At 32.0% G+C, this 144179-nt stretch overlaps 4 protein-coding genes across 6 annotated transcripts; 3 read left to right on the forward strand and 1 right to left on the reverse strand.

Annotated features, from left to right (window-relative positions):
* The first annotated feature begins 7476 nt into the window (after nucleotides 1-7476).
* On the forward strand, nucleotides 7477-8974 carry LOC143057488 (uncharacterized). Its single transcript, XM_076230795.1, has 2 exons — nucleotides 7477-8176; nucleotides 8620-8974. The coding sequence occupies exons 1-2, from the start codon at nucleotides 7969-7971 to the stop codon at nucleotides 8778-8780; spliced, it is 369 nt and encodes a 122-aa protein (XP_076086910.1). The 5' UTR covers nucleotides 7477-7968; the 3' UTR covers nucleotides 8781-8974.
* Nucleotides 8975-19644: 10670 nt separating this feature from the next.
* Nucleotides 19645-57685, reverse strand: LOC143056576 (ubiquitin carboxyl-terminal hydrolase 5-like). 2 transcript variants are annotated; one of them, XM_076229678.1, is made up of 21 exons: nucleotides 57548-57685; nucleotides 50527-50630; nucleotides 47608-47733; nucleotides 46809-46860; nucleotides 45723-45841; nucleotides 44902-45008; nucleotides 43858-44093; nucleotides 41658-41752; nucleotides 40627-40820; nucleotides 40253-40324; nucleotides 39620-39695; nucleotides 34872-34994; nucleotides 34110-34263; nucleotides 32713-32770; nucleotides 28566-28688; nucleotides 27514-27602; nucleotides 26713-26817; nucleotides 24098-24241; nucleotides 21595-21728; nucleotides 20906-21023; nucleotides 19645-19941 (listed from the first exon to the last, which is right to left on the reverse strand). In XM_076229678.1, the coding sequence occupies exons 2-21, from the start codon at nucleotides 50623-50625 to the stop codon at nucleotides 19769-19771; spliced, it is 2397 nt and encodes a 798-aa protein (XP_076085793.1). In that variant the 5' UTR covers nucleotides 50626-50630; nucleotides 57548-57685; the 3' UTR covers nucleotides 19645-19768. The 2 variants fall into 2 exon arrangements, with proteins under 2 accessions (XP_076085793.1, XP_076085794.1); XM_076229679.1 differs by lacking the exons at nucleotides 50527-50630; nucleotides 57548-57685 and adding an exon at nucleotides 50095-50107.
* A 105-nt stretch (nucleotides 57686-57790) lies between these two features.
* On the forward strand, nucleotides 57791-80047 carry LOC143056577 (uncharacterized). 2 transcript variants are annotated; one of them, XM_076229681.1, is made up of 4 exons: nucleotides 57791-57889; nucleotides 67653-67872; nucleotides 72903-73115; nucleotides 74123-80047. In XM_076229681.1, the coding sequence occupies exons 1-4, from the start codon at nucleotides 57869-57871 to the stop codon at nucleotides 74371-74373; spliced, it is 705 nt and encodes a 234-aa protein (XP_076085796.1). In that variant the 5' UTR covers nucleotides 57791-57868; the 3' UTR covers nucleotides 74374-80047. The 2 variants fall into 2 exon arrangements, with proteins under 2 accessions (XP_076085796.1, XP_076085795.1); XM_076229680.1 differs by having other exon boundaries at nucleotides 57797-57903.
* Nucleotides 80048-89995: 9948 nt separating this feature from the next.
* LOC143056167 (SH3 domain-binding protein 2-like) lies at nucleotides 89996-108837 on the forward strand. The gene is made up of 7 exons (XM_076229249.1): nucleotides 89996-90068; nucleotides 90681-90749; nucleotides 94343-94445; nucleotides 98990-99110; nucleotides 99577-99647; nucleotides 106300-106307; nucleotides 108710-108837. The coding sequence occupies exons 1-7, from the start codon at nucleotides 90005-90007 to the stop codon at nucleotides 108835-108837; spliced, it is 564 nt and encodes a 187-aa protein (XP_076085364.1). The 5' UTR covers nucleotides 89996-90004.
* The last annotated feature ends 35342 nt before the right edge of the window (nucleotides 108838-144179 follow it).

Raw genomic sequence — 144179 nt, forward strand, 5'->3', positions numbered from 1 at the left:
CTTTTTTCTTTATTACTACTGCACCTACGTTTCAATATTGTATTTCATATTGTAATGTTACACTACTGTCTCAGGTAAGGTTGAAGGTTGACGTTTGTTTAAATTTTAAACCCGCTGAATTTTTATGCAACTGTACTAAGTCAGGTATTTTTTTAATGATATATAGATAACGTTGCTTCACCTTTACATGGTACATGACTATTCCTGAATAAAGTGTTGGTGTTGTTGTTTCAGTTCAGTGTCTCAAACCTCTTTATTTACATATAAGATTAGGAACTCAATAACATCATTTCAGTTTTTTTGGTCTACTTAATGAACTGATTCACATGATAAGAAAACATCATATTTTTCCTTCTTCAGTGTTGTGATCCTTCGATTGCTTCAGTTTATACTTCTTAACTTGTTCAGAATTCGAATCTTATCAACTTCATTCCAGATATTATAATATTGAAAATTTAATTCATCTATTGCAGCAATGTTTTCAAATATGTAAAAAAAAAATGGGTTTTCTCTTGTTACATATACAGTTTTTGTTGACGAATGTCATTTGGGTTTTGTCATCGATTAACAGTGGCAAAAGATCCAAGAAAGACATTCATCTCCGTTTTCGAAAACATTAAAATAAAATAAGAAATTTAAAAACTGAGCAACACAAACCTCAACAAGAATCGGGGATGGTCGCAGGTTCTCCGGAAGAATAACCAAATCTTGCTCACATGTTTTAAAGCAGCGCGTTCATTTTGGACATCTATCTTTTTATTTCTTTGGAAGCCAGTCAGTCGAAGTTTTTTAAAATAAACATTAAGGTATAGACTTCTCATTTTATATATGTACTATTTTGTAGGGAATGGTAGTGTTTATAACTTGTAATAGAGACCAACAAAATAAAAGACGTTTTTTCATCAACAAATTGTATGCTGGTTGCCAATATGATAGTGGTTGGCTAGTGGTATTGGATATGAATGACAATCGTCCATGTACATGGGAAAGCAAATATAAACAGCAGGGACCGCTTGTGTTATACTGTCCATCGCACGTCGCTTGTATATATGACAAATGTATGTATCTACATTATACAATAAGCTCATAATCAAATATTGAAATGGAGAGATAATGATTAGACAAAAAAAAAAACAGAAACACGTGCCCAGAGGGCCGACTTATCGTCAACATGAATTTAAATAGTTTTATAAGGTCACGGATAGGTAAACATACAGACAACGCTATGTATCACATCGTTAAATCAAGTGGTAATTCGCATGTCGGATTCAAAACACATTTTAATTGTAGTATTCTGTTATTGTTTATAATGTTGATGTTGAAAAGAAAACAAGAGATACTTCTATGTAGAAGTATTGTATATATTTCACACTGTAGTATTTTTATATATGTAACATGTTTGAAAATTGAATTAGATAACACAATATGGTTCAAAAAATTTAATAAATGTATGTAGTCTCAATGTAAATGGTATAAACAATAGGAATAAAAGAGAGGGGGTTATCGAATGGTTAAAAGCTCATAAATGTGACATTGCTTTTTTGCAAGAAACGCATTTTAACGAAAAAGTAAGAAAAGAAATGTCGATACAGAAAGATTTTAATATATTCTGTAGTCATGGCACGACAGCAAGTAGGGGTCGCTATTTTAATTAGGAGTAGTTTAAATGTTACTGTTATTAATGAAAATCGAGACGCGGACGGGAGAGAAATTCTGCTCAATATACAAATTGACGAAACTATATTTACGTTGGTATGTATATATGCACCAAATTATAAAGCATCTAGAAATACATTTTTTAAAAAGGTAAGTGATAATATAAAAGAATTTGGTATCGGTATACCGATGATTGGGGGAGATTTCAATGATACTTTAAATTTTATAGATAGAAAAACAACACGACCAAATAGCCAGAATTCAAAACCAGTAAATAGTTTGAAATTAATGTTAAAGTCAAACAAACTAATCGATATCTGGAGATGTTTAAATCCAAACGTTCAACAATATACATGGCGGAGGAGAGATAAAACTCAGGCAAGTAGAATAGACATGATACTAATCGGCTCAGATTTTAGGTCATTAGTAGAAAATTGTAAAATTAAACCAGCTGTAATTAATTCTACTGATCATCAAAGCGTTTTCTTAAGTATAAGGACTGGTGTGTCAGAAAGAGGTAAGGGATATTGGAAGATTAACACCTCTATTTTAAAGGAGGAAAAATACAAAGAGATAATCAGTAATCTTATTCATAAATATACTAATGGAAATAATAATATGGATTGTCAATTATTGTGGGACGTTCTAAAGGTAGAAATAAGGGAGGTAAGCATAGCATATTGTAAGAATAAAGCAAAGGCAAACAGAGAATTAAGTCGGGAACTAGAAAAAAAAACTGGAAGAGAGAAATAAGTTAAGAGATGCATTAACACAGGAAGATGCACATTTAGATGAAGAAATAAAGGATTTAGAAGTAAAAATAGGTAAGATATACGAACAGAAAGCTAGAGGTGCACAGGTTAGGTCAAGGGAGAAATGGATTGAATATGAGGAAAAAAATAATGCATATTTTTTAGGTTTAGAAAAACAAAGACAGGTAAAAAAGTCGATAAATAAACTAAGTGACGAGAATGGAAATATAACAACAGACCAGGCCGATTTATTAACAAAAATTAAACAATACTATGAAAAACTGTACAGTTCTAAATGTCAAAATAAAGATTTAGTCGAAAATTATATTTGTGAAACTGAATTAGAAAATAATTCAAATAATGTTGACAAATCAGTTTGTGACGGAGAAGTAACAATCGAAGAATGTACTTCAGCTATTAATACAATGAAATTAAATAAAAGCACCAGGGCTAGATGGTCTAACAGTTGAATTTTATCAGATGTTTTGGGAAAAAATAAGATATTTTCTAGTCAAGGTTTTAAACACTGGTAATGAAAAAGGAAGTATATTGCACTCACAACGTACTAGTATTTTGACATTATTGTTCAAAAAGGGAGATCATTTATTATTAGATAATTATAGGCCAATTTCCTTACTAAATGTAGATTTAAAACTATTGTCATTTGTTCTAGCGCAACGCTTAAAAAAGATACTACCAAAAATTATTAATGAAGATCAAACAGGATATATTACAAAAAACAGATTTATTGGTTTTAATTTGAGACAAATTCAAGATATTATTGACTATGATGATGCATATTCGATTGAAGGGGCAATAGTTTTTGTAGATTTTACTAAAACTTTTGATTCCTTAGAATGGGATTTTATGTTAATCACTTTGAAACATTTTGGATTTAATGAATCTTTTATAAACTGGGTAAAAACATTATATACTGGGTTACAAACTTGTGTTATTAATAATGGATGGATTTCAGAAATATTTCATAACTCAAGAGGAATAAGGCAGGGATGTCCCTTATCAGCTCTTCTTTTCGTTTTATCCGTGGAGATCATGGCTCTAAGACTTCGAAAAAACAGAGATATCAAAGGGTTCGTAGTTAAACTAGATAATAAAAATCATAGCATTAAAATTTCACAATTAGCTGATGATACCACTTTATTTCTCAGTAATAAGAAAGAAATCAAAGCTGCTATGAATGAAATAGAAATTTTTGGATCATTTTCTGGGTTAACTTTGAATAAAAATAAAACAGAGGGTATATGGATAGGAAAACTGAAAAATAGTAAAGATCAGGTAGCTGGGATTAATTGGACAAACAAACCAGTCAAAGCATTGGGAATATATTTTGGTCATAACAGAGAAGAATGTGAAAAAATTAAACTGGGAGAATAAAATTGAGAAAATGAATAAACTATTTCATTTATGGGGAAAACGTAATTTAACTTTAATCGGGAAAATTCTTATTATAAAAACATTAGTTTTACCACTTTTTACATTTTTGGCAAGTGCCTGTACAGTTCCGGAGAAATTCAGAAAAGAAATAGAAAGTAAATGTTATAAATACATCTGGGATGGTAAACCAGATAAGGTTAAAAGAAATACCATGATAAAGTCAAATGAAGAAGTGGGGTTACAAATGATCGACATACAAAGTTATTTTATGTCTCTAAAAGCATCTTGGGTAAGTAAACTCATTAGTAATGATATTTCAAACTAGAAGTTGATTCCATTAAAATATCTCAGCGTGGTTGGTATTAATTGGTTAATTTTTAAGATGAATTTTGAAAAGAAGAAAATTCTGGAATATATCAAACATATCCCTGGATTTTATAGAGAAGTATTTAAATGTTGGGTAATATCAGGCGGTGGACAAACAAAAAAACCTACCAACTTCACAGAAGTAAGGAAACAGGTAATTTGGGGGAACAAACAGATTAATTTTAAAAATAAAACTATTATTTTTGAAAATTGGATTAAGAGTAACTTGATATTTGTCAATGATATTATAGACGACACTGGTAATATATCTCAACATTTTATTCTAGATAAATTAGAATGCAAGATTAATTGGATTGCAGAAATAAATATTTAAAAAAAAGCCATTCCAAAAGACTGGCTTCAGATGTTACAGTCTGAAAGTTCTATAAAAAGTATTGTAAATATTCCTAGACAGAAACTAATTTGGAAAGGTAATTACATTGAGGCTTCAAATTTTTCAACAAATATATTATATAAGTCAATTTGTAAAGATAAAACTGAACCATCAATTGGTGTTAGCAAATGGATGCGTATTTTACAAATTAATGAGAATCTTAGTATTAACCAACTATATTTTTTCATGTTTCATTATTTAGAAGAAAATAAGTTAAAAATATATAGATGGAAACTTTTACAATTCATATTACCAACAAAACAATTATTGTTAAAATGGAAACAGAAGAATGACAATCTATGTAATGTATGTAACGAAGAAGAAGATTATGCCCACTTTTTTATTTCTTGTCGATTTTTAGATTTTTTTTCGAAAAGTATTTATGAGTTAATGATAAAATCAAATTTAAATTTTAGAGTATCATTAAAGCAATTAGTCTTTGGATATAAAATTTTTGACAAAAATGATTTTGGTCTGAATTATTTCCTAACAATCTTAGGTTTTTCCATATACAAATCATATTATGTATCAAATCAGAAATTGACAAAGGTAAATGTTTATCAAATTTTTGTTCGAGAATACACAAAAAGACACAACGAAAACAGAACAATGAAACTTAATCCATTGTTAAAGTCACTAAAAAGAAGTTTAGACGATAGATAGAATAAAACATAATGTATTAAAATGTTGTAGAATTGTATTTCAAGAAATGTATACATATTATTATAATATATACATATATACCAGCAGCTGATTGCTAACATGGGCAATCAGTGGAATATTACAGGATGCATAAAAAAAAGCTTGGTTTCTTGGTGTAACAATGTAACAAGCATATTTGATGAATAAATATATAATGTTGTTAAAAAAAAAAAAAAAAAAAAAACAATTAACACAGCGTTCGATAGTGTTCATTTTGGAAATATAAGAACACCACAAATGACATAGCTTATGTATCTCTCTTGTTGCAAAGTTCGAATCCGCACTGAATCGATCCTAACAAAATATGTACATTAGGAAGATTACTTTGATATGTTCAGTGTAAATGTTTGCACAAATATCCAAACACATACAAATGTATCTAAAAATATATAATTGGTTGGCGTTCTCATGACCATTCTAAGCTAACATAGATAAAACAACAAAATCCTGCTGATTCTCTTATTCAAGATATTTTTGTTTTTAACTCTCTTAAAAATAATATAATTATATCATTGTAAACTTTTGATCTAATGTATTATCAAGTTTTTTCAGTAACTCGTGTAAGCATCTTGTAAAATCGTAGAACAAAATTAAAACTAAACAACCCATATCGTCTTTTTTGTTCGAGTAAACTTTCAAAAATCCAAATAAAAGAACACAGGGCACCATAGAAAAGCAATTTGACAACTTTAATTAAATCAAATGCACATCTTAAATTACACTAGAGAGTAGAGAAATAAATGATGCTAGCTTTTTTACAACAATAAATTGTATTCTACAATGCAGTATCAGTGTTTTGTGAATATATAGTTGCAGGTAAAGATGATATGCTGGCTGATGATTTAGAAATATATATCAAATGTAAGTATTAAAGAAAGGCTGTTCAAAAGTCATAAATCAATTGAGAGAAAACAAATCCGGATTACAAATTAAAACCGTGGGAAACACATCAACTATGAAAAGGAAAACAACGAACGAAACAACGGAACACTGAAGTGCAACAAAACAAAAACGACAATGAAACATACACAGAAATGAACAATTAGATAACAACTGCCATATTCCCCTTTGGAACAGAACATTTAAGAACAAAATGGTTGGTTGAATCTGGTTTTATGGCTGTTAAACGTCTGTGCTTTATGGCAATGTTAAACAAACCGCTAGGTTTTTAATTAGGTTTACTTATCTGATGTATAATATTACAATTACCAGACTATTGATATAGAATATTGTGTTAGTAATAGTGCAACTAACAATGTCGGCCTTTTTCCAAAATCGAACTGTGTAAAACAAATACATCCTGTGCACAGAGTTGCTACAAACTAAAATCGTAAACATTAACTGGGGGATTATTTTACTTTTACATACGAATAGAAAATAGAAAATAAAAAAATAGAATCGCCACTACAAAATATAAGAACCAAAACAATATCCAATATGCATTACACGAACCCTGAATTAACAAATACCGAGACCTGTCTTAAAACGATGCGAATTCAAACTCAGCAAAAGAGTCATATTAGGTGATAGGTCACGTTCGATACTTAAAAGACCATGCAGACGAAGTAAATAGTTAACCACAATCTAAGACGTGGAAAACGTCCATATTTAGTTTTGTATTAAACCATTGCATCGAAACACATGAACATTATGTTATCTGAATTGTGATATTCGAACAATGACATCACCTAATAAATTATATAGAAAACAGCAGTGGCAATACCATTTTATTTAAATCAGCTTAACAAAGAAAAGATAAAAATGTAATCATTATTGTATAACTTTTAATATGAAAATAAGAAGATGTAGTAGGATTATCAATGAGACAAGTTTCCTTAACAGACAATATGTCACAGAAATTAACCACTTTAGGCCCCTTGTGGCCTTCGACAATGAACAAAACACATGACGTTAAGTTATGAAAAAAAAATAGTTTGATAATTTAAATATAAAAAAGAAGATGTGGTATGATTGCCAATGAGACAACTATCCACAAAAGACCAAAATGACACAAACATTAACAGTTATAGGTCACCGTACGGCCTTCAACAATGAGCAAAGCCCATACTGCTTATAGTCAGCTATAAAAGACCCCGATAAGACAAAGTAAAACAATTCAAGCGAGAAAACTAACGGCCTCATTTATGTAAAACAAAATGAACGAAAAAACAAATATGTAACATATAAACAAACGACAACCACTTAATTACAGCCTCCTGACTTGAGACAAACACATACATAATTAATGTGGCGGGGTTAAACATGTTAGCAGGATCCCAACACTCCCCCTAACCTGGGACAGTGGTATAACAGTACATCATACGAACGAACTATAAAAATCAGTTGAAAAAGGCTTAACTCATCAGATAGACAAAAAAAATAAAAGTGGACGCGGCCGGGTACTTATACATCCCGACACAAAAAGATAAAATGAACAGATCTGAGAGTACTCGCAGTTATCTGACAGCTAGTTCAAAGCCATTAACAACTAATAATAAAAATCATGCCTCTAATAGATATAGGAAGATGTGGTGTGAGTGTAAATGAGACAACTCTCCAACCAAATAACAATTTAAAAAGTAAACCAGTATAGGTTAAAGTACGGCCTTTAACACGGAGCCTTGGCTCACACCGAACAACAACCTATAAAGGGCCCAAAAATTACTAGTGTAAAACCATTTAAACAGGAAAACCAACGGTCTAATGTCTAACTTACACATTCTGATCACATGTTTAGTTCAATCACCTGATTGTGTTCAGAACGGAGGTAACACAACAGTCGTTCCTAAAACGACAGAGTTGTCAAAAACAACCATAATTACTCCATCGTCATCAGGAGAAATGAAGGATATCCAAATCAAAATACAAGAACTCAAGAAGGATTTATATGTGAATCCAAAGTTAACATCAAGTAAGTATGTTTAAACAATTAAAGATTAGTTTAGTCTTACATAAAGGTAATAGTAGTATACCGCTGTCCAATTATCACTGGACATTTGTGTCATGTTTTTATAGTTACAAAGACATAACGCGTTGTTATTACTAATCTTTGTAAAAGCGATGGGCGACTTTCTTGGTAGTGCGATAGATTGACGTTGACGAAATAATTGCAAACCTTTCAATCTACATCATTGAGCAAATAAACTTGTTGGCTCAGACGATTAAAACATATAGTTGGATATTAATAGAGATTTTCGAATAGATTTTTTATTTTTTACTACAAAAACTTATTTTGCTTTTTGCTGTTGAAATATAGGATTAATATAAATGTATAACAATAATGCAATAAAAAAATTTTTTTTTTTTTAATTCTCAAAAACGAATTTGTTGGCATATTTTGATTCTTTTTTTCAGGATACAATAGATCTGTGAATAGTGTATATGACAGCAGAATATCATCAGTAGCTATAGGAACAGTGGCAATAGTATTCATTTCAATTGTTTTTGGAACTATTATTATCTTAGATTTGATGAAATTCGTCAATCATGTAAAAGGTATTATCATTCGACAGTGACGGTACGACAGTGTGAAAGATGGATAACCAAACAGAACATTTTACATTTTAAATACAATATTGATATTTATAGATATGTAGAATACAAAATGGAAATTTAGAACACAATTAGCAACAATAACGATGATAGTAAATGATAAACATAGTAACTATGATAAAACTGTGGTTCAGATCATAATCTATTTATCATTGCATTTTTACCATGCTTGCGATAAATGTTATTTATATAGTGTTACATTTTTTTCTTTGGTAATCAATGCGTGTTTGTATACAACCCTTTAAAAAAGTAAAATAACAAAAATACCGAAATTCGCCTTAATCAAATAGGGAAATCAAAATCTCAAGCACATCAAACAAATAGATAGCAACTGCCATATTCCTAACTTTAAAAAGGCACGTCAACTGGTTTTATTGCTTTTTTTTTATTTTCTTATGTAAATATATTTTTCCCTTGAAACAATATAATACTTTTCAGACAACAATATTCAATGATTTATAAAATGCATATTTAGCTTTCCAAAACCGTGTGAATTTGCTGAAAGCACTTTCAAAAGTTCAAATAACAAAAACAATGAACTTTGAGGAAAGTTCAAACCATATGTTCCTCTCAAATGGCAAAAAAACCTCAAATATAACCAACGAATGGAATACAACTGTCATTACTTTTGCGTTTCTGGTTTTAGACAGGTATTTCATATCCAGAGGAAGTTAGTTGTTAAGTATTGATGTAGATATGTCTGATACTGTTGAACATGGTTTCGAGCGTCACTGATGAGTCTTTTGTAAACGAAACGCGCGTCTGGCGTACATACTAAATTTAGTCCTGGTATCTATGATGAGTTTATTTACAGATGCGAAGAAAACGCATTCTTAGCTAAATCTTTATAATGCTTGTTTAATGGGCCCTGTTTTGGATAAATGGGCAGAGCTAACGTCGACAATTGTTATTCCCATGCAGTCAATATTTCCTACGTATGAAATGTGTGTGAAAACATGCAATTCTCTTCATTTTTTAAAGACAGTTATTTATTTTGCTATCTTTCTACTTTAAAATCTCTGTGAACATTAATGATATACTAAAATATAACTGTTTTGTACATACTTAACTATTGCTCGTAAGATAAAATAACCTTATTTTGTAATACTTCATTTTTTTAAGACTGCATATGACCCTTAGTGTAAATTTTCAGAATTACTCAACAAACTGTTGTTTATAAAGTGAAATTATCATAACGGATAGTTCAGCAAGCGAAATCTATTGCAAGGGCATACAATTCGTGTCAAGTGAAGACTGTGTACTTATCGTTCATCATTATATTCGTACATTATAATAATTATGGTAGATGTTGTGTATACGATAGAAATAGCTGTACGACAATCTTGCAATACCCTGAGACGACATTTAGCTGGAAAAAGGGGCAATAGGACCCAAACAAATACTAGGTTTTCAATCTCTAGCTAAAAAAACTAACATACTAGAACCCCAAATTTGTTCTTTTGTAAGCGTCTATGTACGACTTTAGTAATTTATAACGAAATTAGAAAAATAGTATATGTTTTTTTTTTTTTATAAACATATATATATATTTCTATTGGCTAATACATAAATATATACGGCTCTCAATGATCATATGACATTTTTGTAATCACATTCAGCGTATAAACGGAATTTTCTTAGAGGCCTTTATAGGTTAAGAATAACTTTATAGAACAAACGGGTTAAATAGCTCTATTCGTTATGAAGGGGTTATTTTTTTCGAAAAAAAATTGAAGAAAATGAAGTTTTCCTTTTTTATTTGAGAAGCGCAAATTTCAAACTGAAATATCCAAACGAATAGTTATGACGGTATATTTTTCCTTTCTCTCCTTCGGAGAATGAAACTATAAGTCTCAATCTAATGAGGTTTTAGTTAACATGACTATTATAACTAGCTGTTAAGGTTAAAACGATATATAGATCCATTCCTTTTAAATGTTAGATTTGATCGTTTCTGATGAAGATTGATCTAAGGCAGCGGTTTGGAAGTTGTTGATTAAGGGTTATTTAATTTCCTAACATGTATGTGACATTACGGTGTTCCTTCATAAAAGCATGTTGAAACAGAGGGTACTGTCTTCTGTTCCGTGTGGGCAAGCAGTTTTCACACAAAGCACACCTCATATTGATATAGAAAAGAGGTGTCATTATCATGTTTTATCTTTCCTTTGCACTTTTATTCCAGAAGAAAATAACAAAACACAATCATTATCATTCGCCAATAATTCAAATTGAGATTCGATCACTGCAGCGATTTAGATTTCTGTCATTTCACAGATAACTTGTAATTGATGGTAATTGCTTACATCATGCCAGAGGTACGCAAAGGCATCTTCCATTGCTATGCATTCATCAGGATTACCAAAGTTATTCGGTTGAATATTAGCTAAATCAGATGTGTCCCAGTTAGTATATTGAAATAGGTCCCCATCTGGTTCTAACCAAAGAGTACCTAAGAATAAGCCACTAATGAAAGTACCGTTCATATTCTCGTCGCGGAAAATCTGTTCTTCGAAGAAAGCTTGCTTCTTGTTGTTATTGATTTCAATTAGATTGGCGCCATATTGTGAACATGTATTCATTGCCATCTCACACACCATAGTTTCCCGTACAACTTTATAGCAGGTGTTGATATGCCGCATGTATATAAATCCATTGTGAACATCACACCACTTTCTGTATAATAAGAAGTGTACCCCGGGGATGGGCACTATTGTTTCATATGTTTCAGAAGTTCTACATATACCATTTTCGAATGCAAGGGAAAGACAATCGTTGGCTAATGTACACTCAAAATAACACTCAATCCTTGATCTAACAGTTATATTCTGAATTAAACCAGCTTCTAAAAACTTAGCTATTTCAATGTTAGCAGACGTACCCTGTACAAATCTGAACTGTTGGTCAATTCCATTAATGGTTGCAATAGATGAGTCACTAAAGTTTTGTGAAAATAAAAACAGTAATAGTAAAAGTAACATTGTTATTGTGTGTAGGAAGTTAGTCGTCCGATTTTATAATATCAAACCAAAATCTGTAGATTCGAATGTTAGATCACAATCCTACATCGGCACACAAAATTGCAATTCTAATTATCTATATGATATCTCCATTGTGTTTTATATATTTTCAAATCTAAATTAGTCTATTAAGATATCATACCAGATTCGAAATTTAACATGTCAATTATTATTATGTATGGCAAAAATCAATCAGTCAATTGTAGCAATCTTCAATTGTTACATACATGTAGCAGGGAACAACATCTGCAATTGTTGACCCTCCGGCTAATATACATGTGATGAAGACATTGAATAAAAAGCCAAATCTAGATTGAAAGTTTAACCACGGTTTTTTAAATAACACGGTACTGTATGTACTCGGAATGAATGAGCATCTGATATTACATGTAATTGATGCTTTTGTCAAACAGAGGCGGTAATTAAAATCGTAACTGACCAATCAAAATGCTGACATTATTTGAATAATGAACTTGCTGCTTGTCTGAAACACTATATTCATCACAATCGAAAGCAAATACTCCATCACAATTCTGAAGGTCAAATGGATTTAAATAATAAAATAATCCAATACATAAATATATATCGTGGTCACTTTGTGCTAAGCGTTGAGAATAAATATTTTCTTTAAGTTTAATTATATTGGACAGAAAACAAATATAACTCAATAAGTACAATAATTAAATCGAGTTATACAATTATTTGTTTTAGAAAATAAAGCATTCCTCCACAAGGTATAGCATAACAGAAACTTTAATTGGCAATACTAGTCATGATTTTATTTGTGTTTTAATAGCTCTGGAACCAATCTTAATTGATCAGATCAAGTACAGAGCTTAAATACGTATATAATGGTACTCTATATTGGAAGTCTTATTATTTGAAATATCATTTAATCACTCGTTTTTTGTTGTTGTCTATGGAATCAATTATGACATTGGTATATTTTGATTAGATTTAAATGTGTGTCAACAAGACATATTTACCACTTCCAATGGCATAATATTTACACATACTAATAGTACCCTGTTGTTGTAATTATTCCTCTCGCAAAATAATGGCATATGGGAGTTAAAAAAACAATCATCTCTGACTGAGGTGATATAGATTTAGATTCAACATTTAATTATAGTGTCACAACAAACAAACATAATTTTATATAAAAATTCACAACTCTTCAACTGCGTATTTTATTTTAACTTTTTGTTATTCGAGCGTACGTCACTCATGAGTCTTTTGTGTACAAAACGTGCGTCTTGTGTAAATACATAGTTTCGATCGTGGTATCTATGATGAGTTTATTTAAAAATTTTATGAAGGTTTCTTAAGATAACAATATATTCATACGAATTTGTTAACACATTAACATTTCAAATTTACAATGACCATCTATACTACATGAATGTCAAATATTTCTTTCTATAAAAACTAGTGAAATATAATTCTGTTTTATCTCAATAAAGTGTTGTTGCAGATTTCGGCTACTTAGTATTACAATTATAATTATAGCAAAATTCTCATTATTAAATAAAAGTATAACATTTTCACTTTCTGACGGAAGTTATTAAGTTTATTAGGATAAACAGCTTTATGCATCATGATATGTGTTCAATCTACAGGAGTTCATCTTCAATAACAGAACTACAGGTGTCTCATAACTCTTCATGAACTTGTTTTTTCACAACTTCCATTTTCTATTAGTAGGGAAGCTACCCCACAAGTAAATCTTACAAATTGTTTAAAAATAGTTATTGAACTGAAATGTATTTGATAAATATATTGTTAATTATTAAACACATAAGTGCTTTTGCAAGTCCTCAATATACCGCAATCTGCATATGCAACAACACTTCTACACAAGTCGGGCTTATCAAAATATCTTCCTCGATTTGTTTGATATTATAACTATAACTCAGAATTACAATAATTGCTCATAATTATAAAGGCAACCGTAGAATACTACTATTCAATAGTCTAAAATCGATAAAGCCATAACAAATCCGGATTACAAACTTAAACCAAGGAAAACACATCAAATATCAGAGGAAAACAGAAAACCAAAACAACCGAACTGCAAAAAAAAACCCAAAACACCAACAAACATAGAAACCAAAGTTTATACCACCTTTATTAGTCTAAAGCTCCAAGTCTCAATTCTAGCATAACACTTTCTACTTGACCTTTTAAAAATTCTATATTTTATTATATGCTGGTCTATCATTCAACCCCTTGTCTCACATCTAAAGATGTTTGACCATCAGCTAACAAATTGTGTTTTCCAGCATATTTAAATAGCTATGGTAATATTATGTGTGCATTTAAAACTCCCGTGAAATGTTTCATGACCCTGTTTTTTGTATAGTTTTGAAGAAAAATAATGTATACAATTAACAATTCCAAGTCTCTACTGGTCAATTTTGCTACTGCTTTGGCCTTTAACGATCTTTAACGTAGTAGTCTGAAAATTTAGTCAATAGCAAGCCTAAATATTTACACATACCAATAAAAACAAGAGGCTCTCAAGAGCCTGAATCGCTCACCTTAATTCTTTTGGTTAAATCTCTCATCAATGATTATTTTGGCTTTTCAATTTATTTAAATGTTCTTTTGGATCGTCCTATTTTCTTCAAAAGCCAAAAAAAATAATCATTTTCTCCTATGTCCTATTTTAGCCATAGGAGCTATGTTTCTTGACATACAAGGAAATAAAATATAAAATTTATACTAGATATTCTGAAACTCATTTAGCCTAAGTTTGGCTGAAATTGATACAGCAGTTTCAAAGGAGAAGATTTTTTAAAGTAAGTCAGCATGATGAACAAATTGTGAAAAAAGTCTTTAAAGGGCAATAACTCCTTAAGGGGTCAATTGACAATTTTGGTCAAATTGACTTATTTGAAGTTACTTTGCTGAACATTATTGCTGTTTACAGTTTATCTCTATCTATAATAATATTCAAGATAATAAACAAAAACAGCAAAATTTCCGTAAAATTATCAATTCAGGGGCAGCAACCCAACAACAGGTTGTCTGATTCATCTAAACATTTCAGGGCAGATAGATCTTGACCTTATAAACAATGATACCCATGTCAGATTTGCTCTAAATGCTTTGGTTTTTGAGTTATAAGCCAAAAACTGCATTTGACCCTATGTTCTATTTTTAGCAATGGCGACCATGTGTGTTGCTAGATCAAAACGCCGGATACAATTTATAAACTAGATACCCTTAGGAACATTCAGTTAAAGTTTAGAAGTATTTGGCCCAGTAGTTTCAGAGGAGAAGATTTTTGTAAAAGATTACTAAGATTTACGAAAAATGGTTAAAAATTGACTATAAAGGGCAATAACTCCTAAAGGGGTCAACTGACCATTTCGGTCATGTTGACTTATTTGTAAATCTTATTTTGCTGAACATTATTGCTGTTTACAGTTTATCTCTATCTATAATAATATTCAAGATAATAACCAAAAACAGCAAAATTTCTTTAAAATTACCAATTCAGAGGCAACAACCCAACAACGGGTTGTCTTATTCATCTGCAAATTTCAGGGCAGATAGATCTTGACCTAATAAACAATATTACCCCATATCCGATTTGCTCTAAATGCTTTGGTTTTTGAGTTATAAGCCAAAAACTGCATTTGACCCCTATGTTCTATTTTTAGCAATGGCGACCATGTTTGTTGATTGATCATAACTTCGGATACAATTTATAAACTTAGATACCCTAAGGAACATTCAGTTAAAGTTTAGAAGTATTTGGCCTAGTAGTTTCAGAGAAGAAGATTTTTGTAAAAGATTACTAAGATTTACGAAAAATGGTTAAAAATTGACTATAAAGGGCAATAACTCCTAAAGGGGTCAACTGACTATTTCGGTCATGTTGACTTATTTGTAAATCTTATTTTGCTGAACATTATTGCTGTTTACAGTTTATCTCTATCTATAATAATATTCAAGATAATAACCAAAAACAGCAAAATTTCCTTAAAATTACAAATTCAGGGGCAGCAACCCAACAACGGGTTGTCTGATTCATCTGCAAATTTCAGGGCAGATAGATCTTGACCTGATAAACAATATTACCCCATATCAGATTTGCTCTAAATGCTTTGGTTTTTGAGTTATAAGCCAAAAACTGCATTTGACCCCTATGTTCTATTTTTAGCAATGGCGACCATGTTTGTTGATAGATCAAAACTTCGATACAATTTATAAACTAGATACCCTAAGGAACATTAAGTTAAAGTTTGGAAGTATTTGGCCCAGTAGTTTCAGAGGAGAAGATTCTTGTAATAGTTTACGACGACAGACGATGGACGACGACTAATTTGGTGCATGTAGCCTGTTGCCTATTATTGTATTGTTCTTGTTGAATCCCCTGTCTATTTTCTTGAGATATATTTTATTTACTTGTCCTTATGACCAAAGTTTCATTATGTAAACCTTCCATTGATGAAATGAAAAGCTTAATGATCACATCAACCTGTATTTTAAGCTGTCATTTCGGTAAACTATGTTCTTGTCGCGAAAAATAAAGTTTGTACAGAAAAAAAACCATAGCCCCCCTTCCCCCCCCCCCCCAGAAAATCAAATGGTTGCTGCCTTAAATGTTCATTAAAAACTCAGCGGCAGATAGCAATATTCACGGAATGAATCTTGTTTTTTTTATAAGTTACTTTGTAAACTTTTAGTTAAAGTACGATCATGATTTCAACAAATCAGTCGGGGTCCCATGATGTGTAAGCCTAACACTCTAGGGTACCAAGTATGGTATAACGCTGTTATGGATTCACCATATTGCATGCCTTCCTTGCATTTAGATTAACAAAATTGCTACAAAGAAGAAAAGAATCCAACTTTTAATGACATTTTACGTTGGCATTTTCGGCGCCGGAAATTGACAACGTTTATCTATATACTGACACAACTTCGGTTGAGGTCGATTCCGGCAATTCTGCTTAAAAAATCACATGCAGTAAAATTTATTGATGTCTTAACATATATTTGATATGTTTCAACTATTTTTAGTGGATAATTTTTTCGAAAGATGAATTACTATCGTGTTCTTCAGAAACAAGGTAAAGGGAGGAACAGGGCCCCCATAGTGGGGACATACAAAGTAAAGCTGACCATTCTCCATTTTTACTCGATAGAAATGCCTAATTTTTTCAAAACACATACATTTTGTACCAAAGATTAGCATATGAAAGTTTTAAAAAAATTGAGTCGGAGATTTTTTAGAAACACCTCATAATTTTAGCATATCAATAGACGTAATGGTAAAATAGCCAAAAATGGCGCCTTCTTCAATTACGAAAAAAATCTATAATTTTACAATTCAGTGACACAAACTGCTATATTTAAAGTGATTTTATACCTAATGATTCACCTTTTCATGATATTTGAATAAATATTTACTTTAAAAACAGAAACTCTTCCAATTTTCAAATCTACCGACCATGCAAGGAAAAACCTATAAAAGATTGAGACCCCTACTTTAAAATGGGAACAATTTTTTGCCCTGGCTTGGACACCTCTGTTCTTTACGAATTTCGATGCCAAAAACTCGCGAGAATAGGTTGTAAAAATTTTTAGCAAATCGAAGGATAGGTATTTTTTTGTTCCCATTTTTGATATAGCCATTTAATCCTATAGTGCAGAAAATCAAAATCCGAAATTCTATGTTCAGATGTAAAAAAATAAGATTTCCTTATGTTTCAATGATCAAAAATGAAAATAATATGTAAACTCATATATTTTTCTCATGTAGATATGCTTAAAATCGACAGTATTTATCGTCCGCACTTTGCCGCAAACGAATTTAAAAAAAATACAAAAGCGCGCCATTTTTCAGTTGACGTCGGCCGACGTAAAATAGTCCAATTTTCGGCGTAGTACTACTGAGCGCCGCCGAATCACATTTTGGCCGTAAAGGCACATCCGGTTGTCCTACTGGTATTGATGTCAAATTCGAATCAATTTTGGCTTATCAGAAACACTCAATATATAAAATAGAATGTTTGTGCCTGCCAGACCAAGACAGTTTGTCACCTTCATTGAGGAAGAACCTACCAGCCTGACAATGCACCAGTTGAGGAATACTAGTATGGAGGGAGGGATGTCCACAGAGGGAATGAGACTGTAGCCGAGGTGTGCAAGTTCTGCATGTGTAGAGCATATGTGATTGTAGATAATTAGTAGAGACCTATCAAAACAACTCTTGTAGAAAAATGATAAAAAAAAAAATCACTGAAATGCTTGAGTATGAATGAAAATTTAGAAGTTATCAGTGATTAGTTTCCATCAAGGGAATATAAAAAGAAATGCAAAATATGTAACTAGTAATATTGCTAAAAAGTTTCCTTGCATTAAATATTATTGAAGGTGTTAGGAAGTATATAACGGGTGGTAAGTTGAATAATAGCATTGTGAACTATACAATCTAGTCAGACTGCTATGAACCAAGCAAATAATTATACAAAGACAATGCATATGGCTTTGCAAATAGATTGGGTACATCAATCATATAGTGGGAGGAGACATATCTCACTTGGCTTTCAATATGATATACTTATTGCTGTGAAATAAATTCTTTTATGTCTGTTATCATAATCAGTATTTCCTCACCAAGAGTAAATGATTGTGAAAGGTATCTGATTAAGAAAGGATCAGTGTGCATCCTATTGAGATTCCATTTGTAACCTTTAAGTGTCAATGCTGTCCTTAAGGTGGTACCAAACACTTTCACTAAAATTAATTTGGCTCGTTTAATTTTCATAATATTTTGTCAAAGTATTTACTTTGACCCTTTAACAAATATATAAAAATTTCAAAAATTTTGAACTAACTGTTTTGTCAGAAAAATTACACTGGTTATATAGCAGTTTGACAAACCCCAATTTTGATCTTTGAGAAGCGTAATATTCCTTTTACAACACAACGTAATTAAAACATTGAGCTGACTTTACAGAGTTATCTCCCTGTAGTGTTAGGTACAACCTTAATTTCCATTTGCTATATTGGTTTCTCATAAAAAAAATTACATGTTTAACATGTGGTCATGCAAGAGCTTTCAGTAGATTGCCATATGGTTCTCGGCTTTATTCTTTGTTAAAGGCAGTACAGTGACATAAAAATGTTGGTGCAGTTATATGAAATCAATAATTCATTCTATAACTTGTAGATCAGATGTATATTGCCATCTTGGGTGGCATAATACCTAAACACAATTGGACTAGATCTTATGAAATATGCAAATTTATGTATGTTTAGAATTATTGTCTTATAAACATGATATAGGACATTTTGTTTTATATCTCATTTTTGCAACTGTTTTCATTAAAAATTAACATTTTTTGCTTAAATCATTTTTTTCCTTTAATTTTGACTTGTTAGGGGGCAATGAATCAGATAACCTAACTTTTAAAAAGGAATATAAAGATAATTTACCTATATTGTTTTGAAGTAAGTAAAAAAATTAAGTGAACCCATTTATTATTTATTTTCTATAAGTACATTGTAGTACCAATTGTTTTTATTCAATTATAAAATTATCTCGAGTCTTCCTATGTATAATGTTTACAAAATGTATTAATTTTGCACAACCTGTAGCTTAAAGAAAGCTTTGTGACCCTTCCTTTTTATTTGATTTTTTTTTTAAAAAGCATGAACATAACTTTAAAAATTCTACTGTTTTTTTATTCAGATGCTTCATTCACCATAATAAATGCATGAATTGTGAATTGAATTTTAGTTTGTCCAATTCAGCTGAGATTCATAAAGAGACTAAATATGCTGTAACAATTTCTCTAATTGCAAAATTTTATTTTGCATACATAAAACATCTGTTGTACAATAAGAATGTTTTAGACAATAATTACAGTCATAAAGCACTAATCAATGGATTTTTTCTTATCAATGTTTTCTTATACTCGTTGATATAGATATAAATAAGCCAGGTCTTTGGGAGGATGTTCTGACACCGCTACTTTTTCGTCATTAAATATCACCCAGCGTCCATCTTTTATAATATGACACACATAATGGCCAACTAGTGATGATGTTCCCATATGGCTGATGAAGGCAACAAGTTTATATTCTAAAAATAGATAAATATTGTGAACATAGAAAAATATAACAAAAACACTATAAGGTTAAACTACTTCAAATTGCCACTTAGAAAACATTTTGTTAGTCAAGAGGATTTTTGGTTTTACTGAAAAATAAAATAAATGCCAGTTTTCATTTGACTGTTTCATTCAATGGTGGTTAAATTTATTTTCCGTGCAAGTTCTGTATGGGTCAATTACACCTTTCTGTCTGAACTTTTTGCAAATTTACAACAAATCCATGGCTTTCATGAATTATTATTAATATAATATTATATCAATTTGATGGTTTGCATCACTGAAAACTCTTCAGTTGTAGCGTTTTTATTTGTATGACCTCATGTTTTGAAATGACTTAAATCCGCCAAAATCATCAAAGGACTTTCACAGAATTTGATTTTGATTTTGAATATTTCTGTTTTAAATTCTTTTTGTAATGCATACGAATAAGAAAAAAAGTCATGTACTTTTTTTATCAACTGCAATTTTTAAAACAATAAAATCAGCCTAGTGTTTGCAAATAGGTTCTGATTCATGTGGATTTAATTGGGGGTATATTGTAACATCCATTTTTTATGTATATCTCTGAGTCTGCGCTAAGTATAGATACATCTAGAATTTTATCACGGTGTTGTTTACAAAGTGAAAGAAGCAGGCGTGTCGTTTCAGAATTGTACCTAGTAGATGATTATAATGGCACTTTTTTTTTTTTTTCCATATTAAATAAAAAATTGTATAAAAAAAACCTAGTTGGTGACCTTCTGCTGTTGTTGTTTTTTCAATGGTCGGGTCGTTGTCTCTTTCACACATTCCCCATTTCCATTCTCAATTTTAGTGTAAAATATTTCAATAAAAGAGTAAAGGCAATGTTTCAACATGTATATATATATAATTTACAAGTAAAATAAGTTCTTATTGAAGATATAAGTATTCTAAACTCTGATGATCTCTTACTTCCATTTCCATCCCTAACATTAGGAGTTTCTTGTGGTGTTGATTCCTCTGTTTCCATGGTATCCAGCTGATCAGCATGACTAAATATCCAATCAACTGCTCTCTCTACATTTCCATCCTAAAACAAAAGATAAAATAATAAACATTTACAATACAGTTTTTTCCTGCATAACTTTACATACTTTAACAATACCAGATCTATGCTATCATCAAGTAAGTTTACACAATATCTTGCAACACACTTTATACTGGTATGACATAAGGATATTGTGTTATTGAAATTGGTTTGTTAAAAATAATGGGAATAATTTCAAGCTGATCAAATGTTGCCTTGCCAAATTTTGCTTTTCTTTTAATTCTTTTTGGCTTCTAAGTGCTCTTTAAAGTTTGTGTAAGGTTTTTGATTTTCAAATACTTTGGTCTCTTGCTTCACCTTATTTCATGTTATTGCAGAGGAAAAAAATAAGTTAAAAATACAATAGGTCAAATTAGATAGATATTTTCCATCTTATAGAAAGATCTGTGCTAATTCAGACATAATAATGTCTTATCAAATCCTAATCAGTGACTGTTTTTTTGCTTTAGGGCAGTGCTTTCCCATTTTGAAAATGTTTTCACTATGAACCAATAGATCAGCTCAACTATAAGCAACTATACTGACATTAAGAAATCTTACAAAGTATACTTACTGTAGCTTTCAAAGCTTTGATTGCTTGTTCTCTACTGAACCCCATAGACATTATCATCACTAATGACTCTTCATTGGGTGTAAACGAGTCTTTCTTGTTCTGTTGTCCTGGTAACCTGAATGGCGAGGAGAAATCTGAAAAAATAATAATCTCAGTTATTATTATCTAGTATGTATATATTATAAGCCCAACTATTACTGAAGTGTATTGAAAGTTTCATGCACTATGTGTGACTGTCAAATCTATTTTCATTTCCTGTGCAATTCTAACTGGAACCCAACTTTCCTCCCTGATTATTCCTCGCGGAATTATTATTTTTTTCTTAATGCTGGCCTGTTTAAATTTGATTCATTAATCTGTTCATCTATATTATGTCAACAAGATACACAGACTTAACAGACAAACTAAATTATCAGGTTTAACATTGTTTAATATGAATTGTTATACTTTAATGGTACACAAAGAACAGAAATAAACTGTTTACACAGAAATTAGTTCTTGACAGTGAAACCTATTTGTAATTCATAAAATTGTTGGCACTGCCAATGTTGCTAACAACTGAGAGATTGTTACAAGATGTGTGCCACATGTGGAGCAGGATCTGTTACATTTCCACAGCCCCTGTTATCACCCCTTGTATTGGTGAGGTCCATGCTTGTATATTGTGCTTAGTATACTATTTTAGTTTTCTTGTTTGAATTGTTTTACATTGTCTTATCGGGGCCTTTTATAGCTGACTATGCGGTATGGGCTTTGCTCATTGTTGAAGGCTGTATGGTGACCTATAGTTGTTAATGTTTGTGTCCTTTTGGTCTTTTGTGGATAGTTGTCTCATTGGCAATCATACCACATCTTCTTTTTTATCATGTTTATATTTGCATTTTCATCAAGTTGTATTTTAAATCTTAAATTTCTCTTCAACTTATCAGTTTTGAATGCCATGAATGTCCCTTGATATCTTCCATTTCTTTTTTGCTATGTCTCACTTCTTTATCTTTCAGGAGAGTAGGAACGCCCTTTACTGTCAGGTGTCAAACGGTCATTTTTCTGCTACCATTAGTGTTAAATTGGTTAAAATTTTACTGTGATTCATCAATATATTTCTAACGTGATCTTTAGAGTCAGAGTTTGTGAAAAGTGTCAGTCCTCAGGATTTCACCACCAAAATATTGCATAGGACTGACACAATTTTAGTATTTTTCAATAGATTAATAGTGAGGACCAGCAGATTTTTTTCAAGGACCACCAGGGGAAAAAAGATTTTGCGAACTCTGTTAGAAGTCTCATTCTATTATCATTTCAGGTCATTTTATAGCTGACCATGCTGTATGGGCTTTCTTCAATGTTGAAGGCTGTACAGTGACCTACAGTTGTAAATTTTTGTGTCATTTGGTCTCTTGTGGAGAGTAGTCTCATTGGCAATCGCCCAGTTTATGGCAGATTCTACTCAGTTCTCATTGGCAATCATATCACATCTTCTTTTTTATATATATATGTTCCGGACCATATGAGTATTTGGACCATACGCGTATGGTCATGACCATATGCGTATACTCATATGGTCCGACCATACGCGTATGGTTCGACCGTACGCGTATGGTCGGACCATATGAGTATATACTCATTTGGTTATAAACGGGCCGGACCATATGAGTATTTGGACCATATAGGTATTTTTTCAATAATATGCGTGAGAAAACTGTATAAAATAACAATGATTGCTACATGCAATTGTATTATTTACAATTCAAATAACATTAAATATTGGTGGCAAAGCTAGTTTTCTCGCATTATTATGCGTAGGGTGACACTAACGTCAACATGGTATAACTTTCCTTGGTCCCGGGTCATTCCGATGTGTCTACGGTGAAAACCCTCTAGATCTCCAATATCGCTCCAATATCGTAAAATGACTGAAGTACATCATATCACTAGACAACAGCTTGAAATAATAAACTAGTGTCCTTGCCGGTGACGTCATTCATTTAAAAAAAACCACGTATAAGTATAAAAAATTATGAATATTGCACTGCTAATGCTAGTTATATTATGCTAGTTATATTAGGTTTCAAAAGTAAGCAATTTATTAGACTCTCCATCCTGTTGACTTTTACGTCAGCTTATAGTAAAACAGCTTATTAAAATATTTTTGGAAGTTAACTTCCCAGGTCGACAATTTCCCATTCACTCGTAATATCATATCGGTAATGAAAAAAAATGTGTTTACTATAATTTTGACTAGTGATGAAATTTACTGTGTGAAACTGCTTATTTTATTTTTTGTTTTTGTTATTACTAATTTTAATGAAAAAATGACCTTTGGTAGTGTCTTTTTAATGACGTAACAACTAAAACGGTTATATAAAGAGGTAAGCATTTATGTACATGTTAATTACCCCGACCATATGAGTATATACCCATATGGCCATGACCATACGCGTATGGTCCAAATACTCATATGGTCCGGAACATATACACAACACAACATTGACAAAGTACTGACCATGATCTTCCATATGTTCCATCACCCAGTTCATGGCAGATTCTACTCCACTGTTGTTTGTATTAAACACAGCCTTTTTACAACCTTCTACATTGAAACCCATGTCAGCTAATTGTTGTACTGTTGTCTCGTCAATTCTTACTTCTGAAATAAAGAAGTGCTATGAAAAAGTTTAACGAAATTTTGACACCATTCTTGCAAATCTCATAGTCTAATTTTTAGCTAGAATTATATCATTTAAGACTAAAATCCAATTTTCGCTGATCTTGTATTGCTGAACATTTCATCTGTTTAGCTCACTCATTTTGATATATTTTGTGCCAGGCTCACAAAACTAGAGGCTCTAAAGAGCCTGTGTCGCTCACCTTGGTCTATGTGAATATTAAACAAAGGACACAGATGGATTCATGACAAAATTATGTTTTTGTGATGGTGAAGTGTTTGTACATCTTATTTTACTGAACATTCTTGCTGCTTACAATTATTTCCATCTATATTGAACTTGGCCCAGTAGTTTCAGTGGAAAATGTTAGTAAAAATTTACAAATTTCATGAAAATTGTTAAAAATTGACTATAAAGGGCAATTACTCCTTAAGGGGTCAACTGACCATATTGGTCATGTTGATTTATTTGTAGATCTTACTTTGCTGAACATTATTGCTGTTTACAGTTTATCTCTATCTATAATAATATTCAAGATAATAACCAAAAATAGCAAAATTTCCCTAAAATTACCAATTCAGGGGCAGCAACCCAACAACGGGTTGCCGGATTCATCTGAAAATTTCAGGGCAGTTAGATCTTGCCTAGATAAACAATTTTACTACTTGTCAGATTTGGTCTAAATGATTTGGTTTTGAGTTATAAGCCAAAAACTGCATTTTACCCCTATGTTCTATTTTTAGCCATGGCAGCCATCTTGGTTGATTGACCAGGTCACGCCACACATTTTTTAAACTAGATACCCCCAAGATGATTGTGGTCAAGTTTGGATTATTTTGGCCTGGTAGTTTCAGAGGAGAAGATTTTTGTAAAAGATTACTAAGATTAACGATAAATGGTTAAAAATTGACTATAAAGGGCAATAACTCCTAAAGAGGTCAACTGACCATTTTGGTTATGTTGACTTATTTGTAGATCTTACTTTGCTTAACATTATTGCTGTTTACAGTTTATCTCCATCTATAATAATTTTCAAGATAATAACCAAAAACAGCAAAATTTCCTCAAAATTACCAATTCAGGGGCAGCAACCCAACAACAGGGTGTCAGATTCATCTGTAAATTTCAGGGTAGTTAGATCTTGCCTAGATAAACAATTTTACCACTTGTCAGATTTGCTCTAAAAGGTTGGGTTTTTGAGTTATAAGCAAAAAACTGCATTTTACCCCTATGTTCTATTTTTAGCCATGGCAGCCATCTTGGTTGTTTGGATGGGTCACGCCACACATTTTTTAAACTAGGTACCCCAATGATGATTGTGGCCAAGTTTGGTTTTATTTGGCCCAGTAGTTTCAGAGGAGAAGATTTTTGTAAAAGATTACTAAGATTAACGAAAAATGGTTAAAAATTGTCTATAAAGGGCAATAACTCCTAAAGGGGTCAACTGACCATTTTGGTTATGTTGACTTATTTGTAGATCTTACTTTGCTGAACATTATTGCTGTTTACAGTTTATCACTATCTATTATTATATTCAAGATAATAAGTGAAAATGGACAAAATTTCCCTAAAATTACCAATTCAGGGGCAGCAACCCAACAACGGGTTGTCCGATTCATCTGAAAATTTCAGGGCCAGGTGAGCTAAAAATGAAGAAAAACAAAAAATGTGTCCAAAGAACACGGATGCCCCACTCGCACTATCCTTTTGCATGTTCCATAGACCGTGAAATTGGGTAATAATCTAATTTGGCATTAAAATTAGAAAGATTATACTATAGGGAACATGTGTACTAAGTTGTTTCAAGTTGATTGGACTTCAATTTCATCAAAAACTACCTTGACCAAAAACTTTAACCTGAAACTTCCACTTTCATTTTCTATGTTCAGTGGACCTTGAAATTGAAGTCAAAGCTTCATAAAAAAATACCTTGACCAAAAACTTTAACCTGAACGAACGGACGCACAGACGGACGAACGTAACCATAGATGAGCGAACGGAGCCACAGACCAGAAAACATAATGCCCCTCTACTATTGTAGGTGGGGCATAAAAATCTACATTCAGGGGCAAAAACTACTTTAATATGAAGTGGACTGAACATATCAGCTTTGAAGACCTATTTTTAGATCTTGTCTTGCTTAACAGTAATGTTTTTGACAGTTTCTATCTAATATACTTTTGCCCAAACATAAAAAGGTAAAAATTGTACTTCAAAAACAATAATTTCCATATGGAGTCCACTGACAGTTTCAATTATCATGACTATTGTAGATCTTGTTTTGCTTTTCATTTTGCTTTTAACAGTTTTTGGCTTATCTAGTAAGAATTTTGGCCTAAAAAATGAAGACAGGCTAAAAACAGTTTGTGTGACAAATATTAAAAAGAACAGTATATGTAAGTGGAATGACGACATAAAACAAAAAAAACAACTAAATAGATTTCCATCAAACCTTGTGCTTCTTGTTGTTCACCAGGCAAATCTTCCTCGCCAGGTTGTTTTCCTAACCCTCGTAAAGGTGTAAGGTCAAGGTCATCGGGAACATCTACTGAAACATCTGTTATAAAAATCAAATATATTTCAATTATTATGTGTCTAATGCACTTTCTGAATTAACATTCATCAAGAACACTCAAAGCCAAATATTTACCGAAACAATTGAACATTTTATGACCAAAAAGGATCTAAAATTAACAGCCAAATCTTTTCAAGATCTACTCTGTCTGAGGATGATTAAGCCATAGTATTTTCATATTTTTTAACTCATAAGTAGACAATTAAAAAAAAAGGTTTGTTATAAATCAGTAGGAAAGTATTGAACATGGATCTGATGATACCCTCAAGGACTAATAGTCCTTCAGAAAGTCAGGAGCCTGTAATTCAGTGGTTGTCATTTGTTTATGTGTTACATATTTGTTTTTCGTTCATTTTTTATACATAAATAAGGCCGTTTGTTTCCTTTTTGAATTGTTTGACATTGTCTTATCGGGGCCTTTTATAGCTGACTATGCGGTATGGGCTTTGCTCATTGTTGAAGGCCGTACAGTGACCTATAGTTGTAAATGTCTATGTCATTTTGGTCTTTTGTGGATAGTTGTCTCATTGGCAATCATACCACATCTTCTTCTTTATATATCTTCAGAAGTCCTTCAGATGAAATGTCTTTTTTTAAAGAAATTATAATATTGTTTTATGTTTCCTTATTATTGTGTTGAACATTTATTATCATATTTTTTTTACAATCAATACATACCTAGTTTTCTAGGGACCCAATCATCTCCAATTGTAAATTTCTTTAACTGTACCATTAAGAAGTCTGGGAAAGTAGAAAATCTATTTCTCCTGGAATAAAATATTTAAAAACTTCAGCCCAATGAGTACAACATATCTTATTGTTTATTATAAAATCGTATGAACTATAGGTTTAATGTTTCTGCATGAATAATAAGAAATCGAAAAATCACATTTTCATCTTCTTATTTATCTCCCCTTTTTTAATTTGTACATGTATATCATGCTTCTCTTGGTGTTTATATTCATCATTAAGTACAACGATATTCAGGTAAAAAAAGATAAGGTCAATCAGAAAATATCATTTCACTTTTATTTTTTCATCATTCAATATATTTATGTGCTCTACGCGTAGTTATTTTTAGAAGCGTAGTACATATTGTTAGAACAGGTTTAGATTTCGCGGGTAGTATATAAGTAAAGGAGCACGTTTTTCAGTTATCAAGGTTAGGCGGTGACCACTACGTTGATTACTACTACAGTGTAGACATATTTACAGTAGTGTAGAATTGTTATGTAGTTCAGAGATCAATTGGATGATTGTGTATTAATTATGATATTTGTTTATTTTTAGATATTCTGTAAGGCCAGTGTACCATGATTTTTTTTATTTAGTGGACGTTACGCATTTGCACTCAGTGAATCCAATGTTTTGGTGGACAATGAAAATTAATGATGATTTATTAGTTTGTATAAATAAATGTTTAATAAAATGGACATGGTCACCGTGCTGGACAAAATCAGAAATGTGTTTCTTCATTTTATTACAAAATGATTTAGTATACAGTTCGGGTTTGAAGAAGGTTTTAGAAAATAAGTAGCGATGTGCACATAAATACTTTATGTTCGTTTGAACAAGTGAATTAGAACATAATTAGTTTTATGGAATTATGTGAACCTCACATTTAAGTGCTAATAAACAGAATTTGTCAAAACCTTTACATAGAAATGTAATTAATCCCAATTTGCCAATTTATTAAGTTTAAATTCCTACTGCCATATAATATTACTTACTTGCTTGCTACAGATTTCCCTTTTATTGCTGAACTGTAAAAATCTCCTATGGTTTCTGAGGCAGCAAAACATTCTAAACAGGAAACCAAAGGAATTCTGGGACGAACTAGGTCTTTTGGATCTCTGAAAGGGAATTGGATATTTAATTGGTTTTGTTCTCTTGACTTAAACAGAACAAAATATTGTATAATTGTATTTGATAAATACAAAAATGCATAATCAGCAATTAGGAGCAACATTGCTGAGCTGAAATGGAAGTCTGGTGGCTAGTTGGTTGTTCAATTTTACTGTTCATATAATAATTCAATTAATCAATGATTTTTTTTATCATAAATCATCATATAGAAGTTATTACCAAAAATTTGTATCAATATCAGTGATATATATATGCATATTTTGGCATGTAGTCCAACATTTAAAGAGAGATGGGTTACTTCCCTTCTATGAATGTGACACTTCTGAATGTTTCACTGTTAAACTTTGTAATTAACAGTGTTCTCCCCAGGCCGTTTTAGCGTCATGGTACCGCGACGCTATATTTCTTCCCGTGACGCTATAATAATTACCGCGACGCTATAATTATTACCGCGACGCTATAATTATTTTCAGGATGTTATTTTTCTCGTTCCTAAATTTTGAACTTTCATCTAATTACCACTTACGATCATAAAAAAAATATATCACTATTAATTGTAATCCCTTCAAGTCGGACAATAGAGGCAATTTAGAGTGGTTAAATAGGTGTTAATTGCCCTTTGGGTGATAAATGTTTGGATACGAATACCCCAAGCTGTCACTTTGACATGATTAATACCACGTGGTTTGCAATCGACAAATTTCAACAAGGAGAAAACGTAATCAGAAAATCATAAAAAAATCGAAATATATGTTTGCTAAATGAAATTTCAAAGAAACAAACAATTTTCTCTTTTAAAATGAGGTTGAGTCTTATCTTTTTACGACTTTTAATATATAAGTATTACTTTCTTTCTCTTCCTATAATTTACTTTTTGTAAATCGAGAGTGAAAATTTTGATTTTGGGCTAAATAAGTTTTGTACTTTCGTTAGAAAGTGATCAAAATTGGCTTGTGTATATGTTTCATCCATTTAATGCATTAAAAACGCAACATTCATTGCCAATCTCTTGTCAAACATTGTTTAGTTTCGTATTTTTCATTGCTTTCGGCGGCCATTTAATATTTTAGTGTAAACTACTGATCGGAACCAGACCAGATATGACAAAAATCCGCATTTTACAATAATAACTACATATGCACAAATGGCACAGTAGACAGAAAACAATGACACATAAAGAGAAAACTAAGCATTAATAATAAGAATAGACTACTTGTAGATAACTTTGTTAAAAATATGTCATTTTGTAAAAAGAAACTACTGGGACCATGAACCAATATGTTTCAAAGACATGATAAAGAATTTTTTCTATTCAAATTTTTTATTAAGAACCCATGTTTTTTTCCTACATATTTAGTGCAATTGTATCTATACAGGTTTCACTATAATAAACCATTCATTCATTTAGCTGGGTATAGGTAGGGTAACTGGAACCACACATATATGTTTATTTAGGCTAAGAGGAAAAAAATAATTCTGGAACTATAAATGAATATAGAAAACATAAACTGAAAATACTGTTATCATGGTTATAGTTTAATTGTATTCTCATTTATGAATTCAACAATATAAAAACAAAGAATAGGGTGGAATAGAATATTTTATTTACCAAATAAGGGCCTATATAGCATACAAACATTATAATACATTTTGTAAATAAACAATAATGTATATAACATAAAGGAAATAAAGCGTTGCCACGACACGATAAATTACATTGAAAAAAAATACAATTAATTTTTTTACGCCAAATGTGATGCTATCCAAAATTTCTGGGGAGAACACTGAATTAAGTTTGTAATTTGAACTGAATACTCTGTATATGTAGCTGTTCAGTATCAAATATATGTGGTGTGATAGGTGTCACAAAAATCTTGCATTTTAAATTTTGATAGTTTTGGTTGTAATTTGTATAAATCAGTATTTTCTGAATCACAATATGTGTCTTGCATTTTGAAACATGTATAAACCAGATGCTCCGCAGGGCATAGCTTTATACGACCGCAGAGGTTGAACCCTGAACGGTTGGGGCAAGTATGGACACAACATTCAAGCTGGATTCAGCTCTAAATTTGGATTGTGATTAAATAGTTGACACAGCATAGGTTTCTGACACAGAATGAATGTGTTCTAATGAACTTAAAATTTTTGTTTTCTCTTAGAGCAATTCACTATGCTGTTGAATATTAATCCTCTCAAAAAAAAATTTGAAGAAATTTTCATTTTATTTATGAAATTTCATTTCAAATGAGAAAATTGAACCCAATTTTTTTAATCACATCCCCCTTTCCCTTATTCCAAATTAATCTCAATTAAATTTCTAATGGAGTTTGCAACAATAACTACTCATTTAAATACATCATAAGATATTAAGATGTAAAAAAACTGCTTGTTATCACTGAATGGTAAAGATTATTTTAATTTATCAGTTGGTAGTAAAAAGTGAATATACATTGTATATAACAAAGATTTGAGTTGATTCTGGACAAAGAAAGATAACTCCAATTAAACAAAAATATTGCTATTTCACAATATTGTGCAATTAGATATTTCTTGCTTACTATTCTGGACAAAGAAAGATAACTCTAATTTAAAAAAAATATTGCTATTTCACAATATTGTGCAATTAGATATTTCTTGCCATTGTGCAATACTGTGCAATTGAAAAGACTTGCTATTGCACAATACTTAATATAATATTTTAGATCCTGATTTGGACCAACTTGAAAACTGGGCCCATAATCAAAAATCTAAGTACATGTTTGGATTCAGCATATCAAAGAACCCCAAGATTTCAATTTTTGTTAAAATCAAAATAAGTTTAATTTTGGACCCTTTGGACTTTAATGTAGACCAATTTGAAAACAGGACCAAAAATGAAGAATCTACATACACAGTTAGATTTGGCATATCAAAGAACCCCATTTATTCAATTTTTAATGAAATCAAACAAAGTTTAATTTTGGACCCCGATTTGGACCAACTTGAAAACTGGGCCAATAATCAAGAATCTAAATACATTTTTAGATTCAGCATATCAAAGAACCTAGCCGATTAATTTTTTGACAAAATCAAATTAAGTTTAATTTTGGACCCTTTGGACCTTAATGTAGACCAATTTGAAAATGGGACCAAAAATTAAGAATCTACATACACAGTTAGATTCCGCATATCAAAGAACCCCAATTATTCAATTCTTGATGAAATCAAACAAAGTTTAATTTTGGACCCTTTGGACCCCTTTTTCCTAAACTGTCAGGACCAAAACTCCCAAAATCAATACCAACCTTCCTTTTATGGTCATAAACCTTGTGTTCAAATTTCATAGATTTCTATTTACTTATACTAAAGTTATGGTGCGAAAACCAAGAAAAATGCTTATTTGGGTCCATTTTTGGCCCCTAATTCCTAAACTGTTGGGACCTAAACTCCCAAAATCAATACCAACCTTCCTTTTGTGGTCATAAACATTGTGTTTAAATTTCATTGATTTCTATTAACTTAAACTAAAGTTATTGTGCGAAAACCAAGAATAATGCTTATTTGGGCCCTTTTTTGGCCCCTAATTCCTAAACTGTTGAAACCAAAACTCCCAAAATCAATCCCAACCTTTCTTTTGTGGTCATAAACCTTGTGTCAAAATTTCATAGATTTCTATTTACTTAAACTAAAGTTATAGCGCGAAAACCAAGAAAATGCTTATTTGGGCCCTTTTTGGCCCCTTATTCCTAAAATGTTGGGACCAAAACTCCCAAAATCAATACCAACCTTCCTTTTGTGGTCATAAACCTTGTGTTAAAATTTCATAGATTTCTATTCACTTTTACTAAAGTTAGAGTGCGAAAACTAAAAGTATTCGGACGACGACGACGACGCCAACGTGATAGCAATATACGACGAAATTTTTTTCAAAATTTGAGGTCGTATAAAAATGAACCAAGAAATATCTGAATTTCTAGTATATGAAAATACATTTATAATCCAAAAGATCTTAAGACAGGTTTTACTTACAATTTTTTTCCTTGTGATTCAGCTGCTGATTTTCTAGCTTCGTATGCAGCAACTTCATCTAAAATATAAAAGACCAAATAATATTTATATTCAATAAGAAATATTCATTAATAATGATCCAAGACACATCACAGATTTTATTAGGGCTATTCCAGAAAAAAATGTATGGGGGAGGGGGGGGTTGGAAGGCACATTAAGAGAGCCGTGGTGTAGTGGTTAGTGCATCGGACTACTAACACAAAGGTTCCTGGTTCGATTCCCGTCTGGGATGAAAATTTCAGGAACTCAATTTTCAGCTCTCCCTCGACACCATTTGCAAGTATGGTCTTGAGGAAACGATGATAGTCCGTAGGAAGGGGACGATAAATGGCTGACCCGTGTTAAGAGAAGGCCATATCTCTTGCACGTAAAAGACACCATTGTAGATTTTGAAAAAGAGTAGGCTAATGCCGCTACAAGGCAGAACTCGCAAAGTGGAAAGGGATTAATATAAGTTGCAAAACTTGTTTCCCAATCCACTATAAATAAATATGTTTAAACTAATCAATAATAAATGGGTGATGGGTATCAGAGCAACTCTTCACACTATAATGCACTATAATCCTCAATTAAAATTGTCTGGGTGGCAGGTGCTGACAAAAACTGCCTTCGTAACCTCCCCCCATACATTTTTTTCTGGAATAGCCCTTACTATAAATATTATTTCTTGATAGTTAATCTCTTGTAATACTGATACCAATAAAAATCTCTGATAATACTGATCACCATGAAAGATCCATATCACAGTATGGTGTGAAACAAAGAACCTTTCTTCTGAACTGCTTTTGTAATTTGAGGCAGCTCTTATAACCATTGTGAGTATTTTCATCTGTCTTTGAGGCAGCCGCAACTGGTAGGGCATTAAACCAGTTTTAGTGACTAGGTATCACTAGTATTTGTATTTGTGTAATTTTTAGCATGTATTTTCTTAACTTACATTAACTTGTAATGTTTGCTAACATGGCCCATTTGTGAAATTTTAAACTGTTTGTATATACATTGAACTTCAAATTTATGTGACGTATAAAATTTTCTGACGTCAGACACAGAATCAATAAATGTGTTTGTGGATAGGAGTTTTTTGTGTTCTGTCTGTTTAGTTCACACATCATTGTAAATATAACGGAATTTGATGAGATTGTCATGAAAGTGAGAGGTTTAGCACAATAAAACCAGGTTTAATCCACCATTTTCTACATTTGAAAATGTCTGTACCAAGTCAGGAATACAATTCTTGTCCATTCGTTTTCGATGTGTTTTGTCATTTGATTTTGCCATATGATTATGGACTTTCCGATTGGATTCTCCTCTGAGTTCAGTATTTTTGTGATTTTACTTTTTTTTTGTAACATGTTTACCTTTATTTGTGGCAGCTTCCATTGGTATGGGCAGAGCTAACATAAAATCGTCACGGTTTGTATATTTAACTTTTTTACTTTGTAAACATTCCACTCTGTCTTCTACATTGAATTTAAAACAATCGGCAGGGTTATCTGTCCCTCGTGTATTTCTCTAAAATATAAGATATATATACATTAAATAACATAACATTGATAACATTAAGTAGTTACCCTTCATTTCTATTGAATGTTCTGTTTGTCTCGTTCAGAATGACATATTTTAATTAGAGTGATGGTGTCTAAAAAAAAATAGCATTTTTTTTCATTTTTAAAGGGGTATAACTCTAAAGCAGTAACCAAAATTCAAACTTGATATGGATTTAGTGGTAAAAACCTTGTGTATAAGTTTCATAACATTTGGTTGAGGCAAGCTGAAGTTGGAGAAAGGAAACAAACTTTGGGACGTACAGACAGACAAGGGTAAAACTTAATGCCCCCTCCTCTATGCATATGGCGAGGGCATACAAATTTTGTTCTGGTGTTTGATGAAATGATTAAGTACTTTTATAATTCATATTAACAGAAGACCTAGAAGATTTTAAAAACACACTTTTCCCATAAATGCAAGTAATGAAAATTCACCTTTTGTATATGTATATATAATGTTTTACATAAAATCAAGAAAAGACTTCAGACATTGAGTGGGGAATAATTAACTCAGTATACATGCATCACAATACATTTGATTAAACAGCTGTTATTAAATAAGTACAATAATACCTCTAATAAGTTTACTAAGTGAAGAAAATATTCCTGTGCATCTTGTTGTCTCTTAGTTGAGAATTCTGGATGTCCTTTACCTATCAAATTTTTGAACATCTGTGGACGGATTCCATTGGGTGGCTACAAAATATTAATTCCATTTTAAATCTTACATTTTAAAAAAGTAATTTATGGCATTTTCTTGTGATAATAAGTTATCTTATCTACTTTAATGTAGAAAAGGACAAATATTGTTTTATTCATCATTCTAAACAAAAAAATATCTTAATTCTACTTTTATGTTTCACTTTGGTGAATATACAATTTTAGATTATTAAGATCACCTTTGCATATTTACACAATTACTTTTAGAAAATTTTAAGAAATTGATAACTTGACTGTTTTAATTTTAGATACAAAATTAAAAAAAAATCATAAGAAACTTGAAATTTTGCGAACAGTAGAATTTTATTACATAATCTGAAAGATGAAACCTTGAACTTCACAGGAAAAATATATGGAAAGCCAACGGGGTCAAAATTCTTACTTCGTAACTTGTCAATTTGTAACTTGTAACTGTGTGATTTGTCAATTTAGATGTTTTGTAACTTGTCAATTCGTTAAATGTCGATTCGCAAATTTTCAATTTGTATATTGATGTTTGCCGATTTGTCGATTCGTAAATTGTCAATTTGTATATTGATGTTTTGTAACTTGTCAATTCGTTAAATGTCGATTTGCAAATTGTCAATTTGTAAATTCTATATTGATGTTTAGTAACTTGTCAATTCGTAAATTGTCAATTTGTATATTGATGTTTTGTAACTTGTCGATTCGTAATTTGTCAATTTGTATATTGATGTTTTGTAATTTGCCGATTTGTAAATTGTCAATGTGTATATTGATGATTTGTAACTTGTCGATTAGTTAAATGTCAATGTGTGAAATGTCATCTTCGTATTATGCTAACGATCATTATGACGACAGATGGCGCTCGGTTTCTTCTTATGTGTATAAGCCTCCTGTAAGTAGGAGCACCTCCATATGAAATATAAACCTAAGTAATTTTAATCTATTAATTACAGCACATTCTTTTAAAAGAAAAAAAAATGCATTTGTACAGGATCCCAGTTTTATTTTGTTTACTGACGTGGACTTTCGTTCGAGAACGGATTAAACTATATAAAAATGCATCCCGACTAGTTTAGTCCCTCGACGTTAACGATCTATCCTAATTGCGAGTTTACTGAAATAGTCGTTGGTCAGTGGCATATTAAGACTGGATTATTCAGGTAAATACAATAAGGAGATGTGGTAATAAACTGTATGATTGCCAATGAGACAACTATCCACTAAGCGAAGTTCAAATAAAGACGATGTAAGCAAGAATAGGCAATATACGGCCTTCAACAATGAGAATATCATATAGTCGGCTATAAAAGGCTACATCATTACTGGAAAAAAACAGATACTAGTAATAAACTATTTCAATTAATCCTAAAATGTTATTATCGGACCATTTTCTTCTGACAGAAGGGGAGAGGGCTGACATATATATATTAATATACATGCCTACTGAATAGTTCTGGTCAAGAAGCTTAAAAATTGCCGCTACCAGATTTCCTTTCTATAAAAATTTACAACTAAAAAGACCAAAATATTCACGAGCTCTCGATCTCAATGGCTGCTTAACGCCCAGTCCTCCCGATATGAACCCCACCCGGTACCACACCTCCTTATAGCCCGGCAACCTTACCAAATCTAATATTTTGTCGATCGGATCGTTAACTAACCGAAATGATTCACGATGTTAATCAATAAAGCTATTTCTTTTGAAATTTGCATGTCAAATGAAATTTAAAAAAAATCATTTGCAATGAAATTGTAACAATATAATCATAATATCCAATTCACAAACTATGTTGTATTCCGCCTGTCTCTTCTGTAGAGCAGTAAGTCAGGATCCCTGGCTACCATCTACTCAATACCTAATACATACTTCTGGGCCAAACCCCAAATCATGTGCAAATATTTTCATGGGGAAATAAAATTAGTGTAACCATATTGGAGATAATTGACTCTGTCATGCAAATGGCGAGATGGCGAGATCTTTTCTCTGGCAAGTCAAAGGGATAGGGCGTCACTATGTTTAAAAGTGGACGTATTAAAGGGGGGGGGGGGGGGGGGGGGGGTAAGAGATAAAAAAAAATTAAAAAAAATGTTTTAACCCCGCCGCATTTTTGCGCCTGTCCCAAGTCAGGAGCCACTGGCCTTTGTAAGTCTTGTATGATTTCTAATTCTAGTTTCTTGTGTATAATTCGGAGTTTTGGTATGACGTCCATTATCACTGAACTAGTATACATATTTTTTATGGGGCCAGTTGAAGAACTCCTCCCGTTGCGGGAGTTTCTCGCTGCATTGAAGACCCATATTGGTGGCCTTCAGCTGTTGTCTGCTCTATGGTCGGGTTGTTGTCTCCTTGACATATTTCCAATTTCCATTCTCAATTTTATGATAATTGTTAAATCGGGCCCTTGGCAGCAATTCAGTGTTCTTTTTGAACGAGCTTTTTTTTAATTGTCTAGTTCTATAGCACTGAGAAACCAGCCCCTGGACCACCTCGTACAGAAATATTAGCTTCTGGCTTGAGCGTCTTGTCTGTTTGTCTTGTAGTTTCAGTTTGCATGGTGAGCGCGTGTTAGAGACGTAACCAACTTCTCTGGATTTGTCTTCTGTTATAAATATCGCAGGGGTGGTCGCCGTATTCTTTCAAGCTTATTGATGTTTGTAGATGTGTACTGGTCCCATACTATTGACCATATGATATCCCATTATTGACTTGACCATTGAAGTACATGTATATGCGGTTTTCTTGCAATCCGATAAACAATAATATCTCAAATTTCTTATCAGAAATCCTAGTGTTAATTTGCCTTCTTTGCTACGTTGTAAATATTGGTAGTCCATCTTAGGTCCTCGTTTAGTTTTCTGATTCCTTTAGATTTTATTACAAAATAGTGCATATTCAATACAGTTTTGATATATAGTATACATTAAATAAGTGACTCATTTAAAATAATTTTTCTCTTCAGTTTGTTTTGTAAAGTACAAATATGATATGATAAAACATTTGTTATCTTCATTACTCATGCAGGAGCAAAATATATAAAGATTGTTCTTCCATTTACTTCTTGTTTTAAAAGATCATTAGATAACTACATTCTCAGTTTCTGAAATTTTCATATTGAGATTATAATATTAAGGAATAAAGGGTGTCAAACCTTTCTCCCATTATACATTTAGTCAAAAATTTGCGGCCCATGACAATATTAGTATAAATTTTCAAGCCCCGTCTTATATTTCATGTATTTAGTCTTATTTTGACCCGGTTAAATATTGAGTAGAAATTTCCGGCGAAGTGACAGTAATATATTTGCGAAGTTGATGAGGAAGCCCGTTCCAGCGACACATCTATATATACCTTAATACAGGAAGTACCAAACCCATGATGCCATCCAAGGCCAGTTTGGTGACTCGTAAACAAACGTGTTTATTTGGGGTCACCTCTATATATAACTGAGTCCTTGGTATACATGCCATGTAAACAAACAAATGCATTTATCTCTTTGTTTTCTTTTATATGTATGTGGTGTACAGAATTGATTTAAATTACTTTGGTATATATTCCATATGGCGGTGCACATACTTACAGGAGGCTTATACACATAAGAAGAGCTCTATACCGAGCGCCATCTGTCGTCATAATGATCGTTAGCATAATACAACGATAACATTTCACACATTGACATTTAACGAATCGACAACTTACAAATCATCAATATACACATTGACAATTTACAAATCGGCAAGTTACAAAACATCAATATACAAATTGACAATTTACGAATCTACATGTTACGATCATTAATATACAAATAGACAATTTACAAATCGACATTTAACGAATCGACAAGTTACAAAACATCAATATACATGAAAAATCACACAGTTACAAGTTACAAATTGACAAGTCACGAATTAAGAATTTTGACCCCGTTGGCTTTCCATAAAAATACTCCCACTGCTGTGAAAAATCTTTTAAGAAAGTATCAGCTCATTATGAAAAGCCATTATTATAGCATTTTTTCAACTAAAATGAAATTTTCAGCTAAATGATAGCATCAAAGGCATGAACCTTGCTACTTAAAAGAAGCAAATAGTTCATATTTTTTTTATTTTTCTAATTAAAAGATATTTTTTAAACCTATGTGTTTAAAATTTTGAAATAACTACAAAATCACAATTTGTGATAAAACCTCAAATTTGCTACTCAAATAAGTGATTTAAAAATCACTTATTTCAGTAAGTCCCTTGACTGATAAATGTAATCTAATCAAAATCTTCATTTATTATTTTTTTTTAGAATGTCATTTGTATGAATGGAATACATGTACAAATTTTAACAGCTTTTTAGAATTAAGGATAGTCATAGATTATGGTTGGTCATCTCAACAAGATTGATTGTTATCGCTTGAGCCAGTACATGTATGAATTCAAGATTGAGTATTGATTATAATTTATGGTATTATCACACTTGAATTGGGATACATGTACTATTCTATAATTAGGCCTCAATTTAGGTAGGTGTATCGTTAGAGTCCTAGCAATAGCTCATAATTATTAAATTCCTTTTAAGTAAAATGATTAAAAAAACTTTGACTGATCTTGTTTACAATTCATAACAAATGTTATTTGACATTACATACCAGCCCTTTTCCATCTGCAGTTTCTGTTGGAGGTTTGGAGTAATTCCCAGACAGAAGTCCCCTACCAAGCTTTGCCCTAAACATAATTATAGATGAAGTTTTTTTAACACAATGTTTTACTTTAAATATTTGAAGATATTATAAATGAAGAATTTTAAAATATAATATCCCGTAATATAAATACATGTAATTTGTCATTTGCACCAATGCAATCCATTAAAATTTGTACCCCACAAATAATAATAAATCCCACAAATAATATTGAATCTTGGTTACCCCACAAATATTAATAAATCCAACAAATAATAATGAATCTATAGTATATCTGAACAGAAATAAAATTATAAAAGCTTATAATTATGTGGAAGTTGTTGCAATATTAAACAGGAATTAATATAAACTCATTTAAGAAGGTAGTTGTCAATTGGCACTCACACCACATCTTCCATTTTATTTGATATGAAAATACTTAGATAATTGCTTGGCTGTTGTCTTAAAATCCTACTCCAAGTATTGATAGGGTTGCTAGCTAGTAGATCAACCTTAAATGAGGTAATATCCTATTCAATAAAATAAAAAGTGGAAAAAAACATTTCAAGTTGATAATAAATTCTGAAAATATGATTTACTTACATTTGTACATTAAAGTCAGTGGACGGATCTTCAGGTGCTGAACTGAATATATCTTCTGCTTTGTCTGAATATCTGTAAAATATTAAGACCAAGAACATAAATAACTTAGTTTTTAAATTGAATATTTTCATAATATTTTGTCAGCAACTCATCTTCAATTTCCATGAAGTATTTGCGACTGAACAGTAAACAAACAGCATACAATTAATCAAGTCAATAATGAATACGAATTTTAACTTAATGTAACATTTATTTTTAATAACAAATGTTTAAATAAACAACTGACATGTTGTAGCTAGGAGTTACCCCCTTAGTGACTAGTAAATAAAACAAATTGTACAATATCACTGATGAAAACATTCTTATAATCTCACCTTTTCTGAAAATCTGGTATAGTGAAGATCACCTGCATGACAGAATTCATATAACAACTGTTACCCAGGTTTCTCATACCAGTGTAACCAGGTCCATACAGGGGAGTTAACTTGCTGCCAGCTTCCTGTATCACATTCCATTCACCAAACTGTTGATTCAGGTCAATATCTAGTTCTACCATTGTCTTTTCAGTCTACAACAAAAAATTTATATAGATTACCCAAATACAGTAAAGTGAAAAACCTTTGTGAAGGACCTAATTTTGCTAATTTGGGAAATAATAAAAATCATTAATAATTATCTGTGTGTATAAATATTATGTTTATTTAGGGATGTACTTAGGTGAGGTTTTGGAATTGTGTCAAATGTTCGGACTCCTTGGTGGTTTTCCATACAGTAAAATATTTTGCCCCATAACACCCATTTATTTTTTCATACAAGATTTAATAGCTCATTAAAAGTCATTTACCAAAATTTTAGAAGATTCTTAATTTTCTTTCTTCTGTTTTGAGACCTAATAATACCAATGCAAATATAAGGTAAAAGTCAGAGTCAGCCTTTTCCCGCCATAATTTTAATCTCAAATATCTCGAAAAGGAGGCCCATGACCGATCAATATTTTTAGCTTATTTTTATCCTTAATTGATGCTCTACCAGCTTAAAGTGTCAATTTTAACTTCTTAATTTATTAATTTTTACCTAACCTCACGGAAGTACATCCTTAAGGAAGATCAAAATTCCTACCAAGAATCAATTCCTCATTTCCAAGCAGCAAAAGAAACCCACAAACATATTTGCAAAACAAAAATTGCAGAAGATCTAAAAGATTAAACTGCTTGAAATAACCATATACTTTTTCTATCACATCAAATTCCTATCGGAGATTTACAAGACTTGTATATAATTTTATCATTTTTTATATCAAAACTGATTATAAATCAGGAATTATTTTTTGTTTGTTTTATTTTAACAGATATTTCACACCATTAACGTTCTATAATGAAGCACAGATGCCAAAATGATTATATACCTTTTCCAAAGCTCTCATATTAATTCCAAAATGTGTCAGATGTTTATCAAGATAAGGGTCCAGTACCATGTCATCTTCTTCATAGGAATACACATCTAAAAATAGAAAATAAAACATATCTGCATGATCTGCTAAAATAAAGATATGTTGAGCAAAATTATGGTGCACAAAGTGAAATTATGGTTTTACTTTATTTTTTAACACAAAAAAAACCCATAAAGGTTATACAGGGTCAAATGTGTATGCATACATATAAACCAATAAGACTACAACTCAACAATACAAATAATATGCATTTAATTCATGGTTCTGGTAAATGCAAACTTTGGATACAAAATATCCTACAGCAGTTTCCTCAGGGCACTTTTAAAATTGCTTACCGTATACGGCCGTGTATTGTCCGCATTTGTGTATAGTCCGCACCCCCTCTTCATCCCCAAATATCGAGGATAAAGTCTAGTTCGCTTGTATAGTCCGCGGCAACTTTTGACAAGATCGGGTCCGCGAACAATGACGGAAAATGTCGATTTTGCGGTATTTTTTTTTTTATTTTTTTTGCCGAGATCGGCAATATAGCAAGTATTGTTGTTGAAAAGATAGATAGTCAGTTAAAACTTATGATAAGTTTTTTAATGGTATCTTTAAAGATATGTTTTTAATCTTTGTTAAAGACCGGCAACACAGTAATTATTGCTGTTAAAAGATCGATGATCAATATAAAGTTATGATCAGTTTGTAAAAGAAGACTTAAAAGATATGTATTTAATCTATTTTAAAAGTTTTCAAAAGATTCTGTTTAATTGCTTAATTAAATCGTCTTTCAGACTATCATTCTTTAAATATTAATTTAAAGTCCCAAACAATGAAAGCAAGAACTGTATTCATGTAATAAATGTTAATTAATTCAATCATGTACATTTAACTATCGGCTTATCACTTTTGATATCATTGAAAGTGGTAGCTTGCCCAAGCCAATAAACTGTTTAAAATTCTAAAAATAAATATTTGGTATGCTATTAAACAAAAGATGTTCGATGTTTAAAACTTGATTAGAACTCATTAAAATGTTACAACTCTTTAATCTTATCATTTCTTTTATTGATTTGAAGAACTGCCTCAGGTTATTCAATTACATTCATCACTTGTCAAAAGTTGACATGGTTAATTAATTGCTTTACACACAAACATGTAAACTCATTCATGTAAGACGATACACCTGCACAATGTGAACTTTCACCTGGAAATATAGTTTCGTATACAAAATTCCACTTCTTTCAGGTTTACACTTTCAGTATTAATGGTAACGATTTACAATTAAAAAATGTTAGGTCTTGATTTATTTACGTCGATAACTTAAGAGTTAAACACAAATAGTCGGAATACGAAAATTTTTGATACTTTAATCACACATTTTCAAAATGGCGGATCGTGGTTTACTTGTACTGTACACACGCGAATAACATTAAACAAAATCGATCTTGGGAAGATTTCACTAGGTTTCAACTTGTCTATTATGGTTTTACCATTGAAGGGTTCATCTTTCATTGATATTCAGGATTCAGGTACACTGTTAAGATGCAATGACACAAATTTGACCAAATCCGAAACAAAGCGGACATTCGATCAAAGGCTGATTTTTATGCAAATTACTAAGTCAACACTGTTGGATTGTTTATTTTATTTAAAAAAAATAACAAAGAGTAGTCAAGAATACAGTTAGATTGTTTATTTTATTTCTAAATAATACAAAGAGTTGTCAAGAATACATTATAACATTGACAACACATGATGTTTCTGTTTGCTTGGCCAAACCTCGTTCAACATCGTATCCCAACTCTGGAAAAAAATGTCATGAAATCCTATAGTACTGCATAGTCCGCACCCCTTCCATCAATTTCATTCCCAGGGTAAAAAACCGCGGACTATACACGCCTTTCTACGGTAAGTTTAGTTTTCTAACTTGTAATTTGAAAAATCAATATAATTTGGAAATAAAAATTATTGACAGCACATGAATAAATTTAGCCAAAATTTCCATCTATGTGAGTTTGGAACTTTAAACTTTGATAAGTTATCTTCAAAATAGTTTTTATTACTTTAAAACTGTCACAAAATTATAAAAATTCCATATATCATGTATATTAAAGTTCAATATTTTCTCTTAAATGATTGTGATTATAATGATTTGTTTACAACCTACCTGCTCCCTCTGCAGTAATGGTTCCTAATTTAACAGCCAATGGGTGTTTAAACTGATCATAATGTTCCACTGCATGATTGTTGCCACCACTGCCATCAAAAAACTTTCTTCCACACAAAATACTGCCGTCAGTCAGATTCAGCCAAAGGTTAGAGGTCAAGTCACATTTTTCACATTTCCATCCTTTGGGAGGAATTTTTATACCATTGTCTTGCTGTACCAAGTTCTCTGCGTGTCTTAAAATATATTAAATACAATTAAACATAAACATAATTAAGGTACACTTCATCATATCAAACAGGTACATGACTATAATGCTATTGAAAACAAATATTAGAGACACAGATGTCTAAGGGCTGTTCCAGAAAATACTATGTCCCCCCCAGGGACGGCACTTTTTTTTAACCCCCACCACCCACAGAAATAAAATTTAATTAGAACTGCACTCCCTTTGCATTTTGGTATTTCAAATACAACCACCCACATAATATTTAAAAAAAAATTGCCTTCCCTGGGGGGGGACATAGTATTTTCTGGAACAGCCCTAATATTTTGCTGAACATTATGTGTTACATATTTATTTTTCGTTCATAAATTAGGACTGTAGTTTTCTCAAGTATAACATTGTCGCACTTTTTGCAATAGTATAAACATCACAATAATTTTTCAATTTACAGTTTGAGAATGTAAACAACAAAAAAGGTCTATGAAGAACAGGCAATAAAATTTCAAGATATCAAATAGTTGGAGAGAGTTGATCAGCAAAATTCAGAAACTATTGCGGTGTTTTTATAATTGCAAAAATTGCAACAGGGTTATGATCACAATAATTTAATCTCGCATTTTTAAAGTTTTTTATATGGGTAAAACAGGATTTTTATCAGTATCGCAAAATTAAAATCGTGATAAAAAATACAAACAATAATTTCTGAATTTACAGTATTACTTTCCATCTTTTGGTCAGAAATACCTGATGAAGGTTATTCTAGACATATTAGTCATGACACAGACATCAAACTCTTTAGATTTTTGTTCATTACTTACTTTGACACTTTTCTTTCCTCCCCCTCCCATGTACCTGCCATTGCAGCAGCCTCAGCCATCTTACTGGCATCCTCAGCAGACAAAATAGACTCAACAGATATTTGTACCTAAAAAAAGTAAAATCATAAAAATACTGAACTCTTGAGGAAAATTCAAAGGGGAAAGTCCCGAATCAAATGGCCAAATCAAAAACTAAAACAAATCAAATGCATGGATAACAACGGTCATATTCCTGACTTAGTACGGGCATTTTCTTATGTAGAAAATGGTAGATTGAACTTGGTTTTACAGCACAGCTAACTAAAGCCCTCAATTGTATGACAGTCGCATCAAATTTCATTATATTGACAATCAAAATACATTGACAATAACTAGGTTCACTACAAAAGTACAAAATACTTAATCTTTATTTAAAATCTGAATTTTTTTCTCTACTTTATCTTTTAAAACAATTAATTGAAGACATACATAGCAAGTTTAATTTTCTATGTGTATTATTTTAGGTTTATTGTTAAACTACACATGAAATTTTGATAATGCAATTACATGTACTTAGATTTGTTTCATGGATTTGGTCAACTTTATGTGGATGCTTGATTTTTGTGGTTTCACCAAATTCACTATTTGTATTAAAAAAAAATTAAACTTTTGAATTCCAGGTTCAAATGTATCCACAATATCCATGTTAATAGGTATTCACAATTAATAATAAAACCACAGTGTTTAATCATGTTAATTCTTACCTGATTTATTCTTTCAACAGCTAAATTTTAAAATATTTGTTTTCTCTAAATTCTTATTTCATTATTTGGCTTTCTTACCATATCTGGTATATCTTGATTAGGTAAGGGTACCACTGTCCAGCTCGGGAGTACTACTACAGAATGAGTCTCTTCAAACTCATACTGTTTATCATCTACACTGAATCCTCCTTCTACTCCTATTTATATCAAATATAATCACAGGTGTGTTATTCAACTATCTTTTTTTTATATAATTTATACAATAAAGATCTGAATAAATGGGTATGTGGATTAAGTCAATAAAAACAGAAATCCATCAACATTGAAAACATGTTAAGGTCAACACTAGAAAAGTGTCTTTTCCATACACTATGCTTTAAATTGCCCAAAACTCTCAAGAATTTGCAAATAATTTCATCAATTTTTATTGTTGATGTCCTTGCCAACCTTGGATATATTTTGGTTTTTGTTTGAATTGTCATGATTGTTTAACATTTAATTTGTCATTTCAACTACTCTTAGAGCTGGTTGTGTTGTATGGGTTTTGCCTATTGTTAATGGTCGTACAGTTACCTAAAGTTGCTAACTTTTGCGCTATTGGTCTCTGGTTGAGAGTTTTCTCATTGACAATCGAACCACATCTTATTATTTCTATACCTAGTCACACATCTCATCATTGATGTTATTTTCCAAACCCAATGATGTACAACACCTCTTCTCTAATTTTGTGCCAATTTAACCATTTCATAACCATGACAACTCATTGTATTAACAATTATTAATGTGTGGTTGCCTGTGTCGGTGATCTCAGTAGACAATTGGTTGAGTTTACGGTCAAAACCTTTATCAGCTCACTCATGCATCAAAATATGCTTACAGGCGTGTATGAAATTGACAACTTTGTGGAATGTGGAAGGCACTCGAAGGGGATCCAGATATTTGTTTAAAACGCTTTTTTTTTATCATTAGAGAAACAGATTCTTATTATAGTTACTCGTAAATTATCAAATTTGTCCAATCTCGATAGTAAAATTATAAATTTTAAAGTCCTCAATGAGGCATGGACTTCAAAATTGATAATTTAACTATCTCTATTGGATAAATCTGATAATCCACTGGTATCAAATTGATTCAATGTAAGAATCTATATATATAATGCTTTACCTATTGCTAGTTTTGTTATTTTCTTCTCAGGAGGATCTGCTGGCTTAGGTATCTACAATTACAAGCATAGTTATTCAAATAATTAATGCATAACTAGAGCATGTAGAGGCTCAAAGAATAAATAGAGTAACAGTTTTTTCAAATTATGTTCACTGATGGTAAAAGATTGTATGATTAATAAATCAGGTTTCTCTCGATACTATCTTTTGATTGCAAGAAGCTTCTGTCCAAGTTTGGTAAAAATCCAGGATAGTTTATGAATCTACTAAATGTTTTAAAAACTTTAACTGGAGACTGTATGTAATATTAACTGGAAGAAAAACTAAATCTATTTATAAGTAAAATATGAATAAACAGGTACAAATTTTTAATAAAATTTTCTTCTAGATACTACTAGCTTTTTATCATAAACATAAACTATAGTTGAAGGCTTGACAAAAATGTCAGTGCTTAGACATTGTTAGAAGGGGTGAATAATCTCCTTGGAATTGAGAGGTGCCAATGCTTATACATCTATAAAGTGCATACCAAATATCATTAACTGACCTCATCACAAACTAAAACATTGTTGTTGTCACTGATAATTAAAAAGCTTTATTTCGAATTCATAAAATCCATAAAAATAAGACAAATTTATATTATTAGTGTTCTTAAAACCTTAAACATGTTAAACACATGGCATATAAATATAGAAGTTTCCAAGACAACTGCAAAATGGCGGCTCCACAAAAATGATTCATTATTTAAACGTAATATACATTTTAAAAATATCATAAACTAAGGCCTTTTAACTCTTTACCTCTTTTCTTATTCTTTTTATATGTAGAAATACAGCATTTCCTGTTTTCTTGAAATATGGTTCTACAAACTGCTTTCCAAGTCCAATAAATCTGTTCATACAAACATACAAGCCAGTCTCAGATTCCTGTGAAAAATGGAAAAATTATGTAGTAAATCGTTATGTGACACAAAAATGTGATCATGACTCCGGTGTTCTGCCCACAAATCTCATGTTGACATTGCATTCAAATATACAACAAATTTTGAAATACCATCTCATCACTAGTAATTATCACATCCCACTGCTAAGACAGTTTTATTTTTTATAAGAAAGTAATTTCAGACAGCGTCACGCTGATTACCATAATGCTATAGAGCCATGAGGAGAACAATTAAGAGATAACTGTATTGTATTCGAAGCATTAAGGACGTCCATCGGTAGTTTTACTGTCGCAAATTTAGTTTACCTGGCGACGCGTAGCGGAGCAGGTAAACGGGTATTTGCAACAGTAAAACTACCGATGGACGTTCACAAAGCTTCAAATACAATACAGTTATCTATTCTAATGCAAAACAAGTTCATAATTAAATTTCAAGCATTATTTCAGTGTACAATCATCCTTAAAGAAAATTCTGCGAAAAGATGTTATCTTCTTTGGTCCCTACACTGGATGACGTCATAGGTTTGCCTCCGACGTCAAACATAAACACCGCGTTTTCTAGCTTCTGTGCCGCTTTAGAATGTAATAAAATTTGATAACAAGAAGTTTTTTAGGTGCAACATGTGAGTTTATGGCTTAATATTGTAGAAATTACATGTCAATACATTCAGCAATTAAAAATGTGGGCTTCCTTAGTTACAGACAAGGAGATAGAGAACTTTACGCTAACTGTCATCCAATCAGACCCATTGATACAAAACAATTGCATTAGAATGCATGATGATGATAGCATAGCAATACATTGAAATTATGTCAAAAAGAAGTTTCCTATGACATGCAACGTCAGGGTACCCAAATTGCACCTATTTTGACAGTTTTTTAACCTACGTTTATTTATACTTCACACAAAAGTTTTCATTATATGTTTATTTTGTAGATGTATCATTATTCATTATATGGTTTCACCAATTTAATTTTGAATCCATATGGAATCATAGTAAAATTGGTCTAAACTGACCTCCAAACCATCAATGATTCTGAAATGAGGAGTACCCAAATTGCATCCATGCTTAAATTTGCATCGTCAAAAGTATAATAACAGAGCTTTTGTTTAATTTTTTCAAATATTTTGAACAATTGGATATTAGTCCATGCTTACTCTTCGTTATTTAAGAAAAGGATACTTGTAACATATTGTATTTGCTCATTTTAAAAAGATGATGTTTTGATGACGTCGCATGGTGACGTTTCAGTAGATTTTGCTTTTTCAGTAAACACTTCATCTGTTGATAAATACTATGAACAATTTGTGCATATCTAAATATTTTTACCTATGTTGAAAGATGTGCATAGTATCAAATTATAAAAATACAAATTGTTTAGTCTCTAGGAAATCTTGTAAGATTTCCACTGCTATATTCGCTAAAATGGTGCAATTTGGGTACTCGTTGCAATTTGGGTACCGTTACGTTATGAATTATCCATAACATTTGGAATGTTTAAATTCTATTTGTTTTGATATTACCTATTCATAACAATATAGAAATCCATCTACATCCAAAAATACACCTACTGTAAGTAATGTACAATGTAAATTAAAGCTTAAAATGTCAAGTAGAACATCATGAACATGTATTTATAGGTATTCAATGAATCAACCTGAGCACTGATATTATTTTTATTTCTTTGTTTTATAATTTGAGGACACATTCACAATTTACTTATGAAAAAAAATTAAATGAAGCAATTATTATTTATCCAATTTTTCCATAAATGTTCTTTCTGTATCTCCCCCAAGGGTGACTGGGGAATAGAAATATGGTCACTTGGTCTTCTCCCGACCGGCAGTAAAATGCTTGCCGAAGTGCTGCGTCCGTTTGGCTGTGCGGGATGTATCAAGTTCGCAGTCACGTCCGGTCAGAAGGGGGACGTTAAATCCGATGCCTCGTGTAAAGAGAGTGCCACGCTCTTTGCACGCTAAGAACCCTTGCGACAACTCTTTGAGGGGTCCGTAGGTGGCCTGTTGCAAGGCAAAATTTCTGTCCCTATCCAATATACCCTCATTTTCCAGTGGCAGTCCAAATTTCCCCGACCATCATCCTAGATGGCCTCTATTACAACTACCTACCTATTGTATTTATTGTTAACTTGTTCTCGTCCTGAATATGCATGAAATATTTGCCACTGGACGTTAAGCAACCAACAATCAATCAATCTTTCTGTATCTATATCATGATACATCAGTGTACACATTTAGATTGATTGATTTTTTTATTGTTGGTCCATGAACCAGAGTAGAAAATGAACATGATGAAAAGTATTTGTCATACTACCAGACTACTTACTGGATTATCAAAGGAGAAAAGTGTTTGTCATACTACCAGACTACTTACTGGATTATCAAAGGAGAAAAGTGTTTGTCATACTACCAGACTACTTACTGGATTATCAAAGGAGAAAAGTGTTTGTCATACTACCAGACTACTTACTGGATTATCAAAGGAGAAAAGTGTTTGTCATACTACCAGACTACTTACTGGATTATCAAAGGAGAAAAGTGTTTGTCATACTACCAGACTACTTACTGGATTATCAAAGGAGAAAAGTGTTTGTCATACTACCAGACTACTTACTGGATTATCAAAGGAGAAAAGTGTTTGTCATACTACCAGACTACTTACTGGATTATCAAAGGAGAAAAGTGTTTGTCATACTACCAGACTACTTACTGGATTATCAAAGGAGAAAAGTGTTTGTCATACTACCAGACTACTTACTGGATTATCAAAGGAGAATGCACACTCATCTTTGAAAACTTTCTCTCCACCAAATGGAGCTTTTATCTTGGTAAGGTGCTGCCTTAGTATATCTACCATTTTATCTGAAATAAAAGTTAACTTTCATTGACTTTGCTAATTCAATAAATGCATCAAACAATACCAACCATTAATCTCCATTTACTTGAAGTTCCAGGACTTTGGAGATCTACACCACATGTTGGTGATTTGTCCAACCTGTACAAATGCACTCATTGTTGAAGGCCGTATGGTGACCTATAGTTGTTCATTTTTGTGTTATTTTGGTCTCTTGTGGAGAGTTGTCTCATTGGCAATCAAACCACATCTTCTTTTTTTATACAAAATGTGATCATGCTGATGCTTAAAGTAATCATATAAACTTCAAAAGACAGTGTTTTGTTTATCAGCGCAGATATAATTTTGTCATGTGACAGTGACGTCATGAAAGATTTTTCCTGATTTACTCATGTTTTTAATGGAATTTTGAACTAAATTTTGAACTAAATTGTAAGGAATGACTGTAATGTTTGTTGTCGAAAATAACATAAAAAATGTGGTGCATACTTTAAAATAACTCTCTACACAGGTTATTCAGTATGCACCACATTTTTTATGTTATTTCTTCATTAAGACAGAAAAAATATTACAGTCATTCCTTAAGCCAAGTTAAGGTGGAACATAACAATACAGGGAGATAACTCTGTAAAATCAGCTAAACGTTTTAATCATGGTGTATTGTTAAGGAAATATTAAGCTTCTCAATGATAAAAAATCATGTGTTTGTAATAAGACCCGTCACGGCCTGGCTGGGGAATTGGGTAGGCAAATGCTCACATTAATCTGTACTGATACAGGCTCCAAATGCTTCCTTTATACGCCATAACTTATGGTGGTGATCCTTATAAAGGATGCTTATATGGAGACAAGAAGAAGAAGAAGTTTGTCAAACTGCTTAGTGGCCCAAGACCACAATTAAAATGAATTAATGATCTCTCTTTTCATTGTCCAAGAATATAGCTCCCATTAATTATAGTGAATTGTTTCTTTATTTTTATTCTTCCCCTTTCTCATAAATTTCTTAGTTTTTTTTGGGTGGAAAATAAAGAAGAGAGCTGAAATAAACTTTTGGATGTTTTATTTTAACAGATTTTGATATGGAAAGAGTGATTAGGCCAGGTGCAAAAAGGTAATATTTACACTTTTCGGAACATCTCTTGACTTGCCTACTCTTCTGGTACAGAATACACCATATTTTGCAATGTTAATTGCAAGACTACAATGTATCTCCTACAGTGTACAGAGTCAGAACAGCTGTTTCACAAACAAATAAACAGTCATCGTAGCAACTACCAATGCAAGCCAGACCTCCCTCTCAGTTGATATTTGAGATCCCATGGCCACACTAAGGCAGATCTCAACCGACTGAGCATTACAATCATTGACCACAACTCTGCTTGGTCTAGGGAGGATAGACTCACTCAGGATAGATTTTGAATAAGAAAATTAACAACTTTGGCACCAAATGGGATAAAGGAAAAGAAGTAGTTCGACTTCGTGTAGTGCTTCACATTTGGGTATCTATAATACTAAAATTACAAGGTCCAATTTGTCAGCCGTCATCACGTAAAAACGACGAATCACAGAATTCAACTTTATATATAACTAATATAGTACAAAGGTGTAGATTAAAAATTTTGTTTTCCACGTAATTAATATGCCAATAATTAAGAAGTTCCGGGTGGAGTCCGCTACCGATACCAATAGTATATTCACCTGTTACCTATTACCTTATCTGTACGTTCCGCATCTGACAGGCGCACCACCAAACGTTGTATTCAGGATTAATATGCTATATACACGGGTCATAACCACAGGGTTGACACTACTAAATTGTCAAATTGTTATCTATTGTAGTATTTTAATCAGTAAGACTTTCTAAGATAACAATACGAATACTAAAAATCTGGACTAAAAATAAGGCGTATAGGTACAGTTTTCAATTTGTTAGTGGGCATGACGTAAAACAGCGAAGCAAAGAATTCAACTTTATTTATAACTTATATAGGACAATGCTGTTGATTAAAAAAATACTCCATTCCAGGACCTTTTGTTTTCCAAATAATTAATATTATTGTTTCAGTTCGACGGGTTCAAACAGAAAGACTTGAAAGCAGAGAAAAACTGTCTGACAGTGTGTATCTTATAATCGGCATGACTTTATCAGATGACAATACTAATACTAAAATAAGGCTTGCGCATAGTTATATACTTTAATTCAGTCACGAACCTGTGATATCACGGGTGTGTTCTAGTATTATATATTATTACAGTCTCTGTTTCCATTTCTTTACCTTACCTTACTCATCTTAAAATAATGTTGAATATATACCAATTTAAATTGCTTGATTTTTTTAGGGATGTAAAAGTACCAAGCCACGTTCAACAAGTTAACCTTAGTCAAAATTTATTATTATATTTTAACAGCCTTTTGTTTGCGATGTTTAATAACGCAGACTCTGTTGCATGTGTTGTAACTCTACTGTTGTCAAATTTGAATTATTCTATGTATTTACAAATTTAGATTGCTGTTTATTTGAAATTTTTATTGAAGCAATCGTTCTTGTAACATCATAACGCTAAAGTTTTAGAAATGTGCTAATTCATATCGCACATTATTATTTTTATTTAAAACATATATTTGCACTCTCTGTTGTAATTAGCGGCAATAGCCATATAACCTAGGTCATCATGGTCATGTTTAACAATTTTTTAGAATGGTACAAGCGTTTTACCTGATGTTCGGTTCGACTTTGACAGAGCTCCAGATAAGAATTCACAAATTGGGGTTTTTACCCACTATTTTTTTTATTTAATTGAGTGAAGTAGTTTTTCAATTATATTATTCATGTTATTAATTCCAATTAACCCCTCAAGCAAATATCAAATTGGGTTTTTCACCACCAAGCTCCTGAACCTATTGGATTTTTTCATCTATACGATACTGAATTTAAGCATGTTATAATCACATTAGCTGTTTTATTTAGTTTATACACTGACTATTGTACGTTTTAATTTTATCAGATTTAAAAAAAAAATGTTTTGTATTTTCCACAATTTTTATTTACTGCATGGTGGCTTAATGTAATATTTGTGAACGTTAAGTGTTGTAAGATAGTGTTGCCAGTCCCTATCACCTGTTTGCCAAACCTACTTTAAAGAAATAAGAAGCTCCCAGATTTAAGGTATATATACCTCAAAACCAGGTTTAAAGGGTGGTTTAATGACGGAGACCAAATTCAATTTACAAATAATCCAACAACTATACAATAATATGTTGTACTGCACTTGCCAATAAGACAACTACATGCATCTTAGGCATACAGAACAATAGAAAGTAGCAAGCTACATTTTACATCAAAACTTGGATCACTCAGTCAAATAAAATGAATTATATATATATACTGTTAACCAACTTATTTTCGCGGATACTTTATTTCGCGTTTTACCCTTTTTAGTCATTTGTGTTAGTCTACTTCGCGTTTATTCAATTTCGCGATTTTCTATTTACTTGATGTAGTTAAATAAGGAAAGATACTAATTTGACATATTCGCGACGATTTATATTAGCATTATTTTTCTACTCGCGAAAATAAACAGGTCGCGAAAATTAGATGGTTTACAGTATACATATTCTCTTGAACTAAAAATAAAAGTATGTTTTTGTTGAATTTTATTTACATAAATCTGGGTTTCCTTGCATTGTCCCTTATTACTATTAGAACTTTTGGTTTCCGATGCTGACTTCATATATAAGTGAGGGTTGACAGCTAGAAAGGGAGGTCTGAGTAAGGGGGAGGTTGGGGCCTTTCATAATTTCATGTTTCAACTGATTTAGGTCTGACGTGTTCTAACTATTTTCTTGCCAAGTTAAACTTGCAAACAAGCCCTGGACACGCCATTGCACAACCCTGTGCGTTCAAGGGACGCTTCCTTTTAATTTTAGCTTAGTCTTGTTATCATCATAATTCCTCTGCTCTCAAAGCATGCAAAAAGAAGCTAAAATCAAAGAGCAGATTGCTCTGAGGGATACGATTGCCATTGTTTCATTGACACATGTATACATGTAGCTGGATAATATTATTTTTAAAACTAATTCAACTGCACATGTAAAATAGTTACAAAATAGCCAATCCCGGATAAAAGTGTATGAACAATGTACATGATGTAATTAGGCCTATTGTGTTTTATTTTTGTACTATCAATTCCAAGTTTACTTTCCACAGCAGTCACTGAGACTCAGAGTGAGAGAAGGTATTTCACCTCGTACATTATCTTATCACCTATTTTCCTACGTTAATTCTAGGAGGCACCCCATTGCTAACTCTTTAAATATTTAATTTCCTTTGGGTCAGTGATCATGACTCCTTTCCGTACACATTTATCGGTTTAAATTGCAATCGTTTTTAATATGATACGACGTTTATTAACAGAAAGACGTGTTGTTTTGATTCAGAATTCACGGAAGTTACTTCCGGAAGGGAGACAACTCGAAACGATAATATGGAAGACTTCATTTCGCCGAAAGGGGTGTTCTACGATTTGGATGACATTTATTTTAATTAAAATGATGCATATGATTTAAAATAATGCAACAACAATAACCCTCAATAGCGGACATACATAGAAAAGATCCCATGAGTTATAAATTAATTAATTGAGTGGGGAATCTAGAGCAACCATTTAATCTAAAACCCCTTGAAGTCAAGAAAACTATACGCATGCGCATAATTTCCTAAACAAACCCTGAAGCCAGAACGTATATTAAATGTTTATTTTTAAATACACTAAATATAAATACTGCTTAATTCTGATTTTCCGTGTTGTTAAAAACACGCATATAAGTCAAGGGAATTATCAAACATGAAGATTATGAAAAGAACAATATAGGAAAGTTGTTAAAGTTCAATCCCTTTGTTTATTTTTACCTTTTAAAGCAAGACAATCATAAGAATCTGAGATGTTCCTTAATGTTTAGAGTGGGTCTCATTGGGGTTTAAGCGTGACGCGGGATTGCCGATTTTTTGTAAGCGTGAAAGTCAAATTATTGTGTCGTGAAAACGGGAAATGAGGTCTAGCGGGATCCGGAAAATGACAAAAAAATGAGAATTGCTTACGTACATAGTGTAAGCAGGAAACGGGAATGTGACAAAACAGTAAGCGGGATCCGGGATCGGCACACCCCAATGAGACCCCCTTTAGAATAAAACGATTGACGTGAGGGAAATGCTCTGAGCCACCGGTATAAGTCTACAGATTGCTTGAAAGCAATCGTATCCCAAAAATGCTTCTATATCTTTTTTTACCAGAAGCTTACTTTCGTTTTAATTTATTGCTAAGAGTAATGTTAAATCCCAAGCAATATGTAAAGAATTATGACGACATGACTAACGCTAATTGGATAAAGACAGAGAAGTCGAAATGTTTGGTATCCGGTCATTCAGTCGCCAAACTGATTAGGCCCCAAGTCAATGTGGCCCAATATCGATCCGTCCCAAGTCGATCCGGCTCCACATCGATTAGAAATAAACTATATAGACTTTTAATTAGTATAAATGGGGGCTTCACTTAAAAGAGTACAAATATAAACAGCGTTAAATTTGTATTCCATTTGTTTGTTATATATAATCATATTCAATATTTGTAATTTATCGTTGTGTCCATGTGTCCGGACACAAAATGCATGTCAACTATATTTTGCTCCAAAACCTTGACACTAATGAATAGTTTTATTAATTGGGGCAGGGTCAACTGAAATTATGAGCCCAACAGACTTTAGCTAGAACAACATGAAAGCATATTAATTATTATCATGATGATTCATCAATCTTTATATAATTTGTGAATGTATATATACAGATATATTTAGTAAAACTAGTTCGTAAATGATTATCCCCGAGGAACCAGTAATGACGCACCTAACGTTGTGTTTGTCTCTGCATTTAATCTACCATTTAAAAGAAAAAGAAACACGGAATAGAATGAAAGATTGATCACTTGTTAATGTATTTCAATCATTAAACAGTTGATTTTTGAAACAGTAAAAGCAATAAAAATCATGTTTGCTAACATTACAAACGGACTGTCAACTTATGATGGGTACCAGTAATGACGCACTATAAACAAACCAGTAAAAACCACTTGCAGTGTACCTGATGTTCGAAAAATTGCTTCAATCCGGATAATTTAAAGTTAACACTATTCAACAAATTTAATTTTAATAACAAATTTTGACATTTACAGTCACTTTTATGATCATGTTGATAGCAACACAATTTTTTTCATTAATTTAATTGTAACCTATATTTTATTTCAAATTTTATATAAAATTGTTCAAAATTTATCAAAGTGACATATATATTCCATATACTTGAAAATAAGAAGTAATTGCATTCATAAAACAACATTGACATTAAAACATTTATCAATGTATACTTCGTACAATGAATGAAAAAAATCGATAAACAATAGAAAATTATATAAGCGACGATCATTTGTTCTACAGTGATTCCCGCTTAAATGTAAAACCATGTCACATGACAGTCATATGATTTGAAAAACACAAACTGGGGCAGCATGTGCATACATACTTTTGCCGGCCAAAGTGGATTTAGGACTGATAATCATTCTGGGAAGGGTAGACTGTTTTTGACCTTAATAAAATGGCAGAAATTGCATTATCTTTACTAATTCAAGCAATAATAACATTTCTGGACAGAGTTTGAGGCATCTATGTTGTAGTCATATGACCTTCACCATCATGTTATGAATAGTAATTATCGATGACGTCACATCTTTTGTTTAGAAATATAAAACCCAAAACTAAATTGGTGCGTCATTTCTGGTCCGCGTCAAAACAGGTACCAAGACGATATATTTTGGTTTCTGTGTGATTTTCAAGTATCAGTTATAAACACTGGGTCGAGAATTTGCATAATCATACCTGTAACATGTACAAATGTGATAAAAGAGGCAACCGGTGTTTACAAAAATTCTTCTGGAAAATTGCTGATTTTTATTAGTGCAGCATCAATTTGAATTTAGAATCAGGTATCATTGAACTACGTTCTCAAAAACGTAGAAGGGATCATATTCTTATTATCCAATCGGAGCACATTTAACGTAGGTTTTATTTTTTCCCTTAAGTTTGTTATCGTGCTTTTTGATTGGACAGAGCGGGAACTTCAAAAAGCAGCTGGTAAACACACTTGTTTAAAAATTTTAAACAGAAGAGATTCAAGAGTTCTCTGTGATTTGATGTTTTATGCAAACTACAACTACAAAGGTTTAAAACTTGACGTAAACATCTTGCAAACTTATTTTTTTATAATTAATGATTGCAGAAACGGAAAAAAAACCCACCAAAATATGAATTATAAATAGTCAAAATCGGCACCTGGTCAAATCGGCACCTGATTCGGCACCCATGTTAAACATGTAAAATATATTTGATTTACATATATCTTACCAGTATTAAGTAAAAATGTATATATTTTTCTCTCTCAACTAAATGTTATTCCACCTAAACCAGTGGCGGATCCAAAACTTTTCCTAAGAGGGGGCCCTCTGACTGACCTAAGGGGGGGGGGGGGGGCCTCTCCAGTCATGCTTCAATGATTCCCTATATAATCAACCAATTTTTTCCCATGAAAGGGGGGGGGCCCGGGCCCCCTCCTGGATCCGCCTATGTAAAAGATTGTCAAGAATGCCGAATTGACTTTAAATAGGTGCCGATTTGACTAGATACAGATTTAACCAGGTGCCAATTTTGATGACTTTTTATGTTTTTCTATGGGTGCAGATTTGACTTGTACCCCAAAATATATATAATCTTTCTAATCTGCATGTCTGTAGGCATGGATGAGTGTTCTGAAACATAAAATGCATTAAATTTTTAGGCACCTTACTTTATATATTTATCATGTTAAATATAGACTAGTGAATGCTAGGTCTTCAGGTTTTGTCTGTAATTCGATGTGGTATAAAATACAGCCGTTTATATCAGTTTATCAAAAACGTTATAATAACTGTGCCATAACAGGGAAAAAAATGAATGGTTGCCCATTGGCGACCAGAAATTGCCCTGCTGGCTACTGGCCTTTATAAGTTAATTTTGACCCCTGCGGCATTGTAAATTCATTTGCCACAACGTCTTAACCCAGGCTATCCCAGTTTGTGCTTCAATAATAGGCGCAATTGCTTCATTTGCTTAGAATTTAATAAAAATCACCACACAGCACATACATGTATTATTATACACAGCCCTCTCTGGCCTAATAACACACCAGCAAGCAAGACACCTTATCGCTATTTGTTTGCCATTACTAAACCATGTAAACATCACACATGTTCCCATAAAATTTTGATGTCATACATGTAAATATAATAGAAAATATCTGACGCTACAAAAATATTAATGGAAAAGTGATTGTTCTATGATGACAATAGTTCAAGCGGAACAGATTCTCGTGTCAGCCCGGAATAGAGATACACCTTATCGCTATTTGTCCCCCATTACTGGCAGTCAGGGTTACTACTTGTACAAGTTATTTTTATTTACTCAAAGAAGTAAAAAAAAATATACACATAAGTAAATAAATAATGTTTGAATAATCTCCCCTAAATTTTCTCAAAAGTAAATTTTTCTTACAACATGTTCAATCTCACAAAAGTCCTCAAGTTTTGAGATGCAAATTCATGCCTTTAACATGTTTAATGATTTTTCCCAGGTTTGCTCAATTTTTTTTTATTAGATTTCAATGTTTCATCTCATTAATTCAATAAGGCCAAAATAAAAAGATTGTATGTTTGCCCAAACGCGACCGAGCCAAAATAAACCCGCCGACTCAAATTCTTTTTTTGACGTTTTTTTGAAGAATTTTTTTTTTTCGGATTTTTTTTGGGTCCGCTCCGTCATCGTACAAAACTTAATGTTTGTCGTCTTTCCGTTTGAAAGTAACTGTGAATAAGATTAAATGAAGCGTATAAAAGACGCAGTTAATCGATATTCAATGTTCTTTGTTTTTATCTTCTGATTTAACGAACGGAAAGTAAAACATGTGAAGTGGCACAGTTTTTTTAACGCTGTAGTTGTCTGTACTACCAAACCCTTACCTATATGCTCAATGTTAATTTCATCGTGTTATCGAATATCTGATAAGAATATTCAGGCAGATTTGTTCAAAACCATGTGCAATCGAATATTTTCAATGTTATTCTGACAGGAAATGGATCCGGAAGTTGCGAATTTACAATCTTGCAAGAAGATTTTGTTTTTACTGAATAAAAAGGAATTATTTCTTGATAAATTGTTGTCTTTAATTATAATCTTTCTTTATCATGTAAATTAGATGCCCTTTTATTCAAATAGTTCAAATTTACAAGTCTCATTAGACAAGATCAGTACGTTGATGTTTGGGAGAATTTGATAAAACTATATTTGTTCACAGAATCAGAAATATAATCTTAACTGAATGTAACTCCCTCTGAATAATTTATTGCAATATAAATCCCTTTTGACAAGAGAAATCTGACTTATGACAGAAATTTTTTTTCACATATATGCAAAAGTAAAAACATGTTATGGACGCCATATTGGATTTTTATACAAATTTGTGAGGAAGCCTCTAGAACCATGACCTAAAAATAAATAGTCTTCAGAAAACGTTTACTTTATGCAATTATATTTTATCAATAATGATTATTTTCAAAAATTTAAACTTGATTTTTTAAAGAAATAAAATTATAACAAATACGTTTTTAGTTTGGAGATTCTACAGAACATGCTTTGATCTATTTATAGCCAAATTAGTTTACCTGTGTGATAATGTAAATACAAATTTGTTTTCAAAACATAAAAAAGACACAAACTAAGAGCACATTTGTTTCTAATCTAAACGATGTAAACGATTACGCGCGTAGTCGTTTAATCCATTTGTTTCTTACATTTTTTGGTCAACGTTGACATCGTTCACATAAACGATGTACGCGCAAAATAGTCGCGTAGTCGTTGATCGTTTATAGTTGAGACGTGTAAACGATATATTTGTTTCCGCATCTGTCGTTTAAATAATTACGAGCACGTGTTGTTTTCGCAAAGTCCTGGTTATTTATTTCCCGCACTTTTACCTGTTTGTTTACAGTGCTTGAGTGTAATCTATTTTCCGATTACGCGGGGTCGATAAAGTTTACGATGTATTTGTTTCTAGCAGCTTAAAGTTTACTAAACGATAGTCATCGATGACAAAATTTCTGGTTAGAAACAAATGCACTCTAAGGATGGTAGATAATAATTCATATAAGTATTTTAGGACATTTAATCTATTTTAATAGATTTAAAAACTGCAAACAAATTTAATCATTACATAATCAGCTGATATTTTTTTTACACAAACATCGTGTTGATGGAACTGTTGAAAATCACTTTATAAATCCACCAGCCCTTTCACAAAGCTAGCAATTGTCAGTGTTATAAACATCTCAGGATACAAATCATATAGTAGACTAATTTATTTATAGAGGTTTTAAATTCATGGCTTTTGGTTTTCTCTACAAAGGTTTGACGGAAAAAAAAGATATAGAAACTGTTTTAAGATCTTTTAATATTTTCATGCAAATTCTGATAAAAAAAAAAAAAAGAATTTGCCTACCTACCTACCCACACCCAGTCATCATGGGTCGGGTTTGGGCAAACTGAAATATTTTTAATTGTGGCCTAAAGAATCTGATTGCGCAGAGATCTTAAGTACTTGCGCAAGGCCTTCAAAAATTGCTCCTTGGGGCAGGGTTGGAAAAAACCTGGGTTTACTTATATACATGTAAGTATATTGATATTACTTCTTCAAGTAATTAAAAATAACTTGTACAAGAAGTACCCCTGACTGACTGGACATCACAAAAGGCTCACTTAAAATTTTGATGTTGTTATAGAAAATTTCTGACAACATAACGTAAAAGTAACTTCAAAAGGTCAGGGGGGAAAAGCTTCTTGTGTCAAGTGTGAGAGATTTTCAAATAGCTTTAAGGTGTATCAGTCTGTCAAAAAAGGTATGGTGGAAAGCGCAATGTAAGGTCAAATGTCAGAATTGTAAAAGTCCATAATGAATGATGATAATTGATTACTATGCCATATTTTATTTTCAAATATATATATAAAATTATCTTGATGAAACCTTTTTCTGGTGAATAAGGCTTGGAAGAAAAGATTATATTCATTGACATTGTTAACGGTCATTTTATTCCTACATTTTGTATTTCCTAGCTTAGAGAGCAAAAAAAGAATAAATTTGTACTTCAGTCATTTTGTCAGTCGAATCTCTGAATCAACCAACTTTTCAGTCCCATGATAGGACTTTCTGGGCATAGCCAGAACTTGAATGAAGCAGTCCCAAAATCAATTTGGCAAATTGGCCATGTATTGGAGCCAGTATACATTGTTGATAGCTCTAACTTGGTTCATTTCAGCCATTTACCACTTTGTCTATTCAAATTTTCTAAACTAAAATCACATGTTTATGTAATACCTGGGTGGAATCAGAAAAAAATGAAGCAAAAGTGTGACATGGGGGGTCCAATTTCAAACTTAATATTTTGTATTTCTTTTTGTCTTGCCCTATTACCAATACTTTAAATTTTATAATTCCAAAGTTTCAGGCCGAACGAAACAGACACATTGAATAATCTTAAATTTTAATAGCATACATCTCAAAAATATTTAACAGAAACCATACTACTTAAAAACAAGTTTGGTAATAAAACAGTCAAGAAAACATTGCTCAGACCTTTTCCAAATGAAAGTCAATATAAAAAGGAAAATTTTAAAACCAAAATTTCCATCTTTTCTGCTAAATCATATAATAACAATCAAATTGAATAGCTTAATTTGAAAAAAATAATAGTAACTAGTGATTGAAGTTTTTGCCAATAAAAAGAATCTTAATATATTTCAGTTACAATAGTAAACTTTGAAAGCCCTGAGATTTTGTGATCATTTGCAAAAAACAAAATGTCATTTCATTGTACCGTTTTTATGTAATTGTATGTAGAAAAAACCTTCTATTTTCAGTATTTTGTCACACTCCTGACATATGTTACAAAGATTGAAAAATGCTTTAAACTTTCACAAAAAATCACTAAACACATTGCTATATCATTGATTTCAATTTCTGATATCTTTACCCATAGAACAGGACTTTCTTTTTAGGACCATTTAAAAAAAACACAAACATGACAAAGAGAGGTACCCCAAAATGTCAGGAGTGTGACAACTGTCTTTAAACATCTACCAAAGAATACAACAGTCAGGGGACTTACTTAAACAAGTGATTTTCTAAATCACTGATTCAAGTAACAATATTTCCATGAAGGTTGGAAGTTAGAGTTGTCTTTCTTTAATAATCACCTATTTAAGTAGTACAAATTAATCACTAGAAGAAGTGATTTAATATTAGTGTAGCTTTAAATATAGAATACTAATGATCCAGGGACTAATTATGTTTCTAAACTTATCAGAACCAACATCTGTGTTGTCTAGGATGACCAGGTCATTTCAGGTGATGACCTTGTACTGAATTTAGGATAATGACATAATAATCACTTGTTTAAGTATCAGACCTCAATTTCCTTCCCAAAAATCACTTCTTTAAGTATCATTCTTTTAATAACCCCCACTAATTTCAGCACCCCCAAACAGTGAAATTTTTATCGCGAACAGTAGAATTTTATTACATAATCTGAAAGATGAAACCTTGAACTTCACAGGAAAAATACTGCCACTGCTGTGAAAAATCTTTTAAGAAAGTATCAGTTCATTATGAAAAGCCATTTTTATAGCATTTTTTCAACTAAAATAGAATTTTCAGGTAAATGATAGCATCATAGGCATAAACCTTGCTACTTAAAAGAAGCAAAAAGTTCATATTTTTTAATTTTACTAATTAAAAGATGTTATTTAAACCTATGTGTTTAAAATTTTGAAAAATCTGCAAAATTCCAATTTGTGACAAAACCTTGAATTTGCTACTCAAATAAGTGATTTAAAAATCACTTATTTCAGTAAGTCCCCTGACTGTACAAAGGACTTAAATGTTTTATTTTTTTTATTTTTCAGAAGTGGCTATTCCAAAGAGAAGAAAAAAAATCATTACCACTGTGATATGTTTATATCATAGATGTGGGAGTGCATTATATATGTCAGGAGTGTGACGCTTTTTTAAGGCATTTTCTGTCAATTCATAATTTCACAAGAACAAGTTCCACAAGTTTCTTTGTGTAAGAAATGTTAAAACCAAGTAATATTCATATCATTTACCTCTTAAATGTGTTATTTATCATGATTGTTTTGGCACAATCAGTTTTAATTAGTCATTTTTCTATTTTTTGTGCACTGAGTAATGCAAATTTATCAAAGGAAATAAGTGTGTACAACTATAATATCATATAGGAAAGTGAGGAAATGAATTTTGTACAAAATAGAACAATTATTTTGATTTAAAATGGTATATTTAAAGATGTTTCAAGGATTAACCATTCAGATGTAATTCGTCACACTCCTGACATGAATTTAACAATTTAAGAAAAATATGAAAATTAGCTTTATTTTTAGGACAGATAATTGAAAGACAGCTAGTAACATGAGTAAAATGAAGAAACTTTTGGTAAACCTTCCATTCCTTAAAACATCTACCAGATTTGCTGAAATAAGCAGGGCAAAATTTTCTAGAAGAAATGATTCAAAGAAAGAGACTTCGAATGAGAGAACTCGCAAATACTGGCTGAATCTGAAATTAAAAATTGATCAGCGGAAGTTGGACCATCTTAAAATAAAAACCTATAAAACCAAGCTAACAAAAAAAAGCTTAAAGAAAGAAGAACTTCAAATTCCAAATTTTATAAACAATATAAAGAAAAACAAAGGCAGTGGCAGAGAAACAGTAGAAAAAAAAGGAAGAAAGATAAAAAAGAAGTTGGGTTGAATAAGGACTTAGAATTGAACAAAAACAGCTCAAAAATTAAAATGAGAACAGATCTGTGACTGTGTCAGATTCCAGATCTACAGTGAGAAAACCTGCACAACAAACAAGAAAACAATTGCCACAAAACAAAAATGCTTATAAATGATCCCTTCTAGAAGGCCCTTCTGGGTGTAGCATTTTTTATGATGTGTTTCAAAGAACTCGTCCAAGCATTTAGGTTTTGTGGCAGTTGTTTTCTTGTGTGTTGTGCAGGTTTTCTCACTGTAGATCTGGAATCTGACACAGTTACAGATCTGTTCTCATTTGAATTTTTGAGCTGTTTTTGTTCGATTCTAAGTCCTTATTCAACCCAACTTCTTTTTTATCTTTCTTCCTTTTTTTCTACTGTTTTTCTGCTACTGCCTTTGTTTTTCTTTATATTGTTTATCAAATTTGGAATTCAAAGTTCTTCTTTCTTTAAGCCTTTTTTTGTTAGCATGGTTTTGTAGTTTTTTATTTTGTTTAAGATTGTCCAACTTCCTCTGATAATTTTTTAATTTTATATTCAGCCAATATTTGCGGGTTTTCTCTTTCCAAGTCTCTTTCTTTGAATCATTTCTTCCAGATAATTTTGCCTGGCTTATGTCAGCAAGTCTAGTGGATGTTTTAAGGAATGGAAGATTTACCAAAAGTTTCTAAATTACTAGCTGTCTTTCAACTATCTGTCCTAAAAATAAAGCTAATTTTCATATTTTTCTTAAATTGTTAAATTCATGTCAGGAGTGTGACGAATTACATCTGAATGGTTAATCCTTGAAACATCTTTAAATATACCATTTAAATTCAAAATGATTGTTCTATTTTGTACAAAATTCATTTCCTCACTTTCCTATATGATTTTATAGTTGTACACACTTATTTCCTTTGATAAATTTGCATTACTGTGCACAAAAAATAGAAAAATGACTAATTAAAACTTATTGTGTCAAAACAATCATGATAAATAACACATTTAAGAGGTAAATGATAGGAATATAACTTTGTTTTAACATTTCTAACACAAAGAAACCTGTTGAACTTGTCCTTGTGAAATTATGAATTGACAGAAAATGCCTTAAAAAAAGCGTCACACTCCTGACATATATAATGCACTCCCACATCTATGATATAAACATATCACAGTTGTAATAATTTTTTTTCTTCTCTTTGGAATAGCCACTACTGAAAAATAAAGAAGAAGAACATATTTAAGTCCTATGTATTCTTTGGTACATGTTTAAAGACAGTTGTCACACTCCTGACATTTTTGGGTGCTTGTATAGAAGTTAATCCAATATGTGAATTATGCACCTCAGGATGTCTGTATAGCCTTTTATGGATAGCTTATACATGTATACAATAAATACTTACCAGTTTTACACACAAATACTCCTTTAAAATACAACCATAACACTTTAATTTAGAAATTATCAAATTTTGCCAATATTAATTTTTGGTACATACCTTTTCACAATGTATATTTATTTACATAATATTTGTGCAATGATAACACCAATCTATAACCTACAAAACCTAGTATTGAAGAATGATTATAAACCATCTTCATATACATGCATTCATCATAATAATTTTTACTCAACATGTAAATTATTAAAAAAAAATCCTGTCACACAAAAAGCGTCACACTCCTGACAAATTTGACATGTTTTTTTAATAAAACTTTTGGCTGGTACAAGATATATCTAAATGAAATTTGGCTGCAAGTTAGCTGGTATTGAACTTGTTGGTTTGACATTTAATTTACTTTCCTAAATATAATGGGGGAAACAATATGCCCCAATATGTTAAAATCTTCATTTTTTCTGATTCCACCCACCTCTGATAATATTTTTTCAAAACTAATACCTCTGATAAAAATTTTCAAAACTAAAATCACTTGTTTATGTTTACAATACCTCTGATAAAAAATTTCAAAACTAAAATCACTAGTTTATGTTATACCTCTGATAATTTTTTTCAAAACTAAAATCACTTATGTAATACCTCTGATAAAATATTTCAAAACTAAAATCACTTGTTTATAATGTACATGATGTAATACCTCTGATAAATGAATATACATATATGTCGGTCAAGGGTCTAACTTAAATAAGTTATCAGAGAAAAATAACATGCATGTGTTATTACATACACTTTCATGAGTTGTCTACTCTTTCCTTAATCTGTAATAACATATATTTGTTATCAGTTAAATATATCATATATATTTTATCTTTAATGGGCATTTGAGAATTCTTAAAACTATGCGCAGTAGCTATATTACCTTGATAACTAATTTTCTAATTCCATTAATACAATTTTGATCAACCATGGTAAATCAATGAGACAAGGCTTTTAAGGGCAAACTAAGCTGTGATAACAAGGCTTTTAAGGGCAAACTAAGCTGTAAGGCTTAGTTATTACAAGCATGTAACTTACTAAATGAGAGTAAATGAGACACTTGGAGTCTTGCGCAGTGCCTCATTAATTACAAGCTCTGATCATCATTTCTTACAATGAATTGAAATACATTGTTAAGCAAGTCAGAACAAAGCCTTTAAGGAGATATAGAGAAGCTGTAATAACACCCTTTGGTTATTGCAGGAATATAATTTCTGTAATAACATAGGTATACTATGCATGATTGGTAAACTATGAGCTGTTATATCTTTGCAAAGATTAGTATACATAAAGAAGATTATACTATATCAATAGAACTTGAGAAAAATTTAACAAAATAAACTTTGTATATTTTCCCGTTGAAACATGTAACATATACATGTATATATGTATGTTATTACAGTTTTTTGATATTTTAGCCCACAATAACAACATGTACAATGTATGTTATTTTTCTCTAATAACTTATTTAAGTTAGACCCTTGACTGTATGTAGGGTTTTACTTCTCAAATTACTTGTTTCAGTATATATGTACTAGTGACAGAAAAAAATCTTGTGTCTATTGTGAAAATTTTCAATTTTTCAAAACTTAAATCACTTGTTTATGTAATACCTCTGATAAATGGATATATTCATTTTTTGATATTTGATTTTAGTTTGAAATGGGTGGTACACACACAAGGATAGAACAAAATGAAGATGCCCTTACACCTCCACGTCAGGGACCACATACCAGAGTCCTGGAGTTTGACCCACGATCTCCTACAACAGAAATAGCAAGGACACCAATTGTAGTAGACAAGACACCAGACGGATTGCTAGACCCTAGATCTCCAACACCAGGAGTTCTCAGGACACCTATTCCTGATTATCATGGTAGAAATTAATACAAAATCATTATCAGTCGGGGAAACTTGATTATTTTATAAATTATTTGAAATCACTGCCACTGGCTTATAGAATTGATATAAGAAGATGTGGTATGAGTGCCAATGATGAGACAACTCTCCATCCAAGTCACAATTTATAAAAGAAAACATTTATAGGTAAAAGTGCCGTCTTAAATACGGAGCCTTAACATGCTTTTATTGTCGAGCCTGCAACTTTTGTTGCAGAAAGCTCGACATAGGGATAGAGATACGGCGGCGGCTACGGCGGCAGCGTTAGCTAACTTCTTAAAAGCTTTATATTTTAGAAGGTGGAAGACCTGGATGCTTCATACTTTGTATATAGATGCTTCATGTTACGAAGTTTCCGTCAGTCACATGTCCAATGCCCTTGACCTCATTTTCATGGTTCAGTGACCACTTGAAAAAAAAGTTCAAATTTTTTGTAATGTTGAAATCTCTCTTATTATAAGTAATAGGATAACTATATTTGATATGTGCGTACCTTGCAAGGTCCTCATGTCTGTCAGACAGTTTTCTCTTGATCTCGACCTCATTTCATGGATCAGTGAACAAGGTTAAGTTTTGGTGGTCAAGTCCATATCTCAGATACTATAAGCAATAGGGCTAGTATATTCGGTGTATGGAAGGACTGTAAGGTGTACATGTCCAACTGGCAGGTGTCATCTGACCTTGACCTCATTTTCATGGTTCAGTGGTTATAGTTAAATTTTTGTGTTTTGGTCTGTTTTTCTCATACTATATGCAATAGGTCTACTATATTTGTTGTATGGAATGATTGTTAAGTGTACATGTCTAGCGGGCAGATGTCATGTGACCTTGACCTCATTTTCATGGTTCAGTGGTCAAAGTTAAGTTTTTGAGTTTTGGTCTTTTTATCTAATGCTATATGCCATATGTCAACTATATTTGGTGTATGGAAATATTTTATGATCTTTATGTCAGTCGAGCAGGTTTTATTTAACAGTGACCTCATTTTCACGGTTCATTGCACAGTGTTAAGTTTTTGTGTTTTGGTCTATTTTTCTTAAACTATAAGTAATGTGTCAACTATATATGTTGTATAGAAGCATTGTTAGCTGTACCTGTCTGCCTGGCATGGTTCATCTGACCTGGACCTCTTTTTCAAGGTTCATTGGTCTTTGTTTAGTTATCTTGGTTAATGTTAAGTTTATGTGACAGTTGTAATAAAGCTTAGCTTTATACTTAGGACTATCAACATAATATCAATGATTAGTATAGAAGGCGAGACATTTCAGCGTGTGCACTCTTGTTATCATTATTTCCATCTATTAGATGATTAGTAAAGGTCACCTCTCTTGAGTGGTCATTGTAAAGGCTTCCTATGAATGACTGCTAAATTTATATATTACAGATTTGATACATGTATATTAAATCACCTTCCAATGCTTAACTAATTAACACATCTTCCACTGAAATGAGCACCAGTGTCTGCCAAATAGCTACATGGGTTGGAATAAATTAATGTATAATTCCAAAACCTCCCTGGCATGTTCATGATGTTTGGGGATTTGTTTGAAAATTATTTAACAATAAAAAAATTTTTTTTAAATATATATGGACCATAATTTGCTATTGGGCTCGTTTCCTATAACGATAGAAAAGTGATAAAAATGTGTATTACTGTAAGAAAAGTTGTAACTACATCTAAAGATGCCTATATTTGTATCAACATACAAGTGTATGCTACTCTTCCCTAGAAAAAAAATTGAAATTAACAAATTTCAAAGATTATACGACCGTATTTTTGTGTCGTTTCTCACGTTACTTTTCGCTTCCGAAGTGCATAACACTGACTGATTTATAGATAATCGTCACCGGCAAATTCGTAACTTTTGCTTTCAAATAATAAAGAACATCGACCAATAAGAATAGTCAGAAGAAAATGCCGAGAACTATAAGCATTTCTGTAGCAGGTGTAAGAACACTAGCGTTACTTTGGTTTCCTATTTCGTAACGCAAATTTTAGATGATGTAATCTGCTTTGTTGTAATAGAATTCTTTATAACAATATGCAAATATGAACTCTCGCGAGATGTTCAAACAGGTAAATCAGAGATGATTTACATTCTAGATTTGTTCTTCGTAATAATTAAGTTAGAAAACGACGTTATCGTTATGCGTTACATTTTACACGAAACAGAAGTCCAGTTATTTCCTTTTTTTTATTGAAATTATTTTTGTCGTTAAGTTCTAATCATTTCCGGTCATACGTGAAACATGTGACTAACATGTGATCACGCCCTTACGGCCGGATATATGTAATACTAGGTCTAAATATTGTTTTTGTTTCCAACGAGATGTTAGCAAACATAATCTGTAGACTTGTTTCGTCTTGTTTAAAAAAGGAAAATATAATTTTCAAAGAGATTGTGCCGGGGGTCTATTATTTTTCCTATGTGCATAATGTTACATACGATGTTGTGTGAAAATAAATGCCCAATGACTTGACAAAATCGATTTCAGATTTGACAGAAGTTATAACACACTTCGTTTCTGGATAACGATGTAAAGGGTCCTTGGAAAATTCAATCGACATTACGTCTCTTATCATTGTGCCGATGCTCGTTGGATTGATTTTGCTTCAGCAGTAAATATTACTGGATATTTTAGGTGAATAAAGATAATTTAATAAAAAATACATGTTAATAAACCGTTACACCATTACACTTGGAATGTACACAGTTGGTATCTTTGTCACAATTTTTAATTATTTTTTTTTATTCATGTTCTGCAAACACTTTTCAGAAACGCAATAAACTTGTCAAAGGAGAAGTTAACTTTTACCATGCATGACTTGAAAGGAAGTACTTTATTGATTTTAGCCCACTAAAGTAGGTTAAAATGTGGAAACCATGTAGATGGTGTACAGGTCACAAATATCACATGGTGCCTATTTTAAAGATTTTAATTACAAGTTAAAAGTTTTTTTCTTTACTGGATTTAAAGAATTTTACATTGCCAATGATTTGGAATAAATTGTATATAACTGGAATTTCAAAACCAAATATAAATACATTTTTTTGGCTAAAACATCAAGATACAACGATTATGGTATCCTGTATCAATGAAGAAAATATGGAAATTTCTGAATAAATTGTACTAATTGTTTTCAAAACAAGCACATATTTAGGAGTTTTATAATACTGTTACATTTAAGATGGATTTTAAGAAAAAGTATACTGTTCAGATTATTTTAAGGAGATTTTGCAATAAAATAAAACTAAAAAAATGCTTTCGGTTTCTTATGGTTTCCTGTCACGTTTAAAAAAAACTTTAATTTAACATTGAAAATAGATTTAAAATATTAACATGAAGCAAATAACACTAGTAATGGTGTTCATTTATGTCTTTTGAAATATATTGTGCAAAATAAAGAAAATAAAGATTGGTTTCCTGTCACGTAAACGGTGAATCAAAATGTATTAATTTTTTCTTGAAAAACTCAATTGTTCCATTAATACTATTCTAACACCAACACAACCCACAGAATAAAAGTTAAAATTTTAGAACTTATAAAAAAGGATACAAAAAGAAACCAAAGGCCGAATACCAAATTATGGTCCATATAGATACAATTCTGTTGCATTCATTACAAATTGAAGGACTTGACCTACCTTAATTTATGGGGTTGTATTTGTAACCTATTTGAATAACATCTTTTAAGGGTCATAGTTTTTTTCTTGACATGACCAGTCAGGGGACTTACTTAAACAAGTGATTTTCTAAATCACTGATTCAAGTAACATTATTTCCATAAAGGTTGGAAGTTAGAGTTGTCTTTCTTTAATAATCACCTATTTAAGTAGTACAAATTAATCACTAGAAGAAGTGATTTAATATTAGTGTAGCTTTAAATATAGAATACTAATGATCCAGGGACTAATTATGTTTCTAAACTTATCAGAACCAACATCTGTGTTGTCTAGGATGACCATGTCATTTCAGGTGATGACCTTGTACTGAATCTAGGATAATGACATAGAAATCACTTGTTTAAGTATCAGACCTCAATTTCCTTTCCCAAAAATCACTTCTTTAAGTATCATTCTTTTAATAACCCCCACTAATTTCAACACCCCCGAACAGTGAAATTTTTATCGCGAACAGTAGAATTTTATTACATAATCTGAAAGATGAAACCTTGAACTTCACAGGAAAAATACTCCCACTGCTGTGAAAAATCTTTTAAGAAAGTATCAGTTCATTATGTAAAGCCATTATTATAGCATTTTTTCAACTAAAAGAGAATTTTCAGGTAAATGATAGCATCAAAGGCATAAAACTTGCTACTTAAAAGAAGCAAAAAGTTCATATTTTTTAATTTTACTAATTAAAAGATGTTATTTAAACCTATGTGTTTAAAATTTTGAAAAAACTACAAAATCCCAATTTGTGACAAAACCTCGAATTTGCTACTCAAATAAGTGATTTTAAAATCACTTATTTGAGTAAGTCCCCTGACTGATGACAACAAATCAATTACAGTGCTTTTTATCAACTGAATGATCATTAATTAATATACATATCAGTTTTTTAATTTTTTAAATCCTCTCAAGAATTTTGACGTTATCAATCTTTCAGCATGTGTTCAGAAAAACGTGTGAAATAGTTACTGTTTTTGCTGATGCATGTTTACTGTTAAAAACATAATATAAAATGAAAGACTGTAAGGGTACGTAAACCAGATAGGCATTGATTGAAACTCAACATATATATATATATTTTTTGTGGCAGTATAATCATCAAGGTAAATAATTTTGCTAGCATCTTTTCTCTCAAAGTTATTGACTGATGTTAGCAATAATCAACTTTACCTCTCATGATCATGATGATGATAGCATGTCTATGTCAATGTATTGGAGGTATGCAAATTTGTTTCAATGGGAAAATTGCTATTTTGAATTTAATTGTATAATATCCAAAATATGTTAACTATTTGATTGAATTGACATTAATTTTGTTAATTGTTCACAGGAAAATTTGATGATATTCAAGAGAATAATCTGATGCATGACCAGATGGTTGAAGATGCATTCGCAGATGCAATGGCTGAAATGGACGATCAAGCTAATGACCAACAACAGCTGTTATTGGAACATAACACAGAAAATATACCTCAGTTTCAGAAATTAACCATTAAAGAAGATAAACTGTTGTCAGTCGAGTCTAATAAACGTTTTTATCATGGTAATAGCATTAATTATTTAAGTGACTTATTCCATAGCAGTTTGGTAGCTAAATATAAATTATCATTTATTCTCCCAAAGGATGTCTAAAACTGTTTGTTGCCTTCAAGATATTTTTGGTTTTGTTTTACTGTCTCATTCAAGTATACCTCACATCAACTTTTGTTCATTATAAAAACTATTAGAACTTCTTGTATTACAGACATATTTTATACGACTTTGTTTATCTGTATAGTGTGCCATGGTGGTGACTAGAACTTCTTGTATTACAGACATATTGTATACGACTTTGTTTATCTGTATAGTGTGCCATGGTGGTGACTAAAACTTCTTGTATTACAGACATATTGTATACGACTTTGTTTATCTGTATAGTGTGCCATGGTGGTGACTAGAACTTCTTGTATTACAGACAGATACATATTGTATACGACTTTGTTTATCTGTATAGTGTGCCATGGTGGTGACTAGAACTTCTTGTATTACAGACAGATACATATTGTATACGACTTTGTTTATCTGTATAGTGTGCCATGGTGGTGACTGGTCATAGTAGAGTCACTTGTCTGTCAACACTAAGAATTTGAATTTCAATTCTGCATGTGGCAGGTGCACTTAACTCCGAACCTAATTGACTGGAATTGTCAGTTTTCCTACTGAACTTAAGTGAAGGTTGGTCGTTCTTTCTAGGCACTGTCTTTCTCCATCAATAAAAAATTACCAGCAGGAAATACCACATTCGTGCTGAAAGTGGCATTAAACACAAATCAATCATTTGTATACTGATATTAACTTGGTAGAAGTACAAGGTTGTATAGGAATTTCATAACAATCTGAAGGGGAGGGTCACAATGGTTATAATTTTTGGGAAGTGCTCAAACACAACAGCTTTGGTTATTTTGTTCAACCACAGACGACACCAAAATAGTTACTTCTTATCTCAGTTGCCTTTGTTCTATATGCAAAACTGGTTTATATTGTAATCAAACTTTTTTTTCTTTTTTCTAGATAAAGATGTCACTATTCTACCAAAGAAGACGAGAGCACCACAACCCAAGCAGCTGTTTTCTAACAAGAACATTTCATCTATCAATAAAGACCTTACTCGTTCACCATTGTCTACTAGGAACATTGACATGAACTCACCACTAAACATTGTACAGAAAAAACAATCAAAGAAAGTAGAAAAAGCCAGATCTTGTAACTTGGAGGCTATGACCAGATTCAATGTAGAAGAAAAAGAGAATCTGCACTCATGATATGTTATTATATTGCAAAATCCCTATTGTATACATTTTTACTGTCTGTTATACAAGGTGTTGAACAGACAATATTTTCATTCCTAAAATCATATTTACATGTTGAAATATTCTCTGTATAAAGGGTTGCCTTTCTTTTCTTTTCTTGTATTGATATTTATTCATTTCAGGGTTTAGTTTTATCATGATAGTAGAAATATAATATTGTATTGAAAGTGTTAGTGAAAGTATCATTCATTATTTACATGTATTTGCCCTTTCCTGGGATATGTAGTATACATGGTATAGGGCCTTTCCTGGGATATATAGTATACATGGTATAGCGCCTTTCCTGGGATATAGTATACATGGTATAGGGCCTTTCCTGGGATATATAGTATACATGGTATAGGGGCATTATATTTTCATGTCTGTGCTTATCAGGTTAAAGTTTTGGTTAAAGGAAATTTGTGTTTACATCAACACAATAACTTGTATATATTAAATGTACAAACAGCATGTGTTCAATAATATTTTGTTAATATTATAGGGTTATTGCATTCATGAATATTGGGGAATATTGTCCTGAGTAGAATTTTATATTGCACCAGCTTGAGAGTGCAATATATGTTCTACGAGGGACATTATTCCCCAATATTCATGCAATAACCCTTTTATTGTATAGCAATATAATATTTGAAAGTAAAATTTGGTTTAAACTAAGATTTTTTCGTTGATGACGTCATGAATTTTGAAGATTTATTGAACTAGTGCAATATTAGAATTTATTGCACGCTAACTTTTGTTTACTTTCTGTGGGAAATATTATATTGCTATACAATAAATATTGATATGGTTGATGTTATAATTAATTTAGTCCTCCAAATTAGAATATATACCAACAAGGTGATTTAGTCTTAGAAAATGTACTTTTTTTTATCAAAGAAATTTAAAAAAAGTAATTTAAAAAAAATAAAAACTGGTACATTTGATTACAGTGATAGATATGTGGGAATATTTGTATTATGAAGTAATAAGGATTTTTTTGGAAGACTGTTTTATTATTTTTAAATGTCAAATAATATTGTGTATATGATTGACAGGAGCACTGGAAATATAATATTTATTATGGTACAAGTAAAGTTCATACATTGTATAGTTTGCACTGTTTACCTCCTTCTGTAGCAAGTGCTTACTTCTAAGAAGTTTTATACTAAGTTCAGAATGGTTTTCAGTATTAGCTGTAGTCATCCTTGTTCTAAAACTACAGAATAGATTTAAAGGGATATTGGGAGGTACAGTAAGGATCCAACCAACACCCACTAAAATTAATTTGGATAGTTTAATTTTCATAAAATATTGACAAAATATTTACTTTCACCCTTTGACAAAAATTTCAAAATTTCAAAAAACTTGAACTACACACTTTATCGTAAAATTTTCATTGGGCATATAGTTTGACTAAAACCAATTTTGATCAATAAGAAGCTAAATATTTCCTTATCAGTAGAACATCATTAAAACGTTCAGCTGATTTATACAGAGTTATCTCCCTGTAGGGTTATATACCATCTTAACCCCTCTCTACACAAAGTGGATAAAGACAGGAAAGAAAAGACCTGCCAGTTACCCATCTAACATATCATTCCTATCACATCCATAGATCACATAACATTGGTAACTCATTCATTGATCATATGTTATTCATAAACGTATTTACACTTTTGGTATTTAGCTGAATTATGTCTCCAAATGACCTTAGATCGCCTTTGAATAACCTTCTGACGTCAAGCAACAATCACCTTTTAATTGTGACGTCAATTTTTTTTAATTGTTATGTCAAAGTTTACGGGAACCTGTGTGATTTCACGTAATGGCAGACAAATTTGCATACAAGTGTAAATATGTCTATTGATTACCTGTCGTTCGTTACTCATTCATAGATCATATCATTAATAATTCATCTTTAGATCATTTGTCATTAATAATTCATCTTTAGATCATGTGTCATTCACTATTCATCAATAAACTCATTCATATATCACATGTCATTCATTGATAATCTGTTATTCATTACTCATTCATAGATCATGTCATTAATAATTCAACTTTAGATCATGTGTCATTCAATATTCATCAATAAATTCATTCATTGATGACATCTCATTCATTGACCACATGTCATTAGTTGCTCATTCATAGATCATTGCATTAATAATTCATCTTTAGATCATGTGTCATTCACTATTCATGAATGAAAAAATGTCATTCATTCCTCATTCATAGATCACATGTCATTCATTACTCATTCATAGAACACATGTCATTCATTACTCATCCATAGATCACATGTCATTCAAAACTCATTCATTGATCATATGTCATTCATTACTCATTCAAATTCATAGATCATGTGTCATTCACTATTCATATATAAACTCATTCATAGATCACATGTCATTCATTACTCATTCATAGATCACATGTCATTCCTTTCTCATTCATTGGTCACATGTCATTCCTTTCTCATTCATAGATCACATGTCATTCCTTTCTCATTCATTGATCACATGTCATTCCTTTCTCATTCATTGATCACATGTCATGTGTACTTTATACACAGATCACATGTCATTCCTTTCTCATTCATTGATCACATGTCATGTGTACTTTATACATAGATCTTATGTCATTCATTGATCATATGTCATTCTTTTCTCATTCATTGATCACATGTCATGTGTAATTTATACATAGATCATATGTCATTCCTTTCTCATTCATTGATCACATGTCATTCCTTTCTCATACATTGATCACATGTCATGTGTACTTTATACATAGATCATATGTCATTCCTTTCTCATTCATTGGTCACTTGTCATGTGTACTTTATACATAGATCATATGTCATTCCTTTCTCATTCATTGATCACATGTCATTCCTTTCTCTTTCATTGATCACATGTCATGTGTACTTTATACATAGATCTTATGTCATTCCTTTCTCATTCATTGGTCACATGTCATTTCTTTCTCATTCATTGATCACATGTCATTCCTTTCTCATTCATTGATCTTGTGTCATTCCTTTCTCATACATTGATCATATGTCATTCCTTTCTCATTCATTGATCACATGTCATGTGTACTTTATACATAGATCACGTGTCATTCCTTTCTCATTCATTGATCATATGTCATTCCTTTCTCATTCATTAATCATATGTCATTCCTTTCTCATTCATTGATCATATGTCATTCCTTTCTCATTCATTGATCATATGTCATTCCTTTCTCATTCATTGATCACGCATCATTCCTATCTCATATATTGATCACATGTCATGTGTACTTTATACATAGATCACATGTCATTCTTTTTTCATCAACGGATCATTATTCATCAATATATTAATATCACATGTCATAAACAACTTATCCAGATATCACATGTTGTAGATAAATCATTCATTTGTCAACCTCAGATCACATGACATTCATTAGTTATCCAGTTGAATCATTCTTTACTTGTTCATAGATCGCATGTCAAACATTGCTGATCCATAAATTATATATATGTCATGTGTTACTGGCTCATTGTCCACATGTCATTAAATACTTGCCCATAGATCACATATCATTAAGTGCTTAATAAAAAAAATACTTATTTGATGTCATGTTGTATGCTCACTTTTAATTAGTGAGGCATTATATTTAAATTTTATCTTAACACTGACCTAAGCAAGGTGTGAAATAATACCATGCCTACCCATGTTGAAATTAGTGTAATGCATGATAGGTGTAAGTTTGTTTCCAATAGGTCAATTTAGAAACAACTATAAGTAGACATTTAAAATTATTTTATTATATATCCTTGGCAAGCTATTCTAACAGAAATTTCAAAATAGTTCAAAATACAACAAACCTATCATGTTTAGTTTTGACATCACACATATGCAACTTGTCTTTTTTTTAATTGAAGTTAGAAGATCTTTTTTTACAAGCAACAAATGAGTGTCGTGTCAGATCATATGTCATTCATTAATCATCAGCAGATAACATGTTATTCATTACTCATCAAACTTCAAATGTCATTCATTACTTATTCATAGATCACGCGTCATTCATTACTCATTCATAGATCATATGTCAATTATTACTCATTCATAGATCACATGTCATTCATTACTCATTCATAGATCACAGTCATTCATTACTCATTCTTAGATAACATGTCATTCATTACTCATTCATAGATAACATGTCATTCACTACTCATTCATAGATCACATGGTATTCATTACTCACTCATTGACCACATGTCATTCATTACTCATTCATAGATCACATGTCATTCATTACTCATCAAAACTCAAATGTCATTCATTATTCATTTATGTTTCACATGTCATTCATTACTCATCCATAGATCACATGTCATTCATTACTCTTTCATATATCACATGTCATTCATTACTCATTTGTAGATCACATGTCATTCATTACTCATTTGTAGATCACATGTCATTCATTACACATTCAAAGATCACATGTCATTCATTACTCATTCAAAGATCACATGTCATTCATTACTCATCCATTGATGACATGCCATTCATTACTCATCCATAGATCACATGTCATTCCAAACTCATTTATAGATCAAATGTCATTCCTTACTCATCAATAGATCACATGCAATTCATAGATCAAATGTCAAATGTTCAATCCTTATTCATTACTCATCTATCGATCACATGTCATTCATTACTCATTCATATATCACATGTCATTCATTACTCATTGATAAGTCCATTCATTACTCATTGATAAGTCCATTCATTACTCATTGATAAGTCCATTCATTACTCATTGATAAGTCCATTCATTACTCATTGATAAGTCCATTCATTACTCATTCATAGATTACGTGTCTTTCATCACTCATCAATAGATCATATTGTCATAAATTGTTCATCAATTGATCACATGGCATTTCTTACTCGATCATATATCACCTGTCATTCATTAATCATCCACAAGTCATTTATTTCTCATTCAAAGATCACATGTCATTCATTACTCATCCATAGATCACATGTCATTCATAACTCATTTAGGGATCTAATGTTATTCATAAGCAAGAATAACAAGGTTCATCAGACTTTGAATTCATTTTAATGGTTCATGGTCAGCAACTAGTGTTTGTGAGTTATTTTTTCGTAATCTATAAGTAATAGGCAAACTAGGATGTATGGAATTAGTGTAGGGTGTGCATTTCAATTTCCCAGGGTTTATTTGTCCTCGACCAAATATTGACCCAACATTTAGTTTTTGTGATTAAGCCGGTTTTTCTGATACTATAAGCAGAATTTTAGCCTTTGATTGTAAGGTATACATGTCTGTATGAGAATTTGATCAGATCTTGACATCATGACCCACATCCAGTCAGTTTTTCTTTTCTCTGGATTAAGTACAATTCATAGATATCATGTCTATGAATTTGAAAAAAGGCATATCAAGAGTAACCAGAATACACTTATTTTTACTTATTGATCAACTCATTAATCATTTGTAATGTGATTATCTAAAAAATATCTAGGATAGGTTATGATTTGTCTGTTACATGTATAATACTGTATGTGCCACATTTCAGGGTAAAATAAAAGATAGTTTGGTATAAACAATTTTATTAAGTTTTGTTCTCTTTATTCTTTTAAATTAGCCTGGCTTTATTCAGCTTAACCAGTAGTGGTCAGGTAATTTTGTATTCATTTTATTTCTTTTCTCCTATTTGTTATGACTTTATTTGGTGTATATATAATGGTTGGAAGGTATTCATGTCTGAAACATATCATTTACAAAATGAATAAACACGAACTATACATGACAAATCAATCTTAATAGGAGTATACAATAACAGTTATGTGTAAACGTCCATCCTACTGGGTTCATTCTAGTTAGACCTTTATTATTCACTAGTCAAATGTTTTAGTTTAATTCCTCCGATTAATTAAGCAATTGCTCAATCCTATTAGGAATATGGTATGATTGCTAGGTGTACACGTCCTTTAGGCAAAGTTCATCTGACCTTGACCTCATTTCATGCACCTTTGATCAACGTTGATTGTAATCAGATGCTGTCAACAGTGAGTCTACCATATTTGATGTATGGGGATGGTTGTGTAGTGTACTGGTTTTTTTTTAACCTTGTTTTTGAGGATCACTATTTATTGTAAATAATGCCTGTCATACCACCATGCATTTATTGACTTCAATATAGAAAGCAAGCCAGAAATATCTGCTTGTCTACGGTAGTATCACTCCTTGCACATCTGGATAGACCGTTTATTTGACAAGCTCTTGGTCCAACTGGTTATCGCAGTTAATAAGCTGCATGGTTCGTTCTTTACATTCAAATCTTCTTTGTTTAAAGACCCATTCGTTTTTCATCATCATTACAGAAGCAATCCTTCGATATATCTCATCACTGGATTTTGCTGCATAAGCATTTCCACTGACAGCGACATCAAGGTTAGGATGTATAATATCTATTTACGGTCATTTAGCTGTCACCATGGTAGGAGATCGGGAAAACTTCTGCAAAACAAACAAGAAGGAATTTTCAAGTTACATTGTATTACAGTACTCGTGAATTATTGAGAGAGAATTAGTTTGTGCTTTGCTGCATGCGTCAGGTTAATTTGTACATAATTACACTGATGAAAAGGGAATAATTTAATCTTTTATCTAAGTATTGAAAAGCGAATTGATAATATCCTTAACACAAATAAGTACACCATGCATTGATTGGAAATCAACAGTAAAATACATATTATTTTTATCAAAAAGTCTCTTTTTAAAATGGAAAGAAAGATTGGATGGACAATTTCTAATGTATTTGCCCGTATAAAAATATAATATCTTCAGTTACATGAAAAGATCAACTGTATCATTGACGAGTGCTTTATCTCCACCACTACAATACCATTCCTTTACTTCACCTCTGCTGGTAAAACGTTTAGTTGTTGCATGCTGTAGATGTGCCAGCTTTATGTAGTACTTCCATACAAAGGAATTAAATGCAAATACCGGTAATTGATGAAGTGATCAAGGGAATGGGACTCGGACTGTTCATGTGAAATATGTTTGCGAAAATAGATAGTCTTTTAATGCGTTTTGGTTTTCCTTTGTTTTTCTTTCTTTGTTTGTTTGTTTATCTCATTCTGATTATTATTTTAAAAGGGGAGCGAGAGGATAGAGGATAATAGAAATAAGATTTGAATGCAAGGTCTTGCATACCTTTACTGTACGATCGGTCGCCATAACAATAATAGAGAGCAATTTCACAATGTTGTGCTGACTTAACTTACAGCATTGGTTCATTATACAATCGAACATCGATACCAATTGTATATTTATCAAACTGTTAAAGATGGGGGGTTACCTGTTAAGTACGCATACCTCCAAACTAGTACCTGCTATAAAAATAAGACATTCAACAAGTACCTGTTATAACTATAAAACATTCAACAAGTCCCTACTTTACCAATAGGATATTCAACAAGTACCTGATATAAATATAAGACATTCAACAAGTTCTTACTATAAAAATGGAAATTCAACACGTAACTGCTAAATGTATAGGACATTCAACAAGAACCTACCATACCAATAGGATATTCAACAAGCACCAGCTATAAATATAAGACATTAAACAAGTACCTGTTATAACTGATAAACGTATAGGACATTCAACAAGAACAATCTATATCAATAGGATATTCAACAAGTACCTGCTTTAACTAAAAGACATTCAACAAGTACCTGCTTAAACTATAAGACATTCAACAAGGATATTTAACAAGTACCTTATATACTGATAGGAAATTCATCAAATTCCTGAGAGAGCTATAGGACATTCAACAAGTACTGCTATATATATAGGACATTCAACAAGTTAATGCTATACATATATGATATTCAACAAGTTCCTTTTAAAAGTAGGTAATTTAACACGTAACTGCTAAATCTATAGGACATTCAACAAGACCTTACTCTACCACTAGGTTATTAACAAGTTCATGCTATAACTATAGGATATTCAACAAGTTCCTTTTATAACAATAGGATATTCAACAAGTTCTTATTATAAAAATTGGAAATTCAACACGTCACAGCTATATCTATAGGCATTTCCGCAAGAACCTGCTATGGATAAAGGACATTCATGAAGTTCCTGCTATGCCTATAGAGCATTTATCAAGTACATTCTTTGACTAAGTGAAAATCAATACTTAATTGCTATAGCTATAGGACATCCAACAAGTACTTGCTATATGCATAGAACATTCATCTAATACCCAGTAATATTATAGACAATCGGCTAGAACTATTGAACATTCAACAAGTTCCGACTGTAACAATTGGAAATGCAACACCGTCCTGCTTTATGTATAGGAAATTCAACAATTACCTGCTTTATCTATAGGACATTCAATCATTACCTTCTATGCCAATAGGATATTCTGTAATTCAACACTTACCTGCTATTTATATAGGACAGTCAACAACTACCAGCTATATGTAAAGCCCCAGTCACAATGTCACGTTTTAAGAGCTACGTTTTACTACATTTTGAAAGCGTAGCGAAACGGGAATATACGTAACGAAGCATATCGAAACGTACTGATCCTTTGTTCAAAACGGGACCTTCCCGTATATTTTGAAAATTCAACAACAAACGTAGCGAAAATTGAAACGAGGTAGAAACCTAGTAAAACGTATCAAAGCTTAGCGGACCGTAACCAAACGTGCTAACTACGTATCGAAACGTATCAATGCGCGGTAGAAACGTTGGTCTACACGTATTAATACGTAGAAAACGTGGTAAGAACGTAGCACAAACCTAGTAAAACCTAGCTTTCAAAATAACGGGACATTTTCATTAAGAACGTAGTTAAAACGTAGCATTTTAAACCGTAGTAAAACGTGACAGTGTGACTGGCTTTAATGACGTTCACCACTGGACGTTAAGCAACCAACAATCAATCAATTAATGACGTTTTTTAAGTACGTACTTTAAACCTTTTACATATTACATGTTTAAAAATAAGACATTCAACAAGTACCTGATATGACTGCAGGACATTCACCAAGTACCTGCTATGACTATAAAACATTCAACACGTATCATCTATATGGCCATAGAACATTCATCATGTATCTACTTTTAAGTATGGGATAGTCAACAAGTACTTGCTATATGTATATGACTTTGATTCATACCTATTATAACTGTAGGACATTACCAAGTACCAAATATGACTAAAGGACATTCAAAAAGTACATGCTTTGACTATAGGGAAATCATCGAGTACCTGATATAACTATAGAACATTCAACAAGTAACTGTTATTGTATAGGACATTCAACAAGTTCCTACTATAACAACAAAAAAATCAACACGTACATGCTTTATCTAAAGTATATTCTACACGTACCTACTATACCAATATGATATTCATTAAAAAAACCTGCTATATATATATATGACATTCAACAAGTACATGCTATGACAATAGGACATTCATCGAGAACACTTAAGACTATAGGACTTTCTCCAAGTTGCTTTAAATTAAGGACATTCGTCAAGTACCTGCTATAACTTTAGGACATTCATCAAGTTCCTACTGTAACAATAGGTTATCATCACGTACCTGCTATATCTATAGGAAATTCAACAATTACCTGCTATAGATATAGTTCATATAACAGGGACCTGCTATATGTAAAGAACATTCATCAACTGCCTAGTAATATAATTAGACATTCATCAACTACCGACTAGAACTATAAGATATTCAACAAGTTCTTACGGATAAGGGACGTCATCAAAAAATCAATGAAGGATAAAAAACTTAATTCAAATATTTTGGCGGTGGGAGTGGGGTCAATTTGCTGCAAGTTTTGTTTAATTGACATCGATTTTCTATATATCTTATTGGTCAATCAATTTTTTCCTTAATTAAGTTAAGAGGGGGTAGGGGTCAGTGAAAAAACTATATGAATTAAGTTTTTTTATCCTACATTGAACTTTTGATGTCGTCCCTAACGTTGTTTGCTATTTTTGTAGAGCCTGCGACTTTTGTCGCAGAAAGCTCGACATAGGGATAGTGATCCGGCGGCGGCGGCGTTAGCTAACTTCTTAAAAGCTTTATATTTTAGAGGGTGGAAGACTTGGATGCTTCATACTTTGTATATAGATGCCTCATGTTACGAAGTTTCCGTCAGTCACATGTCCAATGTCCTTGACCTCATTTTCATGGTTCAGTGACTACTTGAAAAAAAAGTTAAGATTTTTTGTAATGTTAAATTCTCTCTTATTATAAGTAATAGATTAACTATATTTGGTATGTGCGTACCTTGCAAAGTCCTCATGCTCGTCAGAAAGTTTTCACTTGACCTCGACCTCATTTCATGGATCAGTGAACAAGGTTAAGTTTTAGATACTATAAGCAATAGGTCTTGCATATTCGGTGTATGGAAGGACTGTAAGGTGTGCATGTCCAACTGGCAGGTGTCATCTAACCTTGACCTCATTTTTATGGTTCAGTGGTTATAGTTAGGTTTTTGTGTTTTGGTCTGTTTTTCTTATACTGTATGCAATAGGTCTACTATATTTGGTGTATGGAATGATTGTAAGGTGTGCATGTCCAACTGGCAGGTGTCATCTAACCTTGACCTCATTTTTATGGTTCAGTGGTTATAGTTAGGTTTTTGTGTTTTGGTCTGTTTTTCTTATTCTGTATGCACCAGGTCTACTATATTTGGTGCATGGAATGATTGTAAGGTGTACATGTCTAGCTGGCAGGTGTCATCTGACCTTGACCTCATTTTCATGGTTCAGTGGTCAAAGTTAAGTTTTTGAGTTTTGGTCTTTTTTTTGGATACTATATTATTTGGTGTATGGAAATATTGTATGATCTATATGTCAATCGCGCAGGTTTTATTTGACCTTGACCTCATTTTCACGGTTCATTGGTCAATGTTAAGTTTATCTGACAGTTGTAATAAAGCTTTATATTTAGGACTATAAACATAATATCAATGATTAGTAAAGAAGGCGAGACATTTCAGTGTGTGCACTCTTGTTTCTTTTTTTAAAAACATGACAAGCAAAATTGAAACATGAGATATAACAAGCTGTGATAAACAATTTAAGCATCACTGCCACAGTTTTCATCATGTTTTTTATTAATGTCCTATAGCGCTTACAGTGCTTTGACTTTTTAATGGAAGTACTTGTTTCTCTCATTTATTTGAGTGAGAATTTATCAATTCCTAACTCATTATAAAGGTCTGTTTTTAATCTGGTTTCAGACAGAATTTCAGAAAGCTTATGTTCGACATTTAATACCACAGTAGTGTTTTAGGAACGACTAGAGAAATTCATGCATCTCCTTGATGAAACGGTAATTAATATGAATTAACAGTTTACTCAGATAATCATCCGCAATATCCATTTCGTTTTCAACACACAATTTTGTATTTTGTAAGGAACATGACCATTATTGATATGTGTTAAAATTCATCGGGATTTCAGGATCGATAAATATTTTTCTTTCTGGGAATGACAACGCATATAGAAAGTTTCTAGATTAATGTATGAACTTTATTCACAAATACTTCCTCTTAAGTGGGTTTTTATTGAAAGTCAAAAGACAATCAAGTTAATTGCTGAACGCTTGTTTTTAAACATACCACTTGCTGTTATGTGTTTTTCATACATTATGTAAAGGTGAGAATAAATATTTATATTTGTAATTATTTTACATGATTTAAATTGAAACACGTCATTTAGAAATAAATATCAAAAATTATATTTTTTTCATGTATATTTCTGTTATGTAGATACAATATATATTGCTGTTAGGTGTAATTTTCTTTCATTTTTTGTATGATAATTTTTCATATCATTTCCTCACGTTTAAAAAAAACCCATCTATTATAATCTATGATTATAAACAAAAATATATATTTCGTCCAGCACAATATTCACAGACAGTTTACAGGGTCATATTTAAACAAGTGTTCATTCTTCTCGTACTAGTATTTAACTCAATTTTTGTGTAGTTTTGTCTGTAGGTGTTGAGTAAAAGAGTTTAACAAAAATTGAAATCAAATGCAAAAACGGGAAGTCCACAAACATTGACAAAATCAAACGATATCAAGCAATAGAATGAGTGAAAAATAGCATATATATATTCTTGAGTTGGCATAGTGATTTCTAAAGGGAAAATGATGGGTAATATCTGGTTTAAATTTATAGCTAGCAAACCTCCCACTTGCATTTAAATTATTCATAGTTCTTTTGATTGACAAAATTGGATAAGCAACCCAAACAGACAAAGGTAAATGGGACAGTAATTGGGATCCGGTGGTAAAATTGTGCAAACATACATCACAATTAACTGAAAAATTCAAACACACATTTAAATAAATCTAACTAAAGCACCAACAAAAAAGGTGTTGTAGTCGATATCAAATTTGACAAAAACGCCAACAAAAATTGATTTTGAGTTTGCCTATATATTGTGAAAACGCACATATCAGGTATGAATACATATATATAGCTAGATACTGTCGTATCGTGATGGTGTATTTTGATAAATTTTGGTAAGATTTATTAATTCTTTATCACAAATAATGATGGATTGTCCAATTTGTGTTTGTTTACTTAATATTCATTAAGTTTTATCTATTTTGTAGATATTTGGAATGGTTATTAAACTATATATATATATATATACATTTTTTACTTTTTTTTTGAATTGTCCGTTCATAAATTTATCAATTATCATGAAATAAATTAAGGTTCAAACAAGTGCAAGTAAAGTTGTCCGAAGACGGATTTTGGATATTATATCAATGAACCTTTTGGTCATACAGCACTTCACGTGTTTATGTACTGATACCTCTTTGGCTTTCAAATATTTTGTTCCGAGCGATCCCGATAGGGTATATCCAGAAAAGCGGCTCGTTTTCATTTGTTTGCACATTGCATTTTGTACATAGTAATGGGTCGTATACTTACTTGAATGTCATTGCATTATATCAGTGTCTTATTATTATAAAATTAAACTACACCCTTTAAATCTATCGTACTTTGTGCATTGCAGTACATATACGTTTTCCAAACAAATACGGAAATTTCATCTTACAAATATATTGATATTTGGATGAGACCACAAAGTGATATCGGAAATACTTATAACCACTAAGGTTTTCTGAATTTGTTCAAATTGTTTTATTTCCCTGATTGAGTTAAACAATTATGATGGTTACACTTATGAAAATAATCTAATGAGTTAAGCCTTTTTCAACTGATTTTTATAGTTCGTTCTTATGTGGTACTGTTATACCACTGTCCCCGGTTAGAGGGAGGGTTGGGATACCACTAACATGTTTAACCCCGCCACATTATGTATGTATGTGCCCGTCCCAAGTAAGCAGCCTGTAATTCAGTGGTTGTCGTTAGTTTATGTGTTACTTGATTGTTTTTCGTTAATTTTTTGTACATAAATAAGGTCGCTAATTTTTCGCGTTTGAATTGTTTTACATTGTCATTTCGGGGCCTTTTATAGCTGACTATGCGGTATGGGCTTTGGTTTTTTTTTAAGGCCGTACTATGAACTGTAATTGTTAAATTCTGTGTGATTCTGGTCTCTTGTGGAGATTGTCTCATTGGCAATCAAACCACATCTTCTATTTTTATATTGATCTTTTATCTGTTATTTTGTCTTTTTATTTAGACAATCAAGGTATACCGATTATCTTCTATTTCTCGCCGCGACATCCGATTTAGTGTTCATCTTGTCCATTAGAGAATGTTTTTTTTTTCATTGTTTTCCCTGCTTATTAAATGTCAAATCAGTTACAAGTTAATGCATACATTGATTTCTTCATTTTACTTGTCGAATATTACGTAGATGGAAAAGTTTTGCCTTGTATATATTGAAAGGTAGCTAATGAAAGAGCTGCTAGTATTACCAGTTTTACAAAATAGAAAATTACCTTTTCCGGAAATGTTTATAGAGACCGGTTTTACTTGATTTATTTCACTTAACCGGGCGGAGTTTAACCTGTTCGCTCATTATCTACAGGAAGGTGTTGAGGGTTCAACTCATCAACGAAGTGTCCAATCATGGTTATTTGATTCGGTTAAAATATGTAAACACTATTCTTGTATTCGCAAAATAAAAAATGAGACACAGCCGTTTATTTTCTTGTGTTGTAGAGTTAAATACCGGTGTCACACATTGGAGTATAGACCGGCGTGCACCAAACGTACAGGGAAAATTGCTAAAGTCGGTATATGTTAGTTGCACGCCAGATGAACGCTAAGCAATCGTTCAACGCGCGTTGCAATTGTTTGAAGTACGTCGAAATACAAAGATATACGCTTGGTGAACGCTACAACTCAAGGAAGCTTTTAAGCAGCATACACATTTTCATCCAGCTCAAGCGTGTGTCTAGCGTATTCCTGTACGCTACACGCTATTATTCTATAGCATTATCTTAACTAATTGGATTGGACCAGTTCTGGCAATTGAGGATTAAAGTCAACTCAATATAATACAGATTGTTTTTATAATACTTTGCATTTTTTTACACCCAAAACCTCCATATTTCCGACCCAAAAATTTGGTGCGTTCACCAATTAACTCTTTTGTCTTACTTTTTAATAATGTTTTCCACTTTTTCATGCAGTGACCTTTTGTTCTATTTTTTTTTCTTTCGCCTTATTATTTTTCATGTGCAGTTTTGTTGTTTCCGAAGATATTGATTGGTTGTTTGAGGAAAGTTTTGTCCGAAGGGGTCCACAGACTCCATATGGTAATCATTTCTTCTTTAGATATAAGTGATATGCGTTTGTAACCAATAAACTAAAAGTGATAGAAACCTTTTTTTATTTAAGGTCATTTGTCAAGCAAAAACGAAAGTAAGGCCAAGGTCAAAGATGAATGTTATCCTTGAGATTTTGAATTTAACTAATTCTAACGTCTTTTTAAAAACTGTATAAGATATCAATAAAATGTTTTACCCAAATTGTTAACTGAAAAATGTCGTAACACATACAGTTTTGTTCAAATGGTACGTTGACATTTAATGGAAGTTTTTGTTTTCCCCACTTATAAACAAATCGTATATGGTGATATATGGTAATTTGATTGGAGGTAACTGTATTATTATACTGTTATCGGTATGACTACATTAACAACACGACAACCCTGTCAAAGGATGTGTCATTTCGACAGTTATTTTTAAAACATTATTCAGCAATGCTTACGATTAATTTAATATTTTTGCTTTTAACCATAAGGAATTGAATCCATTGAACTGCATTGCAGAAATTCATCCAAGGGAGCTGGATGCTACTAAATGTAAATGTAAATGTTGTACATATATTTTGGCTTTGAATTGTTAGTTTTTTCAAAGACTACTTAGAATTATTTTTAATTGTTAAAATTTGAACTACAAAAAAAGCTAAGAGATAACTTTCAAAAAGATTATTTTTCGTTTTGTTTGATCTTATAACTCAACCTTATTGTACACAGTTATCAACCATTGCAGAACATGTGATAAAATGAACAGAGAGTATGACCAGCAGTCTGCGTACAGTAGAATACGCCAACCTTTCAAGAAAATTCGTAAGTGCATGTTGTCTAAGACGTAATTTCGAATCTTAATATCTTAGTATCGAAGGCAATATTTTATTTCAGTACCTTTTCGCCTTTAAAATCAAAAGTTTATACATGTAGTGAATGTACACCATTACGATATTATATTAAACATTGTTCAAAAGGATTCGAAGCCGACGATTTGATCATATCAAGTCAAAAGTACACACAAAAAAAAAAAGTTGAAAAAAATGAGGAAGTGGTTTCATCAGAGTGTTAAGTTTTCAAATTTCTGAACTATATGAACAATTGTCCATAAAATGTATGTGAAAAATCTTATAAATCATATAATCAAGTAAATAGTATCGGTATGAATTTTTTAGATTTTATATCTACCAGAAGTATATTATTAATTTCACTGTACAGAAAACAATACAAAATAATAAAAAAAACTACAAATAGTACATACAATCATTCAAAATAGTGTTAAAACGCCGTAAAACCATAATAAAAATCCACCACACAAGTCCCTTGGAATCGCTTTAGCGTTGATCTCAACATATATATAACGTTTGTTTCCCGTTAATTCTTTTATTGATTTATACATACATTTACGTTTTCAATATTAAATGCATATTGCAGCATGTCAACAACTAATTACTTCAAATGATACCACAAGTGGCTGGGTTAGAAGGAAGAAAAACAAAAAATGTAAGCCATTATTAAGCTATTAAGTTATTGAAAATTGAGTAAGCCAAACGGACAACACGTCACAGTCACATATTGATCGATACATTATATGCCCTACCAACAACAACAATTTAAACATAACTCCAAGGTAAATCCAAAAAGGGGAAGTCCAGAAAAAACTGACAAAATCAAACGTCATCAGAACGAGTAAAAGGCTACTGTCATATTCCTCACTTGGTCTAATCTTTTACTGAACAAAATGATGAATTAAACCTAATGTTAGAGAAGCTGAAAGGTACACTTTATATCATGCCTTTATTCCCTCTCGATATCGACATAGATGGACGATCGACTTCAAACTTGAATCCATGACACACGTGATCATTTTAGACTTTCCAATCGTCAATGTTAAATATCAGCATTATCATAACCTCTGTCACATCGTATGACGTTCACATATCTCAATCAACGTTCATTTGATTGGCTGGAAAAATAGCTCAAATTAAGACTTTTATATTATTATTTCTAAGTATTTTAATATTTACTGTTGCACCTTTCTATCTGCCAATCTCAGTCTATATTCCAAATTCAGTTGAAGATATGACTCTTTAAGAACAAAACAGATTAATTAGTATAAACAATGTTGTTGTTGTTCATAGAACTAGCACAGAAGTGAACATCAATTGTCATACCAAACACTTATCAAACCTGGTATGTTATAAACTGTGATTAAGTTCTCATGTGCAGCAGCATTCCATGTTAAGAGGGATAGAGTGCTAACGAATATGTTTAAACGTGCCACACTCTTCACCATACTGCCTCTTACCAGAACCCTTCAGGAGGTTCGAGGTTACAAAAATTTCAACATTTTTGTTCTCATTACAAATTTAATTTTTTACTTTATTAGTTGTTACTCTATCATATGGTACAAAAATCAAGCAAAAAATCAATTCGTTTTGGCCTAAGATGACTTTTAAAATGTATATGTCCAAAAAGCTCCAATTTTTTTTCCTTTGGTGCAAAAATGTCATTTTTTTGCATTAGAATTGAATTATCTTTTTTTTTTTAACTCATCGGTGACATATATTTTTTATCATTGTTTACAAATAAGCTTTACTCAAACTAAACTATCGTAAAATTTAAGCGATTTCTGTAATTTCGATCTTTTTTTCTCTCGATATTATCTTTATTTCTCTTATTAGTTCAACAGAAAAAAAAATACCTGTACACAAATGTATGCTTCTGTTGAAGTCAGATTGTGAGCTTAAATGAACGGTGTGCACATTTTTTAATTTTTTTTTCTATTAAGTATATGATAAAGTTTATTTATAGAAAAATATAGCGAAATCCTATATTTAAAAAAAAAAGATTTATACCCGCAAGCCCCCTTTACTCTAATGGTTGTTATTAGTTTATCTCTTCTATTGACACAAACATAAATGTGTCTAGTTTATATACTATATCATCTAGACTCCTTTCTGCTTGCGTCCATAGAAATGGTTAACCTATCCAATCGGAAAAGCATAAACAACCCAATATAATGCCCATGACAAACAGCCTTATTATTTCGAAAATTCAAGATTTGTTTACATTTAATATATACTCTTTTTTGTAAGAGTTATTTTTCTTCTTTGCCTATTACTTCTTACTGTAATTGTGATCCCTGGGATGTATTTTAATTGATTTTAATCTCAGATGCATGATTTTTTTTTTATCTTGTTTACTTTTTAAAAATAGCTTTCAGTAACTGGATTTTGTTTACTTTTTAAAACTAGCTTTTAGTAACTACGTGTACTCTCAAATCGTACTTTTGTGTTAACTAGACCTGTTGATACAATTTGCAATGCTTTTTGTTATTTAATGTTAACGTTTTTAGTTTTATATCTATTCTCTCTATTTTTTTTATAATATACCAGCTTTGATAAGTGTTTGGTATGACAATTGATTTTCACTTCTGTTCTAGTCCTATGAGCAACAACATTGTTTATTTTGTAAAAAAAACATTTCCGATCTCCATACAAAAAATAAATATTTACATTTACCTTGGTACACTATTCTTTATGGCGGCATTTCGTCCAAGGTTATGGTTGTCTTTCTGATATTTTTAACATCTCACCGCTTATTTTATTGATTTTGTATTAACATTGTGTCATAGACAAAATTTATTCGATCAGTGTATGATCACTTGTTTGTGTTAATATGTCTTTTGATTGAGTTTAGACTTTTTTAATTGATATCTTATATTGTGTCTTTCTATGATGTTCCACCATTTTGTCAGGCAAAAGGTGAATGATTGTTCTTATCAAAACGTTTAAACCCGCTATATTTGTTTGCACCTATCCTAAGTCAAAAAAACTTACGACTAAGATTTATCGTAAGTACATGTATACTGATTTTTTCTTGACTTAAGACCAATCTTAGTCGTAAGTTTTTTGGTGAAATCGGTTCCTGGTTTTCAGTGGTTGTAGTTTTGTTGATGTGGTTCATAAGTGTTTCTTGTTTCTCGTTTCTCGTTTCTCATTTTCTATATAGATTATACCGTTGGTTGTCCCGTTTGAATGGTTTTACACTAGTCATCTCTGCATTGGGTCATTTAAAGCTTGCTGTTCCTTCTGAGCCAAGGCTCCATGTTTAAGACAGTACTTTGACATATAATGGTTTACTTTTACAAATTGGGACTTTCATAGAGAGTTGTCTCATGATCACTGATACCCCATCTTCTTATATCTATGTTTACTTATTTTTGTTTATATTTCTGGTTGATCGAGTCGAGCCGTTTCAATTGATATTATATAATGTGTCTTTTTAGGTTACACTACTGTTTCAGGTTAGGGTGAAGGTTGGCGCAATTCAAAACTTTTAAACCCGCTTAGTTTGTATGCACCTGTCTTGGTTCAGGTGGTTGTTGTTTGTTGGTGTTGTTTTAGAGTATTTCTCATTTCCCATTTTTTAAGATTATACCGTTGGTTTTTCCTGTTTTTATTATTTTACACTATTCATTTTAAGGCCCATTATAGCTTTTTGTTCATTGCGAGCTAAAGCTCTGTGTTGAAGGCCGTACTTTTACATATGAACTTTTTATACATTGTGATTCGGATGGAGAGTTGTCTCATTGGCACTCATACCACAAACATTTCTTATCTATATTATGACTTTATCACGAAAACAATCTGGTTAACACAGAAGTACTTAGTAAGTAATTTGTTTTCGTCCGTCGATTTATCACTATTGAACAGAGGTATACTACTGTTGCCTTTATTTAAGTTGTCTGCTCTTTGGTTGGATTGTTTTCTCTTTTACGCATTCCCCGTTTTAATTCTCAATTTTATGGCTATATTTAGATTTTCCGTAGTTCTTGATTGTTTTGTATATTTAATTTTTATATCCTCATGTCTCTTCTCTTTAAATGTCCGTTCAGATGCGTACGTTGGCGGTTTGTAAATTTTCTTTGTCGGTTTTGTATATAAAAAAAGGTGTTGTATGATTGCCAAGGAAACTCTCCAAAAGAGACCAAATGACATAGAAATTAATAGCTAAAGGTCACCGTATGGTTGTACCAGTTTCATTTAAATTGTATACCAAAACATCTTAAGTGAAAAAATACTTCATTTTAGGGAATTTTATCTATATGGCTCTTCATAAGGGTTGCGTATACTATTACGAAAAGGATATCAGCAGAACTGAAATTGAAGGTGTTTCACTATTTGGTTTCAAAAGGTAAGTATACAGCTAAAATTTAAATCTTTTGTGTACATCAATGATTACTAACCGACTCAAGCAGAAAGCATGTATGGTGTACAATTTGTTTTCTAAATTAATCAGGATGTGTTTAAACATATTTCGACAACAAACACACACACACGACGATATACTCACTCGAACAAAAACACACGAACTCAGAAGAGTTTTAAAAATACGTACACAATTCAAAAAACTGTAAGAAGTTGTCGATGTTATATCTTCTCTTCCCTAACAATGTGTCGTTTTTCCAACAGACAAAACCTCAAACAATAATGCTTATATTCAAAAATCACTAATTGGAATGTCTAAAATAGAAGCGGAAGCGGGTATTAAAACGAGTGATAACGCCATGCCAAAAAACATAAAAAAAACCAAACAAATTGGCATTACAATCTTGTAACGTCTGATAAACCTTACTTCAATCTCTAAAGATTTTACAAATTAACAGATTTATTTTTCTCTCCTTGGCGTTAACTAAAAAAAAGAGTATACACATCCTCCGTCGTTATTCTGGATATCTAAATGCACAAGAACCCTAATAAAAAACGAAATATATTCGCGCTGTTTATCAGTAATTTTCTTTTAAATATCAAAATAAGGTATATTGAACCAAATGTTTCAGCTAGCTGTAGATTCTTAAAAACGTATAGAAATGAACTCCAAATATTTATCGAAATCCTAATCAAAAAGGGGCGAAATGTATATATAAAAAAAATTCAACGAGTGACCGAACACCACGTTAATTTACCAATGCGCACATCACATGCGTTAATTATCAGTGTTGTTTGGTCACGAGGTGAATATTTATATATTTGAAATCTTTGATTAGTTATTCTTTCTATAAAAAAAAGGCACCAGCAGTTTACCATTGTTTAAAAGTCATAAATCGATCGCGAGAAAACAAATCCGTGCTGAAAACCAAAACCAAGGAAAACACAACAACAATAAGAAGAAAACAAATGAGCAACAAGAACACCGAGAAGCAACAAAAACGAACGCCGACACACAGAGAAAGGAATCATTTGATTAGAACTGCCATATTCCTGACTTGATACAGGACATTTTAAGACAAAATGTTCGATTGAACCTGATTAATGGCATGCCAAATCTCTACCTTTATGACAATGTAAAAGAAATATCACTAAAATACCACGCGACAGAAATATAGCGCATACACACGAAGGCACATTCATAACAGAGAAATGCACAAACAAATAATATTACATTGACAATAGGCATTTTGTACAAGTACCCGGCCACGTCCAATTGTATTTTTGTCCATCTGATGAGTTAAGCCTTTTTCAACTGATTTTTATAGTTCGTTCTTATGTTGTACTGTTATACCACTGTCCCAGGTTATGGGGAGGGTTGGGATCTCGCTAACATGTTTAACCCCGGCACATTATGTATGTATGTGCCTATCCCAAGTCAGGAGCCTGTAATTCAGTGGTTGTCGTTTGTTTATGTGTTACATATTTGTTTTTCGTTCATTTTTTTTTTATATAAATAAGGCCGTTAGTTTTCTCGTTTGAATTGTTGTATATTGTCATATTGGGGCCTTTTATAGCTGACTACGCGGTATGGGCTTTGCTCATTGTTGAAGGCCGTATGGATACCTATAGTTGTTAATGTCTGGGTCATTTTGGTCTCTTGTGGACAGTTGTCTTATTGGCAATCATACCACATCTTATTTTTTATATTTTAATTGAAATAAAGTAAAAAATGTTATGAATATATCTTTTTCATCGTATTCTCTATTTGCCTTAAAGCAACATCATCGACAACATCTTGACAACACCTATTATTGAATAGACTCTACCATTTAAAACGTTATACTAGTACCTCTCTACTTTGATAACATAGAGCAACCTATAATTTCGTATACATGCTAAAAAAAAACTAGCAGGAGTTTGATTTGTATTTATCACAAGTAACATCAGATATCAATGTAGAACAAAACTTTTCCTCTAACTTGAGACTATACATTGTCTAATCTGAGATTAGCTGCGGAACCGTAGCTCTTAGGGGCTTATGTTTTTTTTTTACTATTTGCGGACCATATGATCCGCAAATAGTCAAAAAAATAACATAAGGACCTATGAGCTACGGTTCTGCAGTTAATCTGAGATATGATCCGTCTTACCTTGTTTTAACGCATGACCAATCAGCCAATTATGTCGTGGCGGTATGCCGTAAATACTGAACGGACGTCCTTACGCATACAAGTTCAAATTCATCTACATTCATGTCCGTGCGCTCCGCAGTAGGTGTCACGGTAAACAAATGTTTCATTCCCAAATCACAGCTAGGGATTTATGTATTGGTTACCTGAACTACAAAAAAAATATCGTTTCATCTCGGACTTTAGTATGTGTTCTACAACTAATTTGTTAGAACTTTTTACTAGTTCCTTAAGTTGACCTTAACCACTACCAAAGAACTTATTATCAACTTTTGTAATAAACTATATTAAATAGTGGAATTAAAACTGTTTTTTGGAATGTAAAATATTCTTTGAATATATTATGTGCTTTGAAGGTTCTTTTCATTCTGTTGACAGTTTTAACGTTTCAACACTTTACACAACACTCCAACACAATCTCACCAAACAAAAAGTAAAATCACAAAAACTCCGAGGAAAATTCGAAATGGAAAGTCGCTTAATCAAATGCAAAATCAAAAGTTGAAACGCATTATGTACTATAATGGTAAATTTGTGTATGTTTGTTCTAATATGCTTGGTCTATATGCTATTTTAAATTTTAGTACAATTACACAATGAAGAGATGTATAAGAACAGAGCCACGTCATATATGTAACAAAGAAACATAAAAAGACATATAGAGAAAGCACATAGCAAAAGTGAAAGACAAGTTACAAACAAGTTTTCGAAGTAACACCAAACGGTATATAGGCAAAGCACATTAGCAAAATCAAACACAAGAATACGATAATATTATGAAATATAATTACAAGGATCTACAAGTACCACAAATATCTTAATAATAATAAAAGCAAACACATATTTAATAAAGAAGCACCAAAGGGCATATATCAAGTTGAACAACCTAATCAAAAGCTCTCTACTACTTAATTAAATGGTCGTTTAGTAAATCTGAAGCAAATATATTTGGTGCAACTCATTTAAAGTTCTATTCTGTAATGAAAAAGGAAAATATGGTAAATATACTAACAAGAGGTGTGGTGAGATTATTAACACTGTTTATTTTCTTCTTGATGATACATAGCTACGTTTCAGCAATAAAGTTAATCGACAGGTTGGAGGTAACACAATGGGCACCAATTGTGCCCCTTTGATAGGAAAGTTGTTCTTATACTGTTACGATTCACTGTTTGTGACCAAACTCAGTAAAGGACAATCTAAATTGCAATCAATTGATATATTCAACAAGACCAACCGTAATCTTGATGATATTTGTTCATGAAATAATCAAATTTGTTTAATATACTGCTGAAATCTACCCAAAGGTACTTACTTTAAATATAAACGACAATAACTCTTCTTTCCTTGATTTAGAGATTACAGTTTTACACAGGGAAACCTCATAATAACATGTACGACAATATTTCATTTTTATTGTTAATTTTTCTTTATTTGGACGGTGAAATGCCGTTTTCATAATCTGACGGTGTTTAAATATTACAATGTGTTCGCTGTTACCGCGTTTGGATTTCAATAAATGTACACCTGGCAAATTTTTAAATAAGTTAGGAATTTCGTTATTATAAATTACTTACTAAATTCTTTCATAGATTCAAAGAATTATATTTGAAGTTTGGTTGTAACTGTGGTTAACATATTTCAAACGGGTTTGCACCTCCCAATTTTTATGGAGACATTGTTTACCGAGCCCGGAAATTTAGGAAGATCCGGGTTATCTTATTGATCATTGAAATAAAGTTATTTTGAAAGGTTTCTAATTCAGCTCTGTAATTAGATTTTCTAATTTTGTTTTATTAGTATTAATATTTAATGTGTTAACAGTAAGTTAAACCTAAACTAAATATCACATATATACTGATAGACATTCCTGGCTCTACAATCAGTCGATACTTGTACATTGGTTTTGCACAAGGTCATGGTTTCTCTGACTGTTTATGTCGTCTTAACACTTAATCCATTGAGCGTTAGAGGTGCACTGGTTGATTTTTCAGTCTTAGAGAATTTTTTTATACGTTGCTATTGTTTTTGAACTTGCTGTAAATGCATTATTGATTCTGCGCATTATGATTTCCAGTCTATATGTTCGTCCGGTGGTCCATTCGTCTGTCCTGCATCTGATCAATTTTTAAGGAATATATATCGAACTAGGGTTTTCAACCAGATTACGTTGTTCAACAAATTGAGGACATTATAATGGGAGCAGCAAATTGTGTTCTATCTATATCTATGGATGCATATTCTTGATAATAATTTTTTAAGGTATTAAAAATTTTACGAGTGTAAAAATGTATAAAACGATTTATCTCAATTCTAATATTTTCTCTGTTAATTTCAGTGTCCAAGTGGCAACAGAATGCACGGATAACAAAGCATTATGGGCATTTAAACTGGTTCATCGTCACCCTTCTGTATTCTGCTCGCAGTATTTTTCTGCTGCAAGTGAAAATGATTTGAAGGTATAATTAATAATGTTTTACAGAAATGTTTTATATTGTTAAAAAGTAAAATCACAAAAATACTTACTTCCGAGAAAAAATTCAAAACGGAAAGTCCCTAATAAATTGGCAAAATCAAAAGCTCAAACACATCAAACTAATGGGTAACAACAGTCATATTCCTGACTAAGTACAGGCATTTTCTCATGTAGATAATGGTTGATTGAACCTGGTTCTATATCTAGCTGTGGCAAGTTGTGATTAGACTGAAAATCAGTATATTTTTCATTTAACATTTTATTTTTAATAAATATAAATATAATTACTTCACAATTATTTCGCTTTATCATTAGCAAAAAGGTGTACTATGATTCTTATCATATTTTGTTTGTTTCTGTGTGTGTTACATTTAAGTGTTGTGTTTCTGTTGTGTCGTAGTTATAATTTCGAACAGCGGCATACTACTGTTGCCTTTTTTTTTTTATAGTTTTGGATAAGCGTGTTTAAAAAGGAATTAAGAAATGCAAACGGAGAAGAAGTACCCAGTGAATATCAAGAGTGAGTATATGTACAATGAGATTGTCAAACTGACAGGTCGTTACAGGAAACGCCGTCTGCACTGTATCTATGTCTTAATAATGAACATGTAGGTAATGCAAAATGATCTATAATACTAAAATAACGAGATCAAATTTGTCAGCCGTCATGGGGTAAAAACGAAAAATCAAAGAATTCAACTTTATATATAGCTAATTTAGGACAATGGTGTTGATTAAAAAGATCCTTTTGTTTTCCACATAATTGATATTGCCAATAATTAACAAGTTCCGGGTCGCATCCTATACCGATACCAATAGTATATTCACCTGTTACCTACTACCTTTTCTGTACGTTCCGCATCTGACACCAAACGTTGTATTTAGGATTTTGCTATATACACGGGTCATAATCACAGGGTTGACACTACTAAATTCAATCATTGTCAAATTGTTCCCAGTGTAGTATTTTAATCAGTACGATTTTCTAAGATGACCATACGAATACTAAAAATCTGGACTTAAAATAAGGCGTAAAGGTACAGTTTTCAATTTGTAAGCGGGCATAACGTAAAACAGCGAATCAAAGAATTCAACTTTATTCATAACTTATATAGGACAATGCTGTTGATTAAAAAATACTCCATTCCTGGACCTTTTGTTTTCCAAATAATTAATATTACCAATAATTTTCCAGGTCGACGGGTTCGAACAGAAAGATTTTAAAAGCAGACAAAACTGTGCATCTTATAATCGGCATGACTTTATCAGATGACAATACCCATACTAAAATAAGGCTTACGTATAGTTATATACTTTAATTCAGTCACGGACCCGCGATATTACGGGTGTGTTCTGGTGGTTTTTTTTGTCTTTATCCTTTGCTTTCAAAGTTTAAGGGTTAGAGCGTTTCTGTCGAAAGTAAATCACAGAGAGCTCTTCAGACACACGCACGTACCATGCATACATTAATGTCGACCCATTTAAACAATATACAGATGCACATGTACGAGTGCTATTTGATTAAGTTACTAATATATGTATTCGTGGTCACTGGTTTGCGTCCTCTAGCAGATTATTAAAATTACAAAATAAAAACAATAGCATGAAATTGAAAGGTAATAGTGTTATATGCTTCACAGTATTATTTCATGAGGAATTCACAATAACGCAAATTGATTACGGAACTATTTTACAATTATTCCGCAATAGAACTTAGAATAATCTTTCAAACGAAATACGATAACTTATATTGTTCGAAAGCCAATAAAGGGAAAATATGTATACTCTCAGAATTGTTGCCTACATATGAACTTTATTTGAAGCTTAGTGTAAGACTTTTTTACAGAGTTTATCAAAGGTCGAAAAAATTCCCTATCCTTATTTTTTAAAAGATAAAGAATATTATGAACATCCATACAAACATGAAACGTTTTATTGAAAATTGCAATCTGTGCATTTTGGAATAATGTATGGTTGCTTTGGGAATCACGAAATAAGATATTAGGCGTTGAAGAACTGTTTAAAAACTAAGAAACTGCAACGATAATAGTTATCAAAGGTACCAGGATTATAATTTAGTACGCCAGACGAGCGTTTCGTCTACATAAGACTCATCAGTGACGCTTATATAAAAATATTTATAAATCCAAACAAGTACAAAGTTGAAGAGCATTGAGGATCCAAAATCCAAAAATTTGTGCGAAATACGGCTAAGGTAATCTATGCCTGGGACAAAAAATCCTTAGTTTTTCGATTTTTAGTTATTAATATTCATGTCAACACCGAAGTGTTGACTACTGGGCTGGTGATAACCGTTTTAGGATCAATGGTGTTTTAAAAAATCATCTTGTGTATGTATTCTAAAATAACGAAAATTGCAATAGAATATAGGGAAAATATCTGTATAAGATCTGCTAGCTTCGGAAGTTCTGACATTATTTTCAAATTATATTTTATGCAGACAGGAAAATGACTACGAATGTTACGGATATAATGGAGGTGTTGATATTCGTGATACAAATAGACAGACATCAAGCCAAGCAGGAAGTATGTATGATATATTGCTTTATAATCGTTTTATGATGCAAATTTCTGTTTCTCAATTCATTTTTTTGGGAAAAGGGGGCGATCACTCAAATTACTAAATTATAATCCTGGTACCTTTGATAACTATTTACACCACTGGGTCGATGCCACTGCTGGTGGACGTTTCGTCCCCGAGGGTATCACCAGCCCAGTAGTCAACACTTCGGTGTTGACATGAATATCAATAATGTGGTCATTTTAATAAATTTCCTGTTACAAAACTGTTAATTTTTCGAAAAAAAACTAAGGATTTTCTTTTCCCAGGCATAGATTACCTTAGCCGTATTTGGCACAACTTTTTGGAATTTTGGATCCTCAATGCTCTTCAACTTTGTAATTGTTTGGCTTTATAAATATTTTGATATGAGCGTCACTGATGAGTCTTATGAAGACGAAACGCGCGTCTGGCGTACTAAATTATAATCCTGGTACCTTTGATAACTAATTAAGCTATTTGTAGATCAGTCTGATTTCTTGTATGCATTACTGTGCCTTTTTAAAACTTCTGTTAGAAATATGCAGTATTAAAATGATGATGTAATGGACTATTAAGGTTTGTGCGTTTACAAATACACTATTTCTCCAGTTGGTCGTGTTAGTGTTCGTACATTGGTCCGTCGACTTCATAGAGGCAACCGAAGAGCAAGTCGTGGTGTATAGATACCTGTACTTACAGGCAGGCACTCTACCGTCAGGTTTAAATGGGATAATGACTATATCTATGCTTGAACATAAGAAGCTTACAAAACACTCATTGTTCAGATGGGAGTCAGTTTCTTTTACTCCCAGTAGATACCATAATACGAATTACGCGGGGAAACAAAAGGGCCTATGGCCAAAACAATGTTTGCACAAGGACTGCATTCAGTGATGGTGGTGTTCCAGTACGGGGTTGCTTCTTATACCGTTATAAGCTGAGTATGCATATTCTGCAGGGTAACATAAACGGACAGACATACAGAGATTTGGTGCCTTAAAACGTTGTAGTTCCTCATTTTAATAATTACCCACTTGAGTCAACATTGTCAAGACCCTTGTACATGGACGACAACGCTAGACCACTCAGGGCAAGAATTTTAACCGAGTCCATAGAGCAACAAGCCATTTACACTATTTTTTGGTCTTCCATGTCCCCATACATAAACCCTATCAAACATGTCTGAGATGCCATTGGTGGAAATCTCAATCGCAGAGATCATCCTTCACAATATTTTGTCGATTTAAAAGTGGCATTTGTTGTTTAATGCAACACATATCACAGTGAAACTTAAATTCCGTTTCTTAATTGTGTAATTTACACTATTTCTATGAACGAAAAACCTACATGCATAGAACCTTCATAAGTGACCAAAATTATATTTGTGGTTGGTTTATGGTATACATTAGCAAAATTTCTATATGATTGGTTTCTTTTTTTCGAGGAATAATGGATTTTTTTAAAGGACTAGGGGCTATAAGGGCCATTTTTCGCCCCATCCCTAAATTTCATTTAATTTGTCATGTTGTAAGTCAATACCATAGACCTTCTGAAAATAATTGAATTTTGGGTCTAGCTCGGTTTTTTTCTGTTGCCTAGCAACCAATATCATGGCGGAGTAAAACTCATCAAATATGATTATTATACAGCTTTAATATATTCATATATCTGAAATTAAACCTGTTTAGCATGTAGTGAACTTTACACTTGTACACTATTTAAATATTACATACTAGTAATTAAATGAACATTTTTGCCAATTTCACTGTTGTTTCTCCCTAGCAACAAATATTTGCCCATGGTAACTGCCATTTGTTTTCTATTTTACAAGATTTAATTTTAAATATGTTGCAACAGAAAGGCAATTTAAGATGCAAATTGTAAAAAGTAACAAACTCCAAAGTAAATGTAAAGGGGAAAAGCAATATTGACACATCAACAAACAAAACAAAACACCTGGTATTGCTGATATAAACAGATCGTGCATCTAGTGCTGGGTGGGGTCTCACTTATCAGCGACAAGAAGAATAATATAAAGAACACATATTTAGCGCTAAGAAATCTTAATTTAGTTATCTAAAATGAATAGATACAGACACATGCATTAAAGGGTGTTTTTAAATGTCGGTGTATTTCCATTACCGTAGTTATGTTTCAGGTAGGGGTTGGGGTTGGAGAGGGTACTTCTATTTACAAGGTGATAGGACCTGCCTCTGGAATAAATCTCCTTTTTAAGCTTAAAATAAATGAAAAGTTAAGAAAACTATCAGATATATATGATAAGGACAATAAAGTTCTTATAACTTCTTTCTTTGACTGTCAACTTGTTTGGTGTTCCCGCTGTGTCTTTATTAACAAATTTTTCTCTTTTGACACTTAAGTATTCTTCTTTTACATAAAACCACATGAAACCAAATCAATATGGGAAAAGGTATCTTTTTTTCCTACGCAATATATGTGAAAAGGTAATATTTTAAAAATGTAAAACAGGGTGAGGTAACAAAACAGTGGCACCCCTAATCAATTAAGTATTGAAGTACACCTCCACCCACAACCCCTCTAGACATATGTAGAGGATCGTTATAGTGCCTAACAAGATTTTGTGAGGTAGACGAAATTGACCTTAAAACGATCGTATTGACTTTTTTTGTCAAAAATTAGGTAGATCGGACATGTTTTTACTGTATTTGATGACTTCTTTAATTTGAGATTGATTGTAATTAGTATGTTCCTTTGATACTGAAAATTGTTGTTTTTTTAAGATAAATAATTATTTTACCTGGCGTAGCCGTGCGTAAAATTTATTTTGGCATTTTCTTCGAAAAAAGACTTGTTGATTGGAATAAAATGTCTTATTTGTAAACTTTGTCTGTTGTCTCCGCAATTGGCTATCGAAAAAAAATCTTTCTACTGTGTATTTGGAAAATTTTGTCAAAATAAGAGAATTAGCAATTCTTACCTTTCATACCTATACTTTCATTGATAAAACATAACATGAACTCATCCAGTGTCCAGTTTGAAAGTCATTTTTAGTTATTGTCACATTCATGCACGTTCTAATTTAATCAATAGTCGAGAATGAAAAGCATAAACAGTTTGAAGGTAAACTAATAATTACTCAATCCAATCAAATTGCGTTATATTCAATAACAATGACCGGTCCACATTATAATAAGTAATAGGGGTAAACTAGGTAGGGAGAAAATGTAAGATATTAAAAGTTCAGTTTATTGCAATAACGAATACAAATTTGTCAACCAAAAGTTTTGCCATCATTTCATAAACATGTCGTATTGTATTGATACAGTTTTTGGATCTTTCATTTATGTATGTAAGGCAATACAAAGTTTGGGCTTCAAAAGTCAACATATTTATTGACTTTATGCAGAAAATTCGTCCTTTTGAAACATAAACTGTTTCACAAACAATACGTGACTACAAAGTAAAATCATTTCTCAAAACACTGCATTTTTTTTTATTTCGATTGGTATAGTAGTATTGTCAAAAGTGCGTTGAAATGAACAGTGGTATAGCAAACATCGAATTCCCTCACAAAATCTTGTTAGGCACTAGAGGATTGACTTTTGGAAATATATCTGATTTTTATTATCCATTTCAGACTCCAGATTTATAACCATATCTTTCTATAGCATTACAAAACTGGTGCATGCTACTATCTCAAATAAATCTGTATTCTTAAAATTTTTCTATATTCATTATATATATTATTTGTTTTATTGTAGTTCTTGTCACTGTGACTAGTTTATCTTTCGCTTTCACTAATCTTAGTGTGGTATGACTTAATTTGTCTTTGATTATCATGACAATATTCATTATATATACGTCAAAATAGTTGAAAACAAGAATGTGTCTTTAGTACATGGATGCCTAGTCCTATAATATAAGACGTTGCAAGTTCATATATCATTTACATTCAACGTTTTTTATCGGATATATTTTTTTACTATCAATGTTGAACCTCAACTTTTCAAAATTGATAGTAAAAAAGAAATATCCGATAAAAAACTTTGAATGGAAATGATATGAACCTGCAAACGTCTTATATTATAGGACTACATGGATGCCATAATCGCAAGACTAATAAAGGCCAGAGAAACCTGAATTGGGACAGGCACAAAAATCGGCGGGCTTAAACATGTTATTTTGAGATCTCAAACCCCCTCTTCCTTAACCTTTAGCCAAAGTAGAAAAAAATCAAACACACAACAATACGCACAGTAAAACTTAGTTCAAAAGAAGTCTGAATCTAATGTCAGTTTAAACTACCTTGACCGAAAACTTAAACCTAAAAATTTAACTAGATATACTTACGGAAATAATATACGGAAAACACGTTACATTCATACACAAAAAAATAAAGTTCCTATAGGCACAAGCATGTATAAACTAAATTTTGTCAGATGAATAGTTCCAATTTGGATGGCAACTTTCAGCAATAAAAGTAGGTAGTGCTTTACTTTTGGCGGACTGTATATTTATTTGACGATTTTATGAATTACTGATAAACAATATTCAAGGGTCAGATGTAAAACAGTTGTTTTTAGAAAATAATTCTTGTATATTAACAATTTCTATGATCAAATTACAGGCAGAGTGGTACCAAATAGACCCTTGCCACTGATACCTCCCGAATATAACGATGGTATGTATTACCGTATTATATACCATTTGATTTTTAACACACGAACATGCACCTAAAAAAGAAATTACAAGAATATTTAGAATTGCAAAATTAAACATAGCAAGCCATTGGGGATGGATTAATCGATTTATTCCGTTTTTACATAATTTGTAAACAGATATCATGATTTAGAGTAAAACGTATTGTAAGATTTTTGTGAAAAGAGTCGCTGATGTTATTTAGTTATGGTATCTTTCATCCAGTATTTTAACATTATTTTTTTCAGTCGTAGACAGAGTGGCATTTAGAAGATCCTTGCCACTGCCATCCCCACTTTCACCTGGAGAAGTATTATACGGTATTTAAATAACACCTCATTTGATGTAATACACAAATATACACTTACGTAAGCTATCAACCAAACATGTAAAAGGTAGCAGATCATCTTAAAGTTATGCTGGTATTCACTGATAACCAAATCTGAACTAGGCAGTTTCTGCACTCGACTAATCTGACTTTTCTTTACCCTTCGCAATTGAACTGATTTTCAATCGACTATTCTGAATTCGACTGGTTCTTTTTCAATATTAGTCGATTGTCGTTTGAACGACACATAACAGTCTAAATAAGCACTGGGCTTTTACTACACCAATTCTTTAGGATCTCAAATACACTTGACTTAATACTTCTGAAACATATTCGCCCACTTCTGAACCAATAATCTGATAGTTAGAGGATGAAATGAGTTATTACGAAAATGTATGTCAAATTATGTGGGATCATTTATTAAAATCAATTCTCATTCATATAGATTGTCAACTATTTGTTCGTGAAATATTTATAAAAAAAATAAATGATCCATTACAATGATGATATTTACGGATTGTAATCATTTAGTAGAATGTACGTGTTTTATTTCTCCGCTTTGTTTTACGAAATTTCGACTTTTAATTCGTTCCGTAAGCTACCATGTTGGGTTTTTCTTTATTGCAACAACGGCATACATTTGTAGAGTAACATTCGTTAACACGAAGTGTACCAAGATAATTAAAGCACAGATTGCTGCGTTTAACAATATATATTCGTACTTATTTTTGTATAGTTCGTGTAAAGTTCACTGGTGAGTGGTTTTCCTGACGACAAAATATACAGTCTCGTGGCCAAACCACGTTGCTTGTGTTTTACATAATCAACTCTTTTATTTAAAAAATTTTGTTTCAACAAAAAAAGTATATGTAAATGTGGTAGAATGTCTGTTTTAATTGTATTTATCTCAAACAAATAATTTGGCGTCAATCTGACAACATTCAAATATGTGATCCATGTTGTCGTGCTAGATGATGCATTACTTCTCCTAAAAGCTTGCTCAAAACTATTCCAGCACTATTCTTCTAATCTTGGTATGGATGTCTACATGTTATCTTTAAAACACGTTACACTCTCTAAATCATGATTTGGCTTTCTTATGTCTAGAATTGCTTGTATGCATGTAAATATCTATATGTTTGGCTATTTGATTGAGTTTTAATTTTGAAACTATTGTTTTCTCTACAGGTGTGTCTATAATTGAATGTAAATGGTTTGTATATACGTTGATAAACCAGTTAGACGAGTCATCTATGTTACATGTAACCTTTCTTTATTGTCATCATACTGTTTTTGTGTATATCCTAGTCACCTTTGTGTTCATTTTCTCATGCCATATTCAATTCATTCACTCTAACATTCGTAATTTAATTTTCGATTTCTACAGTTATATCGTCTAAGGTATCCAAACTTTTAACTTGTATTTTGCTGCTGCTCTCATTATTTTTGAATCGTTTGTAATCTCTTCTCAATGCTGTCCCTGATTTTCGTTTTACCTGTTTACTGTCAGATTTTAACGTCTCATAGATATCGGATCTTAGATGTCAGCCTTGCGCGATATAGGCATTCGTGAATAAAGCAAATGGTAATGAAATGTAATCCTTCAAATTCATTAAAAGCTGATATTATCTATTAATGAAAAGGGAAATAATCCATACATACTACAATATATATTACGTTCCCGCGTTGTGTTTACACCGTATTTATGAAAGTTATTTAATAAGTATTTAATAATATAAAGAACATCAGTTGTTCGACCTGTTAGTCAAATGCGTTTTGTTTAAATATACTTTTTCACTTTTTTTGGTCTTTTGGAAAACGTTGTTTGTGCTGTTTTTAGACCCTTCTACAACACAATTTGCTTTACATGCACATGTATAAAAATTGCGGTTTTTATCCAACGCAATCATAGGTTTGAACGTAGTTTTCAATTTAGACTCGTTTATATATATTGGATTATTATATATATGGATTTTACTAGCAGTTTATAATATCCATTTTTCTGTTGTAGACATCGTAGATCAAAGAATATCTTTGCCACCGCCACTGCCACTAAGGAGAAATTTGCCACCTCCACGTTTACCTGCAGAAGATATAAATAGTATGTGTTTGTGTATGTGTATAGCACAGCACCTTTAATAAAACATCTTTGTCTTAAACATATATGACAACATTTCAAATCCTGAGAAACCTTATTTTACTGAAGTGTAAACGACAAAAAAAAAAAAAAAAAAAGTCGCAAAAAGGAGCAAGACAGGATGCATCGGTAGTGTTGTATCTCTTGATATGAATGCATCATGCACCATACCTCTCATCTTTTAATCAAAATGTCATAATCGGCAATAAGAACCAATTGAAAAACAACAAATAAGAAAATTTTTCTAATATCTAAATGTTTACAACTGTAAAAAAACAAATGTTTATAGTTATTTGAGACAAGAACATATTGTATCTGTAAATCAATAACGTCAAACGTATAGAGTCGGTTCCAGTAACTGTTCCTCGTGATCCTGTTGGGGCAGTTTATGTGTAGGGAGCACACCTCTGATAATGAAGTCCGTAAAGTGTGTGAACGTAACTTATCAATTCATATATATATATATATATATATATATATATAACTCGTCTAAACATCAACCCAACAATGTTAGATCTGTAAATTTGCTTTCGCAAATTTTTGGTTCTTCCCTCGCCGGGATTCGAACCCATGCTATTGTGATATCGTGACACCAAATCGCCTGCACTGCAGCCGTCCCGCTAGACCACACGACCACCTGGGCTCTTAAAATAGAGCTTTCGCTGGCCGTGTGTTACCTTTCCACGTCAGTTTTAATCTAGCGGCGTACTGCAGTACATGATATATAAGGCATGAATATGTTATTGTTACAGATCAGCTAAATTATCTATAGTTAAGGATCCTACAAATTAATGTAAGATACAGTCACAGAAAATAATTATATTTATATGTACGTCTGAGTCAGTGACAACCCTACAACAGATGTATCCATCGGATCGCCATCAATGATGGTGATACATGGCTGTGTACATAATGTATATACAACTCGTCTAAACATCAACCCAACAATGTTAGATCTGTAAATTTGCTTTCGCAAATTTTTGGTTCATCCCTCGACGGGATTCGAACCCATGCTATTGTGATATCGTGACACCAAATCGCCTGCACTGCAGCCGTCCCGCTAGACCACACCATTACCTGGGCTCTTAAAATAGAGCTTTCGCTGGCCGTGTGTTACCTTTCCACGTCAGTTTTAATCTAGCGGCGTACTGCAGTACATGATATATAAGGCATGAAGATGTTATTGTTACAGATCAGCTAAATTATCTATAGTTAAGGATCCTACAAATTAATGTAAGATACAGTCACAGAAAATAATTATATTTATATGTACGTCTGAGTCAGTGACAACCCTACAACAGATGTATCCATCGGATCGCCATCAATGATGGTGATACATGGCTGTGTACATAATGTATATACAACTCGTCTAAACATCAACCCAACAATGTTAGATCTGTAAATTTGCTTTCGCAAATTTTTGGTTCATCCCTCGACGGGATTCGAACCCATGCTATTGTGATATCGTGACACCAAATCGCCTGCACTGCAGCCGTCCCGCTAGACCACACCATTACCTGGGCTCTTAAAATAGAGCTTTCGCTGGCCGCGTGTTACCTTTCCATGTCAGTTTTAATCTAGCGGCGTACTGCAGTACATGATATATAAGGCATGAAGATGTTATTGTTACAGATCAGCTAAATTATCTATAGTAAAGGATCCTACAAATTAATGTAAGATACAGTCACAGAAAATAATTATATTTATAAGTACGTCTGAGTCAGTGACAACCCTACAACAGATGTATCCATCGGATCGCCATCAATGATGGTGATACATGGCTGTGTACATAATGTATATGTAACACTCCCAAACGTGTCCTTCCCCCCAAACGTGTCCGATTCCCCTAAACGTGTCTTTTCTCCCTAAACGTGTCCGAAATGTACAACACTCCCCAAACGTGTCCGAATTCATAACCCCCAAACGTGTCCGATAAATGTTATTCGCCAAAACGTTCCAATATTTAACGCCAGAACGTCTCATGTCTTTTAGCGTTACTACACGTATCTCCTTAATAAAATCGCTGATAACGTTTACGACAATTTTATGATGGGGACACAGGTGACAAAGTTTTCATTTATTAGCTTTAGTTAATTAAATGTAGGTTTTTAATGAATATCATAATTCAAAATTTAATCTGTAATTGTTAATTAATTTTTGACTGAAATTGCTTATTGTTCAGTTACAAGTATTTCAAACTCATTTAGAGCGAACCTGCACATAATTATAGAGTTGAACTAATCGGTGACTTTGTAAATTATTTTGTATTTATAAACTCCGATGATGCTTTTTATATTTATCCGAATATTGCCTGGCGGGCGTTAAGCAGCATTTTTTTTTTACTTTTGTTAATAGTTCTCCAACTGAATTTGTGTGTATTTCAAAAACTCATCAAATCATAAACTGGTTATCCGTTTTTTTTTTTAATAAATTTTAGGTTTCCAGCATCTCTAAAAACACACGATCAAGAGACATAACGTCCAGTGCCAAATATTCCATGCATTGGTTTTATAGATTCTTTTTATTAATATGAATGTTATGTGATCAACGCCGGTTATTAGTGGCTACCGTAATTGCAATTTGTACTGTATAAATTCACTTTCTAGACTGTTGGTAGCGTATTGTCCAGTTGCAAGTACTCTATGCATATTTAGAGCGAAATAGTTTTACATTTGCTGTATAAATTAACTTTAGACTGTTGATGGCGTATTTCCAGTTGCAAGTATTTCATGCATATTTAGAGAACATACATGTTTTAATTATTTTACTGTTCTATACTGTTAATATTATTTTTAAACTGATGATTGCGTATTGTCCAGTTGTAAGTATTTCATGCATATTTAGAGAGAACATAGGTTACAAGTTTTTATTTTTTTTTACATTTGTACTGTATGAATTTACTTTAGACTGTTGATCGTCCAGTTGCCGGTGTTTCACAATATTTAGAGAGAACATGCAAATTTTAATGTGAAGAGAAAGGGACACTTTGACCCGTTAACTGTACAGTTTAACTAAACATGTTTGCTTACAATTTACATACGACATAGCCGAAATGACGCCCCCACTTTTACCCAGTTTTTTTCGGCCGGTTTGAAAAAGTGCCTTATTTATATTTTTAATGAAATGGTAAAATTAGTATACGTTAATTGAATAGCAATAACCAAATAACGCTTGATATGGACACATTTGGGGGTTTGTTGAAAAATGGACACGTTGGGCGTTTATACAAATCACACGCTTGGGCGATGTTTTTAACTAGACATGTTTTGCAGTTCAGTGACGTCAATGTGGACACGTTTGGGGGAATCGGACATGTTTGGGGGGAAGGACACGTTTCTGAGTGTTACATATATACAACTCGTCTAAACATCAACCCAACAATGTTAGATCTGTAAATTTGCTTTCGCAAATTTTTGGTTCTTCCCTCGCCGGGATTCGAACCCATGCTATTGTGATATCGTGACACCAAATCGCCTGAACTGCAGCCGTCCCGCTAGACCACACGACCACCTGGGCTCTTAAAATAGAGCTTTCCCTGGCCGTGTGTTACCTTTCCACGTCAGTTTTAATCTAGCGGCGTACTGCAGTACATGATATATAAGGCATGAAGATGTTATTGTTACAGATCAGCTAAATTATCTATAGTAAAGGATCCTACAAATTAATGTAAGATACAGTCACAGAAAATAATTATATTTATAAGTACGTCTGAGTCAGTGACAACCCTACAACAGATGTATCCATCGGATCGCCATCAATGATGGTGATACATGGCTGTGTACATAATGTATATACAACTCGTCTAAACATCAACCCAACAATGTTAGATCTGTAAATTTGCTTTCGCAAATTTTTGGTTCTTCCCTCGCCGGGATTCGAACCCATGCTATTGTGATATCGTGACACTAAATCGCCTGCACTGCAGCCGTCCCGCTAGACCACACGACCACCTGGGCTCTTAAAATAGAGCTTTCGCTGGCCGTGTGTTACCTTTCCACGTCAGTTTTAATCTAGCGGCGTACTGCAGTACATGATATATAAGGCATGAAGATGTTATTGTTACAGATCAGCTAAATTATCTATAGTATATATATATATATATATATATATATATATATATATATATATATATATATATATATATATACAACTCGTCTAAACATCAACCCAACAATGTTAGACCTGTAAATTTGCTTTTGCAAATGTTTTGTTCTTCCCTCGCCGGGATTCAACCCCATGCTACTGCGATATCATGACACCAAATCGCCTGCACTGTAGCCGTCCCGCTAGACCACACGACCACCTGGGCTTCATAAAATGAAGCTTTCGCTGGCCATGTGTTACCTTTTCACGTCAGTTTTAATCTAGCGGCGTACTACAGTACATGATATATAAGGCATGGAGATGTTATTTTTACAGATCAGCTAAATTATCTATAGTAAAGGATCCTACAAATTAATGTAAGATACAGTCACAGAAAATAATTATATTTATAAGTACGTCTGAGTCAGTGACAACTTTACAACAGATTTGTCCATCGGATCGCCATCAATGATGGTGATACATGGCTGTGTACATAATGTATATACAACTCGTCTAAACATCAACCCAACAATGTTAGACCTGTAAATTTGCTTTCGCAAATTTTTTGATCTTCCCTCGCCGGGATTCGAACCCATGCTACTGCGATATCGTGACACCAAATCGCCTGCACTGTAGCCGTCCCGCTAGACCACACGACCACCTGGGCTTCATAAAATGAAGCTTTCGCTGGCTATGTGTTACCTTTCCATGTCAGTTTTAATCTAGCGGCGTACTACATTACATGATATATAAGGCATGGAGATGTTATTTTTACAGATCAGCTAAATTATCTATAGTAAAGGATCCTACAAATTAATGTATGATACAGTCACAGAAAAAAATTATATTTATAAGTACGTCTGAGTCCGTGACAACTTTACAACAGATTTATCCATCGGATCGCCATCAATGATGGTGATACATGGCTGTGTACATAATGTATATACAACTCGTCTAAACATCAACCCAACAATGTTAGACCTGTAAATTTGCTTTCGCAAATTTTTTGTTCTTGCCTCGCCGGGATTCGAACCCATGCTACTGCGATATCGTGACACCAAATCGCCTGCACTGTAGCCGTCCCGCTAGACCACACGACCACCTGGGCTTCATAAAATGAAGCTTTCGCTGGCCATGTGTTACATTTCCATGTCAGTTTTAATCTAGCGGCGTACTACATTACATGATATATAAGGCATGGAGATGTTATTTTTACAGATCAGCTAAATTATCTATAGTAAAGGATCCTACAAATAAATGTAAGATACAGTCACAGAAAATAATTATATTTATAAGTACGTCTGAGTCAGTGACATATATATATATACGATTGGGCAGAGTATATGCTATAATTGATTTTAGTTTAACGTTGTCCATTGATGTCAATATCACGAAACAAACATATAGAGTAAACCCTTTTCTGTAATACGTTGGTAAGCATTGCAAGACCTTGATATAAAAGAAAACCCAAGCAAAACTATGACATGTGAACTTTCCCACTCGCCTTATATTAAAAGCCCATTCAACATGGTAATTTCTGGGGATCTTAACATAATTCAACATGAACATCTCTGAAAGGTGATATTTCATGGTATTTTAAGTTCAGAAAACCTAAACACATCAATCGGAATCAAAACTTAAAATCAATTATGAATTCCAATGAGGACAACGCAATAGCATTGGCTCAACAAGACGAAGTTGAACTGTATACTTTGTCAGAATGGATGAAAGCAATCAGAGATCTGATAAAACGTGGAATTTAAAAGTTGAAAACTGTGAATGATCGATCAAAGTCCGATTTCAGAGACAAATAAGCTGTTCAATGTCTTTTATCTCTTCATTATTAATATGTTGTTGTTACTGAAGGCAAAGCTTCAAATATTATTGTTGTAGTATGTTCTGTTAAAAGAATTCGAAATAAATTTGCACTTAGGTTATCCCACATACAAAAGCATGTTATTTGACAATAATGCAATTTTAAAGAATCACAGTTCATTCATGGTTTCAATGAACATTACAAAAACAACGGTACATAGTCAGCTCATCTGCATGTTTTACAAAACAGTATTGCTCATTAGATTGACAACAAGTATGTCAGCAAGGAAGGAGGGTCTTCAGAAATACTGTGAAACCTCGCGTACTAGTATTAACCATGTGTGTGTTGATTCAAACAAAAACCCTTAAGGATTTCTTGATAATTTTAAAACTCGATCTTTTTCTGAAATTATTCTAGCAAAACTTTTGATTTTCCCTGTATGACATCTTTACCATGTGAAAAAGAAAAATCGTATCAAAGGAATAATACCCAGTGTTTTAAATTTTCCTTTGATTTCGGTATTTTTGTTATTTTACTTTTCATCTTTTAAACCTTATACTAAGTAATCAGCGCACAAAATTAAATGTGAAGAGATAGAACGGGATCTCCGGTTACTATTTGCTTGCAAAAATAATTTTTAAATCAATTTGTCTTTTCATTGGGATGAGCAAAAATCTGATCAAATATATCAAACTCTTTCTTTCGTCTAACGCGCGTCCTTCTACAGATTCATCCGTGTCGCTCAAATCAAAAGACGCAGTCCAAAATTAAACACGCAGTTTAAAACCCCACATATTCTAAAACGGTTCTGCCAAAAACAGCTTAATCCATCTTTACCTAGGGAGGATAAACGTAAGTGGTTTGAGTACAGTACTATGCAATCAGTGGCGTAGCTGGGTCATATTTACGTGTACGCCTGAACCTTGGCGAGGGGTCTGAGGGGGTGACAAACCGCTCAATGCCAACCCACTTTCTGGTAGTGGGTTCGAGGGAACGGAACCCCCAGAAAGCGATCGAGTAATCGAGAATGACATACCATTCATGTCAGTAAAAAATCATTGATAGTAACATACTTTTGAATCTAAATCGTTTATTTTTATGTTTAATTTTGGTAACTTATTCATCGTGTTAAATTGGAAGCTAACGGACATTGGTTTTAGAGAAAACGTTCAAATATTACCAATATTACGTTCAAATTGTTTAAAATCGTGAGTGAGCATACCATCGACAAATTTTAAAGCACCTTTTTATGAACACGAACTGAAAAAAATATTTCTAAAAGATGCAATATAAAAAAAATTCTTTCCACAAAAAGTGAATCAATTTACCAGTCTTTTCCAGGAATCAAAACATTTCTTTATTATTTTTTCTTGATCTGGAATTTAACGTGTGCCAATATATCACAATTTATGAAGGTTTATAAATTGAGCATCATGTAAAACAATTAATTGCGCAAAGAATAGTCCGGTTATCAGTAAAAAACAGAAAAATGAACGAAAACAGATGCTTTCAAAATTTTGCTTTAGACATTAATCATAGAAAAAACTTCTTTCAAATTTTCATAGAATTCGATGAAGGTTCGACAAGTAGTTATTGTAATTTAGAAATAATACAAAAAAATCCGCCCAAACTGTGACCACTTATTAATTGCAGAAAGAAATACCTTTTATCCGTAAAATGTGGGAAATTTAAAGAAATAATTGCATTATTATTTTGCACTAGATACTCTTTTGATCATAAACAGGTTTTTTTCACAGAGAGTCATTCAAAAAACTTTGTCCACATTTGGAACCTAAATATTGACGGCGCTGACGACGCTATATGTCTCGCTTTTGCGACATAAGTCACATGCTCGACAACAATGCAAACCGCATATCGAATCTCAGCAGAAAATGAATTGCTTCAGAAATATAAGGAAAGTACGCAAAATTCACAGTAGATTTAGACTCTTACAGAAAATTGGAACAAATATATGAAATGAACTATTTGCTTAAAGTAAATTTAGTCCCTTTTTATTGAAAATTACAATCCATCGAAGAAAGAATCACAAGGCTGATGTGCTTTTGACCAGTTTTTCTTATTATATTTAGATAAAAAAAATATTTTCAAAATTCAAGTGTACGCCCGGGCGTTTTGACGTAAACGTAGCTACGCGCATGTCAATCACCCAATAACAAAATGTTTGATACTGTTGTATGATTATTGACATTATGTATCATCCAAAGTTTTTCATAGCAACATTAACAGTATTTTCGGCTATCTAACTGTTGTGTTTCTCCTTTTGATTAAAATTTGCTTGAAACAGTTCATCTATTTTTTATGGTTTGAAATAGTACATAGCTTGAGTTTTGAATACCGTACTGATTGTGTCTTTCGTTTCGTCACTCAAACAAAAAGACACAACATTTGAAAGAAATAATCTAAATAAGATTATTTCGGCTGAATCAAATATTAAAATATCTGTTAGTTAACAACAACTTATTGGAACATGTAAAACAAACCCAGAATAAACGATCTCGAAAGCTAACAAAACATCCCCTGACATAAGTTTCCGATGATTTTTTTCTATGTTTTTTCCCTTTTTATTTGTATCAGTCTTGTCAATAATATCAAATTTACATAAATGATATTGAGTATTATACATTTTGTATATTTAGCGGAAGATCTCTATGATAACGATATTTACGTCATCAGCAATCATCAAGAAGAATATGTAAGTAATACAGAAATGGTATTTCGTTTACCAATAACTCATTTCATTTTTATATTTGGAAGCAAAAAATACGTATATATACCTGAGATCATATTAAAAACACTTAGATATCTATTTGAGGCTTTCTTATTATGTGTTTGAACAAAGACTAAAGGAAAGGAGTAGGTCCGGTAAGGTCCGATTTTGGCCTCAAATTTCAAGTTCATCTACCGAAAGATTTTAGACACTTTTTATACACTTAAGTGTCTATTTCAATTGATTATATTAGTTTATGTGAATGATTTTAACTGATTTAGTCATTAAAAACGGGATATTCAAGCTTAAATATGAAAAATCTATCAATATGCCAAAAAACGACAATTTTCAGATGGTTTTTGTCAACAATGAAAGAGACCGCATCCGTGTTCATCCTCAACCTTTATATATATTATGTTTCATCATCGAATACAACTTACGTTTAAATATTATGAATGAACACGAATGCGGTCACTTTCATTTAAGACAGAAACCGTCTAATATTTAACTAAAATGTTAAAATTGGGAAGATTTTAGTAATTTAGCATGACTAAATGATGCTAGTACCCGATATATGTGCATTGCATTGTAAAAAACAGCCCATATGTATGAAGCAGAAGCATTCTACTTTCCAAAAAATATCTTCATGATTACATTTTCACAATTTTGTAAAACTGCTAAATTTTGGGGCCAAAAATGGGTCTCACTAAACCTACTCCTTTGCGATGGGCTGATTGTCAACAAAAGGAAGACAATTTGATTTACTGACTGCAGTTATATCATAGCACAATAAACATGTATAATAAAAATGAATTAAACATTTAACCTTGAAACAAACCAGGCCTAAAAGATGCCAATTTCAAACTCAATTTTTTTTCATACATTGATTTACTTTATGTTAATTTATATCATGTTTATTCTGTTTATCATTATCATTATGTTATGTCTTTGCAAACCTAAATAATTACATTGTATGTCTGAAAGAAATAACTGTATTGATTGTTCGATTTTAATTGTCAAATGTCAATGTCCCTTTTAAAACAGTTGTATATTCCCTAGGAATCCTATCAAGAATATGAATATATGGAGTACAATGAAAAGGTCTACGACAACACTGGTAAATAGTAATTCATTACCTTCATTATCTTCAAGTATTTGTTCCTCATTTTGGTTTAATTCAAATGATTTTAAGCCAATTTGCTTGTGGGTATTTTACTGGAGTGGGTCGATATCGCTGCATATAACACTTCAACTGTTTCATTCTTAAATATCTTAAATAGTTTAATTTGACTGTTCCCGATGAAGATTAATAAAAAAAGCGCCTAAGATACAGTTAATAAAGTTGTTGTTATTGTTTTGCATAGGTTCGAGTTGATTACGCTGATAGTTTACTGTCATTCCCCAATTTATCATTAGCCAGAGGGTCAAGACTTTAGTAATGACATGTTTTATTACAAAACTTTCGTAAATAGTTCGTTTATCAGTTGACAATTAATTCAAAATACATTTGCTACAACTACCTGATGAAAACTTAACCTTAAATGGATTTCACTAGCATTTTTAGATTTTTTTTGTTGATAAAGATTTTGATAGGTTTTGGTTCGGATACATCCTTGTCTTGACAAAAAGCGTTCCCCGATAGGATAAATTTAGAACTAAATAGATATAGGAAGATGTGGTGTGAGTGCCAATGAGACAACTCTCCATCCAAATAACAATTTAAAAAGTAAACCATTATAGGTTAAAGTACGGCCTTCAACACGGAGCCTTGGCTCACACCGAACAACAAGCTATACAGGGCCCCAAAATTACTAGTGTAAAACCATTCAAACGGGAAAACCAACGGTCTAATCTATATAAACAAAACGAGAAACGAAAAACACGTATATATTACATAAACAAACGACAACTACTGTACATCAGATTCCTGACTTAGGACAGGTGCAAACATTTGCAGCTGGATTAAACGTTTAATGGATCCAAACCTTCTCCCTTTTTCTGAAACAATAGCATAACATCACAACATAGAAAAACACACGATAAAATATCAATTGGCAGACTTAACTCAATCAAAAAACGTATGATTACACAATGAACGAATAAATTCGATCTGCTATATCTGAATACAAATGCACAATTAATTAAATATTAGAGACAGACATTCATGACCAAAAAGCTAACAAACAAATTCAAACAAAGCCATGGCAGGACATTTTTTAGGACGTTGTTTTATTTGTTGTACTGCACTCGTTCGATACCGCTGCTAATCAGTTTCCGATATTCCATCGGCTCAGTATTCAGAACAACGGTAGAGCGTTGGCTTTCATTATTATTTCCTTTTTGGTAATATAGCTGGTTAACTGTTTCGGTTTTTATACATTCTTGGGTTTCAAATATGCAGGGTCTGCGTTCCTGGTGAAGTTAAAGACCAAAAAGGCGCTTCGAATGAATGATATTTAGGGACCGTTCAATATTTACCAGATGGATAAGCCGGTGCATTCTAAATATTATTTCATTTAAAAAGTAAATGCCCAATTCTGCCAAAAAACTCCTTGACCATGTAACAAATTCTACAAAAAAAGTACTAACCCCTCTATAACTCAAAAACAATCAAAAAGTTTTAGTTTTTTTTTCTATTTTAAGTTTTGCATATTTATGTCTGGAAATCAAACTGGTGTATACATACAAAATTTAAAATGTGGTTGTAATAATTCCATATATACATATTTTGTGTGTGTAACAGAAACATACATTTTATTGTATTTAAAACCAGTATGAAAAAAACTATGAATATACATGTATAGATTTAATTTTATATGTGCAGCCTCAGATACAATACCACAATTAAATCTCAAGACATAAGTAGTAGCATAGCATACTATTATACATTAGCCAGCCTTTCGTAGAGGCTTAAGAAGTGCAAACAATATTCATGCAAGTCAATAAACATATGAAGAAATAATAACCTAATTATCAAATGTACTTAGAATATATTTTTCTGCAATCTGAGGTCAATTTGTATTTGAAGCAGTTAAATGTATCTCTTTTTATGTCTTTGTTCTAAATTAGATAATTGAGGGTCACCACTTTTCCCCTTTTGTTACCATAGGACATGTAGGACATGAAGATTAATTCAAACTGTTGTTAACACTCCAACGAATTTATTAACTAAATATCCAATCTGTATTCATTTTTCAAAATACCCTATTAATTTAAGATAAAGGAAATACTTTAAATTAAGGGGCAATTACTCTTAGAGACTTATGTTAACATATTATCTTTTGCTGAATAACCAATTATTGTCTTAATAACAGAGCATGTTTATATTTCAAATAAACTATCCTTTTATCTATTCTTCTTTTCAAAGCAATTAAGGAACACATATTTTTTTATTTTGATGTATTTTTTTTTAACATATTAATTAAATTCCTAGTTTTGACAATAATACCACAAAATGCAAAACAACCCAGTATTCTGTAAGATCAATATGTAAATGAAATAGCTGTAAATATATATGAAAATCCAAGTTGATATAAAAAAATAATAAAAAAATCTTAAGATGACTATCTGAATTCAGCATAAAGTGAAAAAAATTTGCTTTTTTTACCTATTCATAACTTCCATATAAATGACAGCAATACACTTAACTACTAAACAACCTGGTTTTCTATAAGATCAATATAGAAATGAAATAGCTGTAAATTAATATGAAAATCCAAGTTGATTTAAAAAAGTTATAAAAAAATCTAAAGATGACTATCTGGATTCAACCTAAAATGAAAATTTAGCTTTTTTGCTACTTATTTATAAATTCCATAAGAAGTAAAAACACAAAAATACTGAACTCCGAGGAAAATTCAAAAAGGAAAATCAAAAATCAAAAGGCAAAATCAAAAGTCCAAGCACATCAAACGAATGGATAACAACTGTCATATTCCTGACTTGGTACAGGCATTTTCTAATGTAGAAAATGGTGGATTGAACCTGGTTTTATAGCTAGCTAAACCTCTCACTTGTATGACAGTCGCATCAAATTCCATTACATTGTCAACGATGCATGAACAAAACAAACATACTCAAGGAGTAAAAATGTCAAAAATAGGGTACAACAGTCAATATTGTGTTATCATCTTAATATCACTACATAAACAACAAATGTAACAAAGTAGCACAAAAAGGCATACATCAAATTCAACATTCTCAATTTGCTTTTCCTATACGGCTGAATTTATCTATGTAAAGTCTACCCATAAATGAAAGAAGGTTTTCATTACTGGTGTAAAATTGCGCGTTTGAAATTCGCACAGGTAGACATAAAAATAATTTTGTCGTATGACGGCATACATAAATGCAGACTCACGTAAAGTAGATATAACAAAAAACAGACTTACAGTAAAAATAATAAATAAAATAATGGTGTGGTTCAAAGTATGACGGGATACATAAGTACAGTTTCACGTCAAATACGGCTGAATTTATCTATGTAAAGTCTACCCATAAATGATAGAAGGTTTTCATTACTGGTGTAAAATTGCGCGTTTGAAATTCGCACAGGTAGACATAAAAATAATTTTGTCGTATGACGGCATACATAAATGCAGACTCACGTAAAGTAGATATAACAAAAACCAGATTTAACAGTAAAAGTAATAATAATAAATAAAACAATGGTGTGGTTCAAAGTATGACGGGATACATAAGTACAGTTTCACGTCAAATGTACAGCATAAAAACAGACTAAACAGAAAAAGTAGTCTTATTGAATAAAATAGTTTTGTCATTCATAGTATGTCAAGATCCTTAAGTAAAAGTAATATCAATAAATGAAATAATTTTGCCATTCAAAGTATGTGGTTTTACATAACCACAGAGTCACTTCAAATGAATATCTAAAAAAGACATATAAAAGAATACTATAATACGTAATTAAGATGATAACAAACGTCAGTACGCAAAATCTATACTTCAAGACCATCTTGTATTATTTGTGAAGTTGATACGGAATATTTATCAACAAGTTCTGGGTATCTTCCGATGAACTTTTTTAGAAAAAGGACGAGACGTTCTTTGACATGAAGAATGAGAGCAATACACCAAACTACCAAACAACCTGGATTTCTATAAGATCAATATATAATTGAGATAGCTGTAGAATTTTATGAAAATTCAAGATGATTTGAAAAAGTATGAAAACAAAATTAAAGGTGACTATCTGAATTTAGCCAAAACTGAAAAATTGAACTATTTTTCTCTTACCTTTTAATTAAATCCATAAATTTAACAGCAATACACCAAACTATTAAACAAATTGGTATTCTATAAGGTCAAAAAGTTTTTGAAGTTAGACCGAACAGAACATATAGCTTTTTTATTCCTTAATTTAATCTTTAAATTGACAGAAATGAACCAAGCTACCACTTTGTTAAGAGATGTTTTGTGTGCGCAAAAGAACTTCCTATACACCAATAAAATTTTTCCTATCAAATAAGTTCTGGCCCATCAACTTAACATATTAAAAAAAGTTCTCACCCATCAACTTAACATATTAAAAAAAGTTCTCGCCCATCCAAATATTTCCGCAAAAAAGTGCTTGCCCCGCCCCATTTTGCACCGCCAATCCATCTAATAAATATTGAACGGTCCCTTATAAAGTCTTTTCAAGTTTTCAAATGAAGCTTTCTTCCTTCATATGGAAAACATGAAACGGGTGCGTTGATAATGTATATCAGAGATTTACAGGTAAAGAGCAGAGCATTAGTCATTAGTTTTGATCTTGAATATCTTAATCTTATCCCTGCCTGAAGCAGTTTCTTTTTTTTATTTTATTTTTTTTTTTTATTTTTTTACCTATTATGGGTTTTCTTTTACAAGCTGTGACTTGGATGGAGAGTTGTCTCATTGGCACTCATACCACATCTTCTTATATCTATTGTCTTTATGTCTCCCCTGTAGCAACAATGTCTGGTTAGAAAAATCCCAAAATACTAAACTCTGAGGAAAATTCAGAACGAAAAAAAAGTCCCTAATAAAATGGCAAAATCAAAAGCTCAAATACATCAGACGAATGGATAGCAACTGTCATACATATAGAAGAGATCATTTCAATATCTAACATTATTTGTTCTTATGACCATAATTTAATATGAAAAAGAGTGCATCAAACTATTCTTTGTGAGCTAAATAACTTCTGATTACTAATAATGCCATCGGGGATAGAATATTTATTAGCAATTTCAAAATAAAGGTAGTTGTAAATATTCAAGGAATGTCAACCCCTTGTTAATTGTTTTATGTTGTCATGTAGATTGGAATATGTATAATTAGTTTGGTTTCTACTTCGATATAACCAACATATTATGTGGTTTATATGTCCAACTCTTAGTGGGAGATTTTATGGAAATAATTCTGCCAATCGTGATACAAGCATGAAGTTTTGTATAAAAAATGACTAAATGATAATTAAAAATAATCAACTGCTGGTCATAAACAATTTTCAATTTTTCAAAATGGGCACCGCTCAATTTGTTTATGGCATCATATCCAATTGGTTACATTTCGTAAATCCTTTGAAAGCTGGTTAAAGGTATAATCCACTGTAAACTTTGAATGACAGTTCCTAAACTACGAAATACCATCAATAAAGAAAGAAGAAAGTTACTGTCGGTTCCAAAATAGCGACAAAACGTTCAAAAATGTCACTTCCATCACCTTATCAAGAAATATCACTTACTTTGTTAAGTTCAAATGCATAGTTTGGTTAGAAAGACAGTTTGCTTATCTTATAAATATCTGACAGTTGTCAATACACAAACCTGTACAAGGAAGGCAAACACGGTAGCATTAACAGTTACAAACACAGCTGAATTTCTTGCATCCGTATTACAAAAGGTCCTGACACGAGGATGCAACCACAGTTTGTATTCTGACTGTCATTTTTTTTTCTTTCATCCAACCCCACTTTGTTTATGACAAAGACGTTTCAAGTTTCATTTTACTACTAGAATAGGAAATTGTTATTATTTTAGCCTGTTATAGAAAGCAGAATCTCTTTCGTTTTGCATTTGCTTTAAAAAGATCTTTGTACTATTTGGATCCAATATCTTGGAGTAATATACTTATCTTACCTGGTTTTGATTCATCAATTTCCTTAACAGAATTAATCTTCTAAAAATCTAACGACTCTTCCAGACATGGATTTTCAACTCCGGATGCGGAATTATCTCACTGCATTGAATTCACATTGGTGGCCTTCGGCCTTCTGCTCATGTGGTCTGGATGTTGTCTCTTTGGCACATTCCTTATTTCCATTCTCAATTTTACTCCAAACTCATTCAAGACTAAACAAAATACGGTATCATTCTTCATATGGACTGTTTGTAAAGTACGATATCTGAATCATAAAATGATCGTACAACCGAAAGCACTATACTTTCTTTATTCAAATTATAAATGTGGTCGAAATTACTATGATCTTTCTTTACAACAGTCAATCAAATCATAGACGTCACAGAGTCATGAGCTATATTTTCTGCGTTTACGTTTTCATAAGCTGACATTAACAATTCAAGCAAAACATATGAAGTTGTCTGATTAACGTATCTAGTGCTAGGTATATTGCATAATATTGGTTGCAAAAATTCGATATTTTTCATTTAAATGCAATATTTTATATTTAATTGGTATATTTCTTCCTCCAACATTGTTCAAATGGTATAATTTTTCATTCAAATGGTATAATTTTCATTCAAATGCAATATTTTTATTCAATTGGTATAAAAAATTATTTGCATGCAATATTTTTTATTCATTTGGTATAATAGTTTTTTTTTTATTTATATGCAATAATTGCATTATGGGAAATTCTTTGACGTCTTAAGGTCAAATTTGCAACAACGTCTGTGATTGGTCGATAATGGTATGAATTTCTCCCCTTTCTTTCTAAACATGGGTGAACAATGATTTAAAAAACGCTTCAGAATATCGCAACTGTAACTAAATCTGGCATTCGTGCGAGTCCTACACTGGCTGTTTGATTAAAATCTTGGGGTCCTAACTTGTATTTCTATTGCAAAATTTTGATGGTCACAACGTTCGGGCCACTTTTCAAAAACTTTCCTTGTATATAGATATATATGCAAGTATTTTTTTTTTTAAATAGATTAGACTTTAAATGGTTTTACGCTAGTCATTGTTTGGGACCCTTTATGGCTTTCTGTTCAGTTTGAGCCAAGGCTCCGTGTTGAAGACCGTACTTTGACCTATAATGGTTTACATTTACAAATTTTGACTCTGATGAAGAGTTGTCTCACCGGCACTCATACCACATATTCTTATATCTATATACAACGTAAACTATACGTTTCTCATACTGTTTTCTTTTTTTTTTAATGCTTTGCCGCGCGTTGTGTACTGTTTGATAACTCAATCCGGAAGAACAAGATTTATTTCAGTTCTAGTTGTTATTAGCTTTGAGCAAAGTTCCAGTAATTGCAAATACTCTTATTAGTGCTTTGTGTCTATTGTCTTAAAAAAATATTTTTGTGTGTGTCTCGTTCCAATCGTTTGCGTTAATCTAATTGCAACTGATTGTACAGGTTGTTATTTTACTGTACTGTTATACCTCTGTCCCATATTTGGGATGGATTGAATACTCACAAGCATGTTGATGTACTGTTACCCCGCTGTCCCACATTAGGGGGAGGATTTGGGATCCCGCTAACTTGTTTAACCCCGCCACATTCTGTATATATTTGCTTGTCCAAAGCCAGGAGTGTGTAGTGGTTGCCGTTTGTTGCTTTGTTATGCATATTTATGTTCGTTCATTTTTTATACATCAATTAGGCCGTTAGTTTTCTCGATTGAATTGTTTTACATTTGTGATTTCGGGGCCTTTTATAGCTGACTATGCGATGTATGCGTAGCTTATTGTCGAATATCTTAAAAAGAAGATGTGGTATGATTGGCAATGAGGCAACTGTCCACAAGAGACCAAAATGACTTATACATTAACCAGTTTAGGTCACCGTACGGCCTTCAACAATGAGCAAATAATAGGTTATAATGGTTTACTTTTATAAATTGTTATTTGGATGGAGAGTTGTGTCATTGACACTCACACCACATCGTCCTATATCTATTGATGTTTGCATGTTATTTACAAAGTTAACCATTTTTTTACCTAATCCATCGTATGCTTGATCATTGCAACTGAATGAGCGTGTTTTCTATCAGTGGCATCATGGAAATAACATTTACTTGAACATTAGAGGATATACTTTGAGGAATGAAATGACGATCAAGATATGTTTACGAGATTAAAATTCTCGTCTGTTAGAAGAAATACGATTTACATCAGTATGGCCTGGTAGCAAGTCGCTCTTTATGTCTAATATTTAGAGCATATCCTTAATAAATGTTATCAAACCAATTCATGATATCATTAAAAATCCAATAGCACTAAGTATACAGTAAACAGTTGATATGGTTTTGTGTGAATTTTGCAACATTGCCGCTCATGCGCAGCCCCTGAACATGTCAAATATTCATTTCTAGTATAAACGTCACCTGTAAGGAAGGTGGTCATTAAATCTGAAAGAAGGTCAAACAAATTTGTTTCCCAGAAAAATCAGTATTTTCGAACTAGAAAAAACATTTATTTTACAAAATCGCCGTGGCCATCGTGAAAGAAAAAAATTTCATGGCCAGCAGTTCTTTCTTAAAAAGTATATAATGATGCTCCGTGTTAATGTTCATGCTTGTATCATCGTTTGCACAATTCGCTCAATTTTACTTGTTTATATATCCTACTATCTGGAGCACCGTTACAATTTATACACTTATAATCTCGATCTAAGATATCATTAATGTTACCACAACAAAAGGTTTGTATCTCTATATAAGTGCATGCCTTTGTGATTATTTGTAAACACCATTCAAAAGTCGTATACAAAACGGTATCTGTGTATTCTAATACTGGAATATTTTCTATATTTCAGATCAAGGGAGTGTGCCACCAAGAAAAGCCTTGCTTCCTCCACTGCCACTTATATCACATTCGATTCGCCACCGCTACATTTACCTGCAGAAGATATCAACGGTATTTATATGGGCAATACACATATTTGAATTAATACACATACATCATATCAACCAGCAACTCTATAAGATATCAGATGGCTATCAAATGTAAAATGTTACGAATTTTTACTCGTTTGTTCTGATGTTCTGTGGCGGGGTTAAACAGGTTAGAGGGATCCCAAACCTCCGTTAACATGGGCCAGTGGTATAACAGTACAACATAAAAACAAAATATAAAAATCAGTTGAAAATGTCGTAACTCATCTCATATACATTATGAACAATTTTATTAGACATGGATTTAATAGATATAGGAAGATGTGGTGTGAGTGCCAATGAGACAACTCTCCATCCAAATAACAATACCTTTTTTTAATCTGTAAAATATTTCATTTATGGTTACGTCATTTTCTCTTTGTTTTTTTATTAAACCTTGTTACAGCTCATTGACTTGAGTGTGCACGAATTAACAGGATCTTTGGTTACCGTGCCTGCTATAAGGATCATGGAATCTATTTTATCTTTTCAGTGAATTGAGCAAAAAATCATTAAAAATACAAGGCTTTTAATTTCAACCTTATTACAGCCATTGACTTGAGTGTACGGGAATTAACAGGATCTTTGGTTACCTTGCTTGCAATAACAATCAAGAAATTTATGGTGTCTTTTCAGTGAAAGGAACAAAAACTAATTAAAAATACAAGGCTTTTAATTTGTTACGTCGGATGTTCGTTTCGTCTACATAAGCCAAATATTCAAATATAAAAAAGTGGTGCAAAAACGGCTGAAACCATCTTTACCTGGGGGAGAAAAAACGTTATGCTTTCTAAAAGTGCCACTCGATCATCCAATTACAAAATATGTGGTAATAATGTGTGTTTGATTGAAAGCTATTCAAATGTTTCTCCTTTCAAATGAAAATAGAAGTTAAAAGTGAAAATATCTTTATAAAACTGATAAAATGATACATGACACAGGTGACTTGATTTTTTAAAATTTTTTTTGCTGTTGGTCGAAAGAATAAATGACAATTATGTTTTCCAAACACATGTCTAAGCGTCTATTCATAATAGATTCATCAGTTACAATTCTTAAAGTTCACTTAGAACATTGCAAAAATATAATTGAGAACCAAATGTTAAGGTTATTTAAGAATTAATTCATGGAAGCCATAGATTGATGGAAATTTACACATGGCCTGGGCCGTGATATTTGAATTCTATCCTGGGCGTTAGCGAGGGATAAAATTAACGAACATAATAGATTGTTGGAAATTTACATATGGCCTGGGCCGTGATAATTGAATTTTATCCTGAGCGTTAGCAAATATCACGGCCAAGGCTATGTTCAAATTTCCAACAATCTATTGCTTCAATGAATTATTTCCATTCTAATAGGACAAAAATGGTCATTCAAAAACTGAGAGTGGGTATGCTGTGAGTGTGGCTGTTCTTTTTTACTCTCTGTTAGTTAAAGCTGAAGCATTCTAATAAATCTATAGATTGCATGCATATGGATTATTTCGTAAATAACCTTTATAAATAAATCTGTTTAATTCTTTAATTCTCCAACGTAACATTTGCCATTTAAATTTACATGTTTTTCTCGTAAGTTACCGTAAAATCCAAAGTTGACATTTCGTAACTCATGACCCGCCATGTTGAATTGCTGAATTCAGTAAATATGCGAATTATGCAATACAATAGAAAATAAAACAAAACCTACCTCAAAAATCAATTCAGATTCAATATTATACGAATTTAGATGTCTCACGTAACAGAAAACTTTCAACTTAAGCGTTTTCATTTGTATGACGTCATGTTTTAAAATAACTAAAATGCACCAAAATCCGCAGTAATAGACTTTCGCGAAATTTTTATTTATTTCTATTTTGTTGATTTCTTCGAGCTCTCGTGCAATACTTCTTTTTATTATGCATCCAAATAAGAATACAAGTTATTTTTCTTTTTTTTAATTGCAATTTTTAAAACAATTAAATCGGCAAAGATTGGCAAATATGTTCCAATGCATGTTGATTTACGTGGAAAGTATATTGTAACAGCCATTATTATATATATATCTCTGAGTCTGCACTAAGTATAGAAATATCGAGAATTTTATCATGGTGTTGTTTACAAACTAAAAGAAGCACGTTATATTAGAACCGTCAATGTTGGTTTCATTAACACGTCTATTCATTTCAGGGATATTCATAATCCTGAAATTTGATCACATCTATTTATTTGTTTCAATAATATCAAATTCAAATAATTGATATCGAGTATTATACATTTTGTAATTCAGAGGGAAAACCCTATGACATTGTTGGATTCAGACACAAACTGGAAGAAAAACATGTAAGTTATTCAGAAATGGCATTTCTTTTACAAATTTCTCATTGCTTTGTTATATCTTAAAGCACTAAATATGTACAGGAGATCATATTAAAACACTATTTTGTTGACATTAATCTGAAGCATTCTTATCATGCATTTGAACAAAGGCTGTATGTTATTTTGATCGGATGATTGTTAACGCTAGGACGAATAGTGATTCGTACTAATTGTTTCAGAAGTTTGACTATTTGATTTATTGATTAAAGCTTTGTCATTGTGCATTGAACTAGTAAAGTAAAAATGAATTATCGGAATAGATTTTAATCTATCATTACTGATATACTCTGCTAGACTTATTTGCTTAATTAAAATGGAATAAGCCGAGAAAAGTAATAAAAACGGTTACTCATATATTGTAATGTGTTGATAAATGCTATATTTTGCAATGGACAAAATCTTTTTTTAAGACACATATAAATTTTGCTTCTATTATAATCGTCGAAACATAAGCGAAATAGGGATGTCTTTAACTTTCACGGCAATTCATATGCCAATACTTTCTTTGAATAAGCAAATAATAAAAACTATTAAACAGTTTTAATGTAACTTCTTATCATATATTTCCGTGTATTCAAATAATTCTCTCGCACTCATATCATGGCCATTCTGCCACTTAACAGGTTAGAGGGACACAATTATTGGTTATACAATTTGCTATAGGTTATTAGTGATGTTCCATTTTTATTTTTATGAATAATAAACAATCTAGAAAAAATGAGATTATGCTCAAAGATAAAAATTCTTAGAAAATGTTACCATAAATGTCTTTTTCGAATGATAAACAACCTGGTGAAATTTTAATCGTGTTTATTCTGTCTATTTAATTAATAATTATTTATAATTATTCTTTGTCTTTGAAAACCTTATATATTATGTCTGAAAGAAAGAAATGTATTGACTTTTCATGATTTTGATTGTAATTGTCCTTTTTGAAATGTTTTGTATATTCCCTAGGAATCCTATGAAGAATATGAAAATCAGGAGTACAATGAAAAAGTCTACGAAAACACTGGTAACTAGTAATTCATTATCTTCAATTATTTGTCCTCGTTTTGGTTAATAACAAAAATTTGAGCCAATTTGTTTGGGGGTATTTTACTGAACTGGGTCGATATAGCAGCTGTTTGTCCATCAGTCCGCCAGTGTCTATTAGTAAGTACTTAGGTACTAAAATAATTAATGAAAAGTGTTTCTTAAATTGTCAATTTATAAATTCATGAATTATTCAGAAATTAAATTCAGCTCCTTTAAGTAAAGATTGATATGGTTACATTTCTAAGTGCTTTTAGGCCACAAAACACTACAACTGTTCATTCCTGGCTTTTAATTATTTGAATTTGACCGAAAGCGCTTCAACCGCATACAGTTAATAAATTTTTATTATTATTTGCACAGCATTGAGTCGATACCACTGATGGTTTTCTATCATTCCCCGATTTATCATTAACCGAAGTGTCAGGACTTTAATAATGTAGTGATTTATTACAAAACTTTCTTAAATAGTTCGTTTTTTTAATGACAATTAATTCAAAATACGTTTGTTACAACTACCTGAGAAAACTTGACCTTAGATGGATTTCACTATCATTTTTAGATCCTCTTTGTTGATATAGCTTTTACATCCTTGTCTTGACATTGAGCATTCTCCGATAGAGTACCCGGTAAATTTAGAAAAGTAGATATGAACGTCTGGAATAAGATTTCCTTTTAATGGCTAGTGCTACGTCACTATAAATGTGTTGAAATAAGATTTCAAAGTTTCTTTCTGATCCACGCGTGATTCACAATTAAAGAAAACCTATTGATATAATGCAGTTAACTGGATATTACTGCTTAGCAATATGTAAAGATATGTTGTAGAAATCAGTGGCAGTGTCATACTGTGGATTCATTATTATTCGTTGGATACCAATTTTCGTGGGTTTCGTTGGTACAGGTTAACCACGAATTCAAATGTTCAACGAATAACATATTTCCAATAGGCTTTGAATACAGAGATTGGTAAAACCACGAAATCAAATATCCATGAATATGCAAGTTTTCAGCAATCCACGAAAATTGATACCCACGAAAAAAAATGAATCCACAGTATGTTGTAAACTATCTTTTTCAGTTCGATGTCTTGGAAAAAAAGTTGCATTGAATATTTCAACGAGTATATATACAATTCGTCTAAATATCAACTCAACAATGTTAGATCTGTAAATTTGCTTTCGCAATGATTTTGTTCTTCCTTTGCCGAGATTCGAACCCATGCTACTGAGATATCGTGACACCAAATCGCCTGCACTTTAAAAGAGGGATGAAAGATACCAAAGGGACAGTCAAACTCATAATTCGAATATATAATGACAACGCCATGGCTGAAAATTAAAAAGACAAACAGACAAACAATAGTACAAATGACACAACATAGAAAACTAAAGAATAAACAACATGAACCCCACCAAAACTAGGGGTGATCTCAGGTGCTCCGGAAGGGTAAGCAGATCCTGCTCCACATGTGGCATCCGTCGTGTTGCTTATGTGATAAAAAAAATCCGGTAAATAGTATTAATTCGGTAGGTCACATTGATGAAAGGGAAGGGGATTGTAGTAAGGAACAAATCCGATATCATTTGTGAAACGGTTATTTCATAAAAGAGGTACGAAAGATACCAAAGGGACAGTCAAACTCATAAATCTAAAACAAACTGACAACGCCATGGCTAAAATTTAAAAAGACAAACAGACAAACAATAATACACATGACACAACATAGAAAACCAAAGAATAAACAACACGAGCCCCATCAAAAACTAGGCATGCTAGGGGTGATCTCAGGTGCTCCGGAAGGGTAAGCAGATCCTGCTCCACATGTGGCACCCGTCGTGTTGCTTATGTGATATCAAATCCGGTAAATAGTCTAATTCGGTATGTCACATTCATGAAAGGGAAGGGGATTGTGGTTACGACGTAAGGAACATATCCGATATCATTTGTGAAATGGTTATTCCATAACGGTCAACCAACTCGTGATGGCGTCCGTAAAATTTACGAAGGGATGATTTCAACTTCACCATTTGAAACTCTTGGTTTAATAGCTTCTTTGTGAGCAGCAACCCTCTATCAAGAAAATCATGATAGGAAATGCAAACACGTGAATAGCGTATCAATTAGGAGATATATACCCCGTATGCAGGTACTGCTGGAATGTTGCTACTTAGAAATGGAAAGTTCACAATTGGAAGGTGTAAAACCATCATTGATTTTTCCCTATTAGTCTTTGTTAAATTGGCAGTTTTAAAAAAAATTGTACAGTATTCACCTTTATTTCAACAAAAGAAATACTTTGCATGTATAAAGTTAAATCCTTTCCAGTGATACAGTGAAAATTTCAAACTACATTTCATTGCATATAACAAGGTAACAATCACCGGAAGTAAACAACCCAATTTTTACACTGTTATTTACTGGTTACCTGCTTTGGTAACTATGTAAACTTAACGTTCCAAAAATATTTTTAAGACCATCAACCAAAAAAAGAATGATGCTTTCAGACATCCAACGTACATATTTACGACTCAGAAAAATTTAAGTGCATTGAAATGCAGGGTTAATTTTCTACAACTGTCAAATTCAAGGGAATATTTTTTTAGGCCTACTTTCGTATACAACCGGATGTGACGTACCATGATTTGGTGGAATTACACCTAAAGAACACCAAAATGTCAAATAAACTTAATGTAATTTTTTTCACTCCAATTGCAAGTTATTTCAAGCATAACTGTCAAGTTTTGTCTCAGTCAGAGCTATAGTTTCAGAGAAGATCACTAAAATGTAAGACCTTATCCTACGGCAATTTCAGTATAATTTCTTCGAAAAATCCTAATTTCAGTGTATCATTATAAAATGCAGTGTTGACTTATGTCTGATCATAAACTCATGATCTATGCATTCAAACAATTCAATAGAATACAGAAGACAACTTTAAGATGATAAACAATTATATTGCACCTTTTAGAGTTCATTTGAAGGTCTGTTTTGGTCCATTTTTCCTCCTTCCTTCCTTTTTAATCAAAAATTGATATCTTTTGTCTAAAAAATAAAACAAATGGGATTATTTTCCCACAAAAATGAAATAAATGTAATGTTAAATCAATTATTAAAGTGTTTTAGCTGAAAGAACTGTCTCTATAAATGTTAACAGTCTACACGGAAGTTTCTATAAGCCCTTATGTGTAACTTGAGTTTTTGGTCAGTTCCCCTAGTGTGACAAATAACGGTTCCCTTTCAGTCAATCATTTATTGTTACTGGTATCAAAGTCTTTTTATTTACTCATAACAGTAGATTTCTAATAGATTTACACAAAAAGTCTACTTTCTTGTATTTTACATTAAAAAAAGTGGGAGAAAGAGTAATACCTAAAAATGTTTTTAAAAAGGGTTATGTCCCTTGGAATCCTGGTACAAAAAATAATTGGTAAGAATTATAAAGTTTAAGTATGTGAGACTGGATTCTGATGTGTATCAATCCAGGGCAAATAAGTGTTTAGATGATTTATTGTCTGTGCAAAATGTAGACGGCACAATGGCAAATTGTAAACTTTTGCGGCCAAAAAAAACAACAAAAAACATGACGATAGTTGATACATACTTTAATGCTAAAGTGTCATCTCAGACCAATCCACACATAAGATTTTTCAACAGAATGCTCTTCAGAACATGGTTAACACTGAAATAAAAAATTCACATGTTGTATAAACATGCAAAACTGTAAGGGTAATTTAAAATTTAACACAGTAAACTAAATACAGCTTCATCTGTCCACCCATTTGACTTAGAAAACACCCGTAAACCCCCATTTCAAGGCAATTTTACCTCAAACGTGCCTTCTGTGTCTAAATCCATTCCGAATAGTCCATGACCTGTTAGTGACCTTCTGCTGTTGTTTTTTCTATGGTCGGGTTGTTGTCTCTTTGACACATTCCCCATTTCCATTCTCAATTTCATATTTACAATGTATGAACTGGTTTATTAATAACTTATAAAAATGAAAGTACAATAAGGTCACGAGTGCACATGTAGTTTCCCTAATAGGTGTAATACCACCATTGATCTTTTCTATTAGTCTTTGTTAAAATGGCACTTTTAAAAAAATTGTACAGTATTCACCTTTATTTCAACCAAAGAAATACTTTGCATGTATAAAGTTTAATCCTTTCCAGTGATACAGTGAAAATTTCACACATCACCGGAAGTAAACAACCCAATTTTTACACTGTTATTTACTGGTTACCTGCTTTGGTAACTGTGTAACCTTAACGTTCCAAAATATTTTATAAGACCATCAAATAAAGAATGATGCTTTCAGACATCCAACGTACATATTTACGACTTAGAATTTGAAAATTTAAAAATGCATTGTTAATTTTCTACAACTGTCAAATTCAAGGGAATATTTTTTTAGGCCTTCTTTCGTAGCAACCGCATATGACGTACCATGATTTGGTGGTATTACACCTGGAAAGCTGAAATCATCTCTTTTGTCGTAAAGTTTTGTTATCAACCGACCCTCATTGTCAATTTCTAGTCAAGATATGAAGCCGACTTAACTGTATCTGTAGTATCCTTTATCTCTAGTTCAATGGGATAGATGCGTTCCACATAGTCACCAAATGTTGAATTATTTAGTGAAAGAACATCATCTATATAGCGGAAAGTAGAGTTAAAGGATATTGCTAACTTCTTATCTTTCTTCCTAAAAAGTTCCTGCATGAAGTCAGCCTCATAATAATAAAGAAATAAGTCGGCAAGTAGAGGGGCACAGTTTGTTCCCATTGGAATGCCGACAGTCTGTTGAAAAACACGTCCTCCGAACGTAACAAATATGTTGTTAATAAAAAAAAATCAAGCATCTTCATAATATCAGTTTCAGAGAATTTTTTGTTTGAATCAGAGTGATCCTTTACAAAGTAGGATTTATTCCTTCCTAAGACAAGATTCTTGTACCTACGTTGGCCATTCTTTTTTATGAAGCAAAGCAATACCAACTCTTTCAATTTGTCTTTTAGTTTGGAATGTTGAATACTTGTGTAAATAGTAGAAAAGTCAAACGTTTTAATACTGTTACAAGATGAAAGAGAGTTAGATTGTATGTACTCTAAAAGATCTTTGGAATTTTTTCTATCCCCAACTGATTCACGCCACCTCTAGAATAGGCAGTTTCACAATAACTTTGAAGCCTGTCTTTGATTGCTGATAAAGTAGATGTTAATAATTTAGAAAGAGGTTTCGTGGAGCACTTGGAAGACCCAGCAATATACAGTTGTTTGTAAGGACACTTATGTAGTTTAGGTATCCAATACAGTGAAGGAAGATCCAGTTCTTCATCTTTGGTTGAAATTCCAAAGGAACAAAGAACAGACCTATGATTATCAAGGATTTCCTCTTTAGTAAGTGTCGTGAGGGTATATGTTGAGTTTCCAAGTGAATTGTCAATACCTAATTCGTTTATCAAGCAGTTAATGTAATGACTTTTAAACACAAAAACGATGTTATTTGGGGCTTTGTCTGCGGGGACAACAACATATTTATCATGGAGGTCGGATAGGTGTTTAGCAACATTTGGTTCTTTAAAAATTGACGTAGCATGGGCATTGGTGGGCCCATCCAGTTTCTTAATTCTGATTTGTATCAACGACCTCACTGCCTTAATCCATTCGGAAAGAGTGTCTACGTCTTCCTTCTCGCGCTGAGCCCATTGCCTGGCATAATCCTCGACTGAATCCATCAAAATTTTAAAGTTGTATTTTCAATTGATGGATTTAGGCTCACGATATTTCGGACCTTTCGATAACTAATTTCGTAGAGAAGTGTTATTAACAATGTTGAGGTCACCGGTAATAACGTGGCCAGCAGGATTATATGTGAATTGGGAACGAGCACAAGTACAATCAGGAGATTTAGACTTGAAGTCGTCAATATCGAGATCTTGCAAAACGTGTTTGTAATTGAAAATTTTAGTTGCAATAGGTTTGGTATAGGTATAAGAAATGATTGGTACAGACTGGTCTTTGAAATAAGGAGGTATTTTCGATTGAACTAATTTATGATGAAGGATATTGCCTAAGTTGACGCCATCGAGACCTTTGTTGGCAAAGGAAAGATTAAGGAAAGATCTTTTCTCTTTTTCATCTTTTCCAATGCGGACTGACTTGAAAAGTCTGTGACTTTTAATATCCAAAATTATAGCTACAAGTTTGTATTGGTTTGAATGAGGGTTTGTAACAGTGGATTCCAAACATAAATTGAACAGAGAATGAAGTTTTGTAAGGGGTAATGGATAAAGTTTCGTGCGAATGTGATGAATACCTAACGGCTTTTGTATAAATGGCAGTAGGTCATTTAAAGAGACATCATGCAGAGAAGGTGATGTATAATGACGATGACCATGACTGCGTCTACGTCGAGGAGTCGAGTTGAAAATATTCATCACATTCACCGAGTTACACGAAGGACTAGATAGAATACCTATACCATCAATTTTGTCATTGCAACCATAAGGTGTCGCAGTTCCCAATTGTCTAATCCAGTAGTCTTCTTTTTGTCTACGGAGAGTCGTTGAAAGATTAGGATTGTTAGAGCTATGGTATATCTTTTCGATAATGCGAACTGTCATAGAAACGATAGAATGATCGGGCTGATTGAAATGCTGGTATAGAATGTCGTTAGCATTGAGGTTAATGTCTGATCTATGACCGCACATACGTTTGTTTAGCCTTCCTTTCGTTTCACCGACGTATACAAATCCGCAAAGGTTGCACTCTAATCCGTAGACGACATTTATCGATTTACAATTCAGATCATCGTAACTTCTGGTAAAATATGACTTCTTGGTCAAATTGCTAGTGAATTCAGCATCTGTAATTAAAATTGCACAAGTTTTGCAGCTTTTGGTCTCACATTTCGAAATGCGACAGTGTTGTACTGTGTCATCAAAAACCAAAATGTCTTTAAGGAGAACTGAACATGGCTGTATATGTGTAATATTGGTATTGTCACTAGGACGATGATCTGAATGAGTCATATTTGAGATATTTGTCATGTCTGGTGATGATGGGACATCTGTCGGACTAGACGACACCGTGTCCATGGTGACGTCTGTTTCGGACCTTTTTATACTGAGCGACTTCCGAGCCAGTTTCCTGTTTGATCTTCGTAAAATCATGTAATTGTAGTTTTGCTACTAGGCGGATGATGTCCTCGGGGACAAAATGTCCACCAGAAGAGACATCGACCCAGTGGTTATAAATGAGGGACGAAAGATACCAATGGAACAGTCAAACTCATAAATCTAAAATAAACTGACAACGCCATGGCTAAAAATTAAAAAGACAAACAGACAAACAATAGTACACATGACACGACATAGACAACCAAAGAATAAACAACACGAACCCAATCAAAAACTAGGGGTGATCTCAGGTGCTCCGGAAGGGTAAGCAGTTCCTGCTCCACATGTGGCACCCGTCGTGTTGCTTATGTGATATCAAATCCGGTAAATAGTCTAATTCGGAGGTCACATTCATGAAAGGAAACGTCTGAACCAGTGACAACTCTAAACTTCATATATTCATTATAAACTGAAACATGTCAATGCCATGATAAATAGCTTTTAAATGAGGAGCAAAGGATACTAGAGGGACCATCAAATTCATAGATCGAAAAAAATTGACAACGCCATGGCAAAAAAAGAAAGAGACAAACAGACAAACAATAGTGGAAACAACACAACATATTTAACTGACGACTAAACAACACGAAACCCTAAAAAAACGGGCATTTATCTCAGGTGCTCATGAAGAGTAAGCATTTCATGTTCCACATGTGGCACCAGTCCTGTTGCGCATGTTATTACAAACCCGGTAAATAGTCCATTTCGGTGTGTCACTTTTGTGAAAAGAGAACGTGACTGTATTAACGACATAAGGAATATTCCATAACGGTCAACCAATTGGTGATGGCGTCCGTAAAATTAACAGTGAAATGATTTCAACTTCACTATTTGGATCACATAGTTAAATAGTTTCCTGGTGAAGGGAATCATGATGAGAAGTACAAGACCGGGAATATCGTATCAATTGTTAATTTGTTAATATTTTGCATGGTCCAAAATAGCAATATATATTTTGTCAGTCTTAGTTAAAATAACCGTTTTATTGTAGCAGTATATTGTTTGAAGTATCTAACGCCAAACATACCTTTTTTACGAACATTTGGCTATCTGCTTTCTTATGTTTTTTATAGGATGAGTATATCATGTCTTCAATCTTTTTCTGTACTTCTAAACGTTTTATTTCTCTGGAAAAATTCATCTTTTTAACAATGCATCTTTTAAGATTTTGCAGTTGCACCCATTTAAATGGGTTATCTTCGATAATATTTATCTAATTATATTTAGTAAATGACAGTCAGCAAATTGAACAAGTATCTGATTTAGAAGATGCACTAGAATATACTCCTCTCTTACCTCCACGTACTAACAGAAACCATAATAGTTCAGAGAATAAGTATCAGGAAGTTTGTACTACTCATGACATATCAGGTAACACCCATATAAAAAATGAGAGATTAAGAAAGATGACAAAACATTGGAATATACTATGTAAAACACAAAATGAATCTAATGCACATTTACAGGTGGAGACTAAGATACGAACAGCACACACACATGTGGGAAAAAAGTACTACATGTCGTATATCTTCACTCTTATATTGAACGATATTTTTTTTTTTTATTTTTTTTTTCCAGATAGATATTTTTAATGGTAAAATTGAGCATGGAAATGGGATTGTATCAAAGAGACAACAATCCGACCATTGAAAAAAACAACAGTAGAAGGTCACCGACAGGTTTTCAATGTAGCGAGAAATTCCTGCACCTGGAGGCGTCCTTCACCTGGCCCCTTAACAAATATATTCTAATTCAGTGATAATGAACGCCATACTAATTTCAAAATTGTACACAAGAAACTAAAATTAAAATAATACAATACTAACAAAGGCCAGAGTCTCCTGACTTGGGACAGGCGCCAAAAATGCGACGGGGTTTAACATGTTTGTGAAATCTCAACCCTCCCCCTATACCTCCAGCCAATGTAGAAAAGTAAACGCATAACAATACGCACATTAAAATTCAGTTCAAGAGTCCGAGTCCGGTAGATTATTTTATTAAAAAATACATGGATGACTCAAATATAACAAATATAAAGTTTAAAACAAAGGATCAAACTAATAGTATCTGCTTGTTTTGAAAAGAAATAAAATACAGGGATTGTCCTAAATCAAAAGGTTTGGACTTTTACAACATACTAACACACACAATAGTACGGATTGATGAGTACTCACAAAGAAATAGTCAAAGTTATTTTTATGCTCTACGAATATGTTCTTTTTAGATGACACTATCCTTTACATTAATATTCTGACACCAAATACTCTTGAACGTTCCGAAACATATTCACATCACATCATATATAAATTGTGATGTTTTATATGTATTCATAATGTACGGTAGATAGTTAACATAACTGAGTTAAAATTTAAAAAAAACTCTCCAAAACGATGTTATCACATACATTTCTGTCTTTATTTTGCAATTAGTAGGTTAACTTCCTTGATTCAAACTTTTGTAGGAAGCATTTGTTTTTTTTTTCAATTTGGATAACAATAAAAAGACAAGCGTAAGTTGATTTTAAAGACGTAAAAAAAAGATTCCGAAAGAAACTTAAAAACGAATCTAGAAAACTTTATTGGTCCTACAACTCTTAATAAAAAAAAGATTTGATATTCATGTCAACACCGAAGTGCTGACTACTGGGCTGGTGATACACTCGGGGACGAAACGTCCCCTAGCAGTGACATCAACCGTTTGTTATTGGTTTTTCTACATACGAGCTAGCGGTAATTTTATTTAATCTACTCTACAGGAAAATTCAAAGCTCTTGTATTATATGCATTTGAGGCTGATGATATTAACGAGTTGACGTTGGCAGAAAATCAAATAGTTAATGTCATTGAATGTATTCATGAAGGATGGTGGAGTGGGGAAATAAATGGTTGTGAGGGACTATTTCCTTCGAATTTCGTTGAGGTATTTTATTATTTAAAATGATATACAATAGTTTTGGGATTTTAGTTAGACAAAATGCACAATCTGTAGCAGGATATAAGGCAGCAATGGCATAATTTGGAGGTATTTCAACAGCATCAGTTAGAAGTAATTAGTTTTAATATGCAAATCTACCAACACGGAAGAAAATGAATCAACAATTTTGGGCAAAATCAAGAGAAATGCAGAGTGATGTGTAGTATATAAAAGAATATAATCGTATCTTGTAGAAAAGCGAATTTGAAAGAAGCCACACTCCACCTTTTTATAAACACAAACTTTTGACGAGTTAATCGGCACTTTGGTTAAGATTTTGTCATATGTGCATGCAATCCTACCACATCACCCGGGTTTTTTTTAATAAATCTCCAATTTTGTTCAACACAAATTCAAATAACTCTAAAATCATACATGTAACTAGTTTATAGAAATTAAATTTTATGTTTGATCCTTTATTTTTTAACCATTTTCGATAATTTTATTACATTATTGATATTTCCCGATTGTTTATGATAAGTTTCTTTATCATAGGAGGTGTTTGTGGCTTTGAAAACTATGTTCTTTACTTTGGTCAATGAAAAATAATCTTAAGCTAATTTATTTGATTTATTTGAAAGATTGTGATGAATGTTTACGATCTTCCTGATTTGCTTTTAGAATCAATTGAAACATTATTTATATTTGTATCTCAATATATAGATATAGGAAGATGTGGTATTAGTGCCAATGGGACAACTCTCCATCATCAAAATAACAATTTATAAAAGTATTCCATTATAGTCAATGTACGGCCTTCAACACGGAGCCTTGGCTCACATCGAACAACAAGCTATAAAGGGCCCCAAAACTAGTGTAAAACCATTCAAAAAGGAAAACCAACGGTGTTATCTATATAAAAAAATATGCCTTAACAATTTTAAATGAATGCTGAGAATTTGTAATTTAGAAATAATAGTAACAATAGTTATATTTTTTTCTTTTCTGTTTTTCCTTCTATTGACTTCATAACTAGTTAGTTTTTCCTTTTTGCTTTCTGCTTTTTTTTCAACAACAGTTTCTATCAAGAATTTCGTCACATTTGTTTTACAGCTGGTATTTTCAACCTTCTTTTTTCATTTAAAACATGTCCTGCTGATTTGATATTAATTCTATTAAAGGAATGTTGTTTTGTTTGTTTAGAATAAAAATACTTTCAACTGAGTACACATTTATATAATTTTTCCAGAGAATTACAGACGAAGATAATGCAGGTTTATTGATTTCAAGAGTTGCCAAAAAACCAGCTGGTGAGTAAACAAACTTGTTGATTGTATTATGTTGTCTCATTCTGTATACTTTGATACTTCTGTAGTCTTATATGTATAACTATTGTCTCAAAAGGTGAATATTAGTTTTGTACTATACAACGAGGTTGTATCATTATTTTGTGGTTGTTAAGTTGTCTACGATAACGAATCATCAGTCTCTAGTGTCGGTGAGTAAAACAATCTTTGTCAACAATGATAGGCGTACTAATTTTTCATTGGCAAACTTGTACCGCATTTCCAGGGATGGAATTTTCAATATGCAAGCCTTTCATTAAAAAATGACATTTTAATGATTACACCAACCTGTATCACTACAAAAGTCAAAAAGTCTAAAAAGACAAGTTTTTGTCTTCATTTGCATGAACTTTTACTCGACATTCTTGAAAAGTATGACGTGTGGCTTGATTTTTCTTGTCAAATTCTCATTTATACCAAAATTGTATGAAATTTACTCGACATATTCTTGACATTCTGAATATGGTCTTGAAATTTCTTGACAAATTTTTAACATTTAAATACTCTCTTGAAATTTTTCGACATATTCTCGACATTCTTATTTTTTCTCAGTATGGCTTGATATATTATGAACATTTTGATCTGTGTCTTAAATTTACTTGACAGTTCTGAGTTTTACAAATCATGACCAATATTCATGATACAACTTAAATCTTTATTTCTCTTTACATAATATACTGTTGTTTTAAGTTACACTCCTTAAAAAAATATGAAAGTTATGCATGTAAAATAATTGAAAATTTGGGTATCTAAATATTTTTACAAATGAATATGACTATAAAATCTAATGTATAACATACTTTAAATGTGAGCGTGTTGATATAAAACAATTTAAATGTGGGTTTTAAAAAAATCAAATTTTGATACCTAAATCTTATTAATTAAATGATTAAAACCAATCATACTGTATACATATTTCATTCTACATTCATAATATTCAATGTTAATATGGTAAATAATTATTGTACAAAAATGTAGTTTATATAAATGACAAATTATGATGATATACAAAGCATTCATTTAACAGCAGAACAATTTGTGTAATGTCATCTGTTGGAATATATATTAAGTATTACACATGGACAGGATGGTCCCATAAAATTAAGATAGTCCAAACCCAAAATACACGCAACTGTCAAATAGAAATTAGTGATTTACCTGTAAGCAGCCATACAACTTATCAGTTGACCATCCCAAAGATTAAAAGAAAATTATTATCTACTCCAGGAATAATATATAAATATAAAAATAAAAATGTATTCATAATGGGACCCATTATGAGGTCCTATCAATGATTTCTATAGAGAAATTTGAAGACAATGTTCATCCTGTCAAGACCCTTGTCAAGAAAAATCAAGAAGCTTATTAGACAAATTAATACTATGTCAAGAATTTTTAGAAATTATACCGACAAAATAAGGTCTCGAGTAAAAATTCATGCAAATTCAGACAAAAACTGGTCTTTTCAGACTTTTTGACTTTTGTAGTGTATGTTATCAAATGTAAAACCAGAGTAAAGAAAGTTCATGTTTGTATTGATGAGCAAGTCCCAAAGTCCAATATTAACTTCAACTTTCCAAAAGGTACATATTGCAACCAATATAATTTAGCAATTAATTAACCCCTGAGCAATCAATTATCAACTCCAAACAAAGTAGTGAACAGAATTCTTAGCAATTTGAAACTAAGGTTGTTTCTGTTTATGAGTTTCATTAAAAAAACACACACGATACCAAAGTGACATTTAAACTCAAAATTATAAAATAAACG

This window comes from Mytilus galloprovincialis, chromosome 13 (assembly GCF_965363235.1).
Source record: "Mytilus galloprovincialis chromosome 13, xbMytGall1.hap1.1, whole genome shotgun sequence".
In the NCBI taxonomy this organism is placed as follows: domain Eukaryota; kingdom Metazoa; phylum Mollusca; class Bivalvia; order Mytilida; family Mytilidae; genus Mytilus; species Mytilus galloprovincialis.

What these genes read in the sequence shown, in the direction of transcription:
- LOC143056577 (XM_076229680.1), top strand. Translation starts at nt 57,862, where the DNA reads ATGTTTTATGCAAACTACAACTACAAAGGTTTAAAACTTGAC. An exon ending in ACCTATTCCTGATTATCATG is followed by an intron (nt 67,873 to 72,902) that starts GTAGAAATTAAT and finishes AATTGTTCACAG; the next exon opens with GAAAATTTGATGATATTCAA. An exon ending in TAATAAACGTTTTTATCATG is followed by an intron (nt 73,116 to 74,122) that starts GTAATAGCATTA and finishes TCTTTTTTCTAG; the next exon opens with ATAAAGATGTCACTATTCTA.
- LOC143057488 (XM_076230795.1), top strand. Translation starts at nt 7,969, where the DNA reads ATGTCTAACTTACACATTCTGATCACATGTTTAGTTCAATCACCTGAT. An exon ending in GAATCCAAAGTTAACATCAA is followed by an intron (nt 8,177 to 8,619) that starts GTAAGTATGTTT and finishes TCTTTTTTTCAG; the next exon opens with GATACAATAGATCTGTGAAT.
- LOC143056576 (XM_076229678.1), bottom strand. Translation starts at nt 50,625, where the DNA reads ATGGTAGATATACTAAGGCAGCACCTTACCAAGATAAAAGCTCCATTT. An exon ending in ATATGAGAGCTTTGGAAAAG is followed by an intron (nt 40,821 to 41,657) that starts GTATATAATCAT and finishes TTTTTGTTGTAG; the next exon opens with ACTGAAAAGACAATGGTAGA. An exon ending in TGTTAGGGATGGAAATGGAA is followed by an intron (nt 19,942 to 20,905) that starts GTAAGAGATCAT and finishes ATCTATTTTTAG; the next exon opens with AATATAAACTTGTTGCCTTC.
- LOC143056167 (XM_076229249.1), top strand. Translation starts at nt 90,005, where the DNA reads ATGAACAGAGAGTATGACCAGCAGTCTGCGTACAGTAGAATACGCCAA. An exon ending in TCACTATTTGGTTTCAAAAG is followed by an intron (nt 94,446 to 98,989) that starts GTAAGTATACAG and finishes TGTTAATTTCAG; the next exon opens with TGTCCAAGTGGCAACAGAAT. An exon ending in CAAGTGAAAATGATTTGAAG is followed by an intron (nt 99,111 to 99,576) that starts GTATAATTAATA and finishes TTTTTTTTATAG; the next exon opens with TTTTGGATAAGCGTGTTTAA.